The following is a 144,179-nucleotide window of genomic DNA, read 5'->3' as shown; positions in this document are numbered from 1 at the left end:
TTCCTACATCATTCAGGTTTATTTCCAAAAAAGTCAATTTTTCTTAGTGAATTTTTTTAAAATTCTGTGTTGGCTATGAGGTATCACATTTAGAGTGCTTAGATTGTATATTTTGTACTGGAACAACTTTAAATTTGAATTTCCCAGGAAAGAGTCCAAATTTACAGCTGTTGTGCAAGTGGAACTGAGTTTTGTGCTGTGAGCTAATGTCCCCTGGGACCTAAATGGAGCCTGCTAGGAATCCATTTCAATAATATCCTTAACTGCCAGTGACAGGCAAACAAGCATCCGTTTCTGAATTGCATTTCAACTCGTATCCCAGGAACCAGTGTCACAGAGCTTGTAGAAGCTGATTTTCTTTCTCCAAAATAATATATGCATAAATATTACTCCCTAATAAATATGACATGCATTTTTTCCACTAGCCTAGTGAGTGAAGGTCTCACCCGTTACAACACAAAGCCACGCTAATCAGGGCTAAATTCTCTGGTGTAATCTTGAGTAATCAGCTACTACCATCAACACAGCACAGAACAGGGAACACTGAGGTAGAGGAGCATACAAACAGAAGACAATGATGGGGCAGGAAAAGCTGGTCCATGGAACCTGTCCCATGTTGTCATAGTGCAACTTAACATCATGACCCCTTAATCAGCTTCCATCCACCATGAGCCATGTAATTTCCTGGAAATAAGCAAATAAAATTCGAGTCAAAACCCTAGGCCAAATTCAGGGATAAAAAATCTGGGACATTTCCCTCTTACTGCCAAAGGTGATTAACAACATGTTCCAGGAAATAACAATGACCGAGAGATACATTGCCCAACTATCTTTTGCAAATTTGACGTCAGCCACAGTAAGGGAGTCATTTAGCTCATTTTTGGATGCTTGCAGTAAATCCACACTCTTCACAGAGGATAATCAACCTTTGGGACAAGTTAAAAGAAAAACCTCCCGACATTTAACCTAATTCTCTGCCTGTGTAATTTATACACACATCCCTTGGTCCTCCCTAATCCATTTAACTCAAATAGATTATCCAACTGGATCGAATCTATTCCTTTCATTATTTTAAAGACCTTCTTGAAATATATGCTCCTCCAAAGTAAAAAGCCAAAGCTCTCTTAGCCTATTACGTTAAATAAGTCCCTTTAAACAATTGTGGCCCTCTATTGGCCCTCTTCTGAATCTTTTTCAGGGCCTCTATATAACTCACCATGTGAGAGGAGCAAAACTGGATACGATATTCTAAATGAAGCCTAACTAATGTCTTAAGGACAGAATAACATCTTTTTGCTTTGTATTGGATTCTCCTAACAACATATCCTAATACCATATTTGACTTTTGTTATAGACTTGCAGCACTGGTCATGGATGATAACACCTAATTTTTCCTCCCACTCAACAGTTCTTAAGTTTGTAACTATATATGGCCTACAGATGCCTGGTGTTAGTCCTACTCATGGGAATAACACTCCATTTGTTTATAATAAATGACACCTGTTAGACGTAGACCCATTCCCCCATTGCATCTATTCTTGTTAAGCCTATCGTATTGCATCTTGTCAAAACTTTTGATAAGGATGAAGTTGGCGCTCGCTATCAATTCTGAACTGCAACTAAAATTTTCAGCAGGAATTAACAGACTCCTGCCTCAGTATCATAATTATTAAGGCAATTATATTCTGTTTTTACCATTATGGGCTTTGACATAATTTTCCTCCATGATATTTACTTTAACATGCCAGTTATTCTCTGCCCTTGCTTCAAACTGGAGTCAACATATCAGGACTGTTCATCATATTAACACAAGAACACAAGAAATAGGAGCAGAAGTAGACCATATGGCCCATTGAGCCTGCTCCGCCGTTCAATACGATCATGGTTGATCTATCTATCCCAGCCTGAAATGTATTCAATGATGGAGCATCCACAACCTTCTGGGGTAGAGAATTCCAAAAGATTCACAACTCTTTGAGTGAAGTAATTTCTCCTCATCTCAGTCCTGAATGATTGACCCCTTATCCTGAGACTGTGTCCCCATGTTCTAGATTCCCTGACCAGTGGGAACAATCTCTCAGCTTCTACCCGATCAAGCCCTTTCAGAATCTTGTATGTCTCAATTAGATCACCTCTCATTCTTCTAAATTCCAGAGAATATAGGCCCAATTTACTCAGCCTCTCATCATAGGACAACCCCCTCATCCCAGGGACCAATTTAGTAAATCTTCGCTGCATATCATTTGTATATCATTTCTTAAATGTGGAGACCAAAATTGCACACAGTGATCCAGGTGCAGTCTCACCAAAGCCCTGTACAATTTTAGTAAGACTTCTTTATTCCTGTACTCCAATCCCCTTGCAATAAAGGCCAACATGCCATTTTCCCTCCTAATAGCCTGCTGCACCTGCATGTTAACTTTGAGCATTCCTTGTACGAGTATCCCCAAGTCTCTCTGAACATCAACACTTACCAGTTTCACACCTCTTTAAAAATATTCTGCTTTTTTATTTTGATGACCAAAGTGAACAACTTCACACTTCCCTACATTATATTCTATTTGCCATCTTGTTGCCCACTCCCTTAACTTTTCTATATCTCTTTGCAGCCTCTCTATGTCCTCCCTGCAGCTTACCTTTCCACCAAGCTTTGTATCATCAGCAAACTTAGATACATTACTTTCTGTCTCTTCATCCAAGTCATTAATATAGAGTGTAAATAGCTGAGGCGCCAGCACTGATCCTTGTGCACCCCACTATTCACTGCCTGCCAATTTGAAAATGCCCCATTTATACCCATTCTCTGCTTCCTGTCTGTTAACCAATCCTCGATCCACGCTAATATATTACCCCCAACACCATGAGCCCTTATCTTGCCTATTAACCTTTTATGTGGCACCTTATCAAATACCTTTTGGAAATCCAGGTATACTACATCTACTGGTTCCCCTTTATCTACACTACTGGTTACGTCCTCAAAAATATTCATAAAACCATGCTGACTTGTTCTAATCATACTATGCTTTTCTAAGTGAAATGTTAAGACTTCTTTAATAATAGTTTCCAGCAACTTCCCAACGACTGATGTTAGGCTAACTGGCCTGTAGTTCCCTATTTTCTCTCTACCTCCTTTCTTGAAAAGCAGTGTAACATTTGCCAACTTACATTCCTGAATCTAAGGAATTCTAGAAAATCATAGCCAGCGCATCCACTATCTCTGTAGCTATCTCTTTTAGAACCCTAGGGTGTAGGCCATGTAGTCCCGAGGACTTGTCAGATTTTAGTCCCTCAGGTTTCTCCAATACTTTTTCTCGGCTGATATCAATTTCCTTAATTTCCTCACTCTTTTTACCTCCTAAGTTACTGCCTATTTCTGATATAGAACTTGCATCTTCTCCTGTGAAGACAGACATAAAATATTTGTTCAATGCCTCTGCCATTTCCTCATTCCCCATGATGATTTCTCCTGTCTCTGCCTCTAAGGGACCAACACCTACTTTAGCTACTCTCTTCCTTTCATGTACTTATAAAAGCTCTTACAATCTGTTTTTATATTGCTGGCTAGTTTACTCTCATATTCTATTTTTTGCCTTTTAATCAACGTATTGGTGGCCCTTTGCTGGTTTCTACAACACTCCCAATCCTCAGATTTGCTGCTATTTTTTGCAACATTGTAAGACTCTTATATTAGTCTAATACTCTCCTTAACTTCCTCAGTGAGCCACAGATGGGTCTTTCTTTGTTTTTGTTTTTGAACAGAATGTATTTTTCTTGAACCCTTTGAATTGTTTCTTTAAATGTTTCCCACTGTTCATTTACCACCATACCTTCCAGTCTATTTACCCAATTAACCTTAGCCAGTTCTCCCCTCATACCTTCGTAATTGGCTTTGTTTATGTTTAAGATTCTTGTTTGTGATTGAAATGTGTCACTTTCAAACTTAACGTGAAATTCAATGGTATTATGATCACTATTTCCCAGTGGATCTTTTACTATGACATTGCTTATTAACCCTGCTTAAGTTCCTAGCAGTTTCCTGCTGTAGGTTTTCACCGCTTATGTACTCATTTATTCATGATTGCAGAACTTATTTCTTTCTATGGTACATGATATGGTTTAGGATAGGGGGAGATTTAATAGAGGTGTTCAAAATTGTGAAGGGTTTGGCTAGAGTACACAGAGAGAATCTGTTTCCAATGGCTGGAGGGTCAGTAACCAGAGGACACAGATTTAAGGTTATTGGCAAAATTACCAGAGTGCTGATGAGGAGAACTTTTTTTTAATGCATTGAGTTGTTATGAACTGGAATGCTCTGCCTGAAAGGGTGGTGGAAGTCGACTTAATAGTAAATTTTAAAAGAAAAGTGGATAAATTCATGAAAAGGAAACATTTACAGAGCTGTGGGGAAAGAGCAGGAGAGTGAGACTAATTGGATAGCTCGTTCAAAGAGCCAGCACAGGCATGATGGTCCGAATAGCCTCCTTCTGTATTGTATGATTCGATATTTGAGATGACAGCTTCACTCTTTTATTTCCACTTAAGGCATACCATAATTGTCAACTGTATCTATGGCAACCATATTTGTGATGCTATTAGTTGAAAAATGATCCCTCTATACGATGTCTAACACTGTAGAATGCTGTTTCCATTCCACTCATGTGGCTAGAAACACTTTGCCAAATTTCTTCCTCACCTTCTCCAGCACAGCAGTGGGGTTAATTTTACGAGCCTCTTCCACTATGGGCACATATCAGAAATTCAGAAAATTGTAGGCAGTGCACACCCAAGCTTCCGGTACCTGCTCCAGGTGGGAGAGGTTTGCCGCCAAGAGCGCAGATTCGTGTAATGACCCCTTCTGTGTCAGGTTCCATGAGTTGATATGACTGGTACTCACCAACCCAAAGGTGAGCTGGTGATGAGCTGGCACTTTTTCAGAAAAGCCAAGATGTGATCACTGCTTTCCTTATGTTACAAACCTGCCCTAATGGGCTGGATTTTGCCAAATGAGAGGAAGTCCCAGCACCAGTGTTATATGCGGTTCGTGCAGCCACACAAGTGGGTAGCGGGACTTCCTCAGTGATCTTCCAATCTGTATCTAAATCAGGACTGACACATGAGGTAACTGGCCAATAACAGGTGGCGGGTGGGAGGAAGTTCCGGCAGCTCAATGGAAGGCGCCATTTTTAAAGGATAGTCTGCGGCTGACTGAGAGATCCCACATTTGTCTCCAGATGATCCCTGGAACGAGCCTGAAGCATAAATGTTGAGCGCCATGATCCCAGTGGCCTCAAATCCTCCTCCAGCAGTCCACTCAGGTCCACTACCACCTGCCTGGACAGCTGCAGTCTTTGGAGACACTGGTGCTCCGACACCTTCATGAAGCTAAACTTTTGTTTGTAAGCCCTTTCAGCTGAGTAGCAGCTTCTGTGAACATTAGCCTGCATTACTGCCCCTGTGCGCCGCCGCATCCCATTACACCCTCATGATTCTGGTTCTCCTCTGACCGCTACTCTATTTGGCTGAATCGGTGTCTCTCTCCCTCTCTCCTCACTGGAGGAGTCAAGCCCTGAGTGCAGAGCACCCACTGAGATTTGGAGCCTTCACAGTGTAATGCTTCTAAACCCCCTAGTGCTGCCTGCACTCGCTGCCGTGGACCTGGGGGAGACATCCATCCAATAACTGCGCCCCCGATATGGGCTCATACTCTGCAATCCCTCCAAATGTACAAACTGTCACTTATCTGAACCACAGCCTGCCTGGTTGACAGCACAGTTACAGTCAATGGCCGCCACTCCCATTCCTTTGAGTAGGTGAGCCACTAATGCATCGCACAACTTGTGGAAAATTTAAAATCAACTCCAAAATCACTCTGAATTTGCTGCTTAACATCTCCAGATACTCTACCATGCGTATCTGGGTTAGTTGCCACAGTCATTTTGATTTCATTTATTGAGACTGTTAAAGTACTGGAGAGTTTAAGCATACACTGGCTACTGCTTTTGATGCTAATAAGAGAGGCATGGGGGAAGTAAATTACTACTGAGCAGAAAGCAAAGTTCACAGCAGAGTATTACATGTATTACAAAGTATTTACATCACAGAAACAGGCCATTCAGCCCAATAGGTCTATGCTGGTATTTCTGCTCCATACAAGCCTCCTCCCGCCTTGCTTCATCTCATTCTATCAACGCACCTTTCTATTCCTTTTTCCCTCATGTACTTATCTTGCTTTCTCTTAAACACTTCGAGGTTATTTGCCTTAAATATTCCCTGTGGTAGTATTCTCACCACACTCTCTGAATAGAGAAGTTCCTCCTGAATTCCTTACTGCTTTTATTAGTGACTATCTTATATTTATGGCCCTTAGTTTTGGCCTCTGCCAGATGGAATCATCTTCTCTACACTGGCAACCACAAATTATTTGTTTCAATAGTGACATTGCCATCTAATACAATGGAAACTGAAAAACATAGGCCCAGAAAGTGACTCTGAATTTCCTGATCTCAGCCAGGGGTCAGTACATGTGCTACAACGTGAGCTAGGGATGGGGGAGGAGAAAATAAATCAGTCTGGGTTATTGCTTTTGAAGGAGTGTTACATTGTTAGTGGTGCCTTTTGCATAGGATGTACAGCACAGAAACAGGCCATTCGGCCCAACCAGTCTATGCTGGCATTTATGCACCACTCAAGCCTCCTCCCATCTTTCCTCATGTAAATCTATCATCGTAACCTTCTTTTCCCTTCTCCCTCATATGCTTGTCTAGCCTCCCCTTAAATGCATCTATACTTTCGCTTCAACCACTCCTGGTGGTAGCGAGTTCCACATTCTCAGCACTCTTTGCGTCAAGAAGTTTTCCGAATTCCCTATTCTTTCAGATGACACTTTAAACCAAATTCCTGCCTGTCTTTTTGGTGGGTTAAAAAGAAATCAGAGAAAAGGAGGGAGTTCTCATCCCTCAATGAGCAGTACCAAAAGCAGATTAACTGGACAATTAGCTCATCTGCTGTTCGCGGGGACCTTTGCTGCTGTGTTTGCCAACACACAACAGTGAGTGCACCTCAAAAATAGTTTGTTGGCCAAAACGTCTCAAGGAAGTGAAAGGTGCTGTTTAAGTTCAAGCTGTCTCCTTATTAAAACATGCAAGAAGCTTATGTCATTTGGGTTCCATATCAAAGAGCTGTAAGTAATGTTGGCCATAACAGAAGTTGCAATGGAATGAAGAATGTGACAGTGACGGCTTACTGTGGTTCTAATGAACATTCCCATGGGGTTTTATGCTGGAATGGATACAGAGAACTGATTAAAGCACGGGGCTCGTCTTGCTGCGTGACACTGCCAGCACTGCTTTCTTTTCAACAGCTGCTTTGATTTTACTTAATTTTACTTTGTGACTAATTCCATTACCTCACCTCCGCTGGACAGAGAAGACTTGACTGTGAATGGCTGATTAGAAAAAGTAAATTTGGAGTGAGGCCTCAGTGTTGCATAAATGACTTTAAATGAAGAGAACTGTGTTTTATTCTCATGTTTACCAGAATAGAACATAAGTTATGACAGTGTATATTTTAAGGTTATGGGAATGCAGGGATACAGCCGGTTGGCTTATTAATAAAGCACAGTGAAGTACGTTGTACTCCTGAGGAAACAGCAGCATAAATCGTTATCCTATTGGACTAGTAATCCAGAGGCTTGGACTAACGAGTCAGAGACGTGAGTTCAAACCTCAACTCAGCAGTTGGGCATTTAAATTCAGTTAATAAATCAATTTGGAATTAAAAAGCTGGTATCAGTAACGAGACTATGCAGCTACTGGATTGTCGTAAAAAAATCCATCTGATTCGCTAATGTTCTTTAGGGAAGGAAATCTGCCATCCTTTCCTGGTCTGGCCTACATGTGATTCCAGACCCACAGCAATGTGGTTGACTATTAACTGCTCTCTGAAATGGCCTTTCAAACCACTCAGTTAAGGGTAACTAGAAATGGGCAACAATTGCTGGCCTTGCCAATGATGCCCATGTCCTGTGAATGAATCAATTAAAAAAATTAGTCACTTTATGAGGAAAAAGCCATTCAGTCTTGAAGCGCTGAACATCTGGTACACCCAACTCTCCCATTACTGCATCCAGCTGTATTTTGGGAATCCTTCACTTCCACTGCTCTGCCTGCCAAATTATTCCAAGCATTAATTACCGCTTGAGTAAAGAAGTTCTTTCTAATATTTCCATCCAACATGATTTTGATCTCCACAGACCATTCAAGAACGCACCAAATGCCTATGAGGTGCCTCCCAGAAGGGAGAGAGAGAAGTATCAGTGTCTGTCCCTTGGCTGATACTACATTATGCGAATGTTACAAAGCAGTAATGCCAAGATCGGAAAGCAGATTACTTATCCACCTCTGCACCAAGGAATGGGACGCGACATGAAGGTACATCGTCAAAGAAGAAAGTTAGAGTAGGAAGTGTTATTGTCTTTGACAGAATTGCTGCACATCGTTTTTAGCAGAAACCACATTGAAATGTTTAGTAAACAAAAAAATTTGGTTGAGCACATTTCAATAAAAGGTGAGCCCCTTTCAAAAGAAAAAATGTATAAATTCAAAAAATTATTCCCTTTCGCTATTATTAATCATTGTCAGGTTGCCTGTGAATCCCTCTAACTTGGTCGTCTGGTTTTCATCTTTGATACGTCCCATTTCAAGTTTTTAAAACCGAAATCAATAACGTTGAAATGGAATAATGAAGTCGTCACATTAATGGCACAAGATATGTTCATCATACCCAACTTAAACATTAAAACTGGATCAAGACTGTTTCTACTCATATTTTAAATGGTATAAATAGCTTTATAGTTTGGATTTTCCACTCTTGGGGTTGTAGTGCCTTGTTCATTGTGGTGCTGTCAATTGGACAATCGGCAGTGGATAGTGCTCTTCTGTCAGGACTCTGTCCATGTTAGCCCAAACCCACTTTCTGTCATTTCCATTGAGTGGGGGAAGCACATGAGATGGTAATGACATGGTTCTACTTTCCATTATGTTCCCTTCAGTATAAAATGGTGTCCAAGGTTGTTAGGTGCTGCAGAAAAGGTGGAAGGGAATTTAAACAGCCCAGATGCTATATTGGAGGATTTTTAGAAAATTCATCTCTGATTCAGCTTTGGTGATTTTTTTTTTTGCTGTTGGCAACTGCGATTGCATTTGCGTTTGTGCCATGTACTGTAGTGTTGCAGTGTTGCTTTGAACTTAATGCAAGTTTACAAAGGGTTAAAATCCAGCTGGAGCTCGAACATACAGTTTGAGATCAAACCTTGGCTTTTCTACTACTGAAAAAAAAGTTACTTTTACTAGAAAGTACTTAAAAATAAAAGTATTTCTTTTTGTGTGTTGAACAGACAATAATTTATGAGCACGGTCTGGTTGGAAGTGAAGGGCAACTATTGGATTCATATTGCGCTTGTTTGAAGCTTTCGGTCATCAAGCAAGGTGAGTGCCTTGGAAGATGCCATTAGATCCCTCAAATTGGACATTTCAGATGGATTAGCATTAGCAATAAGAAGCAAAGCCAATTGAAATATCCACCAAAACACTGAGTTGGAGATTCATACCGCTTGGGTAAAGAAGTTCTTTCTCATATTTCCATCCAACATGATCCAACACATTCAAGGCCAGTTTTCCACACTCCGATTCCTCACAGCCACAGTGTAGGAAGTGGCACTGGGTGGAAACTTAGACCTCACAGCAAGGGAGCATGAGTCATCCAGGTTTATTCACACACAATACAGCCTAGTCAAGAAAAGCACTGGCAGGGCACACACATCCACCCTCAGTTAATCAGGCAGAGGTACGAGAAATAAAGATGGAAAAAGTTAGTAAATGGGGCAAAAAAACCTACTGGATTCAAAGCATCAGGGAAGACTGCTGCTGAAATATAGAGGGAAGTTTGGTGAAAATACCATTTTAAATTTCCACTCTCTTATTTTCTAGAAAAGCTAATGCTGTTGCTGGAGAACTCAAGGTGTCCCGGAGTGTGTTATTACTCATGGAATAATCTGAAGTGGGGTCACTGTTGTGTAGGTAAAAGTGGCTATCAACTTACAAACAGCCAAGTCCCACAAACGGCAAATGAATGAATGTTTTTGGTTGAGGGAAGAATGTTAGCCAGAACACCAGAAGAGCTCCCTGCTCTTCTTCAAATAATGTCATTCAATCTTTTACAGGCAGACAGGGGTTTAAGTTAACATTAGCAGCACTGATAATGCAGCACTCAAATGTCAACTAAGATTATCATGTTCAAGTCTACACTGGAGCTTCAGCACACAGCTTTCTGACTTAGAAACATGAGTGCTACCAGTCAAGCCAAGCCTGACATTTAATCAGTTACACTGAATTTTAATTTCTCTTCGTCTATGTGAATGTAATGTGCCTTGAATCTATTCCGAAATATTATCTGCGTACAACTTGGCAGAGGGAATGTGACTTCAACTGTGAATTCAGTGCAGGGAATGCTTTTCAGTAATGACAGCTGTTGCAGTGAAGGCAATAGGTTTAAATCAGTGAACAATAAGCTCAGGGCAACTCATGTTCACAAGAATAAATGGGTAGAACATTCAACAAAGTTGACAATTGTGTTTGCTTTGCTTTGATAGAAATTTAAAGTGGCAAGTTTACCTCATTTCTTTTAAAGAGCCATTTCAACTTTGAAGTCTGTATCCAATTTTTGCATGCTGCACAGTGAAACTTTGATTTACCTGTAATCTTTTCATAATTCTTGATAGACTCATTTTTTATACCTCTCACCTGCATTTCTCTGTGCCACAGGTTGATCCTGTTTTGTATGTACATTTCAAGCCTTTAATATGTTAGTTAGGTACAACCCTGAGAGTGTCTTTTATGGTTTTTGGATTGTTCCTGAGTACAATTAATTGTGTTCTTAAAAAAAAGAAAAACTTGCATTTTATATAATGCCTTTCCTGACCACATAACATCCCAAAGCACTTTACAGTCAATGAAGTACATTTGAAGTGTAGTTACTGTTGAACACAGCAAGCTTCTACAGCAGCATAATGACCAGATAATCTACATTTGTGATGTTGATTGAGGAATAAATATTGGACACCAGGAATAACTCACTGTTCTTCTTCAAAATAGTACCATGGGATCTCTTACCTCCAATATTGCAGCATTCCTTCAGTATTGCATTGGAGTGTCAGTCTAAATTCTCATGTTTAAGTCCTAGTGGGAGAATTGAACCCACAACCTTCTGGCACAAAGATGAGTCTGCTCCTAACTGAGCCACAGCTGACAGATGAAAGCACTAAAGGAGACTTCAGTTATGCCAGATCAAACACAGACTTGAAATATATTTGCCTTTGTCTGTCAGTATTGTTACAACCTGGTTTGAATGTGACTTCAGGTGCTGGTGGAGTGCTTCATGTAACCAGTCAGAACTCCAGCTAATTGGATCAACTCCCAAAAATTATCGCAGCTGGAGGTTTTAGTCCACAGGTGTTAAGCTTTTATCAAGATGTTAAATTTACATTTGAATTTAGGGACTGGTATTAACATTGCTCAAAGAAGTGTTAATGTTTGGGCTGCCATTTTCAATATGGTGGCATGTTGGTGTAAATTCATTCATGATCTGCTTAGATTGTTGACCATTTTATACAAACAAACCACCAGGGTGAAATGGCAGTCTAATCATTAAAGTTATTTTCATCTCTTATCATCTACAAGTTGATAAAATAACTTTAATAGAATGTTAAATGGTTTTAAAGATTCATCAAAAATCTAGTTAGCGACCACAACTGACTATTTTAAACAGAGTCAACAGGATGTTATCTATAGAAAACCCTAGTAAGATCATAGTTAGAGTACTGTGTGCAGTTTTGGGCTCCCCACTGTAGAAATGATATTCAGGTAATCAAGATGATACAGCGCTGGTTCACTTGGATGCTGCCTCATATGAGGAAATACGAATACAAGAAAAAGACTTGAAAAATTGGGGTTGTTTTCTTTAGAACAGAGTATATTATGTGATGATTTGATAGAAGTATTTAAAATTATGAAGGGATGGGACAGAATCGATAGCAGCAGGATGTTTCCAGTCATTGCAAGCTCTAAAATGGGAGGTGGTGGCATAACAGTAATGTCACTGAACTAGTAATCCAGAGATGCAAGCTATTACCCTGGAAGCATGGGTTCAAATCCCACAATGGCAGCTCATGCAATTTAAATTCAATTAATTAATAAAAAGAAGCTGGAACTGAAAGCTAGCCTTAGTAATGGTGCCATGAAATTATCATTGATTGTTGTAATAAACCTATCTGGTTCATTTAATGCCCTTTAGGAAGAAAATCTGCCATCCTTACCTATATATGGCCTATATATGACACCAGACCCACAGCAATGTGGCTGACTCTTAACTTCCCTCTGAAATGACCTAGCAAGCCACTCAGTTATCAAGGGCAATTAGGGATGGGCAAGAAATGCTGGCCTTGCCAGTGACATCCACATCTTATAAAAGAATGATGGGTATAGATATAAGATTAAATGCAAGAGCTTTAGGACAGAGAGCAGGGCAAACTTTTCTTTCACACAGAAGGTTGTGAGATTAGGGAATGTACGACTGGAGTTAGTGATTGAAGCTGTGAACATGTCAACATTTAAGAATAGGTTACATGGATGATTGGGTTGGGCAGCCAGTTAGCTCAGTTGGCTAGCATATAGTGCAGGACAATACCAACAGCACAGGTTCAATCCCTGTACTGGCCTACCTCCCTTGTCTTAACCTCATGCTTGCAGAGTGGTGACCCTCAAGCTATACATCACCAACTTGTCTCCCTCTAATGGACAGAGATGCCTATGATCCTTTGGACTACAGCTAACACAACATGAGTGGTATGGGGATATGGAATTATATAGAAAATAGGAGTAGGCCTTTGAGCCTGCTCCATCATTCATTATGATCATGGCTGATCATCTAACTCAGTAACCTGTTCCCCCTTTCTCTCCATATCCTTTGATCCCTTTAAACCCAAGAGCTATATCTAACTCCTTCTTGAAAACATACAATGTTTTGGCCTCAACTGCTCTCTATGGTAGCGAATTCCACAGGTTCACCACTCTCTGGGTGCAGAAATTTCTCCTCATCTCAGTCCTGAATGGTTTACCCTGTATCCTTAGACTATGACCCCTGGTTCTGGACTCCCCCCCCCCCCCCCCCCCCAGTCAGGCTGAATAGTCTGTTTCTGTGTGGTAACTTCTATGTAATTCTTTGTTCTTTACAGACTATCCATGACGATCAATAGTTGCACAACATTTACATATTTAAACCATGTGTTTAATGTCAACTGATGCTTTTAAAGCTGATTCTGTGTAGACTACTATTTTATCAGCTGCTTAGCTTTTAGGAATTCTAATTTTTTTACGGCTAGCATCTCAATTCCAGTCACGTAGGATTCTGAAATGTGTATTACCAAGAGATGTTCTGTTTTGTTCTGAGTTCTATTTGGAAATGGAATTTGACATTAGAATAAAACACGAGATTGAACTTTAATACTATGAGCTGACTAGGCTGGTGTGTTATAGGAAGCTAATTGGATGCTAAGTACTGTATCTTAGCGACCTCATGTGGCAGAGTGGAGGCACAAACTGTAGAAAATGTATTTTCTATCATTGAATATTCTTATGCACATTTACCACACATGTAAACAAAAAAGAATAATTTAAATCTATACTGGTTCAAATACCAAACTTTAATGTTAAATTCACGTTAAACAACTGACACTGTTCCGATGACTTTGGGGTTTAATCTTCTCTGGTAGCTCAATGCTTAATATGGTTGCATATTTATTTATTTCTTTATTTCAGATTTTAGATGTGCTTTATCTCACTTTCTCCAGATGTAGTAGTTTTGTGTTCCGAACTCAGTCATATCTTATCTTTTACTGATTTTTTTTTTCTCTTTTGCCTGTTTCACAAACTGCCAAGTCAAAAAGAAAAGGCGTTAAAACACAGAATGTTTGCAGCACAGAGGAGGCTATTTGACCCAGCTCTCTACAAAAGCAATCCAGTTCATCCCACTCCCCCGCCCTTCCCCTAAATATAGAAAATGGCTGTGAAAATGTAAGTCAACTTCTCACATTCTCTTAACTCTTTCACGATTCACTTCCTTCCCCACTTGTCATGCTCTCTTCCTTTACTTCACGACCTCTTTCGTTCTTCTTCCATTCTAGCTCTCACGCTTCACTTCTCTGTCACCCTCCCTCTTCACCTCCATACCTTTCTCAGTTTTCCTACATTACAACAGTGACTACAATTCAAAAGTACTTCACTGGTTGTGAGGCAATTTGGGATGTCCAGAAGTCGTGAAAGGTACCAGCCTTTCTTTCTCATTCTCTCTCACTGTCCTCATTCACTCTTTCAATCTCATCTGTCCTCCCCATTCCCTCACCGTTCGGCTGCTCTCCCATTCTCTCACTTTCTTAACTCACTTCTTACTCAGTCACTTCTCATCCTCTCTTACTATTGGTGGGAAGTTAAACTCTCTGCACATGTTTCACCTTATATATTCACGCCCTTCAACACTGCTGCACCCTGGCTGCAGTGTGTATAAAGATGCACTACAGCAACTCACCAAGGTTTTATAAGAACTTTAAATAGGAGCAGGAGTAGGCCATATAGTCCTTCAAGCCTGTTCTGCCATTCAATACGACCGTGGCTGATCTTTAACCTCAACTCCACTTTACTGCCCAATCCTCATATCCCTTGATTCCCTAAAGTCCAATAATCTATCTATCCCGGCCTTGAATATACAACAGCACCTTCCAAACCCATGACCTCTGTCACCTAGAAGAACAAGGGCAGCAGGCACACGGGAACACCAGCACCTGCAAGTTCCACTCAAAGTCACACATTATCCTGACTTGGAACTACATCAACATTTCTTCACTGTCACTGGGTCAAAATCCTGGAACTCCCTCCCTAACAGCACTGTGGGTGTGCCTAAACCACATGGACTGCAGCGATTCAAGAAGGCAGCTCACCACCACCTTCCCAAGAGCAATTATGGATGGGCAACAAATGCTGGCATTGCCAGCGATGCCCATATCCCATGAACGAATTTTTAAAAAGTCTCTGATTAAAGCTATGTCCAGTGGCAAAGTTAAATATTTCCCAGCAGAAGCACTTGCTGTTCAGTCTGCCATCTAGTGGGGAAGGAAAAGCAAACAGTGAAGGAGAGTCAAAATGAGAAGAACAGCAAGAGAGAAAGTGACAAGTGAAAGGTGAAGTGAAAGAGATTTATATCAGACTTTCAGTTCTAGTCTGCCTGACCTGAAAATGCAGCCAAGCATCAGTACATCAATTTCTATGTTGTACTTTATTAAAGCAGAGGGTATGCAGAAGATACCAGTCAACACGTATGAGGTAGGAAGGGAGTATTTGGATGAAATGGGTAGAGATTGCCTGGGAACTGATGCAACACATGAAAATCAGAGAGAAACAATGGGGAGAGGGATTAGAGTTGAGGGCTCAGAGTGGGAGACAGTGGACAAAGAGGACAAGAGGTTGGAAGGGAATGGGAAGTTTAGGACTGGGGTTTGAGACTGCAGCAGGGGCCATGTAATATGTGAGTCCTGGGGGAGGGAGTAAGGTTGCTCATTGCTAATTCTGGATTCATAGTTTCCATACCTCTCTGATAGTTCTTGATTATTATGTGCACGGAAGGAAGGGGGAACTGGATGTTGGTAGCACTGGCCTGGGGGAGGGGCGGAGGCTAGTCCTGGAATTTGTCAGTATTTGGATGGACGCCCTGGGATTTGGTAGCACTCTGATTTGGTTCCTGAGGTTTTGACTCACTGTGATGAGGTCTCAGGGCTGTAGATGGAGGAACAGAAGTTTGGCAGAATCAGGGCCGGTCTTTATATGGTAAATTTTCAAAGTAAAGGTTACATCTAACAGCCCTGTGGGTGTACCTGCACCACATGACCTGCAGCAGATCACCAAGGTGGCTTACCACCACCAAGGGCAATTAGGGATGGGCCAATGATGCTCACATCCCATGAATGATTAACAGTAAAAAAAAAAGCCTAAAAAAGCACTCAAAGGAATACAGAACATTTTCTGATTGCAGAAGTTTAAGTAAGAAGGTTGAAACATTCATACCTGAATTTCCCTGATCAGTATATGTATCCCAGACTGTATTTGCTGAGGCTGTGTAGTCGGCATATACAATTCTGATTTATTACTGTTTATCTTGAGCAATTCAACAAAATGTACAACCTCCGGAGGTTGTTGCTGGAAAATGTGATAACACAGTATCACACCGTAATTGCGACAGACAGGAAATCTGTGCCAATGTACTATTTTGAATATTGGATTTCTATGGTGTTGCTTAATGTATGGTAGTACTGTGGAAGGGGAAATCTTGGAGCTTGGCAGAAATGTAGAGGGGGATGCTGGGATTCTGGAGTCCTGAGGAGGGGCAACATTGAAGGGGAAGATGTTAGATGTCAGCGCCACGCCACCAGACCAAGGGGGGAATTTTATCCTGGCGGCAGGGGTCTCAACATCCAGAGTAACGGAGGCTGAGATCCCCGTATCGCCTCTTCTACGGAAGGCCCGCCAACCAGGCACTTAACTGAACAGTGGCGGGCCTTCCACGGATGGACGACCCAGTCGCCAGAGGTCCCGCCCTTGTAGAGATGCCGGCCAATGAGAGGCTGGCAGCTGCGGCACCACCACAGAGGCAGTGGCTGCTGGTGCAGGTGCACCTACCGGAGGCTGAGGAGTGTCACTGGAAACAGGCCTGAGGTAGGTCAAGGTGGGAGGAGTCTCGCGGGGTGGGGATCACGGGGGAGGGGGAGAGGGACGGCATCGAGTAGGGGGGAGTGGTCCTCAGCGGGTCCCTCCTCCCTAAAGCCAGCTCCCTCATTCAGGCACTAGCTTTTAATGAGGGACCCGACCCCCCCTGCCCCCACCACCGGAGCCGAGAAGTGGCCCGCATGGTTTTCCGTGCATCCTGTGTGGGGACAGGACCGCCCGCCGCATATCTAATTGCGGCTGCAGTGAGAACAGGCCCCTTTAATTGGTGGTTAATTGCCCAGTTGAGGGCCTCAATTGGCAGCAGGGCAGGAAGGCCGTTCACAGGCCTTCCTACCCCGGACTAAATTTTGGCGGAGACGGGATGGTGGCGGGAACCCCCCCCCCCCCCCCCACCCCCGACCCCACCACTTCTCGCCACCAACCCACCTGATCTTATGCTCTCCCTGCCTCCAAACCCGTCATGAGGAGAGCACAGAATTCCCATCTGAATGGGACAAGAAGTCATTGTCCAGCACTAAAATCACCTTCCATCGAGATGGGGTTCACAGCTTTCTGCCACCCAAATTCCTGCCGAGTGTTTTTTCTCAATCGGAAAATATTTGTGCTCCTATCGTTGTCAGAGTCCAGCTTGCAAATACCACCACCATCCTTTATCCATATGCTGTTGTTTAACCAGGACTGCTCCTAGACTCAAATCTGATGCATCAGGATGGACGTCAAACTGCCTCCTCCCACCGTATCTCTCCCTATCAATATATCCCTCTATTCCTTTCTCGTTTACTTATCTAGTTTCCCCTTAAATGCATCTATGCTATGCTAATCTATGCTAATTGTCTGAACTGCTCCATGTGTTAGCAAGCTCCACATTCTTTGGATCCAGTTTTCACATTTTCGGCAGAGATTCAAAGAAAAAGCTAAGTGGAAAAATCCTTTCTTAACCAAAATACATGAACATTTTTCTCTTCAGCACCACTCCGCAGAGTTCAGAAATGTGGTTATCTGTCTGAGCAATTAATGATTCTCTAATAATGGCATAGTCTCCAGTGAATCTTCCATATCTGGTCAATTGGAGAAATTACTTGGCATTTGAAAGTGTGTTAAATTGTGGAAATGCCCTTTCAGCTGTTACCTCTCCAGAATCAGGCTTAATGCCTGAGGAGAAATAGGGTAGGTTTTTCAAAGTCCTTGCCGGTGGGGAAGTAGTGTGAGCACAGATTATCATCAGTAATTTTTTTTAAATTCATTCATGGGATGTGGGCGTCGTTGGCCAGGCCAGCATTTATTGCACATCCCTAATTGCCCTTGAGAAGGTGGTGGTGAGCTGCCTTCTTGAACTGCTGCAGTCCATGTGGTGTAGGTATACCCACAGTACTATTAGGAAGGGAGTTCCAGGATTTTGACCCAGCAACAGTGAAGGAATGGTGATATAGTTCCAAGTCAGGGTGGTGTGTGACTTGGATGGGAACTTGAATTTGATTTCATTGGTTCCCATACTAACAAATGGAATTACAACCTAACAGGAAAAGCACAACAAATTCTCAATCAATCAACAATTTTCCCCACCAGCATTATTTTTTATGTTGAATATCGGCTTTTATCCTTACAGGAGCTGGATTTGCCATAAAGTCTGCTGATCAACCTTGGAATATCGCTGATGAATTCTGCCCTCATCACAGAACATGTGCCACATGCCTCCAGTAGGGCTGAAATTTGCCCATTATTGATGTAGACTGTCAGATGGAAACCCCTGCATGTCAATTTCTCTTAAAATTGAATTCTATTCCTCCACCTCCATTTGACTTTTTTGCATCACTCTTCTTTTGCCAGGAAATCACAAAAGGTTAATCATTGGTCTTTCCTGTCAGTAGCGCACCTGATTATAAATAACTCTTCCCTTGGAGAATAATGTTTCCAAGGGGTTGGAGTATGGGAAAATACAGATTATAAAGTTGGGTAACCCCCAGCCAAAATGCTTCAGCTGCAAGTTTCATGCCAGAGAAACATATATTACTCCTATTATTCCCATGTCGCAGACTGGCGGTACACTTTGTGTGCTTGAAATACAACTCAGATATGGTTGTCACATCTACAGGCCCTCGTACAATTTTGACACTCCTGGTAAGCCTTTTCAGAAATATTGAGATTTGATATGAGTCTGCACGGATGATGACAAACCTCTGGACCATACACACAAAGAGGCAGTGAGGCTTCAAGCCATTACTTTCTAGCCAGGATTTCCTGAAGGATGCTTGTTTAACCAATCTAAATTGTCCTAATTTTACCCCTTAGCAAACAGCAAATCACTGACAAGGTTCCCCTTCCAGATAAGGGAAAGAATTTCAGCATTTTACATCGAATTTACAGCACAGGAATAGGCCATTCGGTCCTACAGGACTATGCTGGAGTTTATGCTGCACGTGAGCCTCCTCCCACTGCATCTCACTCTATCAACATACCCTTCTATTCCTTTCTCTAATTGTACCTATCTAGTTTCCTCTTAAATATATCTATGTGAATTGTCTCAAATACTCCATGTAATTCCACATTCTTGGGACCCAGTTTTCATATTTTCAGCTGGGATTCAAACAAATCTTTCTTTTCCAAAATGAGTGAACCTCAGTCATGGAAATGTATTTAAGGTCATTTAAAGGAATATACATATGAACAATGACAGACAGGCAATGACATTCTGGTCCATACAGCCTATCCCACACAATTTGATAACCTTCCTGTAAAGGGCTTTGGATGTTTTGTTATCTTAAAGGCGGTGTATCTTGTGTATCACTATATATACACTCTTCACCTCGCACAAAACCATGTGATCTCCTGGGAGAGACAAACAACCAGATAAAAATGCAAGCCAATTTGGGGGTAAAGAAACAAAGACAAAAAGTGCTGGAAAGCATCTGTGGAGAGAGAAGCAAAGTTAATGTTTCGGGTCTGTGACCTTACATCAGCATGTGAAAGTTCTGATGAAAGGTCACAGACCTGAAATGTTAACTCTGTTTCTCTCTCCACAGATCCTGCCAGACATGCTGAGTTTTTCCAGCACTTTTTGTTTTTGTTCCAGATTTCCAGCATCTGCAGTATTTTGCTTTTATTATATTGGGGGGAAAGAATCTGGGAAATTCATTTCCAGCCCATCTCATGGATTGAAATTAGTCCAGGATATCACTCTGGCCCTGAATTCCCTGCAGTATCTAGCTTTTGTAAAAGGTGGTGTCTACCCCAAGCAGAAACGGGGCCAGCCCTCGTCTGAAGCAATAAATGAAAAGTATACGACTTGAGGAAGAAGCAGAAGAGCTGGGTCCGCAGAACCACATACAACAACAGCTTGCATTTATATATCGCCTTTAAGATAACAAAACGTCCAAAGCCCTTTACAGGAAGGTTATCAAACAAAATTTAACACTAAGCCACATAAGGAGGTTAAATGACCAAAAGCTTGGTCCAAGAGTTGGTTTTAAGGAGTCTCCTGGAGAGACAGGATAGATTTAGGGAGGGAATTCCAGAGCTAAGGGCCGAGGTAGCTGAAGGCAAGGCTGCCAATGGTGGAGTTATAAAATAATCCACCCACTATATCGATGCAAGTTGTTGTTGTCCCAAGGAGAAAATTCAGCTACTCGGTCCTCCCAGCCACCAGGGGCGCTAGTGCGCCTCCTCCGAACTAAGGCGGCGCAGGTGGTGGTACATCATCACGTCACACGTCACCTGTTTTCCTTGCGCCACGTCATCGCGTCCGCCGCCGCACTGGTTGGGCTGCTGCCGGCGGGGATGGTGTTGCTGCTGCGCCTTTCCCCAGGGAGCGCTGCCCAGGAGGAGGCAGTGGCCGCGGTTGTGAGCGAGTCGCTGGACGGGCCCATTCTGCAACCGCTATAACTGATCAATACCCTCAGTTGGGTAATCGCCGGCCTCATTGCGTCAGAAATCAATGGAGCGGTAAGTAGCAGAATGGCCAAAATATCTCCATCATTTCGTCAAAGTTGGTCAATCCTGAGCTATATTGAATAATATTGTGCAGCTCTGGATGATAATCCTGATGAATAATGTCTCAGAACTGCACTGCATTGTCTTAAATAATACTGGTCTCAATACTCCATTGCTCTAAATACTCGTACATCTGAATAATAATGTTCTAAATAATTGCCTGAAATAATACTTCACTGACCTAAGTAATAATACTGCAGTGTCCTGGATAATATTGCACTGCCGTCAATGATGATATTGCACTGTCCTGGATGGTGAGGCCTTAAATTATAACACTCACCTGAATCATAATGTGTCTTGAATAATACTGACTGAACTGTCCTGAATAATAATGCCATGTCTAATACTATTGCACTGCACTGATCTGTCATTGTGGTGAACAATACTGAATCCTCATCTTGTTCCAGCCCACCTTTAAAATCCTCATTTTCTACCACCCCACCAAACCCCACCTGAGTTGCTCACTGAGATCCCCTCTCAGCCTCAGCACTGAGCTATACGTCATTCTCAGTAGTTGCAGTCTCCGTCCTGACTCACAGCCTTTCTCTGATTTCACTGCTCTCCCTCCACATAAACTCTTCTACCCATATTCGCAGCACCCTCTCAACATTGCCATCCCTTGGCCTCTACTTTTATTTTGTCAATCACGTACAAGGCCATCAGCAACCATTTGTATGCTTCGCCACCCACGTCTCTCTTACCCGCTACCAACTCCACTTCCTCCTGTGTCTGCCCTGGGAATAATCATTCCCCCACTTTCAAACTTCCAGCTGTCAAGCCTTTGACCCTCCATTTGCCACACTACTACTTCAGTTATTGGTTTGCTTGCCCATTACTGACATTAATGATACTTCCACCTTGTCCAGTCCAAATCTTACTGTCACCCACCTTGGTGGTTCATCCTTACGTGATTCGCATCTTTGCTCCCACATGTCCAAGGGGCGTAATCTTGAACCTATCTGGTGCACAACTGGTTTAGCCATTCATTGCTAGATCTGGTTGGATCACATTAGGCATTATCCTTGCTCTCTTTTGCTAAAACCACTCTCAATTCTGAGATCATCCTGGAGAGCAAAGATAACCCCTGTCATCTTTTCTCCACTGTCAGCTGTCTCCTTGAATCCCTTTGCCCTACCCTGAGGAGCTAATATAAAAACAGAAAATGCTGGAAATACTCAACTCTGTTTCTCTCTCCACAGATTGATGACCTTTCATCAGAACATGACAGTATGATATTTCAGTGTACTATTTTATTCAAGAAATAACATTCAGAGCAATTCAGTATTATTATTCAGGGAGGTCCAGTATTTGATGAATGAAGAATTCTTACAAACTACAGCCCCAACTTCCCTTTCCTCTTCAAACTTCTTCAACGTGTTGTCGTCTCCCAAATTCATAACTATCTTTTATGCAACACCATGTTTGAATCTCTCCAATCAGGTCTTTGCCCTGTCACAGCACTGAAACAGTCCGAATCAGAGGCTGGGACATGTGGTGTACTGTCCTTCCTTGTCCTTCTCGATCTCTTCACAGCTTTTGACATGGTCAACTGTGCCATGCTGAAAGCCTCTCCGTTACCTAGCTGAGTAGAACTGCCCTCACTTGTTTTTTTTTAAATCTATCCAGATGTAGCTAGAGTAATTCCAGCATTGGCTTCTCATTGCACCGCTACACTGTTACCTCGCAAATCCTTCAGGGATCTATCCTTGACCTGCTTTTCCTTATCTACATGCTGCCCCTTGGTGACATCATCCAAAGATATGGAGTCAGGTTCCACATGTACACTGCTGACATGCAGCTCTACCTCTGAATAACCTCTCTCGTCCCTCCACTGCCTCTGCTGTCAGATTGCTTATTCAACATGCAGTATTGAATAAGGTTAAACATTAGATAGACTGAAGCCATTGTCTTCAGTCCCTTGCACAAACTGCAGTCCCTTGTCATTGATTCCATCCTCCTCCCTGACCACTGTCTGCAGTTGAACCAGACTGTTAGTGAACTCGATGTCCTATTTGACCCTGGGCTCAGCATCAGGCACCATAACCTTTTCATCAAAAAGACTGCCTGCTTTCACGTCCTGTAGCAGAATACTGTGCTCTACTGAATATGGCTGCTGGTGTACTGTAGTGAGTAATACTGTGCTGTATTGAATGTTACTAACGTTGTTGAACCAAATAATATGACTGCTGTTACCTGATTACTGATGATGTACTGTGCTGAATAATATTACTTTGCTGCATTGAATAATAAAGCTGCCTTTATGAATACTAATGCAACTGTAGTTCACAAAGTAATACTGTCCTGCTCTGATATTGGATCACATTTAATAAGCGGGTTCTTGTTGTGCAGTGTAGCTGCAAAATTTAGCATCAGAATCACTGAGAGCTTCAGTCCAGTAGTGGGGGGACTGCTGCTTAGCAGAGGCCTTTTTTTTTTTAACTGCTGTGTCTGAGACTAGTGAACAGGCTGGTCACCATTCGGCAGCTGCTGGTAAATCCTATAGCTGCAGTGGTCAGTGTTAAGAAGCCCTGATTTAATTAGTAGGGCTTTTATCTATATTTGAAATGGTGACAGTCCTTCCAACCTACAGAAAATGTTACTACATTGAAGATGTTGCCAATCATAAAATCTGGAATAAAACTGATTCAAATCGATTGATCACTTGGATGAGGGGCCAAGATCAGCGGTTTTCTTCAGGATTTAACGATCTGATTGAATCCATCTGTTGAGATGACCTTATTAACATTTCAGTTTGACTTCTGTTAGAGAATTGTTTTTGAGACTAAATAAAGAAGCTGACTTTTATGACCTTCATGTAACCACAGAAAAGAATGCAGTTTACAATGAAGTATATAATTTTTAAATGTTTTATATATGCTATGGTTTCCAAAAATTATCGCAGCAGTTCTGTAGTCCAATTCCTGATCACTGTTCTATTGAAATTAATACTTTATAGATGCATTTGAGAGGCTAGGCATGCATATGAGGGAGAAGAGAATAGAGGGTTATGCTGATAGATTTAGGTGAGGAAGATGGGAGGAGGCTCGAGTGGAGCATAAAAACCAGCATGGACTGGTTAGGCCGAATGGCCTGTTTCTGTGCCTTGTATCCTATGTAATGTATCTTAGAATAGGTCTTGCATATGGTTTTGCACTTCCTGTCTGGATTAACCCGACTTCTTGTTAAATTTTTGGGTCATGCTTTTTATGTCAACACACATAGTATCGTCAACATTAGCTTCAGTTGCAGCCCCTGATGCTAGGTAATGCTGAGACACGGTTTACCGTTCTTACCATGTGCCTCCCCACTTTTTTTCATATTTGTGCTTTGGGGCAGGGCTATTCATTTTTCTGTCCATTAACACTCTCTCTGCACTAACACTTTGTCTTTCAGCACACCATTAACATACCGTTTGTCTTTGATCCATGACCTTCTGGTCAGTTATTCTCTGTGACCTTGTCCTATCAACACCTCTTTGGTTATCTCTTGCCCCACCCCCGCTTTATTTGCTTAAAACCTATTACGTTTCCAACCTTTGCTAGTTCTGATGAAGGGTCACTGACCTGAAATGTTAACTCTGCTTCTCTCTCCACAGATGCTGCCAGATCTGCTGAGTATTTCCAGCATTTCTTGTTTTTCTTTCAGATGTCCAGCATCTGCAGTATTTTGCTTTTATTATACGGGTTACTCACCTCTGCTCGCTAGTTACCAAGTAGTTTTAAACTCTATTTTCAGGTTTCCAGCGCCCTGTATACAATTTCTTTTTATTCTTTCATGGGATGTGGACATCATTGGCAGGCCAGCATTGGCTGCGCATCCCTAATTGCCCTTGAAGTGGGTGGTTTGCTCAGCCATTTCAGAGGGCAGTTCAGAGTCAACCACATTGCTGTGGGTCTGGAGTCACATGTAGGCCAGACCAGTTAAGGATGGCAGATTTCCTTCCCTAAAGGACATTAGTGAACCAGATGGGGTTTTACAACAATCGATGATAATTTCATGGCACCATTACTGAGTCTAACTTTCAGTTCCAGATTTTTAATTGATTAATTGAATTCAAATTCCACCAGCTGCCGTGGTGAGATTTGAACCCTTGTCCCCAGGGCATTAGCCTGAGCTTCTGGATTACTAGTCCAGTGATGTTACCATTAGGCCACCATCTCCCCCCTAAAATGCTCGCAGTCCCTTCCTGATACTTGGAACGCGTTTTACCCATCCAACCTATGTATGGCTGCTTGCTGCAGCCCACCTGACTTCCTTTCCACAACAGTAATGAGCAGGATCTTGAGCCAAGTGCTTGACCCATTTGCAGCCACCCAGTTGGTATTTTGGGACTCTACTTCAGCCGGGTTTTACATCCTCATGAATAGTGGTGGGTTTTGAACCCGCCAACTTGGGTCGTGCACACCCACACGTTACATCCTCAACTTGCAACCTCCGGACCCTGACATCCCACTCTCCCCTTCTACCCCTCCACCCACTTACTCCTAACCTTCTTCCAGTGGATCCTCTTTTTATGCTGGATTCCCAGTACTGATCTGACATTTAGTCTGTAAACTATGCAGATGTGTATTATTAACTCTTTACATGCTTTAACAAAATAAGAGTCTATTTTCACCTCTAATCTCAATAGTCTTTTTTAATTTTCCCTTTCACATCGGTGCGATTTTCAGGATGAAGTCACTGTGTGGAGAAGAAGGATCCTGAGGGGTCTTGACAGGGTGGATGTGGAAAGGATGTTTCCCCCTGTGGGAGAATCTAGAACTAGAGGTCACTGTTTGAAAATAAGGGGTCGCCCATTTAAGACAGAGATGAGGAGAAATTTTTTCTCTGAGGGTCGTGAGTCTTTGGAATTCCCTTCCTCAAAAGGCGGTGGAAGCAGAGTCTTTGAATATTTCTAAGGCAGAGGTAGATAGAGTCAAGTGGGTGGAAGGTTATTGTGGGTAGGTGGAAGTGTAGAATAATCAGTTCAGCCATGTACTTATTGAATGGCAGAGCAGGCTCGAAGGGTCAAATGGCCTACTCCTAGGCCTAATTCGTCTGCTCGTATGTATGTTCGTATGATGCAATGATAAAAGAAGCTGCTGCGTTTCCTTTATTATAACAATGACTATATTTCAGAAGTAGTTCATTGGTCAGAAAGCACTTTGAGATGTCCTGAGGCTGTGGACGGCGCTATGTAAATGCAAGACTTTCATTTCTGTTTGCATATCAGTTAACTCATTCTCAGCTGAACATGAGGCCTCCGTTGTAAAAACATTTCTTCTGAGAGAAATTGTCCATTTGAAAGAGCTGGTTAATGTATGGAGATCATCCGGGAATCAGTGGTAGCGCATCAGGCCCCAAAAATCAATTACAAAATGATGTTTTGGGGAAAACTGCAATAACAACATTAGATGAGTGTTAGCTTCTCATAAACATCATTCAACATTGTACGTGGCCTTTTGAATGTCAGTCATTATGCTGACATTTTCCCCAGTGTGAGGTGGTGAAAAGGACAAGAAGGGGCTATTCAGCTCATCAAGTCTGCTCCTTCCATTGCTCATGAATAACCATCTCAATCATGAACCCCACATAATCTCTATGAGCCTGTTCCCCTTTCACAACAAATATTGATCCAGTTTCGTTTTAAAAGAGCCATTTGATTAGGAATTCACCACTTTTTCCACATGTCCATCAAAATTGCTAATTTTGCTCAAGGGTTGTCAAGTTTTGTAATTCTGTGCTGAATTCTGTGCTTACTGTACATGATAAATAGCCTACTTAACCTCAATAATATTGATACCCTTCATTACTCTCAAAGCCTGAATCATGTGTCCTCCCAGTCTTTCCTCCTGTAAAAAAATAAATGAGCACAATCCTTCCTCATTACAGGCCCATATTTTCTCCCGAACTTTTTCCAGTGTATGACTGTCTCTTTTGGGATAAAGGTGACCAACCCATTCCCACAATTGGCTTTGTGAGTGGGAGTTCAATGTAATTACAACTTGCTTTGACTTGCAGTGCAACCAATGACCTTCGGATGCAGGGAAGCATCTGATTTGCCTTATTGATAACTGCCTCCTTGTTGATTTAGATAACAGCTCCCAAGAATAGCAATACACTAAATTTCTTTCAAAAATGATAATTATTTAAGCTTTTTTGTGAAAGGAAAACTTAGAAACAAACTGAAGACTGAAAGCTAGTTTCAAACATCCTAAGACACTTGTTTTAGAAATCCTGAGCAATCTTGTAATTTATTCCCGAGTATCCATTCGGCTGTGTTTTATTTGCTTGTTTGCCTGTCTCTCTAACGAGTTTGCATCACATTAGTTGCTGCTGACACAAGCTACTGTTATAAAGAAGGTAAATGAAAACAAGCAGCAAGCATGATCAGGAAAATCAAGTTAATGTGAGACTCTTAGGCGAGATGACGTGGTTGTGTTATAAAGATAAAAGTGCTTGCTGTAATGGGTTGCTTGCAAGGAATAAACTGCTTATTAATATGAAACAATCCTGCTTGTAATGTTAACCAGTTTCATTTTTTTCCTCCAGCTGAAAACACTTCAGAGATTCAAGCATTTGCACAATGAATCTAGTTCGACTTGTCTGTCGCCACAAAACAGCCCTTGGCATCGCGACCCTGTCCTTGTTTGCACTGATGTTGCTTTACTTGGCTAAATGCACCTCAGAGACTTTGAAGTCCCCGGGGCCACCTCATGGGGTCGAAAGGCGGGTTGACAGTCAAGGTCACAGCAGAACCAAAGGCCTCTCTGCCTTTCTTGTGCTGCTGATCACCACTGGCCCCAAGTACACAGAGAGGAGAAGCATCATCAGGAGCACTTGGCTAGCCAACCGGGACCCAGAAATTCTCCCTTACTTTGCCATTGGCACCAGTGGGCTTGTGGCAGAGGAAGTTCAAAATTTGGAGCAGGAGAACAATCGGCATCGTGATCTTCTGCTACTCCCAGACTTGAAGGACTCCTATGAAAACCTTACCAATAAGATCCTTCACATGTATGCTTGGGTAGACCAAAACGTTGACTGTAAGTTTGTGCTGAAAGCAGATGATGACACTTTTGCTCGGTTAGATATCATTAAAGAAGAACTGAAGACAAAAGAGCCAAAGAAACTCTACTGGGGTTTCTTTTCTGGACGAGGAAGAGTGAAGTCCGCGGGAAAATGGAAGGAGAGCACTTGGGTTCTGTGTGACTATTACTTGCCCTATGCCCTAGGGGGTGGGTATGTGCTGTCTGCTGATTTGGTGCACTATATTCGAATTAACGTTGATTATTTGAAGGTCTGGCAGAGTGAGGATGTCTCTTTGGGGGCCTGGCTGGCGCCAGTAGATGTCAAACGCCTGCATGACCCAAGGTTTGATACGGAGTACAAGTCACGTGGGTGCAATAACAAGTACATTGTGTCGCACAAGCAGAGCATTGAGGATATGCTGGAAAAGCATCAAACACTCCAAAGGGAAGGGAAACTGTGCAAAGAAGAAATTAAAGTGAGACTCTCGTATATTTATGATTGGTACGTCCCACCATCCCAGTGCTGCCAGCGAAAAGATGGCATACCCTGATATTACAACTTAGTAGCGGAAAGGAGCAGTCAGTGAGATCTGCATGGTAAATTCAAAATGGTAGTGTGGATGTTAATGCCGGAAATTTCTCTTGAAAGGAGCTCCAGCATCGACATGGCACCTATTTCCAGTATTTCTGACAGCACACACATATTTTCCAGTTAACTTAGTACTGAGTCTGCAAGTTTGTGAGATTAAAACTTGTACATTGCGTGTTTTTCTCCAAAAAGCACAAAGTTGCTGTTCTTTCTAATCAGAATACAGATTAGTTCATTGTAGTGCCTAGGGTTCAATTCATGTTGGACCACCTTTGTTAGACAGATTTTAGGCTTTGGTCACTTTTTTTTCCTCATTATTTCGCTGTGCACCATAATAGAACACCTGGTGTTCCTAATCCTAACCCATTATGTCAATCTGAGCAGCATTTATTTTCCAAAATATAATTTATTTATAAAAATCTGTAAAAAAAAAACAAACACTACAAAACAGTTCCAATTTGACATTCCAGAAAGTGCAAAAAAATCAGTTTCCTTCGATACAGAACGTGAGTTTCCTCACAACTCTTGCCATTCTATTTTACATGCAATGTACATTTGCATTACACAGCAAAAACATATTTTGGTGCACGCAGCCCAAAGGGTCTAACACGGGTTCCAGCCCCTCGGTTCACTATGGTGGGAGGACCTTACAGAGTGGCCTTTCCCCATTGAGCCTTTGTGGCGTCTGCCCGAAGCTTTAGTGCGTCTCTCAGCACGTAATCCTGGACCTTGGAATGTGCCAGTCTGCAACACTCGGTCGTGGACAACTCTTTGCACTGGAAGACCAGCAAGTTTCAGGCAGACCAAAGAGCGTCTATCACCGAGTTCATTTGAGCCGCATTCACAGATAGTTTCATAGGTCATACAGTACATTGTATTTAATTGCACAAGAGTCTAAAGTTCTGGGATTTGTGTAATCCCATTACAGTAAGTGTAATTTGATTGTATTCATGTGTAAACATATGTATCTGTGTGTTGGTGTAGTGCATAAGTGTGTATGTGTATACATTTACAGGCTGTCTATTTGGGTAAAAGTCTTTAGAGCGGCTCCAAGCCGTATATTTCGTCACAGTTTGCTCTGGTCTGACCAGGTAACAGGAAGAAACATTTTCTAAAATAAAATTTATTAAAAAAAACTTTAAAAAAAAAACTTGAGAATGGCTACAAAGTGTTTTACCTTTCCCCAACCTCTGCTGTCTTGCTAACCTTTTAAAAAAAAAATAGCCTGGGTGCAGTTGTTGGTGTTAACAAATTGCAATGCAGGATTTTTTTTCCAACTCATCCAGCTAAATTTGCATGGAGAATTGTTTGCTTGCGTCTAGAATTCTGACGTGTGATTAACTGCTGGTATTGTTGTGCTTTTCTCTTTAACCAGCTGCAGAGCCATTTCATCTTTAAAGTACAGCTTTACTGGGCATTGGGGGGAAAATGTTTTATGGTTCAGCTTTAAGAGAGCAAGATTACATTGAGCTTATTCTGTTCTCTGGGAACAGGATAGTCCACAGTGAGAACCCATTAGTGCAGGGCCTTTGCTGGGCTGATTTTCACCACCTGGAGTCACAATATAAAAAGTGTCTTTTGAAAGTTTCATAATTGTTAATAGCGTCAGGCAACGATTTAATACAAATGCTGTAACAATCCTGGTGTATCCTATAATAAACTACTGTACTTCACAGTCCTGAGGATATATTTTCCTCCAGTCACTAATATAAATACAAAACATTCAGAGAAATTTCAAGTATTCCTGTTTGACATTTTACCATTGCACAAAAGTGTATTTGCAAGAAATTGAGAATCTTCCAGATTGAGAGAGGATACAGATTTGTAACAATACAAAGTGACATCATGTGAAAAGTATAATGATTTTTATAACCAGTGTGATTTTTGAGCAGAAATAAAATGATTGCTTCTGGTCAAAACACAAGATATTGGGATTTGAGCTTGGAGAGGAAATCTGAGCTGGATTATTTTTTGTGTTTTTTTTAATTGATGGCAGAGATTGGTGCACAATTCCAGCTCAGTGACAACCCATTACTGTTGTCCAGTCCAAGGGCATTGCTCATGTTGCTGCCTTCCAGCTAGACTCAGGCCCACTACCTGCTATGTTTGGAATCAAGTTTTGCGCAATAGATGGCCATTGAGAAGGAGCATTTCAACACGCGCGAGCACCTTGTAATCGTTGACATGACCGATAGGATTTGTTAACTTATATTACTCAGTGGCTAAGTATGAAGAAACATGCATCTTGTGTACTCGGAACCCAAGTCTGCACATTTACAGTCAACGGCTATAATTGTTGACAATTTCAGAAGTGCAGCTGGCCACAGATGGGGAAAAAAGGGTGATGACAACATTTTGGAATGTTTTTATCCTCTAATTTTTATCCAAAACTGCCAAGTAATTTTCGGCAGAATTTCTCCTGACAAATCACACACCTTCCTACTTCTTAGGAACTTACAATTAAAGTGACCAGTCCCAAGAAGAAAGCTTTTATACTGGGACCAGAATGTTCCTCAGGAGTGGAGCTAGAGTGGACAAATAACATGAAAACAAATGAATCACTGTGTGTTTCTGAACCTTGACCCAGCAAATATTTTGCTTCGACATAGAACCCGGAGTGTGTAGATTAGGAAGATCATTGTTCCAAATGTGTTTCTGCTTTTACACAATTTGAGGAGATCGTGTAAACCTTACCCTTTTTGTCTTGTGTTGGAAACGTTAAAATGTATATGTACTAATTTAACTGAGCAAGGCACACTTCTGGGTGTTGACCCATTTGATGGACTTGTACTGTGCACCTCAGTCAGAGAGCTATGTCATTCACTGTGCTGTTATGTTGACATTTCCTCTTACTGGACAATACTTTAAAGAGTAAATCATATGAATGAGTGAAAATTAGTTGTATTTTTTATTTGTATTCTATGAAACCAGCATATCATTCTGGTAATAAAGCCTAGTACTGGTTAATCATGCTCAATAAACCTTCCATCCAGAATGACTTTTAAAATGAATAACAAAACAGTCTCCTCTTTATCCAGGCCTGAGAACTGTCAATCTGTGATGTATTAACTTTGCCATGGATGGTACGCTTTCCTTATTTTGGGCATCACCATTCTGTCATGCCTTGGGTGGCATCTGGATCAGATCTTCCCTTTTGTAAAGCTACCCATCACCACGTCACACCTGCAGCTGCCCACTTCTACCACCTGGATGGAGATTGATAAGCTCTGAGGATAGTTCACTTTCTGAGGGCAATGTCATAGGACATCCACTGTTGGCATAATTTTCTGGTTCCGTGCTTCTGTCAGGGAGCCTCATCATTTTAAAATAATGATTGGATAAACCACGTGCTGTGCATGGTGGAGATTTCTATATGTGCTCTCGGCGAGTGAGGCTACGCATCGAGAGTATAAATTTGAAAAATGACCTCTTGTAGGCTTTTTGTACAAAACAAATCGAATCAATAATGCTATTCAGCCTTGCCTGTGTTTACGTCTCGGCTCTTAACATCTAACTGCTGAAACATAACATTTCTATTTTCAGTCAGTGGTTGAAATTCCAGTACTTGAAGCTTTATTTCCTTTTGTGGTATTGTTGGAAGCTTTCAAAATTACTTGTGAATTGTAGAGTTACAATGTTGCATTTGTACTTATGTCAATGTAGTGAAAGAGTGTAGAAGGTTAATACTCTATATAAATATGTAGACCTCGGCAGTAAGACACATTTTATTCAAGTCAGCATTTTGGTGTAAGAGAAGGAATAGTTATGTATTTTTGAAATGTCCTTCTGCATCGTCAATGCTATGCATTTATTTAAGTAACTGAGGTGTTTGCATGTGAATTCAGTTATTTCATTTTGCAAGGATCTGGTACAGCTGCAAAACCTGGGAAATTGGGAATTTACAACTTCCATGTAGAACAAACAATTGGATAGATACAAAAGTCTTGGATGTTCATATGACATTTCATAGTCATTGATGTTGCTGATGCAGCTTATGACCTGATCTGAATTCTAATTTTGTCTTTCTTCTAATATTCTCCCACCTATTCATTATTTCTCTTATCCTATTTTTAACTTCTTTCTCCTCTCTGCCCACCAGCCCCATCCTTCTCTTGCCATCAACTACCCATCACCATGCTTCCATTGCTGACGCACACCTCATTCAGCATGTGATGAAACTGACATTCTGTCCATGGGCAGCATATGCCCGAATGACTGTTCTCATAATCAACAGCCAACTAAAACCTATACAAACCCACTGTGCCACCCCCTTGGTCTGTCCTTGACTAACTCTGGTCATTACTAGAGCTCAAGACTTCAGTGGTGCAGTGGGGGAGGGCAAGTGAACTTTGAAACCGATTCCACTGAGGTTCTTGACTAATCCTATTTGAGATATTATGCAGTGATTTTAATGATCCAATAAAAAATTATAATGGTGTATTTATTTTAAAATGTTCTTTAAAAATGCTGGCATCATTATGGAAAAAAGCTGTGACAAGAGGATAATTAAATATTGTACAATTTATGGTCAATAAATTAAAACTGAGTATGTAGACCGATTTGTGTTGGTTATTGAGTGTTCCTTATTTATGTGCCTTTTTCACACAAAGCATAGTAGAAATTTGGAGCTCTTTTCACTTCTTCCCCTCATCCCTCCCCAGTGGATGTTGGGTTAATTCAAGCTTTCAAGGCTAAAATGGATAGATTTTCGTTGGGTAAGAGTTTCAAGGGATATGGTGTGAGAGGGGGAGAATGAAGTCAGGGTGCAGGTCATCCATGATCTATTTGAATGGCCTACTTCTATCCCTTGTGAATGCTTTGTAAGAGAGTTTAAATGAAACCTTCCTGAGGAGGTTGTAGTTTACAACTTAGATTTATGCTAGGTATGATGAGAGATGGGGCTCAATAGCAATGTGTGCAAAGATGGAGATACTCACCACTGCTGTCCCCTTGACACCAGCAAACATCTTCCTCACTTTCATCCAGTGTGATAGACCTGGCTGATTGTATTGACTTGATCAATTCCCTCCATGCAACTTGCACAGGCAGATTACCTTCAGCCCCAATTAGTCACTCTCCTTCATTGCACCTCCTGCAATAGCATCTTTTTTTTTAAAAATCATCAAATGGGACTAATTTTGCCTAAATTTATCTGGGCATCTATTTATTCACTTGCAAAGGTTCATTTCTTGGCCATCAAAAATTACACCCTCTTTAAGGGCCAGCAGCATTTGAAGAGCTGCTGCCAGCCAATTGCACTCATTATGTATGCTTTGTTGGTGACCAGCAAGAGAACTCCTCCCTGTTACCACAGCAGGCATACCAAAGCACAGCTCAACCCAGGACTTACAAAATCAAGAACTTGGAGTGCTGAAGCAACACTTCAAATGTTTGAATGTCAGCCTTATACTATGTCCCAGAGGGGTTTACTACGTTATTGTGTACTACAGGGTGCACCATCACTTTATGGACAACTTGCAATGAATTTACTCAAGGAGCAATGCACCATGGAAGATGAGGAGAGGGGTAGGGGCCAACAGCAGCGGATCATCCAATACTGGGAGAGACTCTTGCATTAGCTATCTTTATGTTTTCTTCCAAGAATGAAAGCTGCAAACAGCCTTTTATAATTCTCAACAAGGTGGATTCACTAGCTTGTGCTTCCCATCTACTGTATCATTCCTGATTAACCCTGTCATCTTTAAAGCCCTGATTTTACAAGGCTCTGCTGTCAATGTGAATCCTTGCTGTGGGTGAGCACAGGTCAGTGAATTGGGTTTGTAGGATAATGCATCTGATATTCACCATCACATTTCACGGTGAAGCAAATTGGTGGGGTTTTCAAGGCTCAGCTGGTGACTAGTACAAACCCACCAAAAATACTCAGATTAGTCCTGTTCAATATTTTCCTCACTGACAGCTTGTCTCACTGAAGTAAAATGAGTACAACCATGTTGAGTGTCATAGAGTTATACAGTACAGAAACAGGCCCTTTGGACCATCGTGTCTGTGCTGGCCATCAAGTACCTATCTATTCTAATCCCATTTTCCAGCACTTGGCCCGTAACCTTGTGTGCTATGGCATTTCAAGTGCTCATCTAAATACTTCTTAAATGTTGTGAGGGTTCCTGCCTCCACCACCCCCTGGTTATTGACCCCTCTGCTAAGGGAAAAAGTTTCTTCCTATCTATCCTATTAATGCCCCTCATAATTTTGTATATCTCAATCAGATTCCTCCCTCAACCTTCTCTGCTCTAAGGAAAACACCCCTAGCCTATCCAGTCTCTCTTCATAGCTGAAATGCTCCAGCCCAGGCAACATCCTGGTGAATCTCCTCTGCAGCCTCTCCAGTGCAATCACATCTTTCCTATAGTGTGACGACCAGAAACTGTACATAGTACTCCAGCTGTGGTCTAACTAGCGTTTTATACAGCTCCATCATAACCTCCTTGTTCTTATATTCTATGCCTCGGCAAATAAAGGCAAGTATCCCAAATGCCTTCCTCGCCACCTTGTCGACCTGTGCTGCTGCCTTCAGTGATCTATGGACAAGTACACCGAGGTCCCTCTGTACTTCCCAGGGTCCTACCATCCAGTGTATATTCTTCTTCATTATTGCTTCTTAAAGGAGAGTAGCACTTCTTGTTGGTGAAAAGTTAGAATTTATTTTTGTTTTAGATTTATTTTATCTGAATTTTCATTGGGTCATTAATTTTTCTGATCATTTATTCCTCATATTTTGTACCAGAAGACTTCTTTTTCTTTAAACCACTCTTGCTTCCAGCTGCTGCTTCACTTAAAGCAACCAAAATGAGAGGGATAAACATTACTTTGCGATTCCATTGGCACTCCTGGATTTGGAGGAGGAACAGTAGAATTAAGAGAGCAGGAAAGGCATGTGTTATTGTACCTCAGGCATTATCTAAGCACTTGTCCTTACCCAAGACCTGCTTTTACTTATCCATACAGCCCTTTTTGGGCATCTCAAGAGAAGGACAGTCTATGCCACCTCCATTTTACAAAACGGGTATGGGGTTGCAGTATTAATAAAGGATTATATCACCATGTTGGAATGCAAGGGTTTCTGTTACGATAGAATCCAGATGGATAAAGTTAAGGAATAGGGAAGGAAATTTAACAATCCTCATTTTGTTTTATCGGCCACCAAACAGTGGAAATCAGATTGAGGTGTAGATTGGCAGCCAGTACAGCAAGATATACTAGAACAACCGGGCAATAAGAGTTGGTGGTTTTAGATGTCCCAAGACAGACTAGGATAAAGGTGCTGCATGTAGTCAAAGTGGGGAATGCTTTTAGAATATATTGAAGACTGCTTCCTGAAGTAATTAGCATTGTTCCTATTAAAACAAGTAAGAAGCATTGCTTGACTTAGCTTTGGAAATTAATTGGGGCAAATTCCTGAGGTGAGAATATGAGAACATTTCAGAAGTTATGACTGCAACGTAGATTCAATGTGAGAACAGAAAAGAATAATGAACTGGCAAAGATAAGGATGCTGGACTGAAAAAAGGCAAATGGCCAGTGAGATAAGAATAATATAATTGGGCAGAAAACTTGGCAAACATTTTGCTGGTTTAGTAGCAGGGAATCTATTGAATAGATCAGTGCATCAAACTGTAAATAGAATGATTAAAATTAAATACAAAATGTAAAAGGAGGCAAGTAATAAAACTAGGGGTAAAGAAAACCATGAAGAATATAGACATCCTCGGGGCTACCATTGACCAGAAACTGAACTTGAGTTCGTACCATTGGTACAATAGCAGGTCAGAGTCTAGGAATCCTGCGGCGAGTAACTCATCTCCTGACTCCCCAAAGCCTGTCCACCAACGACAAGGCACAAGTCAGGAGTGTGATGGAATACTCTCCACTTCCCTGGATGGATGCAGTTCCAACAACACTCAAGAAGCTCGATATCATCCAGGACAAAGCAGCCCGCTTGATTGGTAACCCATCTACAAACATTGGGCTGAATTTTACGCCCCCCAGCGGGTCGGACGGTGGCATAGGGGTGGCATAAAATTGAGCGGGAGGCTCCAGGAGGCCCAACTGCCCTGCTTCCGCCTCCAGTCAAGTTTATGGCGCGGGCGGGGGGTGGGAAACGGCCCGCCTGCCCGAGGCCAATCAAGGCCCTAAAGTGGCCACTTAAGGGACCTCGCCCACCTCCACGGGTATTTTACCCATGGCAAGCGGGTGTGCTGGGGACGTGAAAGGCCGCCCAGCGATAGCTGCTGGCCTTTCTGCGCCCCGGGGACATGGCCGTCAGGCACAGGGTGCCCAATCCCCTGCCTCCCAACCCACCCCCGGGACCCAAGCCACCCCTCCCCCCAAACGACCACTCCAGCCTCACCAGTGAAGGACCAATCCCCCTGGTGAGGCTACCCCAACTTACCTTCCCTCCAGGCTCCCTGGCGTTGGTTGGGCTGCAGTCCCACCAGTGGCCACCGCTCCCGGTGGTGCTGCTGGGACTAAGAGCTGCCGGTCCGCTGATTGGCCGGCAGCTCACTGAGGCAGGACCTCTTCCCTCAAGTGGGTGGAAGTCCAACCTCGGGACAATTAAAGCCTGGGGATCCGTAAAATGCGGGACAGATCCCCGGTCTATGGCAAAGACACTGTGACATAAACAATCTCAAACAGTTTAGACGATTGTAAGAAGATAGCCCCTTGACCGGGGTACCTGAGCATCCAGATGTCATTCCATTTCATTTGCACAATGCGTTGTTCAGCTGGGCAGGCATGTGCTCCTACTCCTATACCATGGGGTAAGTTCTCACCTGAGAGAAGAAATTATGATCGACAACTTGATGGGTGGAGCTCCCAACAGACAGACTTTAAGTGGGGGCAGTTTTCAAAGGAGAGGCCTTGCTCATATACAGATTTGTCTGTGTTTTCACTGCAATATTTGTTTACATTTTAAAAGCCTGAACCAGTTTAGATTTGAAGCTTATTCATGTTATAGAGTCATAGAGTTATACAGCACAGAAACAGGCCCTTCGGCCCATTGTGTCTGTGCCGGCCATCAAGCACCTATCTATTCAAATCCCATTTTCCAGCACTTGGCCCATAGCCTTGTATGCTATGGCGTTTCAAGCGCTCATCTAAATACTTCTTAAATGTTGTGAGGGTTCCTGCATCTACCACCTCTTCAGGCAGTGTGTTTCAGATTCCAACCACCCTCTGGGTGAAAATCTTTTTCCTCAAATCCCCTCTAAACCTCCTGCCCCTTAGCTGAAATCTATGCCCCCTGGTTATTGACACCTCTACTAAGGGAAAAAGTTTCTTCCTATCTATCCTATCAATGCCCCTCATAATTTTGTATACCTCAGTCAAGTCCACTCTCAGCCTTCTCTGCTCTAAGGAAAACAACCCTAGTCTATCCAGTCTCCCGTCATAGCTGAAATGTTCCAGCCCAGGCAACACCCTGGTGAATCTCCTCTGCACCCTCTCCAATGCAATCACATCCTTCCTATAGTGTGGTGACCAGAAATGTACACAGTACTCCAGCTGTGGCCTAACTAGCGTTTTATATAGCTCCATCATAACCTCCCTGCTCTTATATTCTATGCCTCAGCTAATAAAGGCAAGTATCCCATATGCCTTCCTCACCACCTTATCTACCTGTGCTGTTGCCTTCAGTGATCTATGGACAAGTACACCAAAGTCCCTCTGACCCTCTGTACTTCCTATGGTCCTACCATCCATTGTATATTCCCTTGCCTTGTTAGTCCTCCCAAAATGCATCACCTCACACTTCTCAGGATTAAATTCCATTTGCCACTGCTCCGCCCATCTTACCAGCCCATCTATTTTGTCCTGTAATCTAAGGCTTTCTTCCTCACTATTTACGACACCACCAATTTTCGTGTGATTTGCCAACTTACTGATCATACCTCCAATATTCACATCTTAATCATTAATGTACACTACAAACAGCAAGGGTCCCAGCACCGATCCCTGCAGTACACCACTGGTCACAGGCTTCCACTCGCAAAAACATCCCTCATCCATCTCCGTCTGCCTCCTGCCCCTAAGCTAATTTTGGATCCAATTTGCCAAATTGCCCTGGATCCCATAGGCTCTTACCTTCTTAACCAATCTCCCATGCGGGACCTTATTAAAAGCCTTACTGAAGTCCATGTAGACTACATGAACTGCTTTACCCTCATCTACACATCTAGTCACCTCCTCGAAAAATTCAGTCAAGTTTGTTAGACATGATCTCTCCCTGACAAAGCCATGCTGAATATCCCTGATTAAACCCTGCCTCTCCAAGTGGAGATTAATCCTGTCCCTCAGAATTTTTTCCAATAGTTTCCCTACCACTGATGTTAGACTCACTGACCTGTAATTACCTGGTTTATCCCTGCTACTCTTCTTGAATAATGGTACCACATTTGCTGTCCTCCAGTCCTCTGGTGCCTCTCCTGTGGCCAGAGAGGATTTGAAAATTTGTGTCAGAGCCCCTGCTATCTCCTCCCTTGCCTCACATAACAGTCTGGGATACATCTCATCTGGACCTGGGGATTTATCCACTTTTAAGCCCACTAAAACAGCTAATATTTCCTCCCTTTCAACGCTAATTTGTTCAAGCATATCACAATCCCCCTCCCTGATCTCTACGAATTCACAAGTTTGATGTAAATGAATCAACATATGGTCAAAAGTTGTGCCCCACTTTGATAGAATATTGTCCACCATCTGTAAAGAGAGGAGAATTCACCTGGTGGTGTATTTGATATTTCAGTCATCGGTATACAGAGTATGGATTCTTTGTTAAGGTCTCATTAAAGTCTATCTAGACTTTGGGAAGGAAAAAGCTCACTCAATTATAGGCAATAACAGATCAGCCTAAGAAGTGATATATGACACTGAATCCAAGCAAACAGCGAATGTAAAAATCCAGAGATTGTAACAGTTGTAGCGGCTTTGATCAGGATAGTACTTGTAGACCAAAGACGCTTTAAATATTTAAAAGGCAAAGTTAACTGAACAGTAAAATGGTAATATTTAGGCAAGGAGATTGAGTTAACTATTTGGCTGTAGATGAAAAATCAAATGAACGAGAGTTTCAACTAGAGTAGGCAGGAAGGAGATCATTGAAATGAAAGAAAGGGAGAACTGCATTTAATATATATAGTGCTTTCCATGTCATTCGGACATCCCAAATAATTCACAAAGCAATTAAGTACTTTGTTTTTAAATGTAGTCGCTATTGTAATGTAGGAAAATGGAGATAGGAGGAGAAGGGAACAACACAATTCCTGCTCCGCCAACAAAGAGCATCATTATGTTCTTGAACTGGAAGAGAAATACATATTGACAGCAAATCCAATAGGTGAGTGTTAGCAATTTGGGTCTGTTGTAGATATCTCCTCAGGCTAAGTGGTGATGGCCACTCCCTTAAATGGTCTGAATGCCTTTTTTTTTACAGAAGTTGGCTCCCAGTACCCAGTATCTACCAGTGGGACCCAGGAGTTTAACAGTGAAACTCCCATGTGATCTGGATCAGATTGTTGTGTTTTGCCTTCAATCTCTCTGATGAGGGACTGAACAAACAGAAAATGTAAGCTGCTTTATTCGATGGCAGATAAAATCAGAACAGTAAGTACAATAAGAGTCGCTTGGTACGTTTGGTAATATTTATATTCATGTATTGTTACAAAAAAAAAGAATATGCACACACTAGTCCACTGTAGTGGGTCATCTTCCTTCACTTATAAGAACGATCTGTCTGCACCTTGTCCGACTGTTCAGGGCAGAGCTCTCCGAAACTGCAGAGCTGGACAAGATAAGTAAGTGGGCAGAACAATAACAGATGAAATTTAATGTAGACATTTGTAAAGTACTGCACACGAGAATAAAATATTAGGTGCCATGCATACTCTTCAAATGGTGTTGAAATATCTAAGGTTGAAGCTGAAAGAGAACTGGGAGTCTTCATCGACACAATGCTAAACATGTCCAACCAATGCAAAGCAGCAATCAACAAAACCAATAAAATGTTTAACTACGATACCAAAACAGTAGGGTGTAAGTCAGAGGAAGTAATGATCAAAGCTTACAGTGCTCTTGCCAGAGTGCACATTGATTACTGTGTACAGTTCTGGCTGCCATGAAACAAGCTCTGGAGGCCGAGCAGGGAAGCATGAGGCTGATCCCCTCTTGTATTATGTTATGACTGGAAAAACTCAGGCTTTTTAGTCTGGAAAAAACAACAATAAATTGCATTTATGCAGTGGCTTTAATGCAGTAAAATAAGCAAAGAACTTAACAGGTGCGTAATTCGACAAAAATTGACAGTGAGCCAAAGCAGGAGATTTTAAGGCGGCCATCCGAAAGCTTGGTCAAAGAGGTAGGTTTTAAGGAGCTCCCTAAAGGAGGAGAGAGATGTGGAGAAGTTTAGAGAGGGAATTCCAGAGCTTAGGGCCTAGTCAGCTAAAGGCATGGCTGCCAATGGTGGAGTGAAGGAACTGGGGGATGAGTAAGAGACCAGAATTGGAGGAGCATGGAGATCTCAGAGGATTGCAGGGCTATAGAGATAGAGAGGGACAAGGTCATGGAGGGATTTGAAAACCAGGATGAGGAATTAAAAAATCGAGGCATCAGTGGACTGGTAGGTCAAACAGCACATGGCTGATAAGTGATCGGGACTTGGTGCGAGCTAGGAAACGGGCAGCAGAGTTTTGGACGAGCTCAACTTAATGGAGGGCGGAAAATGGGAGGCTGGTCGGGAGAGCATTGGAATAGTCAAATCTGGAGCGAACAAAGGCCTGGAGGGTTTCAGCAGCAGATGAGCTGAGGCAGGGGTGGAGATGTGTGATATTACAGAGGCAGTCCTTGTGATAGAGAGGATATGGGGTTGGAAGCTCAGCTCAGGGTTAAATAGGATACTGAGGTTGCGAATAGTTGAGGAAATGGAGGTGACTAAGAGGTTATCTTATACAGTATAAAAGATTGTTAAGGGTACAGAGAAAATTTACCCAGAATAGTCATTAGAACTGCAAGAGTAGAACAAAGGCACAAAGATTCAAACTAGAGAAGAACAGCTGTCAGGGTTCTGATGAAGGGTCACTGACCTGAAACGTTGACTATGCTTCTCTCTCCACAGATGCTGCCAGACCTGCTGAGTAATTCCAGTATTTCTTGTTTTTATCTCAGATATCAGGAAATTCATCTGCACAGTAAGGCTGCCAACCCTCCCACCGCAGCAGTGCTGCCCCCCCCCCCCCCATTATCCGTAACATTATCAGTGCCCAACTCAGTGACATCAGCCCTGCCAACAGCCTCGTTCTTCACCACCCCCCCCCCCCCCCCCCCCCCCACCGTCGTTGCAGAGAACTGGAACCAGTGGGGGAGTCAGAAAGGGCATCAGGAATCACAGGAAGGGGCCAGAATTCAGCGGGAGATGGGGGTCAGGGAGAGTTGGGGCTTGGACAGGGGGAGAGGGGACAACAAGGGAATGGGGTGGGCATGGGGACCGGCAGAGCTGGGAGCAGCTGCAATGTGGTGAGTGGGGGTGGCACCAAAAGCAGGGCAGCCAGTAAATGGGGTAAGTTAAACTTACTTGGGGACCTTATTGTGAAAAGAAAGACTTTCATTTATATAGCGCCCTTCACGACCACCAGACATCCTAAAGTAGTTCCCTGCCAATTAAGTACTTCTGAAGTGTAGTTGCAGTGAAGGAATGTGCGAGCCAATTTGCCCACAGCAAAGTGTTACAAACAACAATGTGATATCCAGCAGATAACCTGTTTTTGTGATGTTGATTGAGGGATAAGTATTTTCCAGGGCACCGCTGCTCTTCTTTGAAATAGTGTCATGGGATCTTTTAGGTCTATCTTGAGAGGACAGACATGCCCTCGGTTTAACGTCTCATCCAAAAGTCAGCACCTCTGACAGGTTAGTATTCCTTCAGTACTACACTACTGCGTCAGGCTAGTATTTTGAGCTCAAGTGGAACTTGAGTCAGAGGTGAGAATATAACCCTCTGAGCCACAGCTGACACCCACAGTGGGTAAACAGTGTAAGATTGTTTCCAACGGGGAAACAAGGGGATAGACTGAGGATTTTTGCTGAAGACAACAAAGGAGGAAGTTGTTTGGACTGAAGACTGAGACTATTGGGATGCCTCACCATGTGACTATTGAGGTAGAGACTAAAACACCATTTAAAGTCATTTAACATGTTTAAGTCTGTCTTGGGCATTAACAAAGCACTAAAAGGATGAAATTCCTCCTGTTTAAAAGGGAATGTGATAAGTATTTGAAAAGGAGGAATATCAAAGGATCTTGAGAGGGGAATGGTGTTACAGGACAGAGTGCCGGCACTGGCACCAGCACCAGCACCAAATAGCCTTCTCCTGTGCTGTAATTTCTATGAAAACTCACTTAGGGAGTGGTTTAGGAATGTTGGTGCTGAGCTGAGATTAGGATGATGCACCCTCTGACAAGTGCCTCAAACTGAGCCCACTGCCCTTTGTGTGATTTCTCAGTTCAGTTCAGGTCGGGCTGTGCCACCTGGTTTTAAGGTGTGAAGTTCAAGAACCGAACAGAAATAAAAACAGAAAATGCTGGAAATACTCAGCAGGTCAGGTTTCTTTCTCCACAGATACTGCCAGACCTGCTGAGTATTTCCAGCATCCACAGTATTTTGTTTTTGTACAAGTACAGATTAGCTCTGACTGAGGGTCCGGTTCAGAATTGTCACATTCACACAGTACCTGAGCCCGAGGCCAGAAAAGGGGAACGATGCAGGTGATCATATGTCACGTGATAAAACCTCCAAAAATGGCTTCAACTAGAGTTGGCAACCCTACCTTATCGAAAGAGTGATCAACATGTGGAATAAACTTGCTAATAAAGTCGTGGAGTCTAAAACCATGGAGTCACTTCAGAAGCAATTGGGTTTCACAGGAGGGGGTCATTAGGATCATTCTGAGTGGCTGAACGAAGATGGACTGAATGGTCACTAAGACAACCTGCTTCCACCTCTGTAACATTGCCCAACTCTGCCCTGCCTCAGTTCATCTGTTACTGAAACCCTTCGTTACCTATAGACTTGACTTTTCCAATGCTGTCCTGGCCAGTCTGTGACATTCTAGCCTCTGTAAACTTGAGGTCATCCAAAACTCTGCTGTCCACCTCAAACTCTAACTTACACCAAATCCCGTTCACACATCACCCCAGCGCTCGCTGACCTACATTGACTCCCAGTCAAGCAATGTCTCATCCTTGTTTTCAAACCCCTCTCTGGCCTCACTCCTCCCTATCTCTGTTATCTCCTACAACCCTCTGAGATCTCTGAGCGCCTTTACTTCTGGCCTCTTGCACATCCCCGATTTTAGTTGCTCCCCAATTTGTGGCCACGATTTCAGCTGCCTGGGCCCTAAGCTCTGGAATTCCCTCCCTAAACCTCTCCGCCTCTCTTTTCTCCTCTAAGATGCTCCTTAAAACCTGCCAAGCTTTTGGTCATCTGACCTAATATCTCCCTATGTGGCTGGGTATCAGATTTGACATTATAATGCCCCTGCCTTGGAACGTTTTATTACTTTAAAAGCGCCATATAAACACAAGTTGTTGCTGTTGTGGTGAAACCCAGCTGAGAGCAGTCAGCTCCCCGAGGTCGGTAGATGCACAGTGCGAGAAAGTCAAGTCATCCAGGCTAGGGAGAGCCAGAGAGAAGCTTGGCAGGGCAGCTACTTCCTCACTCGCTCAAGTCAGATCTTGCTCAGCAGTCGCGGTGCGGCTTATTTTTATTCGCTTGGCTCTGCTTCCTGTTCACAGTCCTTTTCGTGTAGCGGGATCGGGACTCGTTTTTCAGGTTCTCACTTGAAATCTCTGGGACGGTCACGTGTACAAAGCTATAGGTTGTGGGGGACAACAGCGAGCCCCCTCTCTATAAACCCCACTCCCAGTTAATTCCAGGTGGAAATCTGTCCAGGGTGATAGGACAGGCACTGGAAATTGACGCACTTTGTGATTTCAGCTGTTAGTTTCTCGCTGCCTCTCCTGACGCCCTCACACAGACACACACACTCACTCACTGAAGATGATCTCGGTGAAGTCGGTCCTGTGCAGCATTGCCAGCCTTTACTTGGGCTGCTTCTGTGTTTTTTTGCTGGTTGATGTTTACGCCCGACCCACGAACCACTCGGCCCCCAGAAAGGACAAGTCGGGCATCAGCAGGGACGAGAATGAGATCCAGCCCCGCAACCACCTGAACGGGCTCAAGCTGGAGAAGGGGGGCAACCTGAACAAGGATTTTCACCAAGAGGTCTTCCTGGGCAAAGACATGGAGGAGTTCGAGGAGGACTCGGAACCCATCAAGAACAGAAAGAAGCTCATTGACATATTTGAAAAGTGAGTCATGTGCGACAGGCATTTGGGGTGGGTTACAGAGTTGTCAATGGTGAAGACTGTAACTTTGGACTATTCCGAAACTTTTAAGAGTACAGTAAGTTCAGGATAAATGTAAAGTCTTCGACTATCTAGTACTGATGCACCCTGCTTAATCCTACCCCAGTCGGTAGATAATGACATACTTAGAAATTACATCCAGCAATGTGAATAATAGCCCCTGGCAAAGGAACCAGAGACAACATGAGGAAAAATTGCTTTATGCAAGGTATGTTTAGGATTTGGAATGCGCTGCCTGGTAAATGTGGAATGTGGGCGTCTCTGGCGAGGCCAGCACTTATTGCTGTCCGAAATTGCCTTTGAGAAGATGGTAATAAGCAATGTCCCCTCTTATTTTTTGTTGTGCATGGCCTATTCATTTAAGTGCCTGGTACTTTTTAATTGTTTTGCATGGCCATGCATGAGCGGTGTCTTAAAGGGGCCAACTTATGCGCAGCATGTATGGTAACTTCCAGGTTGCTGTATGGCCGCACAGTTTGAACAGAACATTGGTGGTGAGTTGCATTCTTGAACTGCGGTAGTCCATTTGGTGATGATACACTCAAAGTGCTGTTAGGCAGGGAGTTCCAGGATTTTAACCCAGCGGCAATGAAGGAACGGTGATTATAGTTCCAAGTCAGGATGGTGTGTGGCTTGGAGGGGAACTTACAGGTGGTGGTGTTCCCATGTGTCTACTGCCCTTATCCTTCTAGGTGGTAGAAGTTGTGGATTTGGGAGTTTCTGTCAAAGAAGTCTTGGCAAGTTGCTACTGTGTGTGCTTCACTGTAAAGATGGTACACAATGTAGTCATGGTGCGCTGATGGTGCGGGGAGTGAATGGTTAAGGTGGTGGATGGGTGCCAATTAAGTTGGCTTCTTTGTCCTGGATAGTGTCGAGCTTCTTGAGTGTTGTTGAAGTTGGACTCATTCAGGCAAGTGGAGAGTATTCCATCACACTTCTGACTTGGTGGATGGTGGACAGGCTTTGGGGAGTCAGGAGGTGAGTTACTTGCTGCAGAATGCCCAGCCTCTAACCTGCTCTTGTAGCTACAGTATTTATGTGGCTCATCCAGTTTGTTTCCTGGTCAATGATGACCCCCTGGATGTTGGTGGGGGATTCAACACTGATAATGCCATTGAAGGTCAAGGGGAGGTGGTTAGACACTCACTTATCATTGACTGACACTTGTGTGGCATGAATGTTACTTGTCACTTATCAGCCCAAGCTTGAATTTCAATAAGGACATGCTGCACTCGGGCACAGACTACCTCATTATCTGAGGAGTTGCAAATGGAACTGAACACTGTGCAATCATCAGCATACATCCCCGCTTCTGACGTTATGATGGAGGGAAGGTCATTGATGAAGTGGCTGAAGATGGCTAGGCCCAGGACACTGCCTTTGCATTTATCTCTTGTCTTTTAATGTAGAAAAGCAGAAGTGTATCTTAAAACTGGTCATCAAACCAAAGAAGGAAATATTATGAGGATGTAACCAAAAGCTTGGTCTAAGTGGTCCAGAAGGAGAAGAGGCAGTAAGGTTTTGGGAGGGAATTCCAGAGTGCTGGGCCTAAGCGAGTGAATGCATCGCCACCACTGGTGGGGTGAAAGAAGGGAGGCATGGAGTCTGGAGTCACAGGGATAAAGAGATTGGGAGTGGGATGGGTTGTATGGCAGGAGGAGGTTACAAAGATAGGGAAGGGTAAGGCCGTGAAAGATTTTAAACAAGAGGATGAGAATTTTAAATTTAGGATGTAGGGGGATCAAGAGCCAGTGTACATCAGTGAGGACTGGGGTGATGGTGAGCGGGACTTGGTGTAGGGGCAGCAGAATTTTGGATGAGTTAGTTTATGGAGATTGGAAGATAGGAGGCCGGTGAGAAGAACATTGAAATAGTCGAGTCAGGAGGTGACCGAAGCACGGAGAAGGGATTTAGCGTCAGATGGACTGGAGTAGGGGCAGAGGTAGATGATGTTACGGGAGGTGGAATTCAGCAACCTATGACAAAGAGGCAGCTCCTTTGCTCTGTAACCGTATCCTTGGTACGCAGCTTAAAGACTAGCTCATCGACCAAGCTTTTGATCACCTGTCCTAATGTCATCATCTTTGGCCCAAATATTAGTTCAATTATACTCCCGTGAAGCACCTTGGATGTTCTATATATCACCTTTTTAATATAATAAATGCAAGTGTTGTTATGGAATCAAAAGCATAGCTTGGGATTGAATAGGACGTTGGGCTCCCAAACAGCCTGAGTCAGTGATCAGGGAGGGTGGGTGGAATAAAGAATAAAATAAGTAATTTGGTCAAATTAGGAGCATAGAGCAGAGGTAATCTTGCCTGTATGGAGAGCTGTAGAAGTACTCTGGTCAGTATTTGACAATGTGGGATAACTGCAATGTTGAATTTAGAAACAACTGCTGATTTCAAACTTGCTGGACTTCATTTTTGTGATTGAACCATTCGACTAGTTTCTTTTATGTGAGGCACCTCCCCCATTTCTATTCTTTAAATACTGCGAACTAATTAAATTACAAAAATGAAGGCAAGTAGTTTGTGCATTCCTGATTTCTCCTTGTGTGGCTTGGTGTCTATTTTTGTTTGATATCACTTCTGTGAAGCACCATGGGATGTTTTACTACTTTAAAGGTGCTAGTTGCATGCAAGTTGTTGTTGTTGGATCTGGTATTTTTAAACATGATCTCTATCAGCTTAGTGGCTGCAGAGAACACCTCCTGGTCTATTATGCCTATGCAGATAGAATTTTTGAAAGACACAAGGAAACCACTTCCTACAGGCTGCTGGCTCTCGCCTGGTTACTCACCTCTCTTCTAATGTAAATTTATTCTGAGGAGATAATCCTGTCCCTTTTACTGTATGTTTATAACAGGATTGTTGTAGCTCTGAATCTTCAAAGCAACTGGGCAAGAATTAATCAGATTTCAGAGTAAAAGCCCCCACGTATTGTTTTATTTGCAGCTTTATTTCCGATGCATTGCTCCCTCTCAAAAAAAAAACACCCACCAGGTAGGTAGATAAACAGTGTACCAGACAATGTGCCAGGACTGGTATGTGGAAGTTTGTGGATTGACACATCTGCAGGAAACGTCAGTGCCTTGAGTCACTTCGGCTCAAACTTATTGAGCTGGACTGCGAGTTACAAATTCTCCAACACTTAAGGGCGGGGTAGCGCGTAAATACCTGGATAGTTTTAGTTTAGTTTAGAGATACAGCACTGAAACAGGCCCTTCGGCCCACCAAGTCTGTGCCGACCATCAACCACCCACCCATTTACACTACACTAATTCCATATTCCTACCACATCCCCACCTGTCCCTATATTTCCCTACCACCTACCTATACTAGGGGCAATTGCTAATGGCCAATTTACCTATCAATCTGCAAGTCTTTGGCATGTGGGAGGAAACCGGAGCACCCGGAGGAAACCCACGCAGACACAGGGAGAACTTACAAACTCCACACAGGCAGTACCTGGAATTGAACCCAGGTCACTGGAGCTGTGAGGATGCGGTGCTAACCACTGCGCCACTGTGCCATCCAGTATCTAGCCACACCTCATAGGACAAGTGCAGGAAGGGGCAGGTGTGACTATTAGTCAGCAAGGAAGGTAGAGAAGGATGTCCTGCAGACACTGATTTCTATCCAATAGGTACAATGGACTTGCTACCAGTGATGGTAAGGATGAAGGCTGCAGAGAGCATAGGCAGAATGTTAACCATGGCACCATGGAGCAGGAGGAAGTCCAAGGTGGGAGAGGAGCTGAATAAAAAAAATTGCAGTCATAGGGTATTCGATAATTACAGGATAGATGACGTTCTCTGTGATTGCAATTGAGAGTCCAAGAAGGTGTGTTGCCACCCTGCTGCAAGAGTATAGGATATCTCTGAACAATTGGAGAGGAATTTGGAGGGAGAAAATCCAGTTGTCTTGGTCCATGTCAGGAGCAATGATATAGCAAAGAAAAGGGAGGAGGTCCTGCTAAGGGAATATCAGAAGTTGGGAACTGCATTTTAAAATCAAAGGACCTCACGGGTGGCAATTTCTGGATTACTACCTATGCCATGTACTAATTGGCCCAAGGATAGACAGATCAGGAAGGTGAATGCATGGCTGAATGATTGGTGTGTGAAGAAGGGATTCCATGTCGTGGGACACTGGTACCAATACTGGGGCAGGAAGGAACTGTACAGCTGGGATGGGCTCCACCTGAACTGGAATGGGCCCAGAGTTTGCATGGAAAGGATAAATAGAGCTGTAGATAAGACTTTAAACTGGTAAATTGGTCGAAGGGAACTGGTTAAGAGAAAGGAAATAGGAGATGAGAGCAAAGGTAAAATAAACAGGGAACAGATACAGTTATAACATAATTAGAAATGACTTTTAAGAATAAAATGAGGGGGACAATTCATAAGAAATTAAATTGCCTTCCAGCAATGTGCACAGTGTCCAACAACAGCTTGTATTTATATAGCATCTTCACTGGAGTAAAACATCTCAAGGTGCTTCACAGGAACATTATCAAACAAAATTTGACACTGAGACACGTAGGAGATATTAGAATAGATGACCAAAAACTTGGTGAGAAAGGTAGGTTTTAAGGAGCTTCTTAAAGGAGGGAAGAGAGGTGGAGACGGTTAGGGCCTTGACAGCTAAAGGCATGGCCACCAATGTTGGAGTAATTAAAATCAGGGATGCTCAAGAGGCCAGAATTGGAGGAATTCAGATATCTTGGAGGGTTGTGAGGCTGGGGGATGTTACGGAGATTGGAGGGGCGAGGCTATGGGGGGGCTTAGAAAAACAAAGATGAGAAAGGATCCAGAATAATACTAGGGAACTAGCAGCAATAATTCATAGTGAGGAGCCAGATGCAGTAGGGATAGTTTAATAAAAAACAGAACTGGCAGTTAAATAGTACAAGATATAACAGATTTAGAAAGGATAGGGAAGGAAGGCGGCTGGGGGAAGGGTAGCTGTGCTTATTAGAGGTAACTCCAGTGGAAGTAGAAAAACTGGACATAACTAACATTAAGATAGGGACAGAATGAGAGAGATCAATCAGACTAATTGGATATTCTGCAGACCACCTAACAGTGGAAGGGGAGTGGAGGAAGAAGTATGTAAGCAAATCTATGAAATGGATGAATGATGTAGACTAATAAACATGGGAGATTTCAACTTCCCTCAAATAAACTGGCAAGAAGAGATAGTGCTGCCTTCCTCTTCCTCTTCCTCTCCCTCTTCCTCTCTGTCTTTCTCTCTCTCTCTCTTTCATTCTCTCTCAGCTCGGATCCTACAGAAGCGGCCTGTCCAGGTCTCCACCTCTCAGCAGCAAACAGCTTGGGCCTGATTTCTGCTCTGAAAGGCCTATTTTTTTTTTTACTGTTTACATAAATATATTTTAAATTCCTCTTTGCTTTCTCATTTTATTCATCCTCTATTTAAAATAATTTGTAGCCACTGGATGGAACGGTACTGCTTTTACTTTACTCCAGGCTGCCCCGGATGTGTCCCTTTGTTGTGACACTGGGGTTGCACAGGTTAGAGGGGACACACGCCAACCAATCCATGTATATTTGTCATGTTGAAAGGCAAAAGAACCAGAGGGCACATGAGGAAACATATTGTTCTCTCTTTACGCAATGAGTTGTTCTAATCTGGATTGCGCTGCACTGCAGATTCAACTGTAACTTTCAAAAGGAATTTGGGTAAATACTTGAAGGGAAGCATTTTTTCTGGGCTTTGAGGGAAAAAGCAGGGTAGCGGGACTAACTGGATAGTTCTTTCAAAGGGCTGGCACAGGCTGGGCAGAATGTTGCTGTATCAGTCTAAGATTTTATTTTTGCTTGAAACAATCAGTTCAATATAAAAAAAAAATTTCCTTTAACTTGATACAGGAGTTATAGGGAGGCAGTCACACCTCAGGTAAAAGAAGTAGGTAGATGGGTTACCGTCAGGGGAAGGAGAGGGAACCAGCAGGCAGTGCAGGGATCCCCTGTGGCCGTTTCCCTCAACAACAGGTATACCGTTTTGGATACTGTTGCGGGGGACGACTTACCAGGGGTAAGCAATGGGGTACAGGTCTCTGGCACAGATTCTGTCCCTGTTGCTCAGAAGGGAAAGGGGAAGAGGAGCAGAGCATTAGTCATTGGGGACTCCATAGTTAGGGGAACAGATAGGAGGTTCTGTGGGAACGAGAGAGACTCACGGTTGGTGTGTTGCCTCCCAGGTGCCAGGGTACGTGATGTCTCGGATCGTGTTTTTGGGATCCTTAAGGGGGAGGGGGAGCAGCCCCAAGTCGTGGTCCACATAGGCACCAACGACATAGGTAGGAAGAGAGATGGGGATTTAAGGCAGAAATTCAGGGAGCTAGGGTGGAAGCTTAGAGCGAGAACAACCAGAGTTGTAATCTCTGGGTTGTTGCCCGTGCCACGTGCTAGCGAAGAGAGGAATAGGGAGAGAGAGGAGTTGAACACGTGGCTGCAGGGATGGTGTAGGAGGGAGGGTTTTGGTTTCCTGGATAATTGGGGCTCTTTCTGGGGTAGGTGGGACCTCTACAAACAGGATGGTCTTCACCTGAACCAGAGGGGTACCAATATCCTGAGGGGGAGATTTGTTAGTGCTCTTTGGGGGGGTTTAAACTAAATCAGCAGGGGAATGGGAACCTAAATTGTAGTTCCAGTGTACAGGATGTTGAGAGTAGTGAGGTAGGGGATCAGGTTACAGGGATGCAAGAGGGCACTGGCAAGCAAGAACTTGGTTTAAAGTGTCTCTACTTCAACGCCAGGAGCATCCGGAATAAGGTGGGTGAGCTTGCAGCATGGGTTGGTACCTGGGATCCTGATGTTGTGGCCATTTCGGAGACATGGGTAGAGCAGGGGCAGGAATGGATGTTGCAGGTTCCAGGATTTAGATGTTTCAGTAAGAACAGAGAAGAGGGTAAAAGAGGGGGGGTGTGGCATTGTTAATCAAGGAAAGTATTACAGTGGCAGAAAGGACGTTTGAGGACTCGTCTACTGAGGTAGTATGGGCCGAGGTTAGAAACAGGAGAGGAGAGGTCACCCTGTTGGGAGTTTTCTATAGACCTCCGAATAGTTCCAGAGATGAAGAGGAAAGGATAGCGAAGATGATTCTCGACAGGAGCGAGAGTAACAGGGTAGTGGTTATGGGGGACTTTAACTTTCCAAATATTGACTGGAAATACTATAGTTCGAGTACTTTAGATGGGTCTGTTTTTGTCCAGTGTGTGCAGGAGGGTTTTCTGACACAGTATGTTGACAGGCCAACCAGGGGCGATGCCACATTGGATTTGGTACTGGGTAATGAACCCGGCCAGGTGTTAGATTTAGATGTAGGTGAGCACTTTGGTGATAGTGATCACAATTCGGTTAGGTTTACCTTAGCGATGGGCAGGGACAGGTATATACCGCAGGGCAAGAATTATAGCTGGGGGAAAGGAAATTATGACGCAATTAGGCAAGATTTAGGATGTGTAGGATGGGGAAGGAAACTGCAGGGGATGGGCACAAACGAAATGTGGAGCTTATTCAAGGAGCAGCTAATGCGTGTCCTTGATAAGTATGTACCTGTCAGGCAGGGAGGAAGTTGTCGAGCGAGGGAGCCGTGGTTTACTAAAGAAGTTGAAGCGCTTGTCAAGAGGAAGAAGGCGGCTTATGTTAGGATAAGACGTGAAGGCTCAGTTAGGGCGCTTGAGAGTTACAAGCTAGCCAGGAAGGATCTAAAGGGAGGGCTAAGAAGAGCAAGGAGAGGACACGAGAAGTCATTGGCGGATAGGATCAGGGAAAACCCTAAGGCTTTCTATAGGTATATCAGGAATAAAAGAATGACTGGAGTTAGATTAGGGCCAATCAAGGATAGTAGTGGGAAGTTGTGTGTGGAATCAGAGGGGATAGGGGAAGCGTTAAATGAATATTTTTCGTCAGTATTTACAGTAGAGAAAGAAAATGTTGTCGAAGAGATTACTGAGATACAGCCTACTAGGCTAGATGGGGGATTGAGGTTCACAAGGAGGAGGTGTTGGCAATTTTGGAAAGTGTGAAAATAGATAAGTCCCCTGGGCCAGATGGGATTTATCCTAGGATTCTCTGGGAAGCCAGGGAGGAGATTGCAGAGCTGTTGTTGTTGATCTTTATGTCGTCATTGTCGACAGGAGTAGTGCCGGAAGACTGGAGGATAGCACATGTTGTCCCCTTGTTCAAGAAGGGGAGTAGAGACAGCCCTGGTAATTATAGACCTGTGAGCCTTACTTCGGTTGTGGGTAAAATGTTGGAAAAGGTTATAAGAGATAGGATTTATAATCATCTTGAGAAGAATAAGTTCATTAGCGATAGTCAGCACGGTTTTGTGACGGGTAGGTCGTGCCTCACAAACCTTATTGAGTTTTTCGAGAAGGTGACCAAACAGGTGGATGAGGGTAAAGCCATGGATGTGGTGTATATGGATTTCAGTAAGGCGTTTGATAAGGTTCCCCACGGTAGGCTATTGCAGAAAATACGGAAGTATGGGGTTGAAGGTGATTTAGAGCTTTGGATCAGAAATTGGCTAGCTGAAAGAAGACAGAGGGTGGTGGTTGATGGCAAATGTTCATCCTGGAGTTTAGTTACTAGTGGTGTACCGCAAGGTTCTGTTTTGGGGCCACTGCTGTTTGTCATTTTTATAAATGACCTGGATGAGGGTGTAGAAGGGTGGGTTAGTAAATTTGCGGATGACACGAAGGTCGGTGGAGTTGTGGATAGTGTCGAAGGGTGTTGTAGGGTACAGAGGGACATAGATAGGCTGCAGAGCTGGGCTGAGAGATGGCAAATGGAGTTTAATGCGGAGAAGTGTGAGGTGATTCACTTTGGAAGGAGTAACAGGAATGCAGAGTACTGGGCTAATGGGAAGATTCTTGGTAGTGTAGATGAGCAGAGAGATCTTGGTGTCCAGGTACATAAATCCCTGAAAGTTGCTACCCAGGTTAATAGGGCTGTTAAGAAGGCATATGGTGTGTTAGCTTTTATTTTTAGGGGGATTGAGTTTCGCAGCCACGAGGTCATGATGCAGCTGTACAAAACTCTGGTGAGGCCGCACCTTGAGTATTGCGTGCAGTTCTGGTCACCGCATTATAGGAAGGATGTGGAAGCTTTGGAAAGGGTGCAGAGGAGATTTACTAGGATGTTGCCTGGTATGGAGGGAAGGTCTTACGAGGAAAGGCTGAGGGACTTGGGGTTGTTTTCGTTAGAGAGAAGGAGGAGGAGAGGTGACTTAATAGAGACATATAAGATAATCAGAGGGTTAGATAGGGTGGATAGTGAGAGTCTTTTTCCTCGGATGGTGATGGCAAACACGAGGGGACATAGCTTTAAGTTGAGGGGTGAAAGATATAGGACAGATGTGAGAGGTAGTTTCTTTACTCAGAGTAGTAGGGGCGTGGAACACCCTGCCTGCAACAGTAGTAGACTCGCCAACTTTAAGGGCATTTAAGTGGTCATTGGATAGACATATGGATGGAAATGGAATAGTGTAGGTCAGATGGTTTCACAGGTCGGTGCAACATCGAGGGCCGAAGGGCCTGTACTGCGCTGTAATGTTCTAATTCTAATTCTAATACTCAGAGGGAATATAATAATCTGGTTGAAGCTAATGATCGAGAGAGAAATGGTACAAATTTTTTCTTGCTTAACGCTGTCAGAACAGGAGACTTCCTTTTTGGTTCCCGCCTCTCTTTAAAATCCTAATTCATGCCATCACCTCCTCGAGGTTTATATTCTCTGTCTCCTATCCAGCCTCCTTCCTACACCCATTCACAAGCTTCAACTAATTTAAAGTCTGCAAGCCGTGTCCTCACTTGTGCTACCATCACCCGTCTCTCTGAGCTCCAGTGCTTCCTATGCCCTACGGAGTTAACTTTTAAATTATTGGCCTAATTTTCAATTGCCTGCATTCTCCCTCCATTTCTCTAACACCAAGCATCTTGCTGTTTTTCACTTCTTCGCTGCACTTATTGGTGGTCACTACACCCTTCCCTCTCTATCTCGATGTGTCTGAGGGTTATGGGGCCACGCAAGGAGGCAGGGCCCAAGAACTGTGTGGGCGGCACAGTGGCGCAGTGGTTAGCACCGTAGCCTCACAGCTCCAGGGACCTGGGTTCGACTCTGGATACTGTCTGTGTGGAGTTTGCAAGTTCTCCCTGTGTCTGCGTGGGTTTTCGCCGGGTGCTCCAGTTTCCTCCCACATCCAAAGAATTGCAGGTGATAGGTAAATTGGCCATTGTAAATTGCCCCTAGTGTAGGGAGGTGATAGGGAATATGGGATTACTGTAGGGTTAGTATAAATGGGTGGTTGTTGGTCGGCACAGACTCGGTGGGCCGAAGGGCCTGTTTCAGTGCTGTATCTCTAAATAAATAAAAAATAAATAAATAAACTACCTCAGCCGGTACAGGGATTGAACCCGTACTGTTGGCCACACTCCAGCCATCTAACCAACTGAGCTAACCAAACCCTAACTGCATTGCTACCCTCTCTATTCGTTTCACTCCATCCACTCTGCTTTAAACAAAAAAAATCCCAAAAGCACTTTTCTTCCACTGTCTTTCATTTCCCAACCTACTTTTCTTTTTAAAGTTTTCTGTTCCTCCATAGCATTCACTGTTTAGCACTGTTTAGTACCGTAGAATTGCAAACTGTTGTCTATTGGTACTAAAAGAACAGCACAACTGTACTGTTCATTGAGTATCTGTTACTCTACATGTCCATTTATTTTAAGATATTTCAAATGAAAATAATGGTTAATACTGTTCTTTGAAACTGGTGTTTGAAATCGTAACATTTTATGGGTGGAGAGTGTATATATAGTGATATACAAGGTATTGTAATTGTGTGGGACAGGCTAGTTGGATCAGGAAGTCTTTACCTCTCAGTTATTGTTCATATGTTTGTATTAATGTAAGTGCCACTATCATATTTTGAATAACTCAAATTTGGAGGTGATTGTAGCTTCTCCGCTGTAGATAAACGTATGATGGATGTATTGATGTATTAAGCAGGAACACGTGGGTTTGATTTCATCCTATGAGGAGGCAGCTGTTTGAGCCAATAGTGACTGTGGTGGGAGGGCGGATCTCCTTTAACACGTGGGGATAACAAGTTGGATTTTAAAACATTTTTGGTGAAGCATCTTTGGATGCAGTAATATAGTTTTTGTAAAAAGCTTGAACCTGTTGGTAATTAAATAAACCACTAATGAGGTTTATAAACTGTCAATTTAAATTAGTTTATGTTTGGGAAAAATAGCAACACATGATTTTTGTACCAAATCTCTTGATTTTTTAACAGTTTGTCTCTTAATTTGGGTAATGGAGGTGTTGGCATGTCTGTATACATAACATAATTCATTTTATAGATGGGTAAAGCACTTCAGTGCTCTTATGGTTGATTCTGTTATGGCAATACTGCGAGAATACATTGTTTCTCAGAAATGTAGTTAGCATTTTCTTCATTATTAAATTTACAAAATTACTCGACTTTTTATATTCAAGAAGCTGGGTTGATGCACTGACAGTCACCTTGTTTCTAGTGGGTTAAAAGCAAAATACTGCAGATGCTGGAAATCTGAAATAAAAACAAGAAATGCTGGAAATACTCAGCAGGTCCGGCAGCATCTGTGGAGAGAGAAGCACAGTTAATGTTTCAGGTCAGTGACCCTTCTTCAGAACTGGTAAATATTAGAAATGTAAAAGGTTGTAAGCAAGTAAAGTCGGGGTGGGGCAAGAGATAACAAAGGGGAAGGTATAGATAGGACAAGGTCACAGAATAACTGACCAGAAGGTCATGGATCAAAGATATGTTAATGGTGCGTTGAAAGACAAAGCATTAGTACAGAAAGGGTGTTAACGGACTGAAAATTGAACAGCCGCAAGTACAAACATGAAAAAAACAGTGGGTAAGCAAACTGAACAAACTAAGATGAAATAAAATGAAATAAACACAAAAGAATATTTTTTTTTTTAAAAAAGGAAAAATAAAAAAATAACTAACTAAAAACCAAAGTAAAATGGGGGGCCCGTCATGCTCTGAAATTATTGAACTCAGTGTTCAGTCCGGCAGGCTGTAGTGTGCCTAATCGGTAAATGAGATGCTGTTCCTCGAGCTTGCGTTGATGTTCACTGGAACACTGCAGTATTCCCAGGACGCAGGGGGGAGTGTTGAAATGGCAAGCAACCGGAAGCTCGGGGTCCTGCTTGCGGACTGAGCGGAGGTGTTCTGCAAATCGGTCACCCAGTCTGCGTTTGGTCTCCCCAATTTAGAGGAGACCACATTGTGAGCAGCGAATACAGTATACTACATTGAAAGAAGTACAAGTAAATCGCTGCTTCACCTGAAAGGAGTGTTTGGGGCCTTGGATAGTGAGGAGAGAGGAGGTAAATGGGCAGGTATTACACCTCCTGCGATTGCAGGGGAAGGTGCCGGGGGAAGGGGATGAGGTGGTGGGGGTTATGGAGGAGTGGACCAGGGTGTCGCGGAGGGAACGATCCCTTTGGAATGCTGACAGGGGAAGGGAGGGGAAGATGCATTTCTTGTTTCTAGTGGGTGTTTTACTGCTGTAATTCAGATATGGTTTTGTAGATGAGAGTTTTCTTTTGCAAGTTCTCAATAATGCAAGTACCAGGGGCAGGATTGTCAATAGAGGTCGGGGTCTGGATCAGAGGCGGGCAGGCCCGCAATTTAGCGCCACCGGCCATTGTGCTGGTTCCCGGCCATGATCCCGATCCCTGAGCAGTTTTCCAAGAGGCTGGGTCGGGGCCTGATTGGCTGCCTGCTGGCAAGTAGTGAATGGCTAATTTAACTGCAAGCGTTAACAATGTGGGCAGCCTGCATCAGCCTGGACCATGTCCAGGCTAACATGGTGGGCTCAAGGCGGGAAGGGGGGGGTTCCTGATTTCTCACTCAAGGGGACCCACCCCACACCTAATTCCGTCAGACCACAGTTGCGGCCGCTGGCCAAACCCTGGAGGAGCTGCCCCTCCAGGATCATGCCCAGGCAGCTGTGGGGCTTCAAAAATCAAAAAAACCTACTACGCCGCCTTCCCCCTTTCTATCCTCTGATCAGCAGTTCCCACCTCAGCCAGTGGCGTTCCCAACCTGAGAGTGCTGGAGGCCTCCAGCCTTGGGAGCCTGCTCGCCTTCCCTGGACGGCGAGCCCGCTCCCTGGCCTTTAATTGGCTGAACCTTTAAAAAAAAATACCAGTGGGCGTGTCTGGAACAAGCCGTGTGGGATCGGGACCTGGAACTAACCCCCATGTCAGCTGCCTGACCCCGGAATGAAAATGCAGCCCCAGGTATCTGGGTGCCCGCCTCAAAACCCTCCACATTTGGCGAGAGCTCACAGGGGCTGAAGGGCGTGAGTTGCACTGTAGGATGTGGCTTCTGGTGAGGGAACAGACACCAGGGTTGTGCACACACAGGAAATCGATCCAGGAGAACATGTGTGTGTGGTGAGGAGAAATGGTCAGAGCCACAGGCAGCCAAGGCTTTTGCAGCATCTCTCGCTTCGGTTTGGGAATGTCTGATTGAAACATTTGATGCCAATGAAGACCAATTAATATGTTATTTCAATGTATAATTTAAATGCACTCAAACATTTTAAAGGTGAGGATAGCTGAATGTGGTCGTGACGTTCCCCAGCAGCGGAAATATGTTCTGACTATGAAGCTCAAGCTGGTTTGTGTGTTTTTTTTAACAGTCAATGATGCAACATTTTTACAAATTGCAGTCATTTCAACTGATCGTACTTTGACCCTGCAAATAACCACAGCAGGTTAACTCTTTTGGTCTTGTTTCCTTATGCATTGCTGCTGTCTAGGAGATTTTCTGTGTTTTGTTGTTTTGTGAATGAAGATGGGCAATAAAAGATGAAGATAAAAGCCTCCCCCCACCTCCCATGGCCTGTGTCCTCCATCTCCTGTAACTGTGTTCTCATGCTGTAATCTAGGCTCAGTGCAGGGAATCTGAGCTGGCCCAACTCCATATTTTACCCGGGTTTGCTTTAAGCCACTTTCTCCTGTCAGGTGTGAACATAAACATAAGAACTAGGAGCAGGAGTAGGCAATTCAGCACCTTGAGCCTGCTCCGCCATTCAATACGATCGTGGCTGATTTCATCTCAGCCTCAACTCCGCTTTCCTGCCAGTTCCCCACCGTTTGGGTGTGAATTGGCTGAAAATGAAGCAGGATTCAGTCACACAGTTTGAAACCAGTTAGTAGTCTAGTAATTTCTATCGAACTAACTTGTGTGCTCACTGATTTAGGGACATGGGCTATTACTGAGGTTCATAGGTCATTCTTGGTCTGTTATTTTACCAGAATCACTAACTCGTTTAAACTGAACGAGTTAACCCCTGCATTAAAATAGGCTCTCGGAGAACTTTGGGCGGCACAGTGGCGCAGTGGTTAGCACCACAGCCTCACAGCTCCAGGGACCTGGGTTCAATTCTGGGTACTGCCTGTGCGGAGTTTGCAAGTTCTCCCTGTGACCGCGTGGCTTTTCGCCGGGTGCTCCGGTTTCCTCCCACCGCCAAAGACTTGCAGGTGATAGGTAAATTGGCCATTGTAAATTGCCCCTAGTGTAGGTAGGTGGTAGGGAATATGGGATTACTGTAGGGTTAGTATAAATGGATGGTTCTTGGTCAGCACAGACTCAGTGGGCCGAAGGGCCTGTTTCAGTGCTGTATCTCTAAATAAAAATAAAATAAATAAATAAATCGTCAGGTAGAACATGCTTGGCTGGTCTGAACCTGCTCCTTCCTCCATTCAGGGTGCATTAACTAATGATACCGTTCCGTGGCTGAGGTCTATTGGCTCAGCAAGGGCTCGATGGGCTGGATTTTCTGGTGAGCATTGGGCCCATAGTGGGGTCCCGAGCCTGCCCACGTTGTCAGCGTGTCTGCTGGTACAACCACCTGGGAGGTGGCCTGCTCAATGGCCACCTCCGTGCTCATCGTCCTATTAGGATGACGGGTGGGCTCCCAAGGCTGCAGGCCCAATCAGAGGGCCCACAGCGATGTCAGGTGGCAGCCGCAATGGGAGAGGTGGGCACTGCCGAGGCAGGCAGGTGAGTGCGAGGGTGCCTCAAGTGGAGACGCCCTCAGTTCCTGCATTGAAGTCATCAAATGAAGAGGCCGGAAGCTGGTAGGGTCATCAGAGTGGAGGGTAAACCCCTCAGCAGGAATAGTGATGGCCATGGTTGCGGCTTTTATCCCTGTGATTCCGTCATTGGGGCATGGAGCTTCTGACTCTGATGGCCACCAAGCCTCGATTGAGCTGGCAGTCTCCACACACAGCTGAGGCTGCTCCAACAGCAGGAAGATACTAGGCCTTAATTGCACCATTTGGCTGCCCCACCTCCATGGAGTGAGCAGCCGAACTGGTTCCCCATCTGTCCTGGGAAAGTTTCCCGGAGGCAGGAATGTGTTGGGAAACCGTCCTGACGCGGCTTCCCCTATTTTCCAGCCCCTGTCTCCATGGGGCCGGGAAAATTCAGCCCCAAATGACTCCTTTCTCTGTTAACCTACTGCAGTACCAGGTAAACCTTTAGAGTTGATCAGAAGGTTACAGTTATCATTGCGTAAAGTGAGGATGGAATTTAACTGTGCTCCAAATTCCGAGTATGATTGAATTCCAAAATGCACAGACAGTATTGTATAAGTCATTGTTCTTGCAATGACAGGAAGAGGATGGCGAAACGTATTGAGAAAGTGGCACCTACTTAATTGTGTTTGTCACTTTCTAATACAATTAACTATCTTGCTGTGATCACACTGAACATAAATAGTGGTCCGGATTTTGTGGTCAGCAGCAAAGCAAGGACACTCGCTGCTGATCTCGAAGAAAGCCGCCCACAATAACCTAGTGATCTCTGTGACCTGGTTTTCCCCCCCCCTTCCAAAGACTGTTTAAATCTGGCGCCAAGTCAGTGGTGATGTCAGCAAGCAGGGTAAGCAGCCAATCACATTGAAGCATACACACATAGCAAACCAGATAGTTAAAACCACAAATCCCTTCTACATTGTCAGATAGCAAAATAAGTGATGATTGGATTTAGAAGCTAAAATAAAGCAACCTTTTTTAAAAAAATTGTTTTTAAAAATGTGGACTTGTTTTATCATTGTGGGGACATTTGACAGTCCTAAAATATGCAATTAGCTTTTCAGGGCCAGTGAGGGTGTTTAGCAGTAATTCTGAAGTTAGCACCGTGTTAAAAACCCAGTTACATCTCATTCAACAAGATCTAAATTTTTTCCAGGGCTTTTTTTTTATGCAGTGAAACAAACGGTTAGTGGACATTCTCATCAAATGACGATTGCAATGGAGTCTGCAGTCCGTGGGGTCCTCTACACTGGACCCAATGCAGGAATGCAGACTGACTGACAGCAACTTCTGAATTTCCGCGTTATTCTGCGCGTGTGCGGACTCCTGCAGTTGCTGTCAGTTTCAGTGAAGTATCAGCAGTAAAAACTGTCAGTTTTGCTGTCATTACCACAGCTAAATCTGGGCCAGCATTTTAACACCTGTATTTGTAAAGGTAATTTGGGCAATTGAACTGATTCTTCTAACCAAGGGGACCTGATGGATCTGTATAGATTCAGTCCCATATTGCCTGGTTTGGCTGTACCTCAGCTGATCAAAACTGAGTTACAGCACAGAAACGGGCCATTCGGCCCAACTGGTCTATGCTGGCAGTTATACTCCACAAGAGTATAAGCTATGGTGGTGGGATTTGAACTTGTGACCCCAGAACACTCGTCAGGGCCTCTGTTTACTCATAACTCATAAACTATCTATTCATTTATTTACATTCTGTGGACAATTCTAGACCCAAAGTCAACTGATGGCTATGGTGCAGTGTGGATTATCTTCCAGCGAGCACCCAACAGCAGTGTTACAAACTGGTTTTCACCACATGTTGATTGACACATGGTAGTTTGGAGCCATAGGCAGAGGCTTAGATTTGTGAACGTATCAAAACTAATAACTTTTTGGAGTGATTTTTTTTTTTTATCCCTCAATCAAAATCACATAAACAGACACTCTGGTCATTATCACATTGCTGTTTGTGGGAGCTTGCTGTGCACAAATTGGCTGCTACATTTCCTACGTTGCAACAGTGGCTACTCTTCAAAAGTACTTCATTGGTTGTAAAGCGTTTTGGGACATCCTGAGGTCATGAAAGGTGCTATATAAATGCAAGTCTTCATTCCCTCCTGTTTTCAGTGACCTGAGTTATAAAGTATTTTTATATCGTACTTTTATTTAGTCTCACTGTATAGGGGTGGGATATCTCCAGTGCTACTCGTGAGTAACGAGAGAGGGGCTGCGATGAAACGTAATAAACAAATCTTGGGCTTTTAATCACATGCTATGGCACACAACAATTGAAGAAATTTTATTTCTGCTCCTGCAAAGAGTTGGGGGTCTCATCCCATTATTCACTTTTCATGTTTCCTTTGCCAATTTGTGTAACCTCACATAAATCTATTCAAACCCATCTGCAGGGGAAGTGTGTCACAGTGGGATTTGACATGGTCTTTCCTATCTGGGTTTGAATCCAGCCCAGACTAATGGGATGAAAACCTCCTCGGTCCTATGTGAAGTGAGCTTGGACAGCCAGTCCAATCCTGGGGGTGGGGGGTGGCATGTCTAATTTCACAATAATTGGCAACGTCACTTGGACGGCTGATTTGGTGTGGAAAGTGGAGTGGCAAAGAGGCACCTTTGGAAGTTTGTCACTGAAGCATATGTTGGGGCAGAGTAAAGGAAGTTTTACCAGCTGTGCTGTATCTGGCTTGGAAGTGCCAGATAGGTGCCTGAAACAGAAAGTATTCCATGCATTAAAATAATATACATAGATGTACCCCATTTATATATAAAGTCCTCTAAATATGGTCTGATTAGTAAGTTTGCGGATGACACAAAGGTTGGTGGAGTTGCGGACAGTGATGAGGATTGTCAGAGGATACAGCAGGATATAGATCGGTTGGAGACTTGGGCGGAGAAATGGCAGATGGAGTTTAATTCGGACAAATGTGAGGTAATGCATTTTGGAAGGTCTAATGCAGGTGGGAAGTATACAGTAAATGGCAGAACCCTTAGGAGTATTGACAGGCAGAGAGATCTGGGCGTACAGGTCCACAGGTCACTGAAAGTGGCAACGCAGGTGGATAAGGTAGTCAAGAAGGCATACGGCATGCTTGCCTTCATCGGTCGGGGCATAGAGTATAAAAATAGGCAAGTCATGCTGCAGCTGTACAGAACTTTAGTTAGGCCACACTTAGAATATTGCGTGCAATTCTGATCGCCACACTACCAGAAGGATGTGGAGGCTTTGGAGAAGGTACAGAAGAGGTTTACCAGGATGTTGCCTGGTCTGGAGGGCATTAGCTATGAGGAGAGGTTGGATAAACGCGGATTGTTTTCACTGGAACGACGGAGGTGGAGGGGCGAAATGATAGAGGTTTACAAAGTTATGAGTGGCATGGACAGAGTGGATAGTCAGAAGCTTTTTCCCAGGGTGGAAGAGTCAGTTACTAGGGGACATAGGTTTAAGGTGAGAGGGGCAAAGTTTAGAGGGGATGTGCGAGGCAAGTTCTTTACACAGAGGGTGGTGAGTGCCTGGAACTTGTTGCCGGGGGAAGGTGATGGAAGCAGGTACCATAGAGACGTTTAAGAGGCATCTTGACAAATACATGAATAGGATGGGAATAGAGGGATATGGACCCCGGAAGTGCAGAAGGTTTTAGTTTAGACGGGTATCAAGATCGGCGCAGGCTTGGAGGGCCGCATGGCCTGTTCCTGTGCTGTACTGTTCTTTTGTTTTTTTCTTTTATGCATCAATATAGATATTAAATGCAAAGTGACAACTCTCAACATTTTTCTTCACCTTTTACAGTTAAAGCCACTTCAGCCATGACTTAATGGCAGCACTGAGTTAGAAGAACAAAGGCTCAAGCCGTTAATCCATACTAACACTCCAGTGCTGTACTGAGGGAGTGCTGCACTATCAGAGGTGCTATTTTTCAGATGAGACATTAAGCTGAGATGTCTGCCCTCTTGGGTGGATGTAAAAGTCCCCCTGTTTGCAGAGGCACGGAGGAGTTCTCCCAGTGTCCTGGTGAATATTTAACCAACTAAAATAACCTCAACTGACTCCACTAAAAACAGATCAATTTGTTATTTATTTAATTGTTTGTGAGAACTATCTGTGCGCAAATTGGCTGCCTTGTTTGTCTAGACTACAACAATGAAAATACTCAGTTGGCTGTGAAATACTTGGGACATCCTGCAGAGGTGAAGGGTTCTATATAAATGCGAGTTCCTTTCTTTTCTCTAATGTTCTCCACTAGAGGGAAGAGTTGAGCTATATATTTTGCAGTTCATTCCAGTTTTAACTGGTCGATCATTGTTTTCAGTTACACTATTGACTTTACATCTCAAAGGAAATCTGGGCAAGATAGGCTCATGTGGCTCAATTCTCAGTTTCTGGGGTGGGTTTTCTCGCTAGAGAAGTGCATTAACCTGAAACATTGTTTTATCATTGGCTAGTGAAACTAACTGTAGAAAAGAAAATAGAAATTATAATTGCATCAACTTGGACCACTCCATCCATTTTTTTAGGTGCTATGTGGCCGGCGACGGTTTCAAAATGGAGTCTAAGTTGCACGCGTGCACTCCAATGGGTAGTGCAAGGACGCCATCTTTGTAAAGGGAAGCGCATGCGTGCCCCCAACAATCACTGACAGCATGCAGAGCTCCACACTCCAGCCAATGCCCTGTCTTAACCTCACGCAGCTGAAAGTGATGTTTAATGGCACGAAGAACTACTCCTCCCCCCACCGATCACCGCCACCAGTGCTACTTAAAGGGATTATGATGTACTTCCGGGTTACCCGCTGGATGATTTATTCTGGTGGAATTGTATGGTTTTTTTATGCCTTGGCTAAAATTCACTTGTCTACTAGGAGCAGTCTGGCTTGTATTGCAAACTTAAAATACTGTGTACTGAAAAGTTGCTTCCAGACTTGTGTGACCTGGATAGGGCTTTCCCTGGGAGTTGAACATGACTGGGAGAATGAATAGAGGCCAAGCAGAGTAGGACAAACTGCAGGAGGAGGAGGAGGAAGGGAAACGAGGCGCTCAGCAGCATGAGGAAGTGGAGGTAATAATGTCGACAGTCCCTTTCTGCCGGGGTGCTACACGATCAGATTATTCATGCCTGATACCAATAACCTCAAATACACCTCCCCATTCACGAAAAGTCTGACACACCCTGCCTTTGCTCTCCCACTGACCATCCTCTTTCTGTCGAGACTTACTGCTTCCTCCCTGAGTTCACCACAGAAATAAAAACTGCACCCAACTGCAAACTTAAATCCAAATTTCTCAATTCAATCATTAAATAATGCATACAAAATTAAGCTAATTACCCTTGTGTATTCCCTAAGTGTCTGTTTTCTGTGTGCCTTACCTATCCTAATGCTCCTACTAGGTAGTTTCCCAGTGGAGATTGCAGATGGAGGACGAGCTCGAGCAGCTCTGGGCCTAGAGGGTCTGGCTTCAGACCACACCGTCTTGGCATGGATGGCAGTACTCTGGGCTGGCTGACTGACTAGCAACAGGAAGGCCACCGGCAGAGTGGCAAGGGTGGGAGCAGCAATGTTGGCTTCCTGAGAAAGGAGAGCAGATTCATGTTCTGTGGAGCCACTGCCACTCTCCTGGGCCAATGCCTCAGTGATCCTACTGATCTGTTGGAGAACAGATTGATGGCCTGCTGTGATACCCTGGAAGAAGCCCTTTTGAACAGTACTGTCCAGAGCCTTGATGGAAGCTGTGATCTCGGCATGCAGACGCTGCATGACAGTGGGTTCCACAAGTGTACTGATGGAGATGACCACCTGTTCTGTGTTGGAAAGGATGAAACCCAAGCTCTGTGCAAAGCCCTGTGTCAGTTAGTGCTGGACCGCTCCGTGCTCCTTAACGTTGAACATAGGCTTTCCAGTGCAACAAGCGTTTGGTCATGTACAGATATCAGCCTTCATCTGTAGCCTGTACCGTCAAGGTTCTGACCTCTCTCCTCTGCAGCAGAACTAGTGTGCAACCTCTCCCTCTGGCGAGCTGGTACCTGCGCTGTGCTTTCCCCTCCCCATCCTGACTCTTGCACACTTGGTGTCTCACCATATGCAGATCCCTCCTCGATCCCGGCCTCTGAAGTACACCCAGCGTCTGTCTCTGAGCTGGTGGCTCTGAGGGTAAGATTGAGTGACAGTGTCTCTTCATCATCACTGTCCAGTTCTTAGGCATCTAAAATTAAAAAGGAGCAAGGGTTGGGTTGTGGCAAGGGGAGAGGTGAAAGGAAGAAATGCTTGCGTGCACCATCTGAAGCTGGGGAGTCCGAAGAGATAGTGGGATAAGGGAGGAGGAGGATTAGAAAATGCAGATACTCTCATCATCAACCTCTCCATTGCTGTCATGCCCCTTGTTAGATGGCCAGCATTAGTGGTTAAAACAGACAGCTGTGCTTGTCCTCCAGATTTTTGCGACTATTGTTCCCCACCTTCGGAAAGAAAGAGAGATGTGTGTCAGTGAGTATCCTGCCATGTGTTTGGGTTGAGTAGCTGCCAGTGTGTGTGAGCTGTGAGTTGTGGTGTGAGGCTTGCACCAGTGTGAAGTGGGTGAGGATGAGGTAAAGCATATGAATTAAGGGTTAAGTACTGATTGATGGAGATTATTGGTTGGTGGGTGATGGGGATGTAGTACTGTAAATGGGAAAATTGGCTGTTTTAACATGTCAAGAATCATCCAACCGAGTAACAGATGGTGTAGGAAGGCGGGACGTTGCCGGAGGAGATGTGTTGGGCGACCAATGGTGGGGGTGCTGGAGATGAGGCGATTGGAGGTGAGATCATGTGATGAAACCTCCACGAATACATCCACCAGAGTTAGTAACCCTGTACAAGGCCAAATGACAGTGTCTGGATGAAATTTCTCTCTAATGACATGGAGAGGCCTTGGACCACACACTGTCCAGATAATCTCGAGAGGAAGAAGAGAGTTTTACCCTTTATTATAATCTCCGGCACTGACTGTCTTGGGTTCCAGTGGCTCAGTTTGTGGTCACCCCAGCTCCTGAAATTTGTGCTTTTATACCTCCTTAACTCAGTGACTTCACTGTTTTGGGTTTTCCCTGTTAGAATCTTCTTGCACAATCACGTGAGAATGTTTATGGATGAGGAAAGGCCATTCAGCCTAACAACCCTGTCCCATGTGTGTTTGTGTGCGTGGGTGTAGTGTCGTGTGTGTCCCTCTTCTAATGAAGAAGGAACTGAGTCACAAAGTAACCTGTGAAAGTGAGTATTGACATCACTGTGTCAGCCAACGAGTTGGAGGCAGTCAGCTCCATCCTTTGGTGTTATTATATGTAGCCTTACCTCAGACACTTGCAGAATGTACACTGACATCGCTTAGAAAGTTAAAAGAATTTCAGTGTGAAAGTCTTGGTGTCAGTGCACCCAATAAGAAAACCTGTCAACTCATTTAGAAACTGTTTGATATTGGTCTGGTCAACTGTTGTGGTTCATGGTCAGAATAACAAAGACAGATTTTGCACTTGCTATCTCTCTGCATCTGTGCCAATAGCATGGACACTTGGCTTCTCTCCAGAATCAATATAGAGTCATGATGTTTTTTATTTATTTTTTAGAGATACAGCACAGAAACAGGCCCTTCGACTCATTGTGTCTGTGCTGGCCATGAAGCACCTATCTATTCTAATCCCATTTTCCAGCACTTGGCCTGTAGCCCTGTATGCTATGGCGTTTCAAGTACTCATCTAAATACTACTTAAGTGTTGTGAGGGTTACTGCCTCTACCACAATATCTTGGCAACTGGCCGGGCAGACAACGTGCTAAGAACATTTTGAGCCCAACACAGGGCAGCACCTTGACTTTTTTATTTTTCAGGATTAAATCTATTTAGGATGATCTGTTTCCCTGGGCTACAAATGGGGAAAAATCTGATAGGATTTCAACTGTTTGGTATCCTGGATTTGTTTCTGGAAAAATGGGTATAAATGGCCGCTAAGGACACAGAGTCCCCACAGTTGAGTCGTCTACCAACACTCTGGATATGAAGACAAGGTCCTCTTGGACAGGGACTGCCTGCCCCATGGAACTGGACCCCAGTAGGAGCCAACATTTCCGGAGAAGAGTAAGAGAGAAAATGGGGGAAGGGGGAGAAACATTCATGGTGGCAATGTGACCTCTGTGGCATTAGCCTTTTCAAGGAGAAAGGCCCCCCAGCAGCTTCTGAGAGCAAGTAGAAAGGGGCAAGAAATGCAGCCTTGGCCGTAATTCCCACATCCCAAAAGCAGCAAAAAGGGGGGTATAACCGAACCATTTGAGGTCCTGCACAGTGTGGGATCACCAACGTGCTGTGCAGTGAGCAACTGGGGGAAGCCTTCACTTCCACAATTCCCCTCATAGTCACTTGTCTATCTTGGTTGTCGTGAGAGCCAGGCCCTTTCACACAGGACGGGAGGGGAAATTGGAGAGAGTGTTGCTCTGGTTACACCTCGTGGACAATAATAGGGTGGCATTGGCGGATATCTGGGAGAATGCCACCCCTTTGTTTTTAACCAGTGATGCTGTCAGACGCAAAGTGGCCAACCAAAGGGATATTGAAAAACTATCTTGAACATAGGGCCCTGGTGGTGGAGTGGGTCATTGCACTCATCTTTTCCATCTGGCATCTGGGTCCATGCCTAGAGTTCTGGAATGAATATCCCCTGTGGCTGCCACCAAGTGTGGTATATTTGCAGCCAGTGGAGTAATGAGAAGCCCATGCACAACCCACGGATTCTTTGGCTTGGGTAATGTTCTGCTTTACTGCCCCTGGTAGTCCCACCTCAGCTCTTTAATGCAAGTAAGCCTCTGTTTTGCAACTGTGAGCCCGCTGCATAAAACTTCCCTGTTTGGCAAGTCTCCCTCCAGCAATGAGGAGGACAGATATGGGAGGTGGATAATTTGTGCGAATTTGTGACTTTAAGGTCACAATCCTGAATTTTTTTTTTTTTAAATCCCTGAAACTGGGATTCTCTTTGTAGATTTCGGAGTTTGGGATCTAGAATACCCATTTTTGCGGTGGGGTGCAAGGAAAAGATATCTGCGGATTCCGCACCCAGAGAGTCCGGAGCTGCTGCAGCTACAGCCAGACCAAGGGACTGGAGGTGGAGGTGGGGGTAATTGTAGCAGCTGTTGTTTCGGAAACCACCCCCAAACTAATTGGTTTTATGAACAAACAAGTGATTAATTCAAAAACTGAATGTGGTTTTTCTGGCTCCAGGTCCCGGCATTAATGAGGCATTCAAAGCAGACAACAGCATCACTTTCTGTTTCACTTTTTTTTTTGCTGATTACAGCTGTTTGTTTGGTATCAGTTTCCCCCACAGTTTTCACATTCCTTGCCTTTATTGTAAGCTTCTTCATCCCCACCCACACGAAATATGCTCATTCATACTTTTTTTTTTAACTTGGTGTGTAAAATATTTAATTGACTAATCCTTATTCAGCGCTATGCTGCTTTTTCAACTACACAGCTGTATTACATGAAGTGAGTTACCCCCTTTTTGCAGAATCTGCGGAGATAACAGTAATAGTTCCACATTTTTGTTTTGCTGCATCTCTAGAAAGGTTAATTGACCCCTGCCCCCGCCCAAAATGACCTCTTTTAACCCTCTCTTTCCAGTACAGTGGTACTGAGGCCAGTGTTAGCTCCCTGACTTCTCCCCTGCTTGCGAGTGAGTCCCAGATGGCAGGTAAACTTGGGACTGTCAGGCTGCATTGCCTAATGCGATATTCAGGCCACTGTAAAGCTCACAGGAAATGTTTGATGAAACCTTTGCTCCTTAAAAAGGGAGATAAATCTTTTCCAACTCGGCAGAAGTGGTTTTAGTCAATAAGATAAGCTGCTGTTTTGTTGCAGTTGATTTTCTCCCCTCCATCTGTCCAGATTGCCAAGGGATTGCCATGACCCGGCCCTTACTGTCAGGCTGCCCTGACTATACGGTTACTGGCATTTCCAGAAGAAAGCTTTGCTGCTGCTGTAGCATGGGAGATGGAAACGATCCTCACTGGGCTCTGATATCTATTGATCCACGGACACGCAGAATCCCAGGGCAGATTCTCCTTTGCCCTGCTGATGTCTTTGATTCAGCCGTGGCTCAGTGGTTGTATTCTTGCCTCTGTCTTGGAAGGTTGTGGCGTCAAGTCCCATTCCAGAGACTTGAGCATGAATCTAGGCTGACGCTTCAGTGCAGCACTGAGGGAGTGCCGCACTGTCAGAGGGTCAGCACTGAGGGAGTGCCGCACTGTCAGAGGGTCAGCACTGAGGGAGTGCCGCACTGTCAGAGGTGCTATCCTTTGGATCAGATAGAATCATAGAAAGTTTAAGGCACAAAAAGAGGCCACTTGGCCCATCATGTCTGTGCCGGCCGAAAAACGATCCACCCATTCTAATACCACCTTGCAACATTTGGTCCATAGCCCTGCAGATTACGGCACTTGAGGTGCATATCCAGACTCCTTTTGAATGAGTTGAGCGTTTCTGCCTGAACTACCCTTGCAGGTGGTAGTGTGTTCCAGACCCCCACCATCCACTGGGTGAAAACATTTTTCCTCATCACCCCTCTAATTTTTCTACCAATCACTTTAAATCTATGCCCCCTCATCACTGACCTCTCTGCTAAGATGAATAGGCCCTCCACCTCCACTCTATCCAGGCCCTTCAAAGTTTTTCACATTTCAATCAGATCTCCCTTCCGTCTTCTCTGTTCCAAGGAGAACAACCCCAGCCTATCCAATCTTTCCTTATAGCTGCATTTTTCCAGTCCTGGCAACATCCTCATAAATCTCCTCTGTAACCCTCCCTGGTACAAATACATCCTTTCTGTAATGAGGTGACCAGTACTCAAGTTGTGGCCTAACCAATGAGTTATACAGTTGCATCATAACCTCCCTGCTCTTATATTTTATACCTCGGCTAATAAAGGAAAGGATTCCATATGTCTTCTTAACCACCTTATCTATCTGTCCTGCTACCTTCAGGGATCTGTGGACTTTCACTCCAAGTTCCCTCACTTCCTCTACACTTCTCAGTATTTTCCCATTAATCGTGTATTCCTTTGCCTTGTTTGACCTCCCCAAATGCATCAACTCACACTTCTCCAAGTTGAATTCCATTTGCCACTTTTCTGCCCATCTGATCAGACCATCAATATCTTCCTGCAGCCTACAGCTATCCTTCTCGCTATCTAACACAGGGCCAATCTTTGTGTTGTCTGCAAAATTCTTGATCATGTCCCCTACACTTATGTCCAAATTGTTAATATATGCCACAAAAAGCAGGGGACCCAGTACTGAGCCCTGTGGAACGCCATTGGAAACAGCTCTCCAGTCGCTAAAACACCCGTCAACAATTACCCTTTGTTTCCTGCCACTGAGCCAATTTTGTATCCACCTTGCTGCATTTCCCTGGATCCCACAGGATTTTATTTTTTTAACTAGTCTGCCATGTGGGATCTTGTCAAAAGCCTTGGTAAAATCCATGTAGACCACATCAACTGCACTACCCTCATCTATCTTGTTACTTCTTCAAAAAATTCAATCAAAGTTGATCAAACAAGATCTTCCCTCATCAAATCTATGCTGACTATCATTGATTAAAGGGATATTAAAGCAAGGTCCCGTCTTCCCTCTCGGGTGGACGTAAAAGATCCGATTACATTTGGAAGAGCAGCTGGACCACCTAGTTCCAGCCAATATGTATCCATCAGCCAACGTCACTAAATAGATTATCTGGTTGTTATCACGTTGCTGTTTGTGGGAGCTTGCTGTGCACAAATCTGCTGTCGCGTTTCTGACATTACAACAGTAACTGCACTTCAAAAAATAATTTGGCTGTAAAGCACTTTGCAGCATCCTGCTGTGGTGATAGGGGCTCAAAAGGCAAGCCCTTTCTGTTTCTGAGGCCAGTCCCCCGTCAAGGACTCCTGATGTAAGCTGACCATTGTAAAGATGACCGCACTCAGTGCCTGCTTTGTTCTTTGAGGTCGGTGCAGATGCAAAACGGACCATTAGCAAACGGGAATTCTAGGAAGGGGCCCCCTCTGAGCGCCTTTCCTCATACCCAGGCTATGTTTTACATCTCATTCACAAATACTTTCAACCAGAAGATCTGTCCTGGGATTGCTTGCATGTGTGTGCTTATCTGTGAAAGGTGATGCTGCCCTGCATACTGAAGAGGATACATTTAAAAGAGCTACATTTGTTGTCTTCCTTTGTTACTATTTTTAACTACTCACTATTTGTAGCTCAGTAGGGGACAGCTCATTTTCAAGTTGAAAGGAACCCTGTAATGAAGTGTGAGACCTTGTCCTGTGTTCATTTGCATAATTATGGGACCCACTTTGCAATTATTGCTGACTGCCCTAGCTGGAACTGATAGGCAGATGTGCAGCCGTCCATGTCCCAAGCACCGGGTGTGGTTTGGCTTTGAGAGATGGCAGTTGTTGACTGGTTGGTGCAGCACAACGAGCATTTGGGGAACTCCAGAGATATAAAGATGATTCAAGTAAGTTAAAATTCCACAGCAAAGTACTGGAAACGCTGTCAAAGGTTACATGGCGAAATAAAAAGAATATCTTTGCAAGTATATATTTGACATCTTTTCAGCTTGTGCATTTGAGTGTTTGGTATTGAAATATTGATTTCAAAACATTACATTAAAAATTCAGACATTTCTTGGTATTCATAATTCTGCACGTGTGATATACTTTCTAAACATATTCAAAACATTCCCCACCCTCAGATATCCGCTATAGCTCTGTATTTGTGCACTTTAAATGCTGTTGTTAATAGACCATTTTTATAACCACCCACATTCAACTGACTGCCTTTGTAAATTCGTTATCTGCTCTGTAACTTGGCCGCCCGCTGCCTCTTTGCTTTGTACGTTTCCTGGTGCTACATTACCCCTCCGCCACAGGCTAGATTTTTCCTCCTGCCTCTCTAAAGCACCGTGGGCCTTTCTTTCGACATCAAAGGTGCTATATAAATGCAAAATTGTTCTTTTCAAGTGCTCGAACTTATTTTTTTCACCTACTGAGCTGAAGTTGTGCTGGGAACACCCTCAGCCGTATCTGATGGCAGCTGGCTCCAATTTAGTACTGCTAATTTCATTTTAAACACCTTTCCATAAATAACCAAGGATGCCCCTATGATGCGATGGGGTTCTCACTGTATCAAGGGCACTCTGCATCCTGGATAATATTTCCGATCCATCATAGGAGTGGGGGAGGAATGTCCATGGGTGGAAATGAACCCAGTCATCACACTATCCTCTCGACTCGGAGTAATACGTAGACTCATCCTTCTATTGATCTGAACAGGCACCAATCATCCCAATTGTCAAGGCCTGAATGAGTTCCATTCTGGCTGAATCTGCAGCTTTCCCACTGTGTCCCCTTGCATCAGACGGGATAGGTGTAATAAGGATTTTAGGTCAATCCACTGCCTTCCTCTTGTCCCATTCATTTCTGAAGGATATTTCTTGTTTGTCCTCTTAGCCCCCTTCACAAGAAGGTAAAAATTTATTTTTCTCCCCCTGGGTTTCGTCTCTTTTCCCTTGCCTGAAACCATGGGCCAAAGCAGAGGTGCAGTTCCATGGGCGCTGGCCACCCTCTGGAACCTCTTGTAGCTTTGTAGGAGCCCAACGTGGGTCACAATGAACATCACAGCTGAACCTGACCCTGCCCTCCTTCAACATCCAGGCAGACGCACTTTCCAGTGGGGGCTAGGGCGGAGGGGTGGGGGAATGGTGTCACTAGAGCTGTACCAAGAAATGGTAACAATTACTGTTATTTCCCCTTGTGCTCCCTTCCCCTTCTCTTCCTGTGCCGGGGACATTCGAGCCAATTGCAATTTGCTCACCCTGAGATCAGTTGGTTTAGTGCAAATAAGGGTGGAACCAGGGACCTGCCTGACCTTTCTAAGGCTTGGGACCACATTACATGGCACTTGTTCACACTGAGCCATTACAGAGTTGCAACCATCTCATTAAGTCATTGAAAGACCTGCACGGGCCAGAAGGTGTTGATATGACACAAGGATACGCTTTGGGGTGATAATTTCTAATGGATCCTAACTTGCCTCATGGGAGTGTGGGCGGCAGTGTTGCTCCTAACATTCTAGATCACTTTGGGTTCGGAGGAATTTTTCTTCAACATCAGTTTTAAGAAATCTCCACAACACTGGGGACCAGAGACTTCCTAAACATTCATCCTTTCCCGTTATTCAGTGAAAGGAAATCTCTATATCTGCTTGTTGCAAGGTGGTGTCCCTTTGAGAAGCATCATCTGCAATTTGTCCAGCAATGATGTAAAGTTTCACAGTCAGCACTCACAGATGCCTGGAAATAGGTCACCTGCCCACACCTTTGGTTGGAGAATGGTGGTTGGTGGGGGCGGGAAAAGATATAAAATAACTCTCAAACTACATCAAAAATGAACAGCGGCTGGAGGAAGTCTGAGATTTTTGGAAAGAATGATTAAGCTATGAAATTTTAACTGGTTATGCCTTGTGTCTTACACCCACGGCAAACCCAGACTAAGGTGTATTTACAAAGAGCAGACAGTTTCCTTTTCAGCATGTACTTTACATCGTTGCAGTTTTGAGCACGATTTCCTTTTGTCCTCATTTATCTTTGATTAAGAACAGAAAATGCTGGAAATGCAAATCAGGTCTGTCAGCATCTGAAGAAGTGAAGGCAGTGTCTTTTGCTGCCCGGCCTTTTTCTTATCAAATCGTTGTGCAATTCTAGCACTTTCTTTTCCAGAAAAGCAGTTTTTTCATTTTGCATCTTTGCATCTCCTTTCCTTGATCTAACTGCAGCAGCTCTGTAAATGAAGCTCACAGTTCACCTTGGTCTAAATTACAGGTGGGGGGGGGGGGCTGGTGAGCGACAGAGAGGGACCAACAACAACTTGCATTTATATAGTGCCTTTAACATAGTAAAACATCCCATGGTGCTTCACAGGAGCGTAATAAAACAAAATTTGGCAATGAGCCGCATAAGGAGATATTGGGACAGATGACCAAACGTTTGGTCGAAGAGGTAGATTATAATGAGCATCTTAAAGGAGGAGAGGGGAGGCAGAGAGGTTTAGGGAAGGAATTCCACAGAGTAGAGCCTAGGCAGCTGAATGCATAGTTGTCGATGAGCGATTTAAAATCGGGGATGTGCAACAGGCCACAATTGGAGGAGTACAGAGACCTTGGAGGACTAAGGGAGTTAGAGATAGGGAGGGGTGAGGACAGATTGTCTAAAAGCACAACACATCTAACTGTGTCTTGGAAATTAACTCAAGTTTAACTTTGCATGTGTAATTTTAGTAAGGCAATTTAGTTCTTCTTGGACAGTTCATTACACAATGCTGTCCATGATTGGCTTCTCGTTTCTGCCCACCTCCCTAAAAAAAACTTCAATATTTTGAATTGATGCATCATAAAGTTGAACGCTAAGAGTTCAATGCTCACCCCCACTGCTGTGTGTCTATGACAGGGATCAAACCTTTTTGAAGATAAAGGAAAAGGGGGTTTCTCTCATGGACAGCTAGCAAAGAAATACTGTTCACTAATAACCAATTTAGATTAATGATGATAAACCAGTGCAGTAGTGGGTGGCTGGAACACTGACCACGAGTGCTAAATCCTGAACTGTATCACCTTTTGAGATCCAATTACAGAATCGATGTGTCAGTGGTCCAAAAAACTGTTTCCTGTTTGACAGTAATGTTCACCAGTGTATTGTATTCCTGCTCTTCAGGGTTGATGTCAATGTTGACAAGAAAATTAGTGCAAGCGAGATGCAGCGATGGATCATGGAAAAGACTGAGGAACATTTCCAACAGGCCACTGAAGAGAACAAGCTACACTTCAAAGCTGTAGATCCCGATGGAGATGGTAATGCAATGTATTTACATGTATGAGACTCTGTTCCTCCCTAAACCTCTCTACCTATCCCTTCTCCTAGAGCATCCTCCTTTTAAAACCCACTTCTGTAACTTTGATCATTTTTCTCTATCTTTCCATTAGCTCAGTGTCTGTTTTCCATGTGCCTCTGTGAGGTTACTTGGGGTGCTTTAAATGTGATGTACGACAGTTGTACTACTAGTAGTTTTATGGTGGGCCCCAATAAACAAATACAGAGTAAGACGAGCAATGCCATAGGATCTCGGAGAACTTTGGGTGGCGCAGTGGTTAGCACCGCAGCCTCACAGTTCCAGCGACCCAGGTTCAGTTCTGGGTACTGCCTGTGTGGAGTTTGCAAGTTCTCCCTGTGACTGCGTGGGTTTCCGCCGGGTGCTCCAGTTTCCTCCCACAGCCAAAGACTTGCAGGTTGATAGGTAAATTGGCCATTGTAAATTGTCCCTAGTGTAGGTAGGTGGTAGGAGAATGGTGGGGATGTGGTAGGGAATATGGGATTAATGTAGGATTAGTATAAATGGGTGGTTGTTGGTCAGCACAGACTTGGTGGGCCAAAGGGCCTGTTTTAGTGCCTACCCAAACTAACGCAATACAATTCAAAAAACAAAATAGTTGTCCTTTTAAAAGAATTCTAAAAAAAATTATTTAAGCTGCTAAATGGTCCACTGCTAGTATTCCATTATTCTTTGGGTAGTTAGGCCTCAATCAAAGTCAGGGTGTAGTTATTCAGCCAGCTTCTGAAGGTATAGATTATCACGTAAGTAGCTGAAGCAAAATTTGTTCACTGGGCATGCTACAAATTTACTGAGCTATCTGAGCAAGTGAAAGCACGCCCTGAAATACGTGGAATGCAGCACCTCTACAGTTATCATTTGAAAGACAGGAACCAAAAAATATCAGGAAGACTAAAAATAAAAAAAGAGACCCCAGAAACATAGAAGTACCTTTGTCAGAGTCGCCAACTGAAGGATAAGAAAGCCCCAGGTATTGACACCAAAGCAAATTCCCTCCACACCTTTGCCTGTGATGTGCTGCTTTGGCGATCTCAGGTTGTCAGCCTCCCAGTATCTTCTTTTCACCACTGGCATCCAGTTGCTCTCTACCTCCATCACTCACCAGGGCCCTGTGCTTCTTCCCTGAATAGCAGCCCGCACAATCCCCATCCACCAGCATCCTTCTCTGCCAGGCTCAACCTGTTCTCATTTTGAGCCACTTTTTATCTGGAGAAAATGAGTGGAGTTAGAAGTTATAAGCTGTCACCTGATTTTATGTATATGTGGAACATTTTTGGTGTAATCTCACTCAATGCTCCTCCGTGATGTTTGCTTCTGTTACATTGATGTCTACGTTGGCGCAACTTCCTGCTGTCACCGTGACACTGAAAATTCAAGATTATTTCATTGAATGAGATTTTCGTTTCTACTTGTCCTTAGTCTTTGTCCATCTTGACTCATCCCTTCCTTGATTTCTCTCCCTCCATCTCTGGTAATGGGCTTTCCACATTACAACCCCATTGGCTCCCATAAATACCTAGATCAGAATTTTTTTCACCCCACTTCTTATAAACACTCCATCCTTTTCTCCCAAGTTCACGCTCTGTCATACCTGCTCGGATAATTCCATTTTCCACACCACAGCTGAAATGGCCTCCTTTCTTTCTCCTCAGCAGCAATTGATTGGATCCACAACAATGTCGGCCCCATTTCCTGGTTCTCTGCCCAATGCCATCTTCCTCTCACCAGACCATTGCACTTATCAATTCACCTTTCACCATTTCTGTCACTTACAATGTGATCCCACCACCAAGTCCATCCTCCTTTCCTGTCTGTTTTCCAAAAGGCCTGTTCCCTCTGCGTTGCCCTTGTTCATTCAGTGTGGGAGTGGGGTAAGAGTATACGCCCATGGTGTTGTCCTTTTTGGATCCAGATGATCACACTGATCATTCCACCTTTCATTGTTTTAATATCAGAACTCCTGTGTCCGCAGTGTATTTCTGTGGCCCAGTTCCTGTGTGGGCCTCTCCTTAGGCTTCTTACCACCATAGCTATTTCTACATTCTTTTTTGTTCTTTTTAAAGTTGTCTGATTGCCTTACTGAGATAATGTTTTGAATCATCTCCTTATGTCCTGCTTTTGAGATCCTGCAAACCATTGTGATTACAATACCTGTTGCTTTTTCAACCCCTCTCCCTTTTTCCTGCATGTTCAACACTATATTTAGGGGCTTTCTTATCTTTATCTTTTTCAAGTTTTGAGTCACTGTCTGATAAGTTCACCTGTCTTTAGTCATTGCAGGTGATGACAGACCTGTCGTGCACTTCACAGAATTTCTTTTTATAGCCAAAGTAATGCATTTGTTTCCTCCCGTTTCCTCCCACTCCCTTCCCCCAACTGTTGAACTGCAGTTCTCAAAGGAGACTGGTATCAAGTAATCTTCTGACTCAATTCAGCACAAAGGCAATGATGAAAAGCTACCTCGGCCACATATTGAATATATTGAAGGATCTGGCCAGTTCCAGCTGTTAGCCACCATTCCCATGGCAGATAAGGGTTTCCTGTAAAGATACAGCTAAAGGGATCCTTCAGATCAGATTTATTCTAACTATCTAGAGATAAGAATACAGAAATTGAAAAATCCAGAATACAGAAATCTTTACATCCTTTTCCTGCCAGGATGATGTCTGGTGTCTCACTCGGGAGAATTGCCCAGAACAATGTCTGCAAGTCTTCTCAGTTACAACCCTCCACGGGATGTGGAGACTTTTCTGTCGTCAGTGTTTTCTCTGTAGTGATCTCCTGTTGCATTTTATGCTTGTCACAGGCCGCTATGCTATACTTGGCTGGTACACGTTGCTTCATCTGATGTGTTTACCCCTCAGACAAACTGCTTTGCACACCTAGTGATAGCGTCAGAGGGCTTTGCAGCCTCCCGATGCGACTGCTCACCAACCAAAGCAACTGCCCCAACAAGATCCCTTTGCTTGTGTGACCACTCCCCCATGCTTCCTCTTCTTGGCAAAGACGCACAAGGCTGTAATCGAGGTGGTGGTGCAATCCATTAGTGTGAGGAATAATATGACTGGGACTGTCCCCATGGGTCCCCAGCTGCCTGCTGCCAAATTCCTACTCCCGGGACTCTGGGGACTTTTATTTAAATGAGGACCGGCCATTAAGATCAGCAAGGCCACCACATCCTTGGAGTCACCCAGTGCGTTAGCCACTTTGTGGCTTATGTGCATTGCTCCCGCCTCCCTTTTTAAAATCAGGGCCATTGATTCCTTTAATAATAATAAATTCCTTTCCTTGGTTTTGACAGTGATGCTCCCTCATTAATAAAAAAGCTCATTGTTATTGCCATATAGATGTGAAGACTCCTCTTTCACATCTTATTTTCTTTCTATTGCTCTTTGGTCTAGGTATCTTGAGGTCTTGGTTGGGCTTTACGCCATGCATAAAATGTAATTAGGCCGGCCCTGTGACAGATGCCTACTCCACTGCTTCTGTTTCAGGTTTGTCATAGTTGAGTGGGATGAGTCTAAGCTTGTGGAAATGGCATAAGCAGAGGAGATGGTCAACCCTCAGCATTGTACCTAATCCAGAAATGAGGTCAGCAAGTCCATTGACAGCAGGGATACCATCTCTTGGACACCTTTGTGACCTGGCAATTTTGACTTTATTGATCCAACACAGCATTCTTGGTGCCAGTATGTGACAATAAGTTAACCCTTTGTACCAATGTGGTGCCAAGAAAGGGATTGATACTATTGACCTCCAAGAATGAATCAGTGTGCTCCAACTCCTTTTATAAAACTCAAAAAAAAATAAATTGTGGAACCGCTTCATACCAAATACAGTCCAACAAGGAAGTTAATTTTTCAATACTGATTGTATCAATTTAACACTAAGGGCAACAAATGACACAACCTCTTTCGAAGTTTAGCATTATGTTCCATCCCAATTGTTGAGATTTAAGCAGTATCGTTATGAACTTTTGAACCCAAGCATTTATTTGAATTTAAAAATTCTCAGTGATTACTGTAGCATTCATCATGTGAAACCACATTGAATTCCAACTAATAATCATTAATCCATGTTTCATTTAGCTTATGAACAAGGTGATAGTGAAACCTCACTCGAGTTCATTTCCAAGGCAGTTTCAAAATTCCATCCTAGTGGGGAAAGTCCAGTTCTCCGTTTCTTTCCAGTTCTCCATGGATTACAACGGGTGCGCAACTGTACTCTAGATTCCAGCTTTCTATTGTCAATTTAAATTCGATCAATACTTTCTTTCATCCTTTGTTCATTGATTATAAATTTGAAAATACTTGGTGACAATTAACAGTTTGAGTTCAAATATTCTCAGGAATCTTACTCTTGGTATTCTCCACCCTTTATTTCATTTGTCTTTGCAATACTCCTGCCTTCTAGATTCCTTGTAGGTTTTGAAAACCCTCTGTTTGTCCCTAATAATGTCCTTTTACACCTGCTTGGCCACATTGATCTCTGCTTAATCAGCTTTGATTTTGTTGGAATGAATTTCGATTCTAGTCTCGATAATAAATCCTTATTTACTTCCATTTTTCCACTCTAGGGACAGAATTTTACATTGGGCCAGAGGCCCCACCTACTGGCAGAAAATAATCGGTGGTGAGCCCACCTCCGCCAGGTCTGGAAACCACACCATAATTTCATGTGGCACAGACCCTAAATTGCCCTCAGTTGGGACTTCCACCCCTCTGAGGCAGGAGGTCCCGCCTCCAAGAGCTGCCGGCCAATCAGAGGGCTGGCAGCACTTCAGTCTCAACAGCACCACTGAGAGCAGTGGCCATTGCTGGGACTGCACCCAGCTAGGACTGACCACATGGACAAGGCCCCGAAATAGAGGTCAGTGTGTGGGGTCTCGCTGGGGACAATCAGCTGGGCCCTGGCGAGGTGGGGGGTTTTGGGGGTGGGGGGTCATTTGAGGGGGTGGGGAGCTGCTCCATCGGGGACGGCTTATGCCGTGGTGGGGGACTCTCCATCGGGCACAGGGTGCCCGCTTAGGAGGGCAGCTCCAGAGCCCGCAAGGAGGCCACTAGGTTTTACTGGGCGGGCTGTTTGTCACCTTCCCCGCTGCTTGTAAAATTGCAGCAGGGGGCGGGAAGGTGACGGGAACAGCCTCCCTCACCTCCCACTCAATTTTACCCGCCCCCCCCCCCCCCCCCCCACCTGCTCCAGACTGCTCTTGTAAAATTCTGGCCTGGTCACCCAACTATTTACAGTGTTCCAATTATTTTTTTTTTAATAACTTCTATGCATTCTTCCCAGTCTGCTCTTTTAAAAGGCCAATATTTTTGCGCCGTTGCCCCTTTCACAAGCCCTCATGGTCATTTCAGTTTTAAAGCCATGTTCATCAGTGAAGTCACGATGCCCCCTTTATGCTGCCTTACACATTACTGAAGATTAGATAATAAATCACAGTTTTTCCAGTTATATTACACTTAAATGCAAGAGTTTTAATTACTAGTGCATCAGTTCCAGCATTGCTCACCACAAGTCAGATAATTTATTTAATTTCTGGTACAATATTATTTCATATTTGCACTGATATTTTTCTAATTCCTGCACTGATAACTATTTAGTCTTGTTGTTTTGAGATCATTTAGTTAGTTCCGGTCCTGCCCTGTGTTTTATATAATCTTGCTTATTTAAAATGGTAGTTTTCTGCTATCAAAAGTGCAGTATTGCGCCGAGAGCTGAATACAGGGTGAGTCCCAGTCGAAGAAGTCCCTGTGCACCTGCAAGATAAACCTCCTGCCTTGGTTACCATCTAGGGGCAACATTTGTTGTACGATACCTGAGTGAATATATAGTTAAGGAGTTATAGTTTGAAGGAATGGGAAGAAATATTAGGCAACTTGTACTTATGAAGGGGAATCATAAAAACGTTACTTCCTTTTGGCCTTTTGCAGCAGGGGATATACATTTATTACATCAATTCATATAAAGGCACGATTGAGTCATTTCTCAATACTCCTGTTGTTTGACAGTAATCCTTAGAAAAGATTTTCTTCTGTTTCAGAACAAAATAAATTGTAGTTAAATTTCGTACAGCATTCTCAATTTATGAAGTTCTTCAGAGACCAGTTTCTATGGTGATGACAGTGACCTTTTCTGGCAGGTGCTGTCTGCTCTTTATTATAGAATAACAGGATGGAGGGAAATACGGTGTTCAAAAGATACAGGGAAGGAGCTGGTGTAACACTTCAATCAGAAGGGGGGCCATCTGGCCCATCGTCAACCTGATGGCCCTTTTGAAAGAGCTATCCAATCAGTCCCACTCCCACATCTTTCCCCACAGCTTTTTTTTTCCTTTTTCCTTTTTCCAGTATTTATCCAATTCCCTTTTGAAAGTTACTTTTGAATCTGCTTCCACTGCCCTTTCAGGCAGTATGTTTCAGATCATCAGAACTTGCTGTTTTTATGGAAAAAATAAATTCACACCCCCCTGTTTTTTTTGCCAATCGTCTTAAATCTGTGTCTTCTGCTTACCAGCCCTCCAGCCTTGGAAACCGTTTTCTCACCATTTACTCTTTCAAAAACCCTTCATGATTTTCAACACCTCAATTAAATCTCTGTTTGACCTTCCCTGTTCTAAGGGGAACAATCCTATGCATCTTGTGATAGCATCACATTTAATGTAAAGTGGTTAGTTATTTACTCTGCGTTGGTTAATTAATCACCATGTGAGATTGTGTCCTTTTTGAAAGTCTGGTTTAGGTGGTGGTGGCCGCGGTGCAACTAATTTCCTGGGCCATTATTTACAGCAGATGCATGTGATATGAAAAAATACCTTTTTTAGATGTGGTCTGCAGTTACATTGCCTGGTGAGAAGCAGCATATTCTCATCTTTTTGAAGCAGGGGTTAGTAAAAACTGTATATTTCAGTTCAGGGAAATAGATAAAGCAAAACAATGACGATGATTCCTACCTACGCCTTCACAAATAAACTCACACCACTGTAAATAGGATTGTGAGATCACAGTGAATACTTCGATAGCAAGCAGAGACTATCGTACGCAACTATTGAGTATCCTGGCTGGGCTCCCAACTTCAGCCCTCCATAAACTTGAGGTCATCCAAACCTTTCCTGCCCTAACCCCTACCAAGTCTGCGTTCACCTGTATTCGCTGACCGACATTGGCTCCCGGTTAAGGAACGCTTCGATTTAAAAAATCTCACCCTTGTTTTCAAATCCCTCCATGGCCTCGCCCCTCCCTATCTCTGTAACCTCCTCCAGCCTCTCAACCCTCCGAGATCTGCACTTCTCCAATTCTGGCCTCTTGAGCATCCCCGATTTTAATCGTTTCAGCATTGGCGGTCATACCTTCAGCTGCCAAGGCCCTAAGCTCTGGAATTCCCTCCCTAAACCTCTCTTTCCTTCTTTAAGACACTCCTTAAAACCCACCTTTTTGACCAAGATTTTAGTCATCTCCCCTACTGTTTCTTTATATGGCTCGGTGTCAAATTTTGTTTTATTAATTTCAAGGTGCTATATTAATTCAAGTTGTTCTGATTCTTTCACAAACCATAAGAGTGCAGTGTTTTGCTTTAAAAGAGACAGCATTTTCATATAGAATTTTTCAGCTCAGAAGGCGGCCATTCAGCCCCATGTAGCTCTGCTATCTCTCTGAAAGACCTATCTATTTAGTCCCATTCTCTTGCCCCTCTCCATATCATTTATATAAAAAAAAATGCGTTCATTACCCATTCAACACTATTGTGGATTCTGCTTCCACCACTGTTTGTAGTAAAGTATGCCATGACCTAATAACCCCCTGTGTATATTTAAAAAAGGAAGCAACATTTCTCCTAACCTCTCCCTTCATTGCTTTGGTGATTGGTCTTAAATTTCCTCCTTAAAGCTTTCCACCTTTGAAAACCCATATCTTTGACCATGCTTTTAGTCATCCTCCCTAATAGCTCTTTTATGGTTTGGTGTCCACTTTTTAGTTATGCAGCCGTGAAATACCTGGTGAATATTTCTGTCTGCTGAACGCACTGTATAAATGTTAACTGTGCTGGCGGTGGTAATTAGTTCACCTGGCCACAAGTGGGCTGATCAGAACTATTAATGAGGTCATATTTGATATCCGTTAAACACCTCATCTCAACTGTGACTCATTTCCTTCCCTCCTGAAGTGACGTTTGCACAAGCCAGGGAATTTGTAGTTCACCTGATTTACCTTCTAGAGCCTAAAGGAAACAGAAGGTCACAATTTTGCTAAGCTACAAATTCCTGTAACGTTCTTTCCAATTAATGAAAGTCCATAGCAAAATGTTAAATATAGCATCAATCATAACCTTTAGCACTTGGAACAAAATTATTTCTGTCTAGGTTTATTTGTGTGGCTCCATCATTAAATCTCAATCATATGGGAGTTTAACAACCAAGTGTAGCCAAGGTCTTGCGCCAACCATAAATTATAAAGTGTTGCTACCCTGTTTGTTAACTCAAACCAGAATACTTATCCTGTATCATCCTGCAGGACACAGCATTTCAAAATTCTTCTACATGTTCACTCTGTTCTTTTTTTCATACCACTTAATGGTAGTTTGATTTCTTTGCAGCTGCCAAACACTAGATTGATGTCTTGGGGGATAGATCTACTTTCACCCTCGGATCTGGTTCCTGATTTGTCTTTCTCTGTTTCCTTCACTAATTTTTAAAAATAATTTATCCTTGGGATGTGGACGTCGCTGGCGAGACCAGCAAGGCCAGCATTTATTGTCCATCCCTAATTGTCCTCGATAAGCTGGTGGTGAGCTACCTTCTTGAACTGTTTGCAGTCCATGTGGTGTAGGTACACTCACAATGCTGTTAGAAAGGGAGTTCCAGGTTTTTGACTGATTTGCCATTTGTGGGATCTTGCTGTGTGCAAATGGGCTGTGGTGTTTCCCACATTACAACAGTGACTACACTTCAAAAGTGTAAGACTATAAAGTGCTTTGGGACATCCCGAAGCCTTAAAAGGCACTATAGAAATGCAAGTCTTACTTTTTTTTTTTGCTAATTGTTGGCCCACCTCCCAAAAATGTCTCCATTATCCCAGTAGCTTGGCCCAAGTTTAACTGAACTTGGCGGGTGGGAAACCCATGGGATTGGGTGGGATGCCAGTTTTACACCCTGCCCAATGTTACCCTCCAGTAAGTTCAATGGAGAGTAAAATTAGGCAGAGTGTAAATCCAGTTTTGCACCTAATCCCACCAGTTTCTGAATGGGTGCTTTAAGGTTAAAATTGTTCCCTCTCTTTCTTGTCCCCCAGCCACAGCTGCATCCATCTCAGCAATGCTATGTCTGCTGACCTTCTCAACTAATTTCAGCTACTTCACACAGACCAATGAGGGAAATGGCAGAGGCAAATAGTATTAGAAATGAAAGAGAGACCCATTTTTTTCTGGCAAAAGAAATGAGTGAGGGGTGCAGTGGGGTAATTTCTGGATTCGGGACTAGCAAGGTATCTCACCTCAGGCTGTATCTGTTTAATTTCCTGCCACAGAAATATCCAAACACCTCCTTCTGTACAATTTTCCTTTAAACGTTGTGCCATCTTTCTGTAGGTCAAGTGTCCTGGGATGAGTATCGAATTAAGTATCTGGCAAGCAAGGGTTTTAATGAAGAAGAGGTGGCAGAGAAAATCAAAAACAATGAGGAACTGAAGATTGACGAAGAAAGTAAGTATATGTTTGCAATAAACTAACACCTTTAAAGCACACCTTTAACTCTTACTGTGCACTTCTTGTACATGCATTCTATTGATTTCATCCTCCAACCCCAGTAATTAAGAAAACAATATTCAAAAGCTGAACAGGCTATGTTGATGGTGAAGGAGCTGGTATTCATTTCTATTGTCTCAATGGGTACAACAGGCTTTTAATTACCAGAAATCTCCAATAAAGATACAGGTCCTAGGCTAATCCAGTGAACAACAAAGTTATTGTAGCTGATGCACTGTGTCACAGAACGCTTCTTCTGGGATTGTGTATATATAATTCCCTATGAAAAGACTCCTGGTCCCACCTGGGCTGCCTAGGGAAGTACTTTATCATGGGGATGGCAGGACAATCAGAACTCAGTCAGTCCGAACTACTATTGTGTATCTAACAGTCAGTGATTAAGATGCTGAATTTAGCAGAGGCTTGGGAGCAGATAATTTTACTTCTCTTTCTGTTAGATGGCAGGGTGAGAGGGAAGGTCACTTGTGTGTGAACGGTCTCTCAATTTTCCATCCCATTTGTTTGGGATCATATGTCCCTTTTATGTGAACTGGTTCATGTTTTTTTTAAAGTAATATCAACCAGGTTTACCACTCCTGAAGGCTCTCCAGTGAATCCTGTTAGAAAATGCATGTGGGTAGGGGTGAGAATTGGATCAGGCATGGTTGTGACGCCTCTAGTGGTTGAGCAGCCTGTAGTACTTGCTGTTTGCACTTGTGCATGGAGAATGGCTGAGCCATCACAGGCTGGTCAGCATCTGTTGAAGCGCCCTTAACATGGTTGGAAAGATTCAATGTGGAGCAAAAGAATGATCCGCTCACCTTCAGCTTTCAAAAGAACATTGGACCTTCTGAAACCTACTTTGCTTCCTGTTTTCTTTACTTCTGCCTTTGCAAACCCATGAAGCTAAATGTTGCAGAAAACCTGAGCGCCCCCTCATGAAAGGGTAAATATGCTCACTGTGGAGATGTTATCAGTGTTGTCTCCAAACTTCACTTAGAAGTCAGCAATTTTTGCCTGTAAAACAGTGGAAACATTTTGATCTGAAATACCAGGTAGATATTTTGTATTTACGTCTGGGGAAATTTTTGTGTTGCCTAATCCACCACTGAAGGGGTTAAATTTAGCTGTCAGAAGACTGAAAATACTTTGTTCCATTTACGGGTTCGTTTGTGATCCGAGTGTCATGAGCTGCAGTCTCTTCAGTTGAAACTTAATAAATTACAGGTTCACTTCTCGCAAACACACTGCTTTCTGCTGTTCTATTTAATCCATTCCCTGGATGTACCTAAAAGTATAGCACAATAATCAAATTGTTACCAATGATTATACTCCTGTGATTCTTTGCACGCAGGATTTTGTAGTATTGCTTTTGCCAGCAAGCTCGCCATTAAAAAACATGTGCCAGAATCATAGAAACATAGAAATTAGGAGCAGGAGTAGGCCATTCGGCCCTTCGAGCCTGCTCCGCCATTCATTATGATCATGGCTGATCATCCAACTCAGTAACCTGTTCCCGCTTTCCCCCCATATCCTTTGATCCCTTTCGCCCCAAGAGCTATATCTAACTCCTTCTTGAAAACATACAATGTTTTGGCCTCAACTGCTTTCTGTGGTAATGAATTCCACAGGATCACCACTCTCTGGGTGAAGAAATTTCTCCCCATCTCAGTCCTGAAAGGTTTACCCCATATCCTTAGACTATGAGCCCTGGTTCTGAACTTCCCCACCATCGGGAACATCCTTCCTGCATCTACCCTGTCAAGTCCTGTTAGAATTTTATAGGTTTCTATGAGATTCCCCCTCACTCTTCTGAACTCTAGCGAATATAATCCTAACCGACTCGATCGCTCCTCATACGTCAATCCCGCCATCCCAGGAATCAGTCTGGTAAACCTTCGCTGCATTCCCTCTATAGCAAGATCCTGTGTATCGTCAAATGTCTGACACCAGGGCAATAAATATTCATTCTGGTGGATCTGCACTGCACCCACTCCAGGGCCAAAATATCCTTCCTGAAGTGCAGTACCCAAAACTGAACGCCATGCTCCTGATGGGGTCTGACCAAGTGTCTATACAACTGAAACATGACTTCCCCTTTAGTTTAGAGATACAGCACTGCAACAGGCCCTTCGGCCCACCGAGTCTGTGCCGACCATCAACCACCCATTTATACTAATCCTACACTAATTCCATATTCCTATCACATCCCCACCTGTCCCTATATTTCCCTACCACCTACCTATACTCGGGGCAATTGCTAATGGCCAACTTACCTATCAACCTGCAAGTCTTTGACATGTCGGAGGAAACCGGAGGAAACCCACGCAGACGCAGGGAGAATTTGCAAACTCCACACAGGCAGTACCCAGAATTGAACCCGGGTCACTGGAGCTGTGAGGCTGTGGTGCTAACCACTGCGCCACTGTGCCGCCCAATAAAATCTTTGTATTCCAGTCCCCTTGAGATAAAGGCTAATATTCCCTATTATCTTTCTATTTTGCTCTTTGGACATGTTTTAACAATTTGTTTACTTGGACTCCCAAATCTCTTTGCTGCTCAAGAGGATTATAGGTAGGGACTGCACGTCACATTTTAGGATTTTAGCCATTTAGTCGAAGAGGGAGTCTGGTATATTCCAGAATGAAATCATTTAAATTTAGTTGAGAGTTTTGTTATTTAAATGATAATGCATTTTTTTGATATTAAATCAGATACAGGATTTTCTGGGCTCATCCCCGAGGGGCCAGTAACTATCTTCTACTCTGACAGACCTTGGCTGGAGTCACTGGCACAGAGGGATGTTAGGGAGCTCACCTGCAGGTTAATGATCCAATCTTTGAAACTGAGGTCTGGGTGCTGGGAGGGGCGTGTTGGCGGTCTTGCCATACTCCAGCATTCACACAGGAAGATGTTTGTGCATATGCTCAACATAAAGTTGTCTTGCTGAGACCTGCAACCATCAGGCCAGTAGCTAGTCAATCCTCAGATACTAAGAGGTGATGGGGAGTTGATGATTAGCCCTTTTGTCTCCTGTGCAGCTAAAGGACAAAATGAAAGACACCCACAGTCTCCAGTTCTAGAATTTCTGCTGAGAGAGAAGACTAGAACCAAGGCCTCCTTAAAAAGGGCCAGAGAAGTAAATATTTAGCCCACTGACCAGGACAGCATGGCATTTTTTTAAAATTTTCTTTGTTGCAAGGAGTGATACTGAAATGAAGTTGTACTGCAATGAAATTTACAGTAACTATTATGCTGTTCACAATTGCAAAATAAATCAGCTTGGTGATTGACATCTGAGTTACACTATCATGGACAAGATATTCGCCAGTGATGGTAAACTCTTGGTCATAAGGGACGTAGGAACTACTTGTGCGAAAGATCAGTGACAGTGAGCTGAAAAAAAATTTCTAGTGCAGACTTGAAACCTGTAACATAGAGTAAATGAGGAAAGGATAGAATGTATACTTGAGGGCGTTGATTCAGTTGGATGGGAACAGGCTGAAACTGCCAGGCCTGTCCTGTTTGTATTATCTTGGCAAGGAGGCAGAAATGAGCTGTTGTTGGGGAACAGTGAGATTGGAAGCAGTGATGGGCAGGAAGAAGATAATTCTGCTTTGTGTATTGCCACTGTATGGTAATTGAAATTTGCTGTTTCCCTAATTGAGCTTCGTCTGCCATTTTGAGATTTTGTGTAGCTCCCTGGTTCTTCCCTCTGTCTGGACTATCTTTCCTAGTTTAGTATCATCTGTGAATTTGAGCTGTCATCGTTTGGTTTCTGAATCGGTCAATATTGTAGATTGGAAACTGTACAGGCTCTATCTTCAAGCCTTGGGCCATTCCAGTTGGTATCCACTTTCCCACGTCTAATTTCATAATGGTAACAGATTGCCTCATACCCAGAGGATAACGATAGAAATTAGTGAAAAATTAATTTAAAGCTGGTATCAGAGAATTGGATATACTCTTGAAAAGGAAATATGCTGGGCTATGTGAAAAAAACAGGGCAGTGGGACTAATTGGATAACCCTTTTTCAAAGAGCTAGTACAGACGAGAGGGAATGAAGGGTCTCCATATGCATTCTACAATGTATCATGAAAACCTTTTGACTTGCCTGATGCTTCCCTTTCTTCGGTCAACTGCTAATCAACACCTGGCTTTTCTTTGAAATTCTATTGCTTTAGTTCCAGTAGTGGGAGGGATTTTATCGAGGATCTTGTGAAAGGGGAAAAACTACAGAACGTGGTGTCGTTGCACTATCGCTTCCTCAAAAAAAGGTTATGGTCAGTCAGGCATGATCTTCCCCCTTTTTGAAGCAGTGTTGTTTGTTATTTACTTGATTATTCTCCAACAGCTACCCTTCCAGTTTACTGCTCATAATTGGTTCTATTTTTCTCCAGTCGTAGATGTTGGACCAATTTCCCACACCTAATTTCTTGATGGTAATAGATTGCCTCATACTCAGAGGATAGCAATAGAAATGAGTGAAAAATCAATTTAAAACTGGTATCAGAGAATTGGATATGCACTTGAAAAAGAAATATGCTGGGTTATGGGAGAAGAATGGGGCAGCGGGACAAATTGGATAGCCCTTTTTCAAAGAGCTAGTACAGACAAGAGGGACCAAATGGTCTCCATATGCATTCTACAATGTATCGTGAGGAGCTGTTATTCAATGAGGGCCGATGTTTGAAATAATTTGCCTGCTCAGAGTAGTGGGGGTGAAAAATAATATTGGTCTCCAACTGTAGTTTGAATAACCATGATGAAAGAATTTGGGCACAGGACCTGAGCCCTGATGGGCTGAATGGTCGTCTTCCCATATTTGCTTTCTATGCCAGGAATTTTATACATATGTAAATTATGTTCTTATATGGTGTAACGACAAGATACGATGGGGTATCACCAACGGGGATTTTGTGTTTCTGAAAACTCAGAACTGAATTGTTTAAGTGAGAACAATGAAATGCAGGTAGACTTTACACAGGAACTGAAAGTCTATGGTGACCTAATTTTTCTACCACTGTTTGTAAGCACATGGCTCCGCAGTAACCAAATTTTTATGAATGGCTCAGGAATTCAGGAGACCTGAGAAATATTCCCAATATTGGAGCAACATCACTAGCCGTCTTTACTTCTCTTTTAACGGAAAGAACAATTTTCCACAGAATAGGATCTTCCCTTTTTGTCAACAGCAACAATCTACACTTGTATTCTGACCATGACATAGCAAACCATTATACATTTTCAATATATTATCAGCAGACAATTGCAGGAAAATTTTGCATGCCCTTCGCTCAGCCCCTTGTTTTATTGTCTATTCTCCAGTAACTGCTGGCTATAACACAGAGGCCCAGATCGTCCAGTTGCCATGACCACCTCCCCCGCTGTCTGCTGTTGTGTTCCTCCTCCAGGGACTTCTGATGAGGCCTCTTTGTAAGTCAAAATTGTGCAGCAGGCAGCACACAGCAGTGACCCTTGAAGACCTATATTGCAAAGAAGAACCTGTATTTATATAGTACCTTTCACATCCTCAGGATGTCCCATTCTACAGCCAGTGAATTGCATTTGAAGTACAGTCACTGTTGTAATGGAGAGAAGTGCAGAAGTTATTTTGAGCTCAGCAAGGTCCCATAAACATCTAATATGGTGATTAACCAGTCAATCTGCTAGTGGTGTTGGCTAGAGGAGTAATATTGGCCTGGATACCGTTCTTCTTCAGGTAGTTCCATGAGATGATTAACATTCACTTGAATAGCAGACAGGGCGGGGTCTCATTGAATGATGGCACCTCTGACAGTGCAGCACTCCCTCACGATGCCGCTGAAGAATGATACAGGCACATGAAGCACGTGTTCAACATTCCAGGAGTTTGCTCCATGATGACACTGGTGAAAGAATGAACCTACTCTTAATGGCGCTCAGCTGCGATCCAGGGAATGTGACATGGTGTCACTAGCCATAGCTGTAGAGGGTAACCTAATTCTGCATCCAGTGGTCGATGAAGTGAGCCTTGTTACATAAAAATCCAGGGTGGATTTTTTTGCCCTTTATGGACAATGGCAGGTACAGTGGCTGTGATGGAGCTGGGCTTGTGGGGTTGCAGAGTGTGATGGCTTCCTTCACAAAGTGTGCCTCTGCAAGCACTGCTTCTGAGTTAGCTAGGGATAGGAGCACCATTGGGTCTGTGTGTTCTGTATTTCAGGTGGGTGCCAAATGCCTTGTGAGCTGCCTGGCCACTTTGTCCTCCCTCCATTTCTTCTGAAACATAGAAAATAGGAGCAGTAGGAGGCCATTTAGCCCTTCGAGCCTGCTCCGCCATTCATTATGATCATGGCTGATCATCCAACTCAGTAACCTGTTCCGGCTATCGCCTCATACCCTTTGATCCTTTTAGACCCAAGAGCTATATCTAACTCCTTTTTGAAAACATTCAATGTTTTGACCTCAACTGCTTTCTGTGGTAGCGAATTCCACAGGATCACCACTCTCTGGGTGAAGAAATTTCTCTTCATCTCAGGCCTGAAAGGTTTACCCCATATCCTCAGAGTATGACCCCGGCTCTGGACTCCCCCACTTTCGGGAACATCCTTCCTGCATCTACCCTGTCAAGTCCTGTTAGAATTTTATAGGTTTCTATGAGATTCCCCCCTCACTCTTCTGAACTCCAGCGAATATAATCCTAACCGACTCAATCTCTCCTCATACGTCAGTCCCGCCATCCCAGGATTCAGTCTGGCAAACCTTCACTGCATTCCCTCTAAAGCAAGAACATCATTCCTCAGATAAGGAGACCAAAACTGCACACAATATTCCAGGTGTGGCCTCACCAAGGCCCTGTATAATTACAGCAAGACATCCCTGCTCCTGTACTCGAATCCTCTCGCCATACCATTTGCCTTTTTTACCGCCTGTTGCACCTGCATGCTTACCTTCAGTGACTGGTGTACGAGAACACTCAGGTCTCGCTGCATATTCCCCTCTCTCAGTTTATAGCCGTTCAGATAATAATCTGCCTTCCTGTTTTTGCTACCAAGGTGGATAACCTCACATTTATCCACATTATACTGCATCTGCCATGCATTAGCCCATTCACTCAACTTGTCCAAATCACCCTGAAGCCTCTCTTGCATCCTTCTCGCAACTCACCCTCCCACCCAGTTTTGTGTCATCTGCAAATTTGGCGATATTACAATAGGGAAACCCCTTTGATTTTTGAGGGGGGGGGGGTGGTGGATGGAAATGGGAGCATGAGAACAGAAGACATAAACGATGAAGATAAAACAGTTGTCAGTAGTGAAATAAATGGCCAGGAAATAAGCTTCCCGTGAATGTTTGTAAAACCCCAGCTGGCTCTTAATAGCTATTTCTACCTATTCTGTTTTACCTAGCAATTTTCCGCAGGTATGATCACTACTAATTGTAAATGAGGTGGTAATGATGAAAAATGGGACACCACCATAGGCGCAGTTTAAATACATTGGAAATAGTGGTGGAAAATTGGGCAGGGCATTAAAATGGGCTGCGGAATAGATTGGAAAATCTGGACTAGTAACCTCAGTTATGTGGATAGTTTGTAGAAGCTGGGGCTGTTCTCCTTGGAGAGAAGATTGAGGAGATTTGGTAGAGGTACTCAAAATCATGAGGGGTCTGGACAAGGTAGATAGGGAGAAACTGTTCGCATTGGTGGAAGGTTCCAGAACCAGAGGACACCAATTTGAGGTGATTGGCAGAAGAAGCATTAGTGATTTGAGGAAGCACTTTTTTTATGCAGCAGTTGTTTAGGATCTGGAATGCACTGCCTGAGAGTGTGCTGGAGGCAGATTCAATCAAGGCCTTCAAAAGGGAACTGGTCAGAAGAGAAAAAGCTTTGCAGGGCTAGGGGGAAAAAGACAGGGGGAGTAGGATTAAGTGAGTTGCTTTTGCAGAGAGCCGACACAGACACGATGGGCTGAATGTCCTCTTGTGCTGTAACCATTCTGTGATTCTACTTTCTGTTACTTTTTTGACCCTTAAAACACGAATAACCTAGTGATGAGAACCTGCAGCTTTGCTTTCTGGATTTTTGTTTTTTATCTTTTAGATCTTTGCCAATGAGTTGGCACTTCTTCAAGTCAGCAGTTTGCCATATGTTTTCTTTTGAATGCAGTATTAAGTGGTTTGGTGGGTAGTCTGGAGCTATCCAGTGTGGCCAAATTGCATACTTGTTGATGAGACAAATGTTCTTCCATTTCGACCTTGACACCAAGTTTGGAATGCTGCAGAGTTTCTTTTATCAGAGGGTAACTGGCGATCTTCATATAGCTGGTGTGCTGCTTTGCTGTGTTCACACAGTGAACCCAGGTCTGTTGGGACAGTGACTGAAACAGAAACTAAATCACCTTGATGAGCAGGAAGGGCACTCTTCGGGGTCAGTTTCATTTTTTCAAAGTTTCGCAGACTGGCAGCATACATTTATTTAAATGTATGCAGCACAAAGCAATGAAAGTAAGAACAAGTCATTGGAGCAGAATCCAAAAAGCAGGAGATTCTGGACTCCAATCGTAATGCACAATTATGAACGATTACAGCGTCCCTGTATAAGATGCAAGAAACCTATTAGAGAGGAGCAATGGAAATGACTGTAAATGCTCTGCGATCACTAACAGAGAGTACTGTGATCTCCATATCAATGTAGAAAACTTTTTAAAACTTCCATTTAAAAAAAAAACTTAAAAATGGGCCCGACTATAGGTTTATTGCTGGGGCCGCTGCTTTGTCAAAACTGTATAGACCACATTCTGTTTTTTTTTTATATGCGACTCTATTTCAGTGCACATGGAGCTCCCCTTCATTCTAGGACTTCCCGCCGTCAGCAAATGGATCCAGCTTCCCCAGCCAACATTTTCTTTTGTTGCAAAACACAATAGGCACAGCTGGAAGGGCAGTCAGCAGCTCTTTAACAGCTGCTGGCACCCAATGAAGCCCCCAGCCTTGTAACTTAACAGTGTCCAAGTGTATTGGGTGCTGTCTGCACCTATTAAATATGGGAATGAGCCCGCTGCTCCTGTGGGATGAGGTGGGCACATAACCCCAGCACACATGATATTTAGCAGTCCAGGCACAGCAGCCACTTTAGCCACCACATTTTGTACTGTTCATTTCTGGAGCATTGTTGCTATTGACGGGCACGCTTTTTAATTGTACTGTCTGAAATGTTATCGTTAGCAAAAGTAATGATGTAATGAGGAGAATGCTCATTCCATATAAACCCAACCAAGAACTCCAACATTGTTGAATTATCTAGCTTGGTTTGTGATGGCTGATTAACTTTATTGCCTGGATATGAACCTGGAAATGCTCTGCTGTTCATTGAACTTACTTTCTCCCCCCCACACTCTTTTAAAAAGTCTTCCATAAAAACGCTTTTGTTGGTTTGCAGCTCAGGAAGTCCTGGATAATCTGAAAGATCGGTGGTTTCAAGCTGATGAACCTCCAGCAGACCATCTCCTGAATGAAGACGAATTCTTGGCTTTTCTTCACCCAGAACATAGCCGTGGAATGCTCAAATTCATGGTTAAGGAGATTATCCGTGATTTAGGTAAAATGATTTCAACCGTTTTAATGAAGTGAGAAGATTATTGTTCTAATAAAAACCAGCAGATCTCCTATGGCATTGCTCACAATATCTTGGATAAGAGGCTGGTTTATAAGGACAGCAGTGTCCTGCCATATAGTGCACAATGCACCAAATCTGCTAAACTGGAACTTTGTGTCTTTAAGGTCATAACATCGAGCTGTTAAGTAAGCAAAGCTTGTGGCCAATTGGAGTTCAATTGTTGTTTGATGAGGCAACTTTGCAATTGAAATTTCTTGTGAATTTCAGTTGGAGACTGGCATTTTTTTAATGGGGTTTTTTGATCATATGATGGCTGGTATGGAACAGATGCACATTACATACAAGATTTTCCTTAAAGAAAATCACCAATACATAATATACCTCTCACTATCTCGCTCTCTCCCACTATTTATGTCAGCCCAGGGCAAAGCTGAAAGGGTAGAGGATGAAGAGGTGATGGGGGAAAAACTGAAGGGAAAGGAAAGTCAAGGTGTCTACAGGGAAATGAAGGACAACTCCCTATTGAAAGGCTGCTGAAGTGGAGGTGGTTCTGCATGAGCTGATTGCAAGGAGCGTCACTCAATTTGGCATTCCATAATTACATCCTGCCAATTGCCTGCAATGAGGTGGTGGCAGGTATAAGACTGCAACAAATCAGTTGGGTCATTGGCTGTGCCAGCCTGATGGTACATGTTGGCAACAGCCCTGCTTACAGCAGTTGGCACCGCTCTGTATCTGGCTCTTTGCTGATCTGCAACTTTTGAAGACCGATCCCCTCAATCTTTGTGACAATGCCTATAAATATGAATAGCGGCACCTTGGCAGTTGCAGCGAGTCGGAGTTTGATGGTTGATGATCACCCTGGCGTGTGGCACTTCTTTCATGCAGGAAAGGGTTGCCAAGCTCTGGTTGGATGTAATCCCGGAGGCTTCATCTCACAACCTGCTATCTCCAACTGCCCCGCCCCCACACTCCACCCATCACGTCCATCCTCGCTGAGCACCACATTCCACCACTAATTTGAAAGAGGGCAGGCTCTTAATGTACCCAATTGGATAATGCTTGACTATCAGTCTAACGGCCTTTGTATCACATCTCTAATATCTTTGTAACTGATAAATGAAAGCATTCAAAGAAAATGGTGGAAAGAAATCCCAACAGCATGAACTGGGAGGACACAGTGGGTAGAATAATCCCAAAGGGAACTGGTGGAATTGCTGGTCTGAACTAATTGGGAGGAGGAGTGAAGGGTGTCAGCGTGATTGGATGGGGAGATAATTGCCAGTGTGATCCAGGAGATGAAGAAGGAATGTCTTAGGAACTGGGAGAAGACGAGTGCAACCATGTCTGTGCAACAAACTTGAAACCATTCTGAAACAGTTTAAACGTTCAGATTGAGCAGCAGAGAGCCAAAGCCTACAATTTCTCCATACAAATGAGGAAAACCCCCATGAGTTTCCTCTGTTATATAAATGATGGCAATTTGCATGTACCTACAGGTTATGATCAGCTCGTGCCCCCACTGCAACCTCCTTTTGAAAAAATATTTTTTACACTTCACTGAGAATATAACTACAGCTCAAGGCTGTTTTTGAATGGTGAAGTTTTGCTAGTTTTCTATGTTGGTTTGGAATTCATGAAGGTCTTCAAGTGAAACAAGCAAAAAGGTAATGTATATTCATTGCACTCGGCTAGGTCTTTTTAATGGCCTTTTCTCTTCAACTATTTAAAAACAGAAACTGGGTGGTGATGGCTATGGATTCAAGCATTGCCTTCTCAGTGCTAATTCCTGGGTTTTAACACTAACCAGACTGATCAAAGTTTCTGGTCTTCATGAATTGAGCTTAAGCCAACTCAAGAGGTCTCCTTACAAAAATGTCACATGCCTCGCCATTGCTTGGTTGAGCTGGCAGTCTTGCTCTGAGGCCATGAGAAGTAGGAAGCTGAAATATTAAACTGGTGCAATGGAACATGCTGCTGTTTCTTTTAAACTTGTTTGCAGGTTCTCAGCAGGGAAGGCAAAGCCGCATCTATTGCCTTCCCTTGTTGTCCTGGGAGGGTGATGGGCTGCAGGCCCAGTAGCAATGACACTCGCACAGTGTTGTTGGTAGGGATTTCTAGGATATCAACCTAGCGGCAACTTGTCCTAATCTGGATAATGTATGACGGAGGAGGACTTGGAACTGATGATGTTCTGAGGTTGGATTTAGAGGACTTTACTGAGTGAAGTATAGCAAGTATAGTATGTGTCGAACACATACTATATCTAAGCTGTTAGCGCAGGCTGTGGAAACAGCTACTGTCCCATTCCACTGCAGTAAGATACTGCTGAGAAACACACACTTGTTTTTTTTTAAACAGGGCGGGGTGAGTGATTATTTTCTTGCACCACCAAGATCATTAGGGATGTGATGGGAAATGCTGATTCACAGAGGGAGAGATAATGAAGTCTCTGCCTTCCCAATCCATTCTCCAACATTCTGGCACCAACTTGCAGAGAGCACCGTTGGTGGAAGACGGGCAGCAGGTCTGACAGCCAGGTGGTGGAGGAAAATGGTAGACCAGGTGCTGAGGAAAAATTAGACACCTTCAAAAAAGGCTGAGGAGCAATTCAGATTAACACAAATGTCTGTCGAAATACAATACTGCATCTTAACACTTTTACAGACCAGATACTCAGTGAGATGTGCCATGCTTCCTTCCAACTTTGGTTTTCCGTTGACATGTTGTAAACAACCCTACACAATTTTACAAATTGCACATACTCCATTGCTTGCAAAGCTTAAGGTTATCTTTTCACTTGTTGGACTAGAATGTATTTTACTGAAACCTTGAATATAATTTCTGACTGGTTTTGACTCAAAGATCCCTTTTGTGCCATCACAGTATTTCTGCTATGCAGCAATTGTAATATTTCCTAACATCTCATGGGCAGGTCTTGTGGTTCAGCTGCAGAGCCCTTTGAAGCTTGTGTTAGAAGAGTCATTCATGAAATAGAAGCTTTGGCACACAGATGATTTCAGTTCAAATTTCAAGTATCAGCTTGACTCAGTTGGTAGCACAATCGCCTCAGAGTTAGAAGCCTCGCTGCAGAATTAATCTCTAGTGTTGGAGATCGAGATCAAAAGTTACTAAAGGAATCCATCTTGTATGAAAATAATTAATTTATATGGAGTTCCTTTTCATATTAAGCTTTATACTTTATAAAGTCTACCTAAAGACTGCAAAAGCAGCTGACAGTATGTTATAGAGTCATTATGGCACAGGAGGAGGCCATTCGGTCCATCGAGTCCATGCCGGCTCTCTAGAGCAATCCACTGTATTCCTATAGCCCTGCAGTTTTATTTTCTTCAAGCATCCATCCAATTTCCTTTCGAAATCAATCATCATCTCCACTTCCACCAGCCTTGTGGGCGAGTTCTACGTCATAAAGTTCTTCCTCACATCCTCGCGGCATCTCTTGCCCTAAACCTTAAATCTCTGTACAAAGGTAAGCTACAGCTGGCTTTGAGGCCAGCTTGCACATGCTTACATTTTAGATTTGCTTTATCACAGTAAGCTGGAGACTCCGCGCTCCTTTATATGACTCGCTAGCCCAAAACGTCAATATTTTCTGTTCCCCTGCAGGACCATGGCCATTTGAATAGAGAGAGAAATGGTTAGGTAGTCTGGAATATCTAATGTACACTAATAAGGACTGGTACTGGAAGTGCATGAAGGATTATCGAATGCAGATGTTTATGGATTACTGCAGTTAGAAACAGTGTCAATGGAGTGAGAGCATAGCCATGAATTAGGAGACAGGAGAGCAGATTGAGCTCAACCAGCTGCGAGATGTGTTCCAGTACAGACAGGGCATCTCTGCATAATAGTCTCTGCTGTCTGCCTTATATATTTTATAAACAGGCAAAGTATTTAATTGCACATCTCAAACTCATCCTTGGAATATAGAGCCAGGACTAAACCTTTGACTATATTACAAAAATACACTTCCTGACACTAACATGACAACGATTTTCTACTAAGGGAGTGCAACATTGTTGCAGATGCTAACTTTCTGGTGAAACTTTAAACCAAGTCCCTATCTGCCTGGTTGAGGTGGGTGTAAATATCCCATGGCATCACTTGAAGAAAAACAGGGAGTTCTTTTGATTTCCTTCTCAACATTTCTCCCTCAACCAATATAGTAATTGGTTGTAAAGTGCATTGTGACATCCTGAAGATTGGTAGATGCTATATGAATTCAGTTCTGCATCAATTTTTTTTTTAAGCCAGTAATGTAGAATCACGGGAGAGCGAAGTAAATTTGTGCAGATCTGAAATTCATTTGTTTTGCACAACTGACCTGATTTCCCAGAAACCCGCCGATGCGTTAATATAACTAGATGGTAAGCCTTCCCTGTGTTATTTTTCATCTTTTGTAAAAGGAGCCATTCTGTAGGTTCCTGTGAAGGTTTATCATACCCAGATCAGTCATATATTCACATTGCCAGTAGATAGAAATTTGCATTAACCTACATGAATATGGAATCGGATGAGACATGAGATGCCCTTAACCCAGAAAAACACAGCCTACTGTTGCCAGGCAAATACTGCTTGTCGCAGAGACATCTAAGGTGTGGGGGAAAATATAAAACAGTTGTTCAAGGGAAAATAAATTCTCACCGGGCCTGGAGTTGCCAGGATGCTGCTTTGCTGCCAATGGCGGGGCTTCTGGTGGCCTTGTTGGAAGGCTGCTGATCTCATCCCACATTCCAGGGTGGGGCCCATTTTAACACTCAGGGAAGGTGGCCCAGGCCAGGCGAGATACAACAGAGGCACCTGCCCCAACCTAGTGCTGGATAATTTTTATTTGGGGGAGGGTACCAGAGAGGGGGCGGAGCCCGCTACCCTTAATGGGCTGAAGATGTTGGTGAATAACAATTTATTGCCAACATGGAGAATAATTCTATGACCAACAAGGAATCAAAGTGCGAGCATGCAAAAGGTAAATCAACCCCTTTTTGGGGATGTAAGGAAGCTCTGTTGGGCAGGATTCTTGGGCACGTCCCACAGGAGGCTGCAGAAAAACATTCATATAGGGTGAAGATTGAATGGTGGATATTTGAATTACAGTCGTTTGATACAAGGACGCTTTTGTGGTTAAAGAGTCTTGGTATACTTTGATCGCTAGAATTCATGAATTATATATGACTGCTCTTTTTATTTTAGTGTGTTTCCTTTGCACAGACTGTTTGAACAAAACACCACAGCTTGAAAGCTGTCCCCACCCTTGCTTGATGTTATTTTCTTTCTGCTGTACTGCAGTACTAACGGGTTTGGATCCTCTTTCACAATCTTCTGCAGATCAAGATGGTGACAAAAGGCTGACCATATCGGAGTTCATTTCATTGCCTGTTGGCACAGTGGAAAACCAAGAGGCTCAAGACATTGATGATGATTGGGTCAAAGAAAGAAGAAAGGAGTTTGAGGAGGTTATTGATGCTGATCACGATGGCATTGTCACAATGGAAGAGCTGGAGGTGGGTACTTTCTTCAAACACCCTTTAGTAATGGTAAGAGCGTTAAACCACAGCTTTTTTTTTGAACTTTTGTATTGAAAACATGAATCTTTGAGTTCAGCTGATTCGACGTAAAATTACTCATTGTTGGAGGGGAGAGTTTGGCAGCCACATACTGGCTAGATTTGGTGCACTTTGTGCAAGTATTTTAATTTTTGCCCTTTTAAATTGATGTATGACTTTCCTGTTACACGCCTCACAATCAGCATTTGAGATAAGCATCAGTCTATGTTCAGTATTTGGCACCTCAGTTTTGGGTACAAATCTGTAGCAGCCAACACCCAGAATTGCTTTATAGTAAAGCAGTCAGACATGAATCCATACCTTGCTTTCCCTGTTATCAATTATGAGCCACCTGCAATTTCAGAAACCTACCTTATCTCACAATTTAGGCAAATAAGGGTCATACAAAAACCATCCAGACAAAGTGATTCACTGTTCCCTGAACTCTACTTTGCTGATTGATCAGCTTTAACTGTAAGAGCTTAAAGATAATTCCCAGTGGCTTTGTGATTTGTTTAGGATGGTGATTAGCAGCCTCTTCTTTTCTGGCTGCCAGCCAAGAAGAGTTAACAGTTTTAAAGTCAAATGCCAGCTGAATGCAACTCTTCAGTCTGCAAGTAACAAACTTTAAAATCACTGGTGACTCCCTATCACCAGAGGATGAAAGCGCTGCCTAGTGTAGCATTAAGCCGTACCTCCCACAAGGACCCAGGTTTGATCCTCAGTCTGTGCCCAGTTGCCTAGTATCAGTCTAGCCAGCAGTTCATGTGCTACAAGTGGCCTCATTGACTCTGAGTTACAGAAGGGGACTAAAGCCAGGGTAGCTGCTCCTTTTCTTATCCGGTGACTCGTGCTGGAGGTGCACGCACATGAAGACCAAGTGATAAAAGGATTAGTCTCACTGTGATTCCCTTCATGGTAGTCGCCAATTGGACAAATTACTGGATTGCTGTCAGAGTCCATGGATCTCAGCTTCAGGAGAGAGGGGGAATTAACAAGGAAAATAAAAGGATGATAAAAAAAAATGATGGATGGTTTCAAATGAACATCCAGTATGGATGTTGTTGGATGATGGACCTACCTCCAATATCATCTGAGCAGCTTTTTGTCAACTTTCATATCCAGAATGTTATCAAAAAAATTAAAAATAGAGATAATTAGATCCTCGTCAGCTTCCTTGATCGCCTGAAAGCATTCAGCAAGCCAGGTCTGACCACGCACTTGGTCTGCATCCAGTCGGCCTTGCATTGGTACTTTAAAGGAAATAGTAAGTACAAAGTTTGTGACTGGGCCAATGAGTTGGTAACTTGATTGGCATTCCAGCCAAACATCTCGGCCCAGGTAGATGCTCTTTAATGCTGTCAGGTACTACATCCTCTCTTATGTTACGGTACGACTGCTCAAGACAAAGCCCCCAATCAAAATATATGATTCTGATTGCGGTGGGAGCAATGCACTGTCAATTCAGTCCCGCCGCTCCACAGGTCACATCAATACATATCTTTAAGCTTTCCAACTCAAAGAAAGCAGCAGCTGAATTGAAATAATCTAGTAACCCCCGAGTGAGGCGAATCAAACCTGGTATCTTTAGATATCAACAAATTAACTATTTATTAAAAAAAAAACTTCAATCTTAAACACTACGAAGATAAACCAATATCTAAAGACCCTATAACTTATTTTAAAAATCTAACTCCCATATTCACATACATATACCAAAACTAACGGTAGTTTGGTGTTTAATTAGCTGCCTGAAAAAATAGAAGTAACAATAAAGTCTTTGCAGAGTACGCTTCCTGGCGAACGGCCCTCTGATACAACACAGTCAAAGTCCACTTGCAGTCTTCCAAGGTCCAATGAATCCGACGATAGGAATTCAACAGTTCAATTCAGCAGTGAAGTGTTAAACTCTTCTGTCTTCCAGCGATGAACACAGCAGATCAATAATTGGTTATTTTCTTCAAGGAATTAATCTGGCTTTAAGTTTTTAGGACTTTGAGAGAGAAGCTACACAAATTATCTTAGAGAGCTCTCCTTTCTCCCTTCAGTACATTCTGGCACAGCTTGTGTGTCTGTCTTTGAACAAGCCAGTTAGCCAATTTTCAAAATCAAAATGGATACATTGTGTGTCCTGTTTTCCCTCTCTGTATGGTTATAGTTAAACAACCAGAATGCACTTTCACTTACAGTCCCTTGAGCTCGCTGCCTTAAAGAAGTACTGATCTCTTACAGTCTTAAAGGCGCACCGCAATATTTCCCAAGGAGAAAAAAAAGCAGGATCATGACACCAAGTTTAATAATGGCATCAGCTTTCAACCTTGGTTAATGGAAAATTTGTTGCAACTCGAGCCATAAGTAGAAAGGATAAGGTAAAAATCAGGTAACTCGATTGCTACTAATGGCCAGCTGAGCTTAAAGGAACCTCCCATCGCAATATAAATCACCTGGAGAGGCCACAAAGGGTCTGGGAGTAATTTATGGTCGCACTAATCCTGTCAATCTCACAGGGTCTGTTGGCCCTTTACTTAAACTGGTGCCATGACAGGGAGTTGTGCAAAGTGTGAGTCTTCAATACACTTGTCAGCAACATATTTGGAATTGTTTTAATGCCTTTAACGGGGAACTGCTTCTTGTGAAATTTCTAAAGAGCAGCTTAATTGTGCGTTCTACTTCATATATGATTAATGTGTTTACACCTTTATTCATGTTTCGGGTTTCTTTGAGAAGTATGCTGAGTCTAACTTCCTCTCCGCTTCAATAAACTTGGGGGATGTCCTCAGAAGTGATTTTCTCTTTGCTAATGACACTATTTGTTACAGGATAGTTAACTCCACATCTACAAAATTCCTACTATAGAGCTGGCTGGAACTTAGGAGCAGTAGTAGGCCAGTCAGCATGTCGAGCCTGCTACGCCATTCAGTTAGATCATTGCTGATCATCTACCTCAATGCCACTTTCCCACACTATCCCCGCATCTCTTGATGTCATTAGCATTCAGATAGCTATCGATTTCTGTCTTGAACATAGAACATAGAACAGTACAGCACAGTACAGGCCCTTCGGCCCACGATGTTGTGCCGAACCTTTAACCTACTCTAAGATCAAACTACCTACCTACCCTTCATTCTACTATCATCCATGTACCTATCCAAGAGTCGCTTAAATGTCCCTAATGTATCTGCTTCTACTACCACCGCTGGCAGCGCATTCCACGCACCCACCACTCTCTGTGTAAAGAACCTACCTCTGACATCTCCCCGGAACCTTCCTCCAATCACCTTAAAATTATGCCCCCTGGTGATAGCCCTTTCCGCCCTGGGAAAAAGTCTCTGGCTATCCACTCTATCTATGCCTCTCATCATCTTGTACCCCACTATCAAGTCACCTCTCATCCTTCTTCGTTCTAATGAGAAAAGCCCTAGCTCCCTCAATCTTTCTTCATAAGACATGCCCTCCAGTCCAGGCAGCATCCTGGTAAATCTCCTCTGCACCCTCTCTAAAGCTTCCACATCCTTCCTATAATGAGGCGACCAGAACTGAACACGATATTCCAAGTGTGGCCTAACCAGGGCTTTATAGAGCTGCAGCATAACCTCGCGGCTCTTAAACTCAATTCCCCTGTTAATGAAAGCCAACACACCATACGCCTTCTTAACAACCCTATCAACTTGGGTGGCAACTTTGAGCGATCTATGGACATGGACCCCAAGATCCCTCTGTTCCTCCACACTACCAAGAATCCTGTCTTTAAGCCTGTATTCTGCATTCAAATTCGACCTTCCAAAATGAATCACTTCACACTTTTCCAGGCTGAACTCCATCTGCCACTTCTCAGCCCAGCTCTGCATCCTGTCAATGTCCCATTGCAACCTACAACAGCCTTCCACACTATCCACAACTCCAGCAATCTTCGTGTCATCGGCAAACTTGCTAACCCAGCCTTCCACTTCCTCATCCAAGTCACTTATAAAAATCACAAAGAGCAGAGGTCCCAGAACAGATCCCTGCAGAACACCACTGGACACCGAGCTCCAAGCTGAATACTTTCCATCTACTGCCACCGTCTGTCTTCTATGGGCCAGCCAATTTTGTATCCAGACAGCCAACTTTCCCTGTATCCCATGCTCAATAATTGAGCTTCCGCAGCCCTCTGTGGTAGAGAATTCCAAAGATAAACCACCCTCTGAAATTCCTCCTCATCTCAGTCTTAAATGGCCTACCCCTTATTCTGAGACTATGTCCCCTGGTTCTAGACTGATCAGCCAAGGGAGGTGGTGGTGTAGTGCTATTGTCACTGGACTAGATACCCAGAGACCCAGGGTATTGATCTGGAGACATGGGTTCGAATCCCACCATGCCAGAAGGTGGAATTTGAATTCAATTAAACTAAACTAAACTAAAAGCTAGTCTAATGATGGCCATGAAACCATTGTCAATTGTTGTAAACACCCATCTGGTTCACCAATGTCCTTTAGGGAAGGAAATCTGCTGTCCTTACCTGGTCTGGCCTACATGTGACTCCAGACCCACAGCAATGTGGTTGACTCTTAAATGCCCTCTGAAATGTCCTAGCAAGCCACTCAGTTGTATCTAACCGCTACGAAGTTAATAAAAAGGAATGAAACCGGACGGACCACCTGGTATTGACCTAGGCACCGGAAACGACAACAGCAAACCCAGCCCTGTTGACCCTGCAAAGTCCTCCTTACTAGCATCTGGGGGCTTGTGCCAAAGTTGGGAGAGCTGTCCCACAGACTAGTCAAGCAACAAACAGCCTGACATAGTCATACTGTCGGAATCATACCTTACAGACAATGTCCCAGACACCAGGACAGACCCAGCAGAGGTGGCGGGGCAGTGGTATACAGTAGGGAGGGAGTTGCCCTGGGAGTCCTCAACATCGACTCCGGACCCCATGAAGTCTCATGGTATCAGGTCAAACATGGACAAGGAAACCTCCTGCTGATTACCACCGACTGCCCTCCCTCAGCTGATGAGTCAGTATTCCTCCATGTTGAACACCACTTGGAGGAAGCACTGAGGGTGGCAAGGGTGCAGAATGTACTCTGGGTGGGGGACTTCAATGTCCATCATCAAGAGTGGCTCAGTAGCACCACTACTGACCGATATGGCCGAGTCCTAAAGGACATAGCTGCTAGACTGGGTCTGCAGCAGGTGGTGAGGGAATCAACAAGAGGGAAAAACATACTTGACCTCCTCCTCACCAATCTGCCTGCCGCAGGTGCATCTTTCCATGACAGTATTGGTAGGAGTAACCACCGCACAGTCCTGTGGAGACACAGTTCACATTGAGGATACTGTCCATCATGTTGTGTGGCATTATTGCTGTCTTAAATGGGATAGATTTCGAACAGATCTAGCAGTGCAAAACTGGGCATCCATGAGGCGCTGTAGGCCATCAGCAGCAGCAGAATTGTACTCGACCACAATCTGTAACCTCATGGCCCGGCATATCCCCCACTCTACCATTACCATCGAGCCAGGAGACCGACCTGGTTCAATGAAGAGTGCAGGAGGGCATGCCAGGAGCAGCACCAGACATATCTAAAAATGAGATGTCAACCTGGTGAAGCTACAACCCAGGACTACTTGCGTGCCAAACTGCGTAAACAGCATGCAGTAGACAGAAGAAGGGTCACTGACCTGAAACGTTAACACTGCTTCTCTCTCCACAGATGCTGCCAGACCTGCTGAGTGTTTCCAGCATTTCTTGTTTTTATTGCAATAGACCGAGCTAAGCAATCCCATAACCAACAGATCAGATCTAAGCTCTGCAGTCCTGCTACATCCAGCCGTGAATGGTGGTGGACAATTAAACAACTAACTGGAGGAGGTGGCTCCACAAATATGCCCATCCCTAATTGCCCTTGAGAAGGTGGTGGTGAGCAGCCTTCTTGAACTGCTGCAGTCCATGTTGGGTAGGTACACCAACAGTGCTGTTATGAAGGCAGTTCCAGGATTTTGACCCAGCAACAGTGAAGGAATGATGATTTAGTTCCAAGTCAGGATGGTGTATGACTTGGAGGGGAACTTGCAGCTGGTGGTGTTCCCATGCATTTGCTGCCCTTGTCCTTCTAGTTGGTCGATGCCGCGGGTTTGGAAGGTGCTGTCTAAGGAGCCTTGGTGCGTTGCTGCAGTGCATCTTGCAGATGGTACATATTGCTGTCACTGTGCGTCAGTGGTGGAGTAGTGAATGTTTATGGATGGGGTGCCAATCAAGCGGGCTGCTTTGTCCTGGATGGTGTTGAGCTTCTTGAGTGTTGTTGGAGCTGCGCCCATCCAGGCAAGTGGAGAGTATTCCATCACACTCCTGACTTGTGCCTTGTAGATGGTGGACAGGTTTTGGGGAATCAGGAGGTGAGCTACTCCCCTCAGGATTCCGAGCCTCTTGCCTGCTCTTGTAGCCCTGGTATTTATATGGCTACTTCAGTTCAGTTTATGGTCAATGGTAGCCCCTTGGATGTTAGTGGGGGATTCAGTGATGGTAATGCCATTGAATGTCAAGGGGAGATAGTTAGATTCTCTCTTGTTGGAGATGGCATTGCCTGGCACTTGTGTGATGTGAATGTTACTTGCCACTTATCAGCCCAAGCCCTGGATATTGTCCAAGTCTTGCTGCATTTCTACACGGACTGCTTCAGTATCTGAGGGGTTGCGAATGGTGCTGAACATTGTGCAATCATCAGCGAACATCCCCACTTCTGACCTTATGATTGAAGAAAAGTCATTGATGAAGCAGCTGAAGATGGTTGGGCCTAGGACACTACCCTGAGGAACTCCTGCAGTGATGTCCTGGAGCTCAGATGATTGACCTGCAACAACCACAACCATCTTCCTTTGCGCTAGGTATGACTCCAACCTGCGGAGAGTTTTCACCCTGATTCCCATTGACTTCAGTTTTGCTAGGGCTCCTTGATGCCATACTCGGTCAAATGTCAAGGGCTGTCACTCTCACCTCACCTCTTGAGTTCAGCTCTTTTGTCCATGTTTGAACCAAGACTGTAATGAGGTCAGGAGCTGAGTGGTCCTGGCGGAACCCAAACTGAGCGTCACTGAGCAGGTTATTGCTTAGCAAGTGCCGCTTGATAGCACTGTTGATGACACCTTCCATCACTTTACTGATGATTGAGAACGGGTTGGACTTGTCCTGCTTTTTGTGTACAGGACATACCTGGGCAATTTTCCACAATACCGGGTAGATGCCAGTGTTGTAGCTGTACTGGAACAGCTTGGCTAGGGGCGTGGAAAGTTCTGGAGCACAGGTCTTCAGTACTATTGCCGGAATATTGTCAGGGCCCGTAGCCTTTGCAGTATCCAATGTCGTTTCTTGATATCACGCGGAGTGAATCGAATTGGCTGAAGTCTGGCATCTGTGATGCTGGGGACTTCAGGAAGAGGCCGAGATGGATCATCAACACGGCACTTCTGGCTGAAGATTGTTGCAAATGCTTCAGCCTTATCTTTTGCACTAATGTGCTGGGCTTCCCCATCATTGAGGATGGGGATATTTGTGGAGCCACCACAAACAGGGCTGGTCACCTGGCTTGATGGTAATGGTAGAGTGGGGGATATGCCAGGCCATGAGGTTACAGATTGTGGTTGAGTACAATTCTGCTGCTGCTGATGACCCACAGCATCTCATGGATGCCCAGTTTTGCATTGCTAGATCTATCCCATTTAGCACGGTGGTAGTGCCACACACCATCCTGAGAATGACCTGTTTATTCCTACTCTCAGTTTTCTGTCTGTTAACCAATTCTCAATCCATACCATTATATTACCCCTAATCCCATGTGCTGTAATTTTGTCTATCGAACTCCTGTGTGGGACCTTATCAAAAGCCTTCTGAAAATCCAAATGCACCACATCCACTTTTTCTCCTTAATCTATGCTGCAAGTAACATCCTCAAAAAAACTCCAAGAGGTTTGTCAAACATGATTTCCCTTTCATAAATCCATGTTGACTCTGCCCAACTTTACCATTGTTTTCTAAGTGTCTAGTTATCACATCCTTTATAATAGATTCTAACATTTTCCCGACTACTGACATCAAACTAACAGGTCTGTAGTTCTCCATTCTCCCTCTCCCTCCCTTCTTAAATAGTGGGGTTACATTTACTACTTTCCAGTCTGCAGGAACCTTTCCAGACTCTAAAGAATTTTGAAAGATAACCACCAATGCATCCACTGTCTCTACAGCCACCTCCTTCAACACTCTGGGATGTAGCAGATTTATCAACCTTCAATCCAGTTAACTTTTCAAGAACTACCTCTTTACTAATTTCTTTTAGTTCCTCATTTTCATAATTCCCTTGTTTGCCTCGTATTTCTGGGAAATTTTCTGTATCTTCTTCCATGAAGACAGACACAAAGTAATTGTTTAGTTTCTCTGTCATTTCCCTGTTCTCCACTATAAATTCTTCTGTCTCTGCCTGTAATGGGCTCACATTTGTCCTTGCTAATCTTTTCCTTTTCACATACCGAAAGAAGCTTTAACAGTCCGCCTTTATGTTTCTCACTAGCTTGCATTCATATTCTCTTTTCCCTTTCTTTTTCAGTTTCTTGATCATCCTTTGCTGGATTCTAAATTGCTGCCAATCCTCCAGTTTACCACTTTTTCTGGCATCCTTATAAGTCACTTCCTTTGGTCTAATGCAATCTTTTGTTAGCCGTGGTTAATTCATCTTTCCTGTTGGGTTTTTGTGTCTGAGAGGAATGCATATTTGTTGTAGACCATGTAATACCTCTTTAAATACTAGCTATTGTCTGCCTATTGTCAAATCCTTTAGTGTATTTCCCAATCCACCATAGCCAACTTGCCCCTCATACCTTCATAGTTTCCTTTGTTCAGAATTAAGTCCCTTGTTTCAGAATGAACTCAATCACTTTCAAACTTAATGTAAAATTCGATCATATTATGGACACAATTTCCCAAAGGCTCCTTTACAGCAAGGTTATTAATTAGCCCTTTCTCATTACATAATACTAAATCTAAAATAGCCTGAACCCTCCTTGGTTCTTCAACGTTCAGCTCCAGAGATCCATCTCGTACACGCTCCAGGAATTCATCCTCCACAGCACTAGTGCTGATTTAGGTTTACCCAGTCTATATGTAAATTGAAGTTGCCCATTGTTACTATTACCCATATTAAGTGCACCTCTAATTTCCTGATTTATACCACATCCAACATTACCACTACTGTTTGGCCTATAAACAATGTTACTACTTTTCTAATCGCTGTTACCAGTTTTGCTTCCCTTCAATCTTCCCTTCCTTCCACACTCAGACTATCAATTCCCTTATCGCTGCATTACTCTCTTGCCTTCTCCTCTCTCTCTAAATTATCACATCTTCCCTCACTTGATCCACTAATGTTTGTTGCCCCTTACTGTTTCTTAGCTCCACCCAAATTGATTCTACATCTTGATCCTTTGATCCAAGATCCCCTCTCACTAATGTACCGGTCTCGTCCTTTATTAAGAGCGCTACCCTATCTCCTTTTCCTTTTTGTCTATCCTTCCTTAATAAACCTTCCTTGAATATTCAGTTCCCAGTCTTGGTCACTCTGTAACCACGTCTCTGTAATGGCAATTAAATCATACCCATTTACCTCTATTTGTGCCTTCAAATCATGTACCTGGTTGCGAATGCTGTGTGCATTCAGATACAGTGCCCTTAACTTTGTCTTGTTAACATTATTCCACATTCTGATCCTATTTGATGCTTGCCTTCACTTCGTCTGTCTTCTGATTTCACTTACTACTTTACTACTTGCTGTTACCAGTTTTGCTTCCCTCCAATCTTCCCTTCCTTCCACACTCAGACTATCAATTCCCTTATCGCTACATTGCTCTCTTGCCTTCTCCTCTCTCTCTAAATTATCACATCTTCCCTCACTTGATCCCTCGTCCCCACTATTTAGTTTAAACCCTGTCTACTGCCCTAATTATACAACTCACCAGAACACTGATTGCAGCATGGTTCAGGTGAAGTTCGTCCCAGCAGCATAGCTCCCATTTTCCCCAGTACTGGTGCCAGTGCCCCATCAATTGAAACCCATTTCTTCCATACCAATCTTTGAGCCATGCATTTAACTCTCTAATCTTATTTACGCTACTCCAATTTGCTCGTGGCTCAGGTAATAATCCAGAGATTATTATAGAGCAAGAACAAACAGAGTTGTTATCTCTGGGTTGTTGCCCGTGCCACGTGATAGCGAAGAGAGGAATAGGGAGAGAGAGGAGTTGAACACGTGGCTGCAGGGATGGTGCAGGAGGGAGGGTTTTGGTTTCCTGGATAATTGGGGCTCTTTCTGGGGTAGGTGGGACCTCTACAAACAGGATGGTCTTCACCTGAACCAGAGGGGTACCAATATCCTGGGGGGGAGGTTTGCTAGTGCTCTTCGGGGGGGTTTAAACTAATTCAGCAGGGGAATGGGAACCCAAATTGTAGTGCCAGTGTACAGGATGTTGAGAGTAGTGAGGTCAGGGATATGGTTACAAGGACGCAAGAGGGCACTGGCAAGCAAGAACCTGGTTTAAAGTGTGTCTATTTCAACGCCAGGAGCATCCGGAATAAGGTGGGTGAGCTTGCAGCATGGGTTGGTACCTGGGATCTCGATGTAGTGGCCATTTCGGAGACATGGGTAGAGCAGGGGCAGGAATGGATGTTGCAGATTCTGGGATTTAGATGTTTCAGTAAGAACAGAGAAGATGGTAAAAGAGTGGGGGGGGTGGCATTGTTAATCAAGGAGAGTATTACAGCGACAGAAAGGACGTTTGAGGACTCGTCTACTGAGGTAGTATGGGCTGAGGTTAGAAACAGGAGAGGTGAGGTTACACTGTTGGGAGTCTTTTATAGACCTCCGAATAGTTCCAGAGATGTAGAGGAAAGGATAGCGAAGATGATTCTCGACAGGGGTGAGAGTAACAGGGTAGTTGTTATGGGGGACTTTAACTTTCCATATATCGACTGGAAATACTATAGTTCGAGTACTTTAGATGGGTCAGTTTTTGTCCAGTGTGTGCAGGAGGGTTTTCTGACACAGTATGTAGACAGGCCAACCAGGGGCGATGCCACATTGGATTTGGTACTGGGAAATGAACCCGGCCAGGTGTTAGATTTAGATGTAGGTGAGCACTTTGGTGATAGTGATCACAATTCGGTTAGGTTTACCTTAGCGATGGGCAGGGACAGGTATATACCGCAGGGCAAGAATTATAACTGGGGGAAAGGAAATTATGATGCGATTAGGCAAGATTTAGGATGCGTAGGATGGGGAAGGAAACTGCAGGGGATGGGAACAATCGAAATGTGGAGCTTATTCAAGGAGCAGCTACTGCGTGTCCTTGATAAGTATGTACCTGTGAGGCAGGGAGGAAGTTGTCGTGCGAGGGAGCCGTGGTTTACTAAAGAAGTTGAAGCGCTTGTCAAGAGGAAGAAGAAGGCTTATGTTAGGATGAGACGTGAAGGCTCAGTTAGGGCGCTTGAGAGCTACAAGCTAGCCAGGAAGGATCTAAAGGGAGAGCTAAGAAGAGCAAGGAGAGGACACGAGAAGTCATTGGTGGATCGGATCAGGGAAAACCCTAAGGCTTTCTATCGGTATATCAGGAATAAAAGAATGACTAGAGTTAGATTAGGGCCAATCAAGGATAGTAGTGGGAAGTTGTGTGTGGAATCAGAGGAGATAGGGGAAGTGTTAAATGAATATTTTGCGTCAGTATTTACAGTAGAGAAAGAAAAAGTTGTTGAGAATACTGAGATTCAGGCTACGAGGCTAGATGGGATTGAGGTTCACAAGGAGGAGGTGTTAGCAATTTTGGAAAGTGTGAAAATAGATAAGTCCCCTGGGCCAGATGGGATTTATCCTAGGATTCTCTGGGAAGCTAGGGAGGAGATTGCAGAGCCTTTGTCCTTGATCTTTATGTCGTCATTGTCGACAGGAATGGTGCCGGAAGACTGGAGGATTGCAAATGTTGTCCCCTTGTTCAAGAAGGGGAGTAGAGACAGCCCTGGTAATTATAGACCTGTGAGCCTTACTTCGGTTGTGGGTAAAATGTTGGAAAAGGTTATAAGAGATAGGATTTATAATCATCTTGAAAAGAATAAGTACATGAGAGATAGTCAGCACGGTTTTGTGACGGGTAGGTCGTGCCTCACAAACCTGATTGAGTTTTTCGAGAAGGTGACCAAACAGGTGGATGAGGGTAAAGCAGTGGATGTGGTGTATATGGATTTCAGTAAGGCGTTTGATAAGGTTCCCCACGGTAGGCTATTGCAGAAAATACGGAAGTATGGGGTTGAAGGTGATTTAGAGCTTTGGATCAGAAATTGGCTAGCTGAAAGAAGACAGAGGGTGGTGGTTGATGGCAAATGTTCATCCTGGAGTTTAGTTACTAGTGGTGTACCGCAAGGATCTGTTTTGGGGCCACTGCTGTTTGTCATTTTTATAAATGACCTGGAAGAGGGTGTAGAAGGGTGGGTTAGTAAATTTGCAGATGACACTAAGGTCGGTGGAGTTGTGGATAGTGCCGAAGGATGTTGTAGGGTACAGAGAGACATAGATAGGCTGCAGAGCTGGGCTGAGAGATGGCAAATGGAGTTTAATGCGGAAAAGTGTGAGGTGATTCACTTTGGAAGGAGTAACAGGAATGCAGAGTACTGGGCTAATGGGAAGATTCTTGGTAGTGTAGATGAACAGAGAGATCTTGGTGTCCAGGTGCATAAATCCCTGAAGGTTGCTAACCAGGTTAATAGGGCTGTTAAGAAGGCATATGGTGTGTTAGCTTTTATTAGTAGGGGGGTCGAGTTTCGGAGCCACGAGGTCATGCTGCAGCTGTACAAGACTCTGGTGAGACCGCACCTGGAGTATTGCGTGCAGTTCTGGTCACCACATTATAGGAAGGATGTGGAAGCTATGGAAAGGGTGCAGAGGAGATTTACTAGGATGTTGCCTGGTATGGAGGGAAGGTCTTACGAGGAAAGGCTGAGGGACTTGAGGTTGTTTTCGTTGGAGAGAAGGAGGAGGAGAGGTGACTTAATAGAGACATATAAGATAATCAGAGGGTTAGATAGGGTGGATAGTGAGCGTCTTTTTCCTCGGATGGTGATGGCAAACACGAGGGGACATAGCTTCAAGTTGAGGGGTGATAGATATAGGACAGATGTGAGAGGTAGTTTCTTTACTCAGAGAGTAGTAAGGGCGTGGAACGCCCTGCCTGCAGCAGTAGTAGATTCGCCAACTTTAAGGGCATTTAAGTGGACATTGGATAGACACATGGATGAAAATGGAATAGTGTAGGACAGATGGTTTCACAGGTCGGCGCAACATCGAGGGCCGAAGGGCCTGTACTGCGCTGTAATGTTCTAATTCTAATTCTAAGATTATTACCTTTTGAGGTTCTGCTTTCTAATTTATCCCCTAGCTGCTCATACTCCCTAAGCAGAACCTCTTTCCTAGTCCTATCTATGTCGTCGGTACCCACATTGGCCACGACAACTGGATCCTTACCCTCCTACGGCAAGTTCCTCTCCAACCCTGAGCAGCTGTCCCGAACCCTGGCACCGGGCAGGCAACACGGTCTTCTGGACTCTTGCTCTTGGCTGCAAAGAAGGTGTCGATTCCCCTGACTATACTATCTCCTGCTACCAGTACATTCCTATTTACTCCCCTCTCTTGAATGGCTTCCTGTACCACAGTTCCATGGTCAGTTTGCTCATCCACCCTGCAGCCTTGCTCTCATCCATGCAAGTTGACAGAACCTCAAACTGTTGGACAATTGAAGGGCTGAGGCTCCTCCACTTCTGCCTTCTCGATCCCCTTACCTGCCTTACTTGCAGTCACATCCTCCTGTCCCTGACCACTGATCAAATCAGAAGACCCTATTCTAAGGGATACGACTGCCTTCTGGAACAAAGTGGCCAGGTAGCTTTCCCCCTCCCTGATGCATCGTAGTGTCTGTAGCTTGGCCTCCAGCTCATTTACTCTGAGCCAAAGCTCCTCGAGCCATAGACACTTATTGCAGACGTGATTGCCATGGATCACACTGGTGTCCAGGAGCTCCCACATACTGCAGCTGCAACACATCACCTGCCCTGCCATCTTTATGGTGTTTTACTTAACTAATTAATTAATTTTTTAATTAATGCCTCTCCTCGCCTACTTACTCACTTACTATATGAATTTAAACCTATGTAACACAGTCAACCTTACCACTTAAAAAAAAAAGTACGCACCGACTTAATTCTCTTCTGCTTGCGTCTCTTAATTAATAAGGTAGCTAGGTAAGGGTTATTTACAAACCACGCTGACTATTCCCGATTTACAAATTACAAGTAATTACCAGTCATACATCCTCATTCCAGTACAAAAACTGACCGTAATCTAGGGTGACATTCCAGTGCTGTACTGAGGAAGTGCTGCACTCAGGTGCCATCTATTGGATGAGAAACTAAACCGAGGCCCATCTGCCCTCTCGTAGATGTAAAAGATCCCACTGCACTATGTTGAAGAAGAGCAGTGTCTTTACCAATGCTTATCCCTCAATCAACATCACAAGAACAGATTATCTGCTCATTGTGGGAGTTTGTAGTGTGCAAATTGGCTGCCACATTTCCAACATTTCAAAAGTACGTCATTGGCTGTAAGGCGCTTTGGGACATCCTCAGGTGGTGAAAGGAGCTATATAAATGCAAGTCTTTCTTTCTGAGATTTTTCGAATGTTGACATTGGAAGTTGGCCAAACCACATTCTTGGAACAAACTGAATTTTTCTTCTTTTGTTGAGTTGTTGAATAACCAGACATTTTCCCCATCACAAGCAATGTGAAATTGGGCTGCACTTTAGTGCCGTTTCTTTAGAAAAAAAGGAAATGGACAACTTTGTGAACTGTGCGAAATGTGCGTCATTTTAACTCTGTTTTTGCAGCCTGGTCCATGAACCAGAAGGTTTTTTCACAGCAGGTCGCATCGTGAGACAGCCCTTGTACTACGTGAACGTTGTAGTCAAAAATAAAAAGATCTTGATGGTTAAATTTCGTTTAAGTGCAAAACCAGAACAAACTGTTTCTGAGAATTGAATTTACCACTTTTAAGAAAGTGGTTTAAATGTTGTGCACCTCACCTTTTGGAAAGGGAAGTGGGTAAGGCTTCTTACTAATAGCTTTTCTGCTGAGTGACATCAAGCATTCAATGTTGCTTTTATAAGATCCATTTTATAGGCCCTGTCACCCTTGTATTACCAAGTATTTAACTTGGTAATGATTCCAAATAAATGCTTCCCCTTCCTGTTATGAACACTGGACTTTGTAACATGATTATAGAACCATGGAAAAATTACGGCACAGAAGGAGGCCATTCACCCCGTCATGTTCGTGCTGGCCAAAAAAACTAGCCGCCCAATCTAATCCCACCTTCCAGCACCTGGCCCATAGCCTTGCCGGCTGCAGCATTTCAGGTGCATGTCCAGGTACCTTTTAAAAGAATTGAGGGTTTCTGCCTCCAACACCATTCCTGGTGGTGAATTCCAGACACCCACCACCCTCTGGGTGAAAAAGTTTTTCCTCATGTCCCCCTCTAAGCCTTCTACCAATCACCTTAAATCTGTGCCCCCTGGTAATTGACCTCTCCGCTGGGGGAAACAGGTCCTTCTTGTCTACTCTATCTAGGCTTCTCATAATTTTAGACACCTCTATTAAGTCACCCCTCAGTCTCCTCTGTTCGAAGGAAAACAACCCCAGCCTATCCTCATCTTTCCTCATTTAAGATGGGAGTCAGAGAAGTGAGGTGACCTCGCATCAACTCTGCTTAAAGACAAGACATCTTGGTTACCAGGACAACAAAGAACCCGGATCAAAGACTTTTAGAAAAGTAGAGGCTGCAGGGATATAACACCTGAAGAACAATGGGTTTCACCCTCCCAGATTTTCAGATGGTAAACAAGGAGTCAGTGACTGTAAGAATGCAAATATGAATTGCCATTGCATTTCCAAACAATCGAAATCCTGGGTGGCTCTGCTGTAGCCAGACTTGTGGACTTTACATATTGGAAAAGGACAATTGGCTCTTGAATTTTCAGTCGAGATAAATTCAACAGATTTTTGGAAGGCAAGCATGCTGTAAGAAAGACCAGCAGTAGTAGCCACGGGGAGAGAGAGAGAGACTGATGCAGCGAAATGCTGCGAAGACTTGAACCTGTTTTGAAAGTTGACGTTTGCGGTGAAGTAAAAGACCAGAGATCGTCTTATTCACGGAAGGCCAGGTCGCGAGTGCTTGGAAGAAGTGAGTGAAGAGGACATTAACTTTGAGAAAGGTCTGGGGGATCCAAACCGTTGCAACTGGGAGGAGTTTTAGCTGCAAAGATTTCAGCTATCAAGGAGGACAGTGTAACATATAAGTGTGGTGTAATGTTTTCAAGTGTTTTAATAAGTGAAGAAAATGCCTCTCTCTGTAATTTGGGGTATTGGCTACTTTAGAAGTACTATTTAGTTAATGGGGAATTTCTTTTAGTTTAATTGTTATAATTAGTCTTAAACCATGAAATCTTGTCATGTAATTCTTTAAATTGGTCTGGTGGTTCATATCTTGTGTTTTAACATTAACAGTCTCACTGAGGTCGTAACACTTCCTCGCTCCACTGCTAGGACTTGGATTCAGAGTCACACAATCCTTTCACGTCTGAAAAGAAAACAAAGATGCATTTATATAGTGCCTTTCAGGACGTCAGGATGCCCCAAAGTGCCTAACAGCCAATTAAGTACCTTTTGAAGTGTAGTCACCATTGTAATTTAGCAAACATGGCAGTCAATTTGTATATAGCAAGCTCCCACATACAGCAATGTAATAATGAGCAGATAATCTGTTGGTTGGTTAAGGCATACATATTGACCTGGACACCAGGGAGAACACTCCTGCTCTTCTTCAAAATAGTGCAATGGGATCTTTGGTATCCACCTGAGAAACTGAGGCCCAGCTTGCCTTATCATTTTATCCAAAAGATGGCACCTCCAACAGTGCAGCATTCTTGAGGGGGTGCAGGAATTTCTTAAGCACATGTCCCCACCATGTTGGAGTCATTGAAAGCAGCAGAACTATCAAAATGATGTCCCTTGCCACAAATCTTGCCTATTTGCCTTTCCTGCAGCCAATGTAATGTCTGCACAAGGCAGGCATGTTTGCTGTAGGAAGGTGTATGTGAAGCCCGATGCCCAATTATAATTGATCCAATAGCAGTCGAAAGCGCTGAGGAATGTGGCACATAAAGCTGCCAGATACTCTAAATAACCTTTTCAGTCCTTTGCCACATTAGAGAGGCAAGGTGCTGCTCTGAGATACCTGGCTCCCCATAGGGTAGGTGTTGAGGAGCTGCCATCATGCGAACCACTCTACTTTCTTAAAGGAGAATGCAGCTTGCAAGCAGAAAGAACGAACTGCACCTTAATCCACTCAGCCTGCTGCTGCAAGCCCATCAGGCAGATACCTCAGAACCTGCTGCTATCTAGGGCACACGAAAAAGAGGTAGGAGGTTAGAATTGAACGAGCACAAAATTGGAGTTGCCAAGGACTCTAGTCATAAAGGTAGGAAATCAGAACAGATTTATATTTGTTGAAATGTTTCCATCTCCGTGGATAATGATTTGGGACGAGGTGGGAGAATGCTTGGAAGCAAGAGTCACAGAATGTTTTTACAAGTGCAGGCCTTGGTAAATGTGGAGGAGAACTGCATGTTAGCAAGAGCAAGAATTTAAATGATAAAACTGAATCTCAACCCCCCTGCTCCAGCTCGTTCTCAGCTCTTCCCACCGTCTATTTCCTGCATCTGATCTCCTCTCCCAGTTCAGCAAGATGGAAGAAGAAGTTTGGATCAGATGTTGTATCACGTTATGGTGCTGCTTGTCATCACATCCCCTAAAAATAAATCAATATTACCAAATGTAAACAAAAGGTTGCAGTCAATGGACCCGAGCCTTCCATTAACTTGCGATAAATACTTGAAACAATAATATATTGTGGCTTTAGTTAATCTTTTTATAATAAAAATTATTCTGCATTGTCGCCCAGTTCATGCTCCTGCCTCTTTCTCCTACATAATAAGTAATCATCTGTAATTAATTCATTGTTTTGACAGGAATACATGGATCCCATGAATGAATACAGTGCCCTGAATGAGGCTAAGCAGATGATAGCTGTCGCAGATGAGAATCAGGACCACTATCTTGAACTGGAAGAGATCCTGAAATACAGCGAGTACTTTACAGGAAGTAAACTAATGAATTATGTCCAGAGTGTACATGAGGAATTTTGAAGAGTGAGCGCCCATATCAGAATCACATACTTGGAATCTCTTAAGCTGTATGAACCAGAAATGTGCTTAACAAAAAAATGCTTTTCATATTACTACTGTTTGTATTCTGTGTGTACACAATTTCCCCAACTGTTTGAGACAGCGCCTTAACCTGAAAGCTGTAACACCACTTTATTGCTTTGTTTGAAATCTCATATCACAGAAAAGGCCTGCACAGCCCCTGCTTTAATGCTATAATTTCTGAAGGACCACAAAGTGAGATTGATGGGGCAGTGTACAGGGACTAGTGAGTGTCACTGCCGCTGTGGATCATTGGGACATGCTGGCCTATAAAGGAGTCTTGCTATGCTGTTCTAGGATGAGGAGAACTTTAGTTATGCTAAGTAGTAATGGTAGCTGTACCTTGTCTAGTTTCTGTTTATCTTTAAAGTAAAAATGTTACCACTGGCACATTGTCGCTTATATGGAATATGAAAAGCCACTAGACTGAGGTGAAGAGCTTCTAGCTCATCCTGCAATCGGAAATGGCACCACTGTCTGTAACCAGGACTTGATACCGAATGTCCTCTTAATGGGCAAAATTCTTTTATTTGCTTACCAGTTTTCTTTAAAAACAGTGGTGCTCCAGTTGGTTTCCACACAGTCCATCTGCCGAGTCATTTCGAAGGCAGCAAGAAACAAACGCAGTAACATCTTCTGAGATTGTAAGACTTCTTACCATGATGGCTAACTAAAGTGTTTTGAAATAGTCTGTAGCCATGCCAGATGAGGTTTTCTCTTGATCTCGATGCCATGTGTTTATAGTGATGGTCAATTATTTGGGCTCAAAGATCATTTCCCTGCTCACTCGGTTGGTTTGTTGTGCCTTTGAAAATGCAAAATAGTGTAAGTGCAAAAGAGCAAATTTCATTCAGTTGTGGACACAGGATTCCTTAATTCTGTTTCTAGAACTCTATGTGTGTGTGTGTGTGTGATATCACACCACAGGTTTATGTGAATAAACAAAATAACTGTCTCCCTATCACAGAATGTACACAGCTCAAATAATTTTGTTTTAAACTCATCTGTCCACTAAAGAAGCATTGTGGAACGCTGCCAGATTGTAATTAGGAAACAGTAGCTCCGAGAGGCTCTGAGCTGTACTCTAAGGAGATAGTTGGTAATTCTTAGTATTAATCAAGTGTTACTCTCTGATGCAAGATTAGTATTTGGCTATCAATACAGCAATTTGAATTGATATATATCTCAACTAAGAATTCTTTCAACCATTTTGTGATAAGATTTTCAAGATAATGCATGATGAGCAATTACTTCAGTAATCTCATTTTTTTTCTAGGTATTATCTTCGCAACAGCTGCTTACTGCATTTGTTTTCATAGTTTTACAGAAAGCTTGGAATAATTCAGGTCACAGAAGAGCAAGCCGTAGATTGACTTTCAGCATATTTCTCTTAAAATTAGAACGATGCCACAATATGTAGTTGTTATGCTACTGAAAGTTCAATAAACCACCATTGGTTAATAATATTGGAGTTGCCAAGGGAAAACCTGATGTTTTATTGTGTGAACATTTGCTTCAATAATTTGAACCAGCTTTATCTTGCTACTCTCTGGGTTTGATTTTGATTGCTTTTATAGTTAATATTTATTGTTCAGGTGAATCTGTTTATCACACATGCACTTATCAAATCTAATAAAATCATGGTTTAGAGAAATAACCATATTAGAAATGTTTTTATTGAACAAAATAATGAATAACTTTTTAAGAGAGTGTTTAGACGAGATCCACCGTGTTTTGAGGTGGTATGGTATGTAGGTAGCCCTATAATAACACGCTTTGGGATACCGTACCCTACATGCCTTGCTTTTACAGCCTCCTTTTGTAATGTTCTCTTCCCAGTCACACCATTACTGAACTATGATTTTTCAGTGGCCTGCCAAAAGCATTTTTGTACAGAGGACCTAAGGTTGTTATGGTTTTTTTCCCTTTTATTAGTTTGCGTAGTGAAGTACAATCAAAAATCATTAACCTGAGAGTCACAGGAATCCAGGATTGCATGAGCTCCGAACTGACCTGGCCACCAAAATCAAATATCAGCTTCGCATAACAAAACAGAAAGATCAGTTAACAGAGAGAGTGCAGCTAAACATCTGTCAAAGGAATTCATTCAGTTATGCAATTTGATAGATACATTTAACACTGATTTGACCTGAAGTATATTAGGTTGGAAAACGACATGTCAGAAAAGTACAGTGAATAGACTTAAGCATGGAGCCTTGGAAAAGGTCCTAGGTGTAATAATAGACTTGTCACTTTCAATCTCTCAACCTTGTGGTAAAGCAATGTAAAAACCTAGTAGAATTGTACAGCAGAATACAAATCTATAGTGATTATGAAAATGTCAGGACCAGAAAGGGACCGTTGCAATCCATCTGGCCAGTCCCATGCTTTGAAAAATACAAAACATTACTCCACCTATACTCCTAAGTCTGCTTCTCTTAACTATCCAGTTTTCTTTTGAACTTGCCCACACTCTACATCCTCATTACTTCCCAGTTAGTCTGTTCATACAATCAGCATCCCCCGGGGTAAAGCAGTTCCATCGAAACCATCTGTTCACCTTCATTTTTCTTTATTCCCCCTTGTATGTTAAGACTTTACAATGCAGTGCCTTGGAGCATTGTGTTCATTTCATGCTATCCATAAAAAGATATATTGGAAATATCCCCAAATAGAAACTGATCCCCAAGCGTAGAGGGATGAGAAAGAATTAAAGCTTTACAATCCAGTCAGAAGGAGGTTAAGGGGAGACCTCATTAAAAGTATGTAAAATATAAAATGATATAGGTCAATAGATGCGATAAGCCCAGAATATTGTTTCAAAATGAGCTGAAGAATAGAACCTGAGCTCTAATTTAAATTCATGGAAAGTAAATTTAAAACTAATACTGGGAAGACCTTCACTCAGAGAGGTAAATGTTCAGAATAAACTGCTCGGGAGGGTACAAATGTTACCAGGTACAGTGAAAATGTCACCAGGTGATCAGCTTTGAAGGTCCGAATATCTTTACTTTGTCCTTGAATTTCTTATGCTGTTGTACAGGTAATGAGTACTCTGTTGACAGATACTTTCTAAACATCTAATTGAAGTCTTTTTTTTTTATAAATGAAAGCATGAACTTTTAAAACATAATGAAACTACAATGTACTACCTATGAACTTTGGGCTCGTAGTGAATATTATGTACACATTGTGGTGATGCTATAATGTGCTGCTTCATATTTGTACGCCTACAACCTTTTAGCTGTAGCTTCTTGGAAACTGAAGTAAATGCAGGCTGTTTTTTCGCAATTTTATACTCTAGCAGCTTTAGTTTATAAGGACGCAGGTGATTTATTTGGGGAAAATTGTTTCTATATCTGATGCCTAAATTATTCCAGTGGGTTTCCTCGTTTGATTAGTTTTGTTGCCAGAAAGCTACAGAAGACTTCTTTTAAAACCAAAGATTGATTGATTGACTTGTTTTCTCTCTCTCTGGGTTTCATTCATTATTTTGATGTATTAATGCATATTTACAAACTTAACCTTGAATTCAAGTAAAAATAGCCTTAGCACCAATACTAAAGGACAATTTTTAAAATTGCAAATGAGAATTTTGCACTAAACATATAAATGATTGTAATACAGCCACTGTTTTGAAAATTCAGCTCCTGTTCATTTACAACGACAGTTTCCTTTTTAACATTATGCTTTTTCTTTTGTTGTTAAATTGTTTTGTGGGAGCTTTTGTGAGTATTACTAACTAATTTCAGTTTTGTTTTAAAGTAAGAGAGATGAATGGTTTGCTTTCATTCTGATTTGGTAAACAAGATTTATCTGAGCACTCTACAGATGGTGTGGAATTCATATTTTGTTAAACTCAGCTTTTTCAGTCACAATACTAGCATCAACAAACTTAACAGCTCAAATTTGGTGCCGTGCATCTTTGTAAGTATACACGAGTACGAATGTTATGAATGAATGAATGTCTGTGGCAAAATGTTCAGCAAATATATTTTGTACAACTTTCTTAACTTTTGCTTTATTAAACTCTGCTGTTTAACAAATGGACAATCTGTAACTTTTATACTGGAGAATTTTCTACATGTTAAACACTAAGGGATTGAATAAGGGGAATCTCCCAATCCTCTGTGGTAACTTTGGAAAAAGCTTCACAGCGACCTTGTTTCTGAGGAGAATGGGAACAAGAGTAAGGACTGGATTGGCTGAAGCTGCCTGTGATTGCCAGCTCAGTGGACAGAGACTTCATTGTGCAGGATATTCTTTGTAATGCTCAGGATGTCTGCGCTCAGAGACCAAGAGCAGTCAGCGTGTATATAAACCTTAGAGTCAAAGACTTTTGCAGCACAGAAACAGGCCCTTCAAGCCATTGTGTCTGTGCCGCCCATCAAGCATGTATCTTTTCTAATCCCATTTTCCAGCACTTGGCCTGTAGTCTTGTATGCTATGGCGCTTCAAGTGCTCAGCTAAATACTTCTTAAATGTTGTGAGGGTTCCTGCCTCTACCACCCCTTCAGGCAGTGTGTTCCAGATTCCAACCACCCTCAGTGAAAAACTTTTTCCTCAAATCCCCTCTAAACCTCCTACCCCTTACCTTAAATCTATGCCCCTAATTATTGACCCCTTTGCTAAGGGAACAAGTTTCTTCCTATCTATGCCCCTCATAATTTTGTATACCTCAGTCAGGTCCCCCTGAGCCTTCTCTGCTCTAAGGAAAACAACCCTAGCCTTTCCAGTCTCTCTTCATAGCTGAAATGCTCCAGCCCAGGCAACATCCTGGTGAATCTCCTCTGCACCCTCTCCAATGCAATCTCATCCTTCCTATAGCGTGGTGCCCAGAACTGTACGCAGTACTCCAGCTGTGGCCTAACTAGCGTTTTATACAGCTCCATCATAGCCTCCCTGCTCTTACATTCTATGCCTCGGCTAATAAAGGCAAGTATTCCATATACCTTCCTAACCACCTTATCTACCTGTGTTGCTGCCTTCAGTGATCTATGGACAAGTACACTAAGGTCCCTCTACTTCCTAGGATCCTACCATCCATTGTATTCATTGCCTTGTTCATCCTCCCAAATTGCATCTCCTCACATTTGTCAGGATTAAATTCCATTTGTCATTGCTCTGCCCATCTTACCAGCCCATCGATATCGTCCTGTATTCTAAGGCTTTCCTCCTCACTATGTACGACACCACCAATTTTCCCAAAGTTCTCATCATTTGAATTTCTATGTGGATGCATATCCAGTCAACCATACAAGTGCTGGGTCTACTGCAGAAACATGTTAGCAACACTTTCTTGCCAGATAGGGTTTTATGTGCTGTCTCCAAGAGCAGCAAGACCCTTTGAGCCGCTGGACGATCCTCACACTTGTCCCGCTGATGGGGGAGCTCCTCAACCACAATTAGCCCTCTAATTAATTAAGTGCCTGTTATGGGGCCCATGAATTTTGCAGGGCGACCAATCCTTGTGCATGTTATCTCACCTACCCGCTTAAACTAATTTGACTTGCACCTGTTTTTCGATCATAAACCTGGTGAAACGCATATCAATTTATCTAGGGGATAGTGTTATGTATCAACCAGTCAATTATGGCGCTGGTGCCAGATAAAACAAAGTCAAGCTACTGCCTACTATCCTTAGAGGAAGAGGTGTGATGGTACGCTGACTCCTGTGCTTGTATATTGAAATACTCGCAGCCATATTCACTGTAGATCTTGGGGCATATGAGTGTAGGCAGAGTTCTCATCATTTGAATTTCCACGTGGATGAGTATCCAGTCAACCAAACAAGTGGTGGGGCGACTGCGTAAGCGTGTTAAAACCCTATCTGTCTGATAAGGAAGTGGTGCTATGTGCTGTCACCACCCTGTTGGAAGGCAAGATTACAGATCGCATATCCAAGTGTAAAATGATTGAGTGGCCACATCTGCCAAAGAAATCAGCTCACCAGTTATCTTCTGCACAGAAATAACAAGGTAGGTCATGTTGCTAGGTTTTTGCTTACGATTTCTGCTGAGATAAACACAAGTATTTCAATCCAAAGCACTAACATAGATAACCCGTACAAATACCTCGTGTACAACACTGATATCCCAGATCCGACAAATGCCCCATGCCACATGGTGTGAAGGAAAACATAGTAAGGGAAACGCAAGAGATGCTGAACCTGGGAACGATATGACTATCCTCTGCCATGCCATTGGTCTTCACAAGCAGTTTTGGTAGCTAAGGAGGGACAAAATTGTAGAGGTTTGAGCAGATGATTGTAAAATCAGTGACTTGACAAAGGCACAGAGGACATTCTTAACAAACTACAGGGTGCTAAGTAACAGTCTACTCTTGGCCTAATGAAAGATTAATGGTAGGTAAACTTAGTGAAGAGTTCCATTGAGCTCTGCATTTTATGCTATCTGGATGATACAAGTTATGCCTTTCGGTGTGAAGAAAGCATTTGCCATATTGTGTGATGGGTGGATTTTGTTTTGATGGGGTTGGGGTTTATGTCTTAACTAATTGATAGCATCATCATATTTGTTAGAGGGTGGTATATCTGGCCCCTGCCAATGATGTAACAACCAGGTTAAACAAAGCCATGTTGATGATTGAGGACAAAACCATAATATTAACATAGTAGTATTTGTGTAGGTGAAGGAAAACAGAGACCTGGCCAGGCAGAGTTGAATTTCCATCATAGACTGTGTCCACCCTCATGACCAAGAAACAAATTCAAACATTCCTCCGGTTGACCAGCTGTTCTAGCAGGTTCGTGCCCAAATACAGAAACATTGTTGCCCCATTAATAGGACCTAAGCTAGAAGGTGAGATCCAATTGATCAAAGCATAAAGTAATTTTGGAAGAACTTGACAAATGCCCTGTGTACAAATTCTGTACCTAACCCACTTTGATTATTCTCAAGTTTTCACAGTCCATGTTCGTGCATCAGACAGAGATACCAGTGCTGCACTCCGAATTGTGACCGTGGGTAGGGACTATACATATCAACTTAGAAAACAAGGCAAAGTGCAGCCAGCCACTTAAAAAAGCTCACACCTCTCAAACAGCCTGAATCTAGGCCTTATGGCAGGTGAGTACACAAACGCAGTTTGCAGCAGTCATGGATTTAGACATTCCTGAAGATTCAGGACTAAGAATGTGAAGACAAGATTGATTTATTAACGGAAGCATGCTGAGAATCTTCATGGTGTCCGGTATGCTGCACAGTTTTATCCTGCAAAAGGGGCATTCCATGGAGGCAGCTGCAGAAGAGTGGAGTAACCAGAGGATGACGATGAAGTGCCCAATATCCAACAAGGGCCAGTGACCCTACCTTCTGGTAGAGCTCCACCTGAACAAGTTAACCTGGAGTGTTTTGCAGAATCCACCCCTTCCTACCTGCACTTCAGCACATCTTGCAGTGAAATGCCGTCCTGCCAAACAGCAGCATAGGAATTTTCACTGTCTCTTCAATCACCGTTTGCATATCCCAACTGTCAAAATACAACACAACATGAAATCTGTATAAAAACTGCAATATGTAAATGCCAATATCACATACAGCAACTAATGATTATTCAGTACAATCCCCTAGTGCCTGTATAAGTTATATGGTGCTTCCCCAGGGGTTACAGCTTGGGAGTCGGAAGGTTCCAGTGCCTCCAATGGGCACTTGTGTTGGCCATGGTTGGTGCAGGTGAGGAACTCAGACCTGAGGAGTCACTGCTATAGAATGTCGCACCTCACTACTGCTGGGACAGTCTGGCTCAGTTGGTATTGCAGCAGCAGGACTGGCACTCGAGAAAGGGATGGCAGGGCAGCAAGTGTGTTGTTCTGAACCAGGGCAGCATATGCCTCTCCCATGGTGCCACTGCCACCCACATGGGACTGCACTACAGCACTCCCACTATTCTGTAGGACAATGGATTGTAGGCAACAGATTGTAGGTGTGCTAGGAAGTTTTGAAAACCCCGAACCACCCTTTTGTTCAAGCTCAATAAGTTGGAGGAAATGACAGAGTTCAGAGCATGCATGGCATCTGTATGTGCATATTGAGAGATGTTACTACTGATGCTGTACACTCTTGGATAGGATGGGGGTAACCACCTGATCCACAGTGGGCTGCACTGCCTCAATGCCATATGTGAATGCTACACACAATTTGAAAATGGACTCCTCTGCATTGTGAAATGTCGTCCATAGACTGCTGACAAGCACTCCAGTGCACCTGACAACTCCTGGTAAGCAGCGACAATTCATCTTCTCTAGACTGGGTCCTGGAAGTCCTCTACAGTAGGTCTAGAATGCAAGCTTGCCTTCTGGCGAGCTGTAGCTTCAGCAGTCCTCTCCTACTGCCCTTGATCTTACACCCTTGCCCTTGGTGCACCACCCCCAGCAGACTCCTCTATGTCCCTAGCTACAGGTTGTTGGATGTCAATTTCTGAGCAGTGCTTGCAAGGTTGCGATTTAGTGATGCTGCATCTTCTAGCAGACTGTCCTCCTATTCCTCTGCTGCCAATGGAACCCAGGACTTGCAATGAACTTGGAAGGAAACAACGATTAGTAGCCTGAAATAAGAGAGTGGCTGCTCAATGCAGCTTCAGGCTGTCATGCAGATTGTGTGCAGGACAGAGTTCAGTGATGAGAAAAGGAAGAGTTCGAGAGCAAAGACTCTTCCAGAATAAGAGAACACAACTTTAAAATTAGTGCCAGGCCCTTCAGAGGGGATATCAGGAAGCACTTCTGCAAACAGAGCAGTGGAAATTCGGAACTCCCTCCCCCAAAAAGCTGTTGAGGCTGGGGGTCAAAGTAACATCTAAATATTGAGATTGATAGATTTTTAATAGGCAAGGGGACTAAAGGTTTTCGAACAAATCAGCAATTATCTAATTGATTGGTGAATTAGGCTTGAGGGGCTGAATGTTTCGTTATGTGATGGCTCTAGCTTACCCTCTGCCCCGCTTTCTATGGCAACCTCTTAAGTTGCTGTCGGGCATTGGATAATGATCTACCTCCAATGTGCTCCTCTCCTTGGTGTCATGTGCCAGCTTCTCCTGTAAGAGTGCCTTAGTGACTGGCTTGCTGGAAAGTTGTGTGTGAGGGTAGAATAATTTGGATGGTGCAATTGGGAAGCATTAGAGGCGTGCGAGAGAAGATGCCAACTGTGAGGGCATTGGGAGCAGAGTGTGGAGGTGGCAGCAGTAGGAAGGGCACAGAATTGTATTGATATGCTTGGATGAGTGGAATGTAAAGCAGCAGTGGTGATAGTTTTCACTGCTGCTGTTACAGTTAAGTGATGTAAAATAAAACTGTGAATGGGTGTCTTACCTTAGAAGCCCAGGTCAAGTCATTAAACTTCTTATGCCACTGATGCCAGGTTTAGGGCACCATGCTTCATGCCTTCAGTTGTTCTACCACCTTGGACCAATGCTCCCTGGCCATCTGGTTATCCTAACTGTAGGGAAGAGGATGCCCTTGCTCCTTGTGACTGCCATTAATATTTCTGAAGCACTGTCTGAGAACCGGAGGGTGGGAGACACCAACAATGGTTAATTTTCACCCATTTTGAAAATAGCATCTTCAGTTGAGTTTCAGAATGCACACTGCACCTCCCCTTTAGGAGGAGCAGGCTGGTTCTAAATGATGTCACTCCTGCCCAAGTTCTCCCCCTAGAAATGAGGCACAAACTTGGAATTAGCTTGTACCTCCCACAAATGTCTTCTAGTGAAAGACATACAACCCACTTCACAGTTTATGGGTGAAAGTCGAAAATCACCCACCCCAGACCCTTCTCTTCAAGGCTGAAAAGCTCTAGTTTCTTAAATCATTCCTTATAATCTCTGACCTCCAGCACATTGAATGTCTCCTGTTTATCTCAATGACCAGAACACAGTTATCAAGGTGTTGTCTGACCAGAGCACTGTGTGGTTTGACCACCATTCTCTCCGGCTTAAATCCGACTGTTTTACCAGTAATGTTTAACATTCTGTTGGTTTTGTTGATTGCTGCTCTGTATTTGTTGGACATGTTTAGTGCCTACTGAGCCACCTACCTCTCTTTCAGCTTCATTCACAGGTAGTTCAACACCATTCAGAATTTGGGTTGCCATTTCCACACTCTAAGCAGTCCTCTAGCCTGCATTAAATTTTATCTGCTGTTGTTCTGCTCTCATACACCTTTTGTCCAACTCATTCTGTCATTTCTGAGCAGTCACTTCTGAGTCTATTAGCCCTCCTAGTTTTGTATCATCTAAATGCAGGTCATTTATACTCATTAGAATGGAGGTTCTCGAAACTTTTTGATTGAAAGACCCTTAGAGAGCAGGTGCTGTAGGAGCACAGCACACAGAGAAAGCACAAGGTGAGTAGGGGAAGAGCAGAAGCAATGAGTAAGTACACCATAGTGAGAGCAGAAGCATATGGAGAGCAGAGCACAGAGAAAGCAGGAACACAAAGAAAGTAGGAGTACGGTGAGGCCATGAGCCCATTGAGGAGGGGGGGGGGGAAGCCTGGTGAGACCTGGAGCCCGCAGAGACCTGGAGCCCGCAGAGACCTGGAGTCCACAGAGACCAGGAGATCAGTGTGACCAGAAGCCCAGTGAGACCAGGAGCTTGGAAAGACCCGGAGCCCAGAGAGACCAGAAGCCTGGTGAAGGCAGAAGCACGCAGAGACCTGGAGCTTGGTGATGTCAGGAGCCCGGTGAGGGCAGGAGTCTGATGAGACCAGGAGCCCGGTGAGACCAGGAGCCCGGTGAGGGCAGAAGCCCGCAGGGACCTGGAGCATGCAGAGACCTGGAACACAGAGCATGCACTAGAGGAAGAGGGGGAGTAGGAACAAGCCTCCAGTCACTGCTCACTTGCTTACTCTTGACCATGGGGCCCTGGGCGGTCACCTACATCACTCGCCCATGCACTGAACGCGTCGTGGACCCCCCGGAATATCTCTGTGGACCATTTTTTTCTGGCAGAAGACTAAAGCCAACCCCAGGTGGAATTTCAGTTGGCCATGAAGCCCTGGAGTTTGGTCAGATAGAATCTTCCTTTTCTGAATCCACCCTAACTACTATCACTAAATTATTATTGCACAAATAATGTTCAAGTTTACTACTGGTAGTAATAAACTAATTTTCACAAATAGATTCTAACCTAGCAACAAATAGGTTTCCATACTTGTTCACAGAATCATACAGTACAGAAGGAGGCCATTCGGCCCATTGTGCCTGTTCTGGCTCTTTCAAAGAGCTAACTAATCAGTCCCACTCCCCTGGTCTTACCCCATCGCCCTGCTGATGTTTCCGTTACAAGTATTTATCCAGTTCCTATGTGAAGATTTATTGAATCTGCATCCACCGCCCATTTAGATAATGCATTTCAGATCGCAACAACTCGCTGGGTTTAAAAAAAAATCTCCTCTGCTTCCTGCTTTTTTCCCTAATTATCTTAACTCAGTGTCCTCTGGTTACCGACCCTCCTGCCAGTGCAAACAGTTTGTCCCCCATTCCATCCAAAAAAAACCTTCAAATCTTCATTTAACCTTCTCTGCTCTGAATCGCAGCTTCTCAGCAGTTAAAGGAAATAGTTTCGTGGGAAAAGGGAATTTCCCTGCACTCTGTATAAAAAGCAGGTTCAAGGGCTTGTTCGGGCCTGAGTGACAATCATCTTCCTGTGGGTTTTTTTCTGGCACCATAAAGTAGAATGTCTCCTTTGGATTGCTACTATCTGTCGCTGTTAACAATATTCTTGAACGTCTGTCCTGGTGCTACTACAGCCTGTAAAGACAGTGAATATAGCTGGCGGATCACCGGTGTGACGGGCTGTTGTCCCATGTGTCCTGGGGGTAAGTACCTTACACAGTGGGGACAATCTTGAAATCTGCTTCTCTCTCACTCTCAGGCTTGGTCCTGGGGTCAGAAGCTCTTGCCAAGCCAATTGTCCAGCGTCTCCCCCGGGACGGGCACAAAGGATGAGCAAACCGGATGAATTGGTGCTTTCAACAAAGCTGCTTCCGTGGCTTTATCGGTTACCTCGAGTGCAGCCTTATTTTCCTGTATTTAGCCTTTGCAATTTCAGCCCAATAGTAATGAGAACTCATCCGGAGTGTTTAAAGTGAGGGATTGATGGATAGTGGGAGGTCACCGGGCTAGCAATTCAGGAATACATTTCTGCATCAGAAAATAACTCGAGAGCAACTTGCTGTTCGGGGACATTTGGGAACGGATGTGTGTGCCCTGGCGTCTGTTAGAACAGTTAAAGCGATGCATCCATCTTTATAACGAGCAGTTTAAAATAGATGGTAACAGTTCCGTTCATTGTGTTTCATTGGTTTGAGGTACAACTGTTTGAAATAGAAACTATAAATTCCGTAATTGTCAGATTCTATTAAACTGCCTTAAAGCGGGAATGCATGCTGAGTGAAGTTGCAGTTTCTTTGTCCAAAAGTGCCGCTGGTTGGTGGAGGATTGTATGTGTTCCGGTTGTATTAGTTTTCTCTATCACGAGTCCCAGAATGTTAGCAAGGAAGGTTCTGGAAGCTGACGGGAATAACTGAATCCACGAGGCACTTCCAAGTGGGAGATCATCAAGATGTTCCCCAAGACCTTTTTAATCTTTTTGGGAATCCCAGTATAATTTCTGTAATGTTTGGAGAGGGAAGGGATATGGTCAGAAAGTAGGGCTGATCCATCAAACGATGGGGTTGCTGAATAGTGGTCAATATGGGGAAGGTAGTCCCAGACCAACCTTCTACTTCTCTGAGGAGATGACAACCCAAGTGGGAAGTCATATAAGGTACCGTTCCTAAAATTCCAATAGGCATTTGATTAAGTTCTACATGAAGGTCTATTTGTTAAGCTCAATGGTGGAGCTTAACAAAGACTGTCGATCTTGGGAATGCATTTTTTTTTTAAACTAGCTGAATAGGTACTTGCTAGAGGAGTTATGCTGGGGTGTGGGGAATGGGTTATCTCAAGTGCTGAGTAGTGGGGCCGCTAATTGACATCAGTAACTTGGATTAAGAAACTCAATGAAAATTAGTCACATTTGCAAATCTACCAAACTAGTGGGGGCTATGGACTAGGAGGAGGTAGCTCAGAAAGGACAGTCTGTTGGACAAAATATATCATAAGTAGGCAGAACCTTGACAGATGAAATTTAATATAGACAATTGTGGCATGCTGCAGATAAGAAGAAAAATAAGTGACATATGTTCTCTGAGTGGACTGCAGCAGTTGAAGAAGGCAGCTCACCACCACCTTCACAAGGGTAATTCGGGATGGGCAATAAATGCTGGCCAAGCCAGTGACACCCACATCCCATGAACAAATACAAAAAGAAAGCTAAGAATGGCATTGAGAGAGACTTAGGAGCCTTGACTGTCTCACCATCAACATTTCCAAACAATGTAGAGCAAAAATCAAGACTAATAGGATGTTACACTATGTGGTCCAAAGAATTAAAAGTCAGAGGAAGGTGCGATCAAACAGTATCATGCTCTGGGTACATTAGACCTCAATTAATGCAGTTCTGGCTACTGAGACACAGGGGAGACATTCCAGCACTGGAGGCAGTGAAGAGAAGAGCCGCAAGGCGGCTGTCATATCTTAAAGGCCTGAGTCATGAAGAAGCTTAGGCTTTTCAGCTGTGAAATAAAATATCTGCATGGTAATCTGATGGAGATGTATAAGATTGTGAATGATAATGAAAATGCAAATGTCTGATAATTACTTGTAACTAAACTGCAAGAGAAGAACTGGGTCCACAGGTTCAAACCAGTAAAGAACAAATGTAGGACTGATATCAGGATGTTCTTCACACAAAGCATGATCAATGTATGGCATGGACTTTTGGATAGTATAGTGGAGGCAAAGATCTTGGAATCATTTAAGAAACAGTATGCTGCAATTGTTGGGGACTGCAGGGTCTTTCTGAATGAATGAACGAATGATCTTCCACATACTTGATTACCTCGTGAACTCACTTGGCTTTTTTTCTAAAGAATCTTATATCAACTAAGGTGTTACAGCAGTAGATAATGCTGAAAGAAGCAATAGTGGAGTGAAAGTACAGATATTCATGTATTCAATTCATTTGCTTTCAATAGATCTTGTATTTAAATTCTTATGTTTGTCTGAAATTCTGTTGACCTTTCGATTGTAAGTTCCAATTAATAATAGAAACTGCCCATGTAAACTTGTCACGCTGTAATTTCACCTTCCCACTTGTGGTGGAGATGTGGCATTTTATTTTTGTTGCCTTCCAGTTCATCAGCCTTTGCTGCAGAGAAACTCCTGTGCTCCAACTTGCCATGTATTTTACTCTATAATTATAAAATAAAAGTATATAAACTATGGATAGAGGGCATAGTTTTAAAATGATTACAGAGTTGCTTCTATCGAATTAATCCCCACAATTCAACCCAATTTCACCTGAAGACTACACTTGATCAAGTCCCTGTGAGTAACTCATCAGGAGATTGACCAATTTATACTTACAAATCTAATATTCTTTTAGGTCTAACATTTTAAAAACAGCTGAAATATCTAATGAGTATAGCTTGGAGAGTCGACTGCAGCAGGTGAAATGGAAGCAAAATCCATACTAGAAGGTTACCAAGGTTTTTTTATTCATTCATGGGATGTGGGCGTCGCTGGCCAGGCCAGCATTTATTGCCCATCCCTAATTGCCCTTGAGAAGGTGGTGGTGAGCTGCCTTCTGGAACTGCTGCAGTCCATGTGAGGTGGGTACACCCACAGTGCTGTTAGGGAGGGAGTTCCAGGATTTTGACCCAGTGACAGTGAAGGAACGGCGATATAGTTCCAAGTCAGGATGGTGTGTGACTTGGAGGGGAACTTGCAGGTGGTGGTGTTCCCATGCATTTGCTGCCCTTGTCCTTCTAGTTGGTAGAGGTCGTGGGTTTGGAAGGTGCTGTCTAAGGAGCATTGGTGCATTGCTGCAGTGTATCTTGTAGATGGTACACACTGCTGACACTGTGCGTCGGTGGTGGAGGGAGTGAATGTTTGTGGATGGGGTGCCAATCAAGCGGGCTGCTTTGTCCTGGATGGTGTTGAGCTTCTTGAGTGTCGTTGGAGCTGCACCCATCCAGGCGAGTGGAGACTATTCCATCACACTCCTGGCTTGTGCCGTGTAGATGGTGGACAGGCTTTGGGGAATCAGGAGGTGAGTTACTCGCCGCAGGATTCCTAGCCTCTGACCTGCTCTTTTAGCCATGGTATTTATATGGCTACTCCAGTTCAGTTTCTGATCAATGGTAGCCCCAGGATGTTGATAGTGGGGGATTCAGCAATGGTAATGCCATGAATGTCAAGGGGAGATGGTTAGATTCTCTCTTGTTGGAGATGGTCATTGCCTGGCACTTGTGTGGAGCAAATGTTACTTGCCACTTATCAGCCCAAGCCCTGGATATTGTCCTTGCTACTTTTCTACACGGACTGCTTCAGTATCTGAGGGGTCGCGAATGGTGCTGAACTTTGTGTAATCATCAGCAAACATCACCACTTCTGACCTTATGATTGAAGGAAGGTCATTGATGAAGCAGCTGATGGTTGGGCCTAGGACACTATCCTGAGGAACTCCTGCAGTGATGTCCTGGAGCTCAGATGATTGACCTGCAACAACCACAGCCATCTTCCTTTGCGCTAGGTATGACTCCAACCAGCAGAGAGTTTTGCCCCTGATTCTCATTCACTCCAGTTTTACCAGAGCTCCTTGATGCCATACTCAGTCAAATGCTGCCTTGATGTCAAGGGCAGTCACTTTCACATCACCTCTTGAGTTCAGCTCTTTTGTCCATGTTTGAACCAAGACTGTAATGAGGTCTGGAGCTGAATGGCCCTGGTGGAACCCAAACTGAGGTTGCCAGATTGCTTAAGTTTTCCATGTGAAGTGTTGGTAAGTGTAATCCGCATGCTTTCTTTTTATTATCTTCTATTTGCTCAGAACATGGACAAATGACAGACTACAACAGGAAAGTAGATGAACAGTCTGAGATGATTATTACTGACATTGGTCAGTATTATCAATGGTGCCCCACCTCCTCCAGTCCTGATACAAGCATGATAAGCATTGGTAGCTGACATCTTTTGCTGTCAGCCTTCCTGAACATTCTTAAGTGCAAACAATCAAGGTGGCTGTGGTGGGGAAGAGACTGTTGTCCACTTCCTTGTGGAATGTGTCTTTGCAAAGCAAGTATGGGAAGTGATGCAGTGGTTTTTGTCGAGGTTCATCCCGAGCAGCTCTGTAACACAGGACTCTGTGCTCCACGAGCTGTTCCCAGGGACGCACACCGGGATAAACATCAACTGTTGCTGGAGGACCCTCAACTCAGTGAACGATGCTTATTGGTCTGCTTGAAACCTGCTAGTGTTCCAGTGCAAAGAGATGTCGATGACCGAGTGTTGCAGACTGGCACATTTCAAGGTCCAGGACTACCTATTGTGGGATGCACTAAAGCCTGGGGCAGCCGCCGCAAAGGCTCAATGGGGTAAAGCCACTGTGTAAAGTCCTCCTGCCACAGTGAACCAAGGGGCTGGAATCAGTGTAATACCCTTCGGGCTGTATGCACCAAAAACGTTTTTGCTGTGTAATGCAAATGTACATTGCATATAAAATGGAATGGCAAGAGTTGTGAGGCAACTCATGTTCTGCATTGAAGGCATCTAATTTCCATTGCATTTTCCAAAATGTGAAATTTGAACTGTTTTGTAGTGTACTTTTTGCAAATTTTTATTAATAAAGTATATTTTTGGAAAAAAAAAACAAAAAAACCCCACCCACTTGTATACCTCAATCTCCACCCACCCCTGCCGTTTCTTGCATGGCCACTGTTCTGTTACACCTTCTTAGCTTCATCATTGGAGAGAACGAGTGGGGAAACTATCCCAAGTGATCCCGGAATTCTGAGCACCGGTGAAAGGAATTCCCACTTTCACAAGCACTGGGAATTCTGCAGCGGTTTTTGGCAGCATTTCGTACTGGCGCCTGTGAAGGTTAAGGGAATCGTAGGGGATCAGGAAGCTGGGTCAGAGAGGGAAAGGAGTGGTTTCAGAGAAACAAGTCCAGAATTGGACAGACTTCAAATGAATGAGGAAGAAAGGTTTAAAGCAGAAGACTTGAAGTGGGGAGGGGGTTTCAGTGGCACAGAAGGGACAGGAAGACGAGCTCTGAGCAGGAAATGTTCGAAGGATGTCTTGTTCCAATGAATCTACTTCATTTTCAAAACAGTGACAAATTGTGAATTAGGGGGCTGAGACTAACTGGAAGGAAAAGGAAAGGCGCCCGGCAAAAATTGCTTATTTTCTGCAATTTCGTGATGGGATTTTCTACTCATCTCCATCAATGCGTGTGAGTGGGATGGAGAGGAAATGTGTGTGTTTGAAAGAGAGTGAGGAAAGAGCGAGTGTACAGAATTATTAAAAGAAATACTCCGTGCAGGGATGGATGGAGTCACTTTTTCTAGTGATGTGCCTGTAATGACTTGGAGTCATCTTTTCCCGGGTTATGTAGGTAATGACTTAAAATTAGTTACTTATCTGCTAAAATAGTCTGTTGAAACCCAGGCTGTTGAACTGATACGCAGTTGCCATGACGAGATTGTGATCTGATATTTTAACTCGATGTCTCATGTAGTTGATGATACAGGAATTTGTGCGAAGGCCTAACTGTCGGGACTTATTTAAAGACCTTTAGAAAGACTTTGATGACGATGTCATGTCATTCAAGACTAGTAAATGCGTCCACACGGTGCGTCTCACCACCCCCAAAATTTACCATTGTGTATTTCAAAGCAATTCATAAATAAGCTCACAAACAGTTAAATTAACCCAGAGAAGAAATATTGATCGTACATGTCAATCATTATTTTTTAGCAGCTGTTTCAGTAAACCCCTTCTAAGTTGTATGGCGGGGGGTACAAGTTACCCTTATTTAGAGGGTGCACGATGATGAGACCTGTACACCAAACTTTAGACTATAAGTTAGAAATAATAAACGGAACTACTGTCCCATAATTGTGAAATGATGGTGTGAGGTCGGGAATATTTGTATGATCAACTATCTAACCTTTAAAATAATCTGCAGTGTGCCTGGTAAAGAGAATGTATCAATATAGTCACCAAAGTGGCGTGGTGCATTAGAGACTTAGTTAGTGGATGGCAGAACTCAAGTATCCAAATGGGATTCCTCACATACCGTGCGCTGGGTCTCAGCCATATCATTGTTTAGTGGATTTCAGGCAACTCCTCACAGAAAGGAGAGCAATTTAGAAGATTCACACCAAGGACTTGATCTTTAGGCTAGTATTGGAGATGGGCAGGAGCTAACAATAATGCCACCAGCATTCATGCCAGTTTCCCAATTAAAGGCGGCCAACTGGGGCTTTTCCAGCTGCCTTCACAGCCTGCTGCTCCTTTCAAGCTGATTGGCCCTAAAGCTTCAAGAACCCATCCATCATCATTAATTGGTGCTGAGCCCTCCCTCTGCAACCCCCCCCCCCCCCCCCCCGGGGGAAAGTCACAATGAGTAACTGTTTCCCACACAGTGTGAACTTCTGACCCACATTTCAGCCTGATGCTGCGGTTCTGAAGCCCACAGGGAAAATTCTGCTCCGTGTCTCTCAAATATCTTCAAGTATCTGGGTCTGAGGAGTAGGTCACCCACTTGACAGCTGGGAGGTAGTGTGTGGTGCAACGAGGCAAAACAAAGGGTCTGTAAGGGAAATGGTTTTAAGAAAAAAAAGAGGGAATTTCATTCTCAAGAAAGAATAGGTCACAGAGATGTCCACTCAGAAGCCTACACTTTGCTTCCATTGATTCATATTTAGGAATTTAAAACATTATAGGTCATTGGGGTGCCTAGCTTAATTTGCAGGCTTTCAGTGTGGTACATTTATGGCCAGAACTTTTATTTTGCCTATGTGCAAATAGCACTACTAAAGAAATCCGCAGCTAGGGGTGCACTGGCCCAGGCAGCGTTAGTCCTATAGTCCTATCATCTGCTTAAGCAACAGCATTGCTTCACTGATACTGCAACCACATACAACTAATAGACATTACGTCTCTGCATTTATGTGCATCAAGGTTAAAGATGAATCTTCGCTTATAGAAGAAACTATTCAACAAGATCTGGTTAAAGTCATTAGAACTGACTGTCAGATTTGGGAATTGAGAGCAATAATGGCATCTGTATGACTTTAGTTCACAAACAGGTTCACCAATGCTCCATATGTTGCTTTAATATGTTTATTCCACATCAGCCAGGAGTACTTACATTTACTAATGGTGTAACACAGATATGTCAATGCAAGAAACATGTTGACACATCCACTGCATGTAAATGTATTCAATCTGATGTCTGTCTGATCTATTTATTTAAAAAAATTAAAATCTAAGTACAGGCTGTTACTAGAACTTGATTTGCACAGTCGAACTATCTGGACAATAAGCAATTGCTCGAGTGAATCTCAAGCAACATTGTTGTGCTTTCAGTCATTCAAAAGAGAAATATAACTTATGGTGGAAACAATCAGTTTTGTTTATTAAAAAGTAGCTGCACAAGACACAAATCAATCATTTATAGTTTGCTTCAAGGACCAAAAGCAGTTATAAACCAAATTTGGCACTGAAGTAGGTAAGCTACTTTATGTAGTAGCTACATAAAGAACCAAATGGTGTGTGGGCAGCAGTAGCAGAAAAGTTGGTGCATGGAATGACTGAAAAGATGTGCTGAAGAAAAAAAAAAGGTGCAGCTATTGTCTCTGCCTAGGAGTAGACAGCAAAGGAGTAATGTTAAGTAAAGTGGGCGATCCAGAGACTTTACAGAAAGAGTGCTATGGAAAATATATGAAAGATAACTGAGTCAGTTGCGAAGAAAGTGTATAAATTGCATCATAGTAAATTCCGCTTAAGTAAACATCTAAAAGTGAATGTTTCCATTATGTGACTACAAATTGAAGTCCATAGCATTTTCTGTGAGTAGTTTAATTCTCAATAATGAGTACATATGTCTTCAAATTCCTATTATGTGTTACTTGGTTCAATTTCAAGTAAATAATCACTGCCTCTATAATGCTGTCCACCAATGTTGATATTTTGACAAACTACAGCATGCCATTAACAGTTTGTGACAATTTATATTCAGAGATCTCCTCTTTGCAGTTAAAAGTTCTTTAAAGTAAAAAAAAAGTATGCAATAAATTGTGAAGCAATTCAGTGTGAATTCCTGAGAAGTAAATATAATATTTTGGAATCAAGATTTTTCAGTGAGCAGAAAGTGGCTGTCACGTGTACCTTTTTGCATATTTTTGATCCTAAGAAAGTACATATTGTTTACATCACAGATTGTGTTTTACTCCAGTTAGCCAGGCCATTAGGATAGAACTGGAGCCTAATCCTTACACACTTGCAAGCTTTTATTTACAGAGAAACACATTATAAACCTGCACCTCCTAACCCAACAACCACAGTTTCCATCTGCTCCTATATAGAGTAGCCTAAGTGAATCTCCAGTTAATACCCAGAACTTGAAACAATTAAATACTCAATTATTATACAATTAACAGAATGGAGGGTATTCTATCTGCTTTTTGCTATTGCAAGTGAATGATTTTGGTTGTATGAATATTTTGCCCTATAGTTCACTTCTATACTGCTGATTTAAGCAAACAAAATATTTTACTCATTATAGATGGCGTACACACCATTTTACCTACCTTGCTGGACAATGAGTGGGATAACAAGGGGCAGATGTGAAACCAGACATAGTTATGGGCAGTATGACATTTTGACCCACAGTAAAATTAATTGGCTCAGATGCACAATGCTGCAGATAAGAGAAGTACATTTTATCAACCAGTCATGAGTCAACAGCTCTTTATTTAAGTACAAAAGGTAGAGTCAATTAGTCACAAAAGCTCTTTTATGACAACATACTGATCTTTGTCTGAAAATTCCTGACATTGACAAAAGGCTGTTTGTTGTGCATGTGTTCTATGGTTGCTAAGGTGCTACTTGTTGAAAGACACTTTTTGAATCAATTGCTGATACCTCCATATCCCTGTTTGTGGTGGTTGTTCAGATACTGATGTTATTCTGCATCTTTGTCTGATGATTCCTCTTTGATGTGCTGCTGCTCCTTATTCACATGTAGAGTGATGCCTCTGTCTATAATCATATTGTGCAGCCTGAAACATATTGCGTCATTATTTTGTCTAGTTTTTGTGAAGCATGTTCTAAGCTGCCTGCACCCTCATGCTAAATGTTTGCTCAAGGATATCATGGTTCACAAATATCCCATGTTATATATTTCATCCTCAGCTGTAATGCAAATCTTGTGTAGTGGTGTCATGAGATACAACTGCACATTCCGTATTGTAAAATAATAAACCAGCCGTCTGTATTTTCTTCTCAAATAGCTGAGGGATTTTGGACTGCATCATCCGTGCACCATGGAGCATGTATTTACATGCAGGAGGCTTTGCTGCTGCTCCCATACTATTTGGATATTGATGGAGTAGTGGCTTGACCTACTCCAGTATATCAGATATGCCCAGAAATGACAATACAAGTCTTGTCAATGATAATCTGCATCTTTGGAAAGCCAGCTTTTAAAAAAATAATTAATGTTGCAAGTCATTGAACCATCATCAAATGGTGCAGAAGGAGGACATTCGATCAATTGTGGCTGTACTGTTTTGTGCCCATGATATTAATACTTTTACCTTGGTGATAATACAGTAGTGGTGATATACCATTCTCAGATGAAAGTGTATTTGAATAAATACACTTCTGGCCTTTATAAGGTTGAGATTTCCAATAGTCTTACTGCTGTTTTATTTACCTCTTCTGCTGTTTTGGTTCCATGACCAAGGAGGGAATGGACTTTAAACATGTTTAATACTGCAGGAGGCCATTTCCTCCCCAGTATTTAGAGTCAATTCAAAAAAACTAACAGAGAAAGAGTGACAAAAGTAAATCTAACCTCTCACTTTTGTTAATATAATTGTATAATCCTACAGCTTAAAAATGATTGTACTGTGATATAAGGAATTGCGTGTTCTATGGGTATTTGATAAGCAAAATATCAGAAATTAGGTAAGCCTATAACCTTTACCTTCAACCCTACACTGCATTCTTCCAGCAGAGGATTTTTTTTAATGCCTGTTGACAATTCTAGAATGCAAGTTCCATATTGTTCCTGACCCTGATTTTATTTTGATTACATGTAAGGGTATCACAGGATATGAAGTTGAGGTGGGTAGATTGGAGTTAGGGTACAGATCAGGCATGATCTAACTGAATGGTGGAGCAGGCTCAAGGGGCTGAAGAACCTCCTGTTGCGGTGGCCAGAATTTCTAAAGACTTCAAATGCTGGTTAATCAACTGTCAATTCAGAGTGCAGTTTTCCAACATGATAAGGTAAAATCTTTCATTCTGCAAATCTGACAGAGTGCATTACTGGCATTTTATTTTTTTAAATAGGATACTATTTGGTGAAACGGTGTGAAAATTTCCAAGAGTCTGCAAAATGTGAAGAATGCTCTGAGGGAACGTATTCCATAGCGTGGAACATATTCAGTTCCTGTGCTCCATGCAATATCTGTTCCACAGGTGAGTCCATTGACTACTATTGAGTTTCTAGAAGTTTTTATTGCTTTCATCATTCAATCAAAGAATGAAGATGCACACACATGCAGTACTTTTGTATCTATAATTCAGTTACTTGTACAACTTCCAGCATAGAAGGACACTATTCCTTTCATTATGCCTGTCTCTGGGCCTTTCCACTTTAATCCCTTGCTCCCTCTCTGCTTTTTATATTCTCCCTTTTCCAAACATTTAAAGCAATGACATTTTAAATGATGATTGTTCTTCATCTCAATAGAGAGGCAACAACTGGAAGAGAAATGGGGAAGAAAGGAGAGACAGGGCAAGAACATTGTAAAAAAAAAACCCAAAAAAGTACCTCCTACTGTCCCCGCTGATACCTATAGTTTGCTAGTGTGAAAATGATGTCTTTGAGTGAAGACTGTTTCACTTTGGGACTCCCTAACTAATTCCATGCTCCCACAGGTGAAATAAGCACCAGCCCTCACTTGATTTGTGCTGGGAGGAGCTGCAAGTTTGTAATTCATCTCTCAATTGAAGAAGGCTGTAGGTAGTCAATGAGAATGTGCTATAGTCTGTTTTGATTTTTTTAAAATTAGATTACGGCAGATGAACATACAAAATGGATTCTTTACCTGTTCCTTTTGTAAGAACAGCGCATTTTATGAAAGTGCTTTTTGTTTTCGATACAGAAAATGGTGCCACTTATAAAAAGAAATGTGAGCGCAATTCTAATGCTGAGTGCTCGTGCGGTAAAGGTGAACAATTGAAACCAGGTATGAAACTATTAACGTTTGATAAATTGCAACAAAAGAAAACAGCAAGAATCATCTGAATTACCAGGCCTGGTGTCTCTTATAGTACTAACTTAAATCAGGCAAAGAGGGAAGTTCTGTCAATACTTCTTGTATGTCAACCATCCTCTCCCAAGCAGCCATTGCCTTGGTGTTGCTAATGGTCTGATAGCTATTATATATTTCATGGATCTTTGGTAGATAATCTCTCCGGGCTCAGTGTCACTGGTCACTCCTGCAAGTAGGCCTTTTGACCCCTTTGGTCAGAAATGCACCTCCACTGCTCACACTCCATGGCTGCATATATCAGCAGTAGCTATATCTGTATTTTGCAGTACAGTATCCCACTGACAGAAAATTCAGCAATTTCTAGGCAGATTTTAAGCAGCTTAGGTAACATTTTGAGAATAGGGGCCTAAATTAAGATAAACTGCAATTGGAACCATTGCGAATCATCAGTTTTATTGAGCCCAGAAGATGACCCAACTCCATCTCCAGCACTTACAAGGTAACAATAAGAATCAAAGTACTCTTGTCCCATTGGGTACAATTTAGGTACAGTTGAGGTACTTAAATAATAAGTGTATTTATCTGAATTGTTAGACAATCCTGAATATAATGGAAAGATATCTATATGCAAGTTGCTTCTTAGTTGCCCCTTATTTACTGCATGAGAGTAGGCCTTTCAGTAAAACTGCCCCTGATGTGGCTATATGAAACTCTTGTTCCAATGACACGATGAATGGGCATGTTCCCATAGTCAACTGTTCCCATTCAGGATGTTTTTCGATGATCATCAATAATTGGTTTGTGATAAGCTGACAGGAGTACACTTACAATGAACCCTGACCAGCAAATGCCAGTTTGTGCTTATGTCTGGAATGGAAACATCGCAATTGCAATGGACTCCTACTGACTAACTAGCAGCAACCTGTAAACTGGAAATGGGTCTCCCCAACACTGATTGTTAAAAGGGCATAAAAAAACATTTGGGCCAAAGATTTTGCTTGAAGAGCAACAGGCTTATGTGCCAATTTTATTGTGACATTAAGCGAAGGGGGTTTATACTATCATATCACGTGCTTACAAATGAACAAGCAACAGTTTGCCACACAGATTCTTTCATTGGAATGGTTTCGTCTGAAACAGAATTGTTCACAAATATCAGCAGAAAACAGTGGAGGAAGACAAAATGCTAGGGAATATAATTCTTTGTAACTGCTTTTTGAAAGGAGTGAAAAAGTGGTGAAACCCGCTCTTTAAATTTTTACGTAAGTAAAATCCCTTCGCTGTAGGTGAAGCTGTCACACATGCAATTGTTCAAAATGTCTTTAATTGCATGTTTAAGCTCATCATGAGGTATGAATCAGTTAACTGGAAACTAGTCATCTGCTTGCAATTGTGATTAACTGTGTTGTCACTTTAATCTTATTTCTATTCATAGGAAACCCCCACAGCTGTGAGCCGTGTAAACCAGGATTTTATTCAGATGATGAAGACAATAAACCATGCAAACCTTGGATAAGGTACGTGAAACTTTTGT

The 144,179-nt window shown here is 43.3% G+C and overlaps 3 protein-coding genes across 4 annotated transcripts in view; all 3 read left to right on the top strand.

The window, feature by feature from the left end:
- Window positions 1–20,540: 20,540 nt before the first annotated feature.
- b3galt6 (UDP-Gal:betaGal beta 1,3-galactosyltransferase polypeptide 6) lies at window positions 20,541–32,952 on the top strand. The gene is made up of 2 exons (XM_068017307.1): window positions 20,541–20,765; window positions 27,345–32,952. Exon 2 carries the CDS (start codon window positions 27,379–27,381, stop codon window positions 28,369–28,371), a length of 993 nt encoding a protein of 330 aa, XP_067873408.1. The 5' UTR covers window positions 20,541–20,765; window positions 27,345–27,378; the 3' UTR covers window positions 28,372–32,952.
- An 11,199-nt stretch (window positions 32,953–44,151) lies between these two features.
- sdf4 (stromal cell derived factor 4) lies at window positions 44,152–123,276 on the top strand. Its single transcript, XM_068017306.1, has 6 exons — window positions 44,152–44,788; window positions 75,769–75,905; window positions 85,529–85,642; window positions 95,107–95,265; window positions 100,630–100,805; window positions 118,994–123,276. Exons 1-6 carry the CDS (start codon window positions 44,478–44,480, stop codon window positions 119,168–119,170), a joined length of 1,074 nt encoding a protein of 357 aa, XP_067873407.1. The 5' UTR covers window positions 44,152–44,477; the 3' UTR covers window positions 119,171–123,276.
- Window positions 123,277–130,694: 7,418 nt separating this feature from the next.
- The window catches only part of LOC137351906 (tumor necrosis factor receptor superfamily member 4-like), a 20,199-nt gene continuing 6,714 nt past the window's right edge, over window positions 130,695–144,179 (top strand). Inside the window, exons 1-4 of one of the 2 annotated variants that reach the window (XM_068016781.1) lie at window positions 130,695–131,062; window positions 141,717–141,845; window positions 142,535–142,618; window positions 144,081–144,162. In XM_068016781.1, the coding sequence (XP_067872882.1) occupies window positions 130,921–131,062; window positions 141,717–141,845; window positions 142,535–142,618; window positions 144,081–144,162 (437 nt within the window). In that variant the 5' untranslated portion in view covers window positions 130,695–130,920. Of the gene's footprint in view, window positions 131,063–136,666; window positions 136,747–141,716; window positions 141,846–142,534; window positions 142,619–144,080; window positions 144,163–144,179 lie in introns of those variants that run through there. The other variant, XM_068016782.1, reaches the window with a different exon arrangement.

The sequence above is a fragment of the Heterodontus francisci genome, chromosome 37 (genome assembly GCF_036365525.1).
Source record: "Heterodontus francisci isolate sHetFra1 chromosome 37, sHetFra1.hap1, whole genome shotgun sequence".
Classification (NCBI taxonomy): domain Eukaryota; kingdom Metazoa; phylum Chordata; class Chondrichthyes; order Heterodontiformes; family Heterodontidae; genus Heterodontus; species Heterodontus francisci.
This window is presented reverse-complemented; position numbering and strand designations above follow the sequence as displayed.

Excerpts from the sequence above, each read along its gene's own strand:
- b3galt6 (XM_068017307.1), top strand. The coding sequence starts at position 27,379 with ATGAATCTAGTTCGACTTGTCTGTCGCCACAAAACAGCCCTTGGCATC.
- sdf4 (XM_068017306.1), top strand. The coding sequence starts at position 44,478 with ATGATCTCGGTGAAGTCGGTCCTGTGCAGCATTGCCAGCCTTTACTTG. Across the intron at positions 75,906-85,528 it reads TGTAGATCCCGATGGAGATG|GTCAAGTGTCCTGGGATGAG; the intron begins GTAATGCAATGT and ends ATCTTTCTGTAG. Across the intron at positions 100,806-118,993 it reads TCACAATGGAAGAGCTGGAG|GAATACATGGATCCCATGAA; the intron begins GTGGGTACTTTC and ends TTGTTTTGACAG.